Here is a 144,179-nt window from a genome sequence, read left to right on the forward strand (position 1 = left end):
TTATCCTACAAGAATAACGATTAAAATTTGAATTACTTAAAAAAAATTCTAAAAGAGTAAAACCAATTTACAATTGCAATATACAATCAAGATCACCCACATGAAGACAAAATTAATAAAGGTGCATCAAAGAAACTTTCATTAACTAAAATAACCAGTAATATTATTGTTTTCCTAAAGATTAAAAAGTTTCATTTTAAGAATAAATGTCAAATTCTTTTCAATTTGCTGTATAAGAATTACTAGTTGGCAAAATGAGTCAGTCCACTGTTGGGGAGCAATGCTGTTGGTGAACAGTGGTCTGTCAGTCTATACTTTGGGGAACATGAGCAGGATTGGTCATCAAAATGAGAGAATCTGACCTACTCTACTATCGTCTATGGGATGTCTTTCATTTTGATGTAGGTTTCTCCTTTTAGTAAAGAGATGACTTTTTAGTCAGGAAAAAAAAACCTATTCTTTTCATCTCAATAGTCTTCTTATAAATTGATGAAGAAGCTTATCCATAAAGAAAAATTGGTACCCACCAGCGTTCACATAATTTGTATCAATTCTTAACTAGCTTTTGCCTAGGAGCTAATTTTTCAGACATGAAATTGCTTGGAAATACAGAAAGATTTTCTTTTTCATCTGAGGGCAACCTGGTAGCAATTTCTCATCCCTTACTAAACTTGAGAGTTTCTCGTGTGTGCCTAAGTGCATGTGTATTTATGTGGATGGGTATACTAGACTTTTCCTTTTTTTAGTTTATTTTTTAATTAAAGATTCTCAACTCAAAATATTAGAAATTTAGTGAAGCATAAAAAGAAAGTTATCTAGAAAACCACTACTCAAAAAATCATTATCAATACTTTAGTAAGTGTATATTCAGAATTTTCTATGAACAAGCTTATTTTAACAAAAATTAAAAAAAGAGGCATAGGCATACACACTGTTTGAGTATCTTTATTGTCTTGTTCATTACATTGTGACTATGTTTTCTATCAACCCTTATACATTTGAAGTATGGTAATAACATCTGCATGGCATTCCATTATGTAAATGACTCTAACCAATTTAACTAATCCCTACTCTGAGACACCTACTGTGCTTCTGACTTTGTCCCATTCTAAAAGATGCCTCAATTAATATTTTATCAAATCTTTGTTAAAACTGTGATAAATTTTTACTAGTGGAATTACTAAGCCAAAGTCATTGTCTACTTTTAAAGCTTCTTATTAATATATCCAAATTCTCCTCTTTAAAAGTTTGTATCAGTTTACTCTCCTATGAGTAGTGTATATTAACACTTGCTTTCTCACATATGCACTGTCACTGGGAACACTTGTATTTTTTCATATTCACGGTCACTGGATACTACTAAAAAATAAAAAATCAGGGTCAATTATTTTGTTCAAATGTGTTATCTCATTATTTGTTTTTATTTGTATTTCTTATTTTGTTATCGATTTTTTATTAGCCATTTTAATTATTTTTCTTTGCTTACTTTTCTATTATATTCTATACATTCTGTACATTTTCTTATCTTCTGTATTTTATTAGTGATATTTGGTTTCGATATATGAAAACAACCATTTGTGACAAATGAAACAAATATTATTTTTTAGATGGCCCTTTACAAAATAGTCTTTCAGTAGAAGAATGACTCTGGAGTTAGGCAAACTTGGGTTTCAAATCTGAATTCTCTAATTTACAAGCTATGTGACTTTAGACAAACTACTAGAGCTCACTGAAACTCAGCTTTAACATAATATAAAATAGGGATGGTAAAACCCGTTATGGACATAAATGCTAAATAGTTCTAAGAAACAGCAAGTACAAAATTAATGATAATTGTTATTATTTTAATTATTTGTAATGTTTTAGACATTTGGACACTGTTTGAATGTTATAAAACCAAATCTTTATCTTCATAGCTTCTTAACGGAGTTAAAGTAGGAAAGTTGTTGAAAACTCAGACTTGGGAAACAGTCTAAGTTGGAAACCTGGCTCCGGTTTTTAGTAGTTGTTTGATTTTAGGCAAGTTATTTAACCTTTCTGAGCCTCAGTTTTCTCAACTGAAAAACAGGTGGATATTAATACCTATGTTATAAAGGCATTGAGACAATAAAATAACGTACCGCTTATCAAGCATCTAACACAATGCTTGGCATTTGAAACATCCTCAGTACACACCAGCTTTTATAACTATGAGGGTGATCATTATCTTTCTGCCTTTAATTGCTCTTGCATTGACTAAGGTTTTCTTAATCATTCAAATGGCATGAGAGGATTCCTCTAGATCTCACAATATAATCAAATAAATTATCTTAGGCTTTCTTGGCTACATTCCTATGCTGGGGGCTCCTATGGAGTCCCTCAGTCTGGCTAAGAAAAGAATTTTCTAGGAAAATATCACTGCTTGGGTAGGAAATCTTGAGAAATATATTAATGTATCTTAATGATGCTGTGTTTGATAGCTGATATCTCAACAAGTACTTTCACATTTAGCCTAACTGAAATATGAGGTTTCTTTTCACTCACCATCTTTTAGTCTCCAGAATAAAAAAACATATTGTAACAAAAGTGATCTCGAAAATTTGAATCCTAAAAAATAAAAAAATTTACCTCTGATATTTATTTATTTTGTTTGATATTTTATTTACTTCTGTCTATGTGGATTTGAATCCACATAGACAGGATTCATCCCAGCTCCTGGTAAGGGATAAAACCCTATAATGATGGAAGTGTGTTCCTGAGTAGGCCTAAGGAAAAGCAGTCACTTTCTAGTTAGCTAATGTGGTCCAATGATAGGTGACATTGTCTTTGCATTCAGAAAATAAGATTTTCAAACAACCCACTCTGATTTGCTAACTGGAATAAGCTGTTATTGCTTGGATGTTGGAACAGTGAATGTGCGTGTATGGGCTCCTATCCATTGGCAGATACAACTGTTCTGTATCTCAATATAACCACAAAGCAGGAATTTTTGTTTGCTTGTTTTCTTTCTCCCTGTGGAGGACCCAGCAAAATGGCTTTCTAAATCGCATGGATTCTCTTTCTGCAGTTTAATTGGTCTTTGGAACAAGTTTGGAAGTCAGGATAATTCCTTAATATGCAAATCCTGTTGAGTTTTTTTTTTTCCTATGAAGCTGACCTTCATTTTCATGGAATATTATTCCCACATAGCTCACTTTTCTTCATCTTCCATTGGCTGCATTCTCATGGATTGCTTTTGCTGTATATTTTGAATTAGTTCCCAGTTGTACTAGGTAGTCAGGCTCTAGAGATGATACTTTTATCCTCTGGTTATAGAATTTTCCATCAGTCAGCCAAGAATTTATGCAGAAGTGCACGGAAGCCTCCCATGCAAGTGTGACAGTTTTAGAAGTAATCCCATTCTCACTGATCTGTCATACTTGAGCTACCCATGGTCTTCTTCCTGCTGATGTCTCCTAAGCTTATTACTCTCAGCAGTGTCATATGAGACTTCACTTTCTCATGTCTTTATCCACTGTATTTTAACCAGAAGGTGTGATCCTTTCATCAAACCATAATTCTTGCTTATATTGAAATGTATGTAGATTTCAATATCAGCCTTCTTGATTTAGAATTCACAGCCACTTCTCACTGCATGGGGGTGAGGAGGAAGAGATGAAAACATCCATGTCTAGACACAATTATCATTGCCCAGATTCCTTACGTTTTGCATGTCTTCTCAGCGAGATATCCATTTTCTATTTGCAGAAATAAATATCAAACATAAAGAATTTGTAGAAATTACAGATCCTATTCTATAGTTTTTTATTGATATAAATGTCTTATCACATATTACTGTTGAAGAGGATTCTAAGTGCTATGCAGTGTTTACCATCTAACACCATTAAACTCAAGTCAGATTCCTTTGTGCTGCTCATCACTACTTGGGAAAATAAAGAAAAAAATCTTTGAAGTAAGTGCCATTTATGTGAAAGAAATAATTTGGAAAGGAAATGTTCCTTTACAATATTTAATTTTATCAAATAATGTAGGGGGAAAATAGAGCTTGACTTTCCCTTTATGAAGGAAAAAAAAATTCCTCTTATTTTGTAAAGTAGTTCCAAGAGACAGCTGGCATATTCAACATATAACAACCACTCTAGGGAGCAATGAATACAAACACACACAAGAAAATCTGTCGTTCAATGGCTAATATTCATAAACTATCAACAGAGAAATGAATTTCATAATTCAGGCAGAAAACCTATTTGCTCAGTGTGTTGCTGATAAAACATGCAACATAAGCAAATTAGTAAAAGCCTAATGGTAGTAGGTCGATAGAGAGCTCTGCCGCTTTCCCCATAATCCCATTATTCAATTAAGCAATACTACAGGTAGAACGGGGGACACAATCATTATCACCAACAATGTTGCCATTCATGCATCTACCGTACGCCAAACTTCTCTTAGATTTTTGTGGAAGGTGTTTGTGTGTCATAAATAAATAAAAAGTCAAGACACATATAAATTACATCTATTATCCTTTCCAAGGGTGATTCAAAGAAAATGTCCAATCTAAGCTGAAACTCTTAGTTGAGTCTGGTAAAGATATACTTTTATGTCTTTCCTTATTATAAATATCTGGCTCATGGTTTTCCTCATGGCACTGACAAATTAAATTTATATCATTGTCATCAGTTCACGTCCACTTTGCATGCACTGGAGGCTTGGCACTGTGATTAGCCAAATCATTATCAAAAGAGTTACTTAACTCCATATCAAATGGAACTGACTCAATAGCTAGAGAGTAAAGCTACCTCATCACAAGCTATTAAAATACAAAAGGGAGATTGAGACCAGCCTGACCCAACATGGAGAAACCCCGTCTCTACTTAAAAAACATACAAAATTACCCGGGCATGGTGGCAAATGCCTGTAATCCCAGCTACTCCGGAGACTGAGGCAGGAGAATGGCTTGAACTCAGGAGGCGTAGGTTGCTGTGAGCAGAGATTGCACCATTGCACTCCAGCCTGGGCAACAAGACTGAAACTCTGTCTCAGAAAAAAAAAAAAAAAAAAAAAAAAATTCATTGCATATTTGATTTGCTTTATTCCGATATACACATCATCAAAATTTGTTAAAGAAATACTAATGGTTGAATATTAAAACTTTTATTCTGTGTTATTAATATTACAAGATCCTTTCCAAGGGATGCCAAAAACACAGATTTCAAATATCCAGTGCTGTTTCTTATTATGTTTAAGTCAAGTGTACCACGTGCATTTTAGGTGAATTGAAGATACAGATAAAAATCATCCCTTTAACTGATTATAATGTTGCATTCAAATGAATGGTAATTAAATTCCATCTTCTTTCACTAGTGTAGTAACTCATGTAAAGGTGCTCCCATTAAAATGTACAATTTTATAATACGGCTTTTGCAAAGATTAGAGGAAGTCTATGGTCCCTTTAATCTTGGGGATTCTAATTCATAGCAGTACTTTCTAATGTGATAGATGTGTTGTATTTTTGATGAGAGGAGTTGCTGCCTTGCTTATCTGCATGTGATCTTTTGCCTTTGGCGCCCGAGAAGTTGTTTTATAAGAAGGAAAAATTCCAGAAGTCAGGCTTCAGAACACTCTGCTATGGCTGTTGCTTCACTCATTCCATCCTCATGCCCAATTCAGTCTCTACTCATGCGTTGTACAAGGGAGTGAAATTTTGTTCTCAGGTGCTGGTATTCCTCAACAAAGGAGCACATACCTTTGGGAAAGACCCAGAGAAACTAAGGCTGATATGAAAACACAGACTTTTGTATGAATCATAAATAATGCAAAGTTAGTTTGAGACTCTTCAATAAAAATATAAAGGTGGTCATCAATATAAAAGACCAAAATAAATTTCAAACATGAAAGCCCGATGAAGATTTGAAGAGGTCCAACACTCTAAAATGATCATGTCCCCACCTCCCCACTCATCCATATTATAAATTTAGAATAAAAACAATACCGAAACATAAAATAAGTATCAGGAGATCCAACAAAGGTTTTATTTTCTTAACATATTTTTAATGTCGACATGAAAGTCTTTGCCATGCTCTGCCAAAATATTTTGGAAGTCATACCATGCTGGTGTCAGCAAGCAAGCCTAATCTATTGATTAGACAATCTAGGCAGGGTAGTAGTTATCAGTTTATTTTCTTTATAGACATCTTGAACATACCGTGCTGGTGTCTGCAAGCAAGCCTAATCTATTGATTAGACAATCTAGGCAGGGTAGTAGTTATCAGTTTATTTTCTTTATGGAAACCTTGAACAACTGAGTAGTCTTAATCATAACACTTCATCTGGTGAGTCTTCAGTTTCTTTACCTATGAAAGAACAGGATGGCAAATAGGGTGCCTTGTTAACCTATATTATAAGGAATTGCCAGGAAAATAAGAAAGTACAGTGTTCAGTGCTGTTTCCTTTTCATAGATGAAGAAGTTTACTCAGAATTCTAATGCATCATTTGTCACACTCTTTAAAAGAAGCATAAAATGTTGAAATGGCAAGTGAAAGAAATTTCTGGCTAAATTTTCCCGGTATTTGTGCCACTTCTACCACATACAAGCACTACAATCCAGCTCCATTGTAGTTCTCAATAGAGAATTTTGTGTGACAAACACATTTTTTAAATATCAAGGAACATATGGAGAAATTGGCTATTTATTTTTTCATAATGACATCTTGTCATTCTCAATTATGAATGAACTACTAAATAATGACATCATAGTATCTACTATACAGATTGTCCCTTTTCTGCCTGGTAGATAACATAAACAAATGGGTAACATTATTACTAATCCCATACCAGTATTTCTTTATCTCAAAAAAATCCCATACAAGTGATAGAAACCAGATCTGGCAAATACTGAGTTAATTATACTATCACAAAAAGTTCATCTGGATAATTGATGATTTTTCATAATGTTTATTATTTAAATTGCCACTGTAATATTTCCTGCCACTATTGGAGGTAAGGAATATTTACTGGCTTTTTCTTTTTTAATAGAAATTATGAAGGATAATGAATCCAACTCTACTTTGATAGTACAGCCTGTAAGGCAGATTGCTAAATTACCAAGTCAAGGGTCTCGTAATCAAAGCTGGGAGTTGAAAGGGGCATTAATAATTACCAAGACATGGAATTGAAAACTCAAATACCTATCAGAGCCAGGCGGATAATGTAAAGTAGCACATTTCAGCTCGTATGTCCGTCTAATGTATACAGTAGCTATATAGCTTTAGACAATGGCTGCCATTGCAATACTGCAAGCTAAGGTTGCCATTTTTCAAGAGAAGCCAAAATGTTTATTTTTATGTGAAATCTTTCTATCACGTATTATTTCACTTTTGTTTGGTGCAAGTCATTTTGTTTCTTCAACTGTAAAATTATCACCTCCTTGAAAATAGGAGCCAAGACTATCATTCTCCATCTTCAAAAAGCATTAGCTGAGAGCAATAAAGAAAGCACTCAATGAATGTTGTTGATTGACTGATGGACACACTAATTGCTTGTATGTTTTTCAGGGCAGAGTAGGCTGCTGTCTATGGAGTTAATATTCAAAACTGTAAAAATATAAGCTCTTAGGATTGAAAGAATATCCAAGAATCTCAACATAGAAGAGTGTGGCCATGGCGGAAAGTAGCTGTGTTGGCAGCAATAAGATGATGTATTTTTGAGCAAAACCTTAATCTGAAGACGGAAAGTAGCCATTAATCATCTTCGAAATATACACACATATAATGGAGAAATATTAAGCTCATATCAAAAGACAGATTATTATTAAATTTAAATTTTTCGCTATTAATAACTCCTTGGCATTTCGTAGGGAAAAAAGTGACATTGAACATCTAATCACAAATTTAAAGTTACATTTTAAAAAAATTTAACCCTCTTAATTCAAAAGGTATCCTCACAGCTGGTTACATCATGTAAATAAAATGAAATATCTAGAGGAGAATTTTCCTAATAGAAATAGAAAGTGAGTCACTTTTGTAATTTTAAACTTTAGCAGCCACATTTTTAAAAAAGTAGAATGAAACAGGTAAAATTAATTTTAATAATACATTTTACTGACCCAATGTATCCAAAATATCCTTCACCATGTAATCAGTATAAAAATTATATACAAGATATTGTACATTTTTTAATGTCTCTGAAATATTTACCACATAGCTCTCTTTGAACAAGACACATTTCAAATACTCAAATTTGCATATACAGTACAGACATAGAGGAAAACTACTTTCTCTATACATGTTAGATAAAATCCAATACTGACAATATTATCTCCATAAATGATAACTGTCTTTAGAAAAAAATGGCTCATGTTTCTGGGAAAACTGTGACAAGAATGACTTCGGTAGCTCAAACCTGGGCTTCTCCTTCTTTGAAATGTTATAAAAGTCAGTAGCAGAATTTCCCCTTCCGGTATTTGTGCTCTTTTAGTGAATTATAAGTCAAACATGAACTCACAAAATAGTTTAAGTCACAAATGTTTTCTTAGAAAGCCACTGTATCTTCTTTCAATCATATGATGGTGGTTATGAGTTACTGTCTATTCCTTCTCAGCGGGGGGTTCATCCTATTTCAGAAGGCTTTGCTTACCTTATAAATTGTCTTTTAGGAAAGCCAATATAGTAAGTAAATTCCAAATGTATAGTCACAGAAACAGTTAAACTTGGTATTCTTATCTACATCTTAAAAGATCCATCTTTTTCCTGAGAATTAGTACATTTGTAGTAATTTATGTTTATGTGTTACAAACCTGGATTGCTACTCTCGTTATACAAAGTGAACAAGGCTGCTGCACTTAATAAATATTTGTTACCGTAAGCAAATAACTACTTGAACTTAGTGTTTTTATATTATTGAGATTACTTTTTCTCATATCTGCAGACTCAAGTGTACTCTCATTCTGATAACATGGGGGAAAGGAGCAAATGCACATATTTCTTTTCTACTTCTTTGCCATATTTTGGACAATCCATTTGCAAATGAAATGCTAATCTTGAAAATACTGGTATTTTACATTTTAGTACAACAATTGTGAGGTGTGAGCTGTCTGTGTGTGCGCATGTACGTGCCTTTGGGTGTGTGTTGTTTTTGTGTCTTCACGCTCCCTACGTTTGTTGAAGCCAGAAGGAAAAGGAAAGAGGCATGTGAAAAAGAAAGGGAGGTATTGAGGAAATGGGCTGTGAACTCCTGTGTTAACAATGAGGACTATAGGCTCTTTTTGTGACTTAAGATAGAAAGAGTAATTTCATCAAGAGCCCAACATAGACCTTCAGGAGTGCTTATCAAGCGTCTTCAGAGAGGAAGTGGCCATTTTTTGTTTTTGCAAAACAAACAAACAGTGCTTGTTTTTGCAGCCCTGAACTAAGATCTCACCCACTGTAGCTCTCTGTTTTTCAAACCTCCTCCCTGGATCCAGTAGCAGGTGTGAGGGAATTGAAAACAAAATGTTTAAACTAAGGAGTCCCTGTCCCATGTAAGAAGCTCTGCTACCCTTTGAGTTCTTGGAGAGGCACTGGTTGAGGTCAGCAACATCATTCTATGAAGTGACTATAGCAAACTGGCAGACAAGCCCCAAAGTCATAGAGAGTCTAAAAAGTGAAATATATGTTTAGTCATTTTTGTTAAGTTTAATATTTTGCATTTGTGTATATAGATTAAATTCCGTCAAATAAAAGTTTCCATCTGGATAAAAGGAAACCAAAACATAGAAGTGCAAGTTCTGTGACTGGAATATTTGAAGTTGGGAGAAAAGATAATCCCCCTCCTGTTCGGAGACAGGGATTTTGCAATCAGGAGTCTATCCATTTTTCAAACCCTGAGGCCTGTGAGAAACAACTTCTTCCTTAGGCTATACAGTTTCATCTCTTCTCTTTGAATCACTCAACCCCAGCAAAGAAAAGCCGCAAACCAAATTTAAGCATTACACAATCTAAGTGCACAGGATGGGCCCGCAGGTACATAATTAGGTGCATTCTGAATGTCCATGTAAGGTTCCTGAGTCTGCTTTATTTTAATGTGGTGATTATTGTTCAGTTTATAAGACCTTATGAGAACTGAGTCATTTGGGTTGCAGCTTTGTGTTTGCTCCTATGAGAATGGCTAGTATGAAGGAAAGGGAAAAGGCTTGTGCAATACAAATCTATGATTATAAATAACCTCATTTTTCAAGTGACAATTCATTTGAGGGGGCCTACTAAATACTGACACGTCTCCTCAAATCCAAAAAAAAAAAAAATCATATTACCCTCATTATAGGAATGGATCACACCAACACAGTCTCCTAAAGAATGATGAAAGAATCTTCCTCTGTCCTCCCTCAGCCTCTGACCCTGATGCACAGTGCATGCACATACACAACACACACTCTCATATATCACAAACATACACACACACAGCACATGCAACCACATACACAAACACATACACACACACTATATACACAGAAACATACACTGTTTTATATGAACATTTGACATCGTTTTTCCTAATAGTTGTTGCTTTTTCAGGAAAACAGCTTCATCATTTTCTACACTTATTAGGCAATTTACTCATCTTTCTAAGACTAAATTCCCATGTAAAATAAGAATCATAATCATAATTCTATATAGCACTCTTATGAGAATTCAATAAAGTGAAGCATACAAATTATTTGGAAAAGTCCTTGGTATATGATAAGGGATCATTAATGCTGAAAATTGTTAATATATGTTTTTATACCCTGAAGCAATGGTTGTCCTTCTGAAACACTTCTATCTCATTTCTGAAAAGAATTGGAGAATAATATCCTGAACACAAGGTACAATTTAGTCTGGTAATTATTGCATGGATTTTATTTTTGTGTTATACATTTACAGAAAATTCTTCAGAAATCTTTCCTATCTCTACAGTAATGTGATAATCTGGTCTTAATTCTGTTTCCAGTTGAAAAAGCCATGGGTGGACTGGTAGTGAGTTGTCCTCTGATAAATACACATGCATACCTTGGAGATATTGTGAGTTTGGCTCAGAATCACTGCAATAAAATGAATATTGCCATAAAGCTAGTCACACATGTTTTTTGGTTTCTTAATGCATATAAAAGTTATGTTTACACTATACTGTGCAATAGCATTATGTCTTTAAAATGTACATACTTTAATTTAAAAATACCTTATTGATAAAAAATGCTAACGACTAACTGAGACTTTAGCAAGTCCTAATCTTTCCATTGCTGGAAGGTCTTATCTCTGTGTTGATGTTTGCTCACTGACAAGGGAGTGATTGTGGCAATTTTTAAAAGTAAGACTACAATGAAGTTTGCTGCATTAATTGACTCTTCCTTGCACAAAAGAGTTCTCTGTGGAATATGATGCTGTTTGTTAGTATTTTACCCACTGCTATAGTTTGGATGTCTGTCCCCTCTTAATTGCGTGTTGAAATGTGATCCCCAGTGTTGGAGATGGGGCCTAGTAGGAGGTGTTTGGGTCAAGGGGGCAGAGCCCTCATGAATGGCTTGATGTCATCCTCACAGTAATGAGTGAGCTCTTGCTCTGTTAGTTCATATGAGAGCTGATTATCTAAAATAACCTGGCATCTCTCTCTTGTTCCTCCTTTTGCCATGTGACATGTGTGCTCCCAGTTTGCCTTTCACCATGAGTAAAAGCTTCCTGAGGCCTCACCAGAAGTAGTGTAGATGCTTACATAACCTTCATGAACCATGAGCCATTCTTATACAGCCTGCAGAACCATGAGCCAAATGAATCTCTTTTCTTTATGAATTACCCAGTCTCAGGTATTCCTTTATAGCAACATAAAACTGACTAACACACACACACTAGAACTTCTTTCAAAATTGAAATAAATTCTCTCAAACTCTGTCACTGCTTTATCAAAAAAGTTATATAATACCCTAAATCTTTTGTTGTCCTTTTAATAATGTTCATACCATCTTTGCCAGGAATAGATTCTATCTCAAGAAACCACTCTCTTTGCTCAATAAGAATTGAGCAACTCTTCATCTGTTCAAGTTTGATCATGGGATTGCTGCAATTCAGTTACATCTTCAAGTTCCATTTTTAATCTCACTTTTCTTAGTATTTACAGCATGTCTGCAGTTACTTCTTCCACTGAAGCTTGATTTAATCAAATTTTTATAAATTCCTATTATTGCAGACATTTCTACTTCCTTTCGTGAATCATGGATATTCCTAATGGATTTAGAATGGTGAATGCTTTCCAGAAAGTTTTCAGTCTACTTTGCCCAGACACATCAGAGAAATCACTCTCTATGGCAGCTACAGCTTTAAAAAATGTATTTCTTAAAAAATAAGACTTAAAAGTCAGAATTAGTCTTTGATCCATGGACTGTGGAATGAATGCTGTGTTAGCGAATACGAAAACAACACTGATCTCTTTGTGCATATTTGTCACAGCTCTTGGCTGACTAGGTACATTGTATCTTTTTTCCTGAATAGTAGGTCTCAACAGTGGACTTAAAATATTCAGTAAACCATATTTCAAACAGATGTGCTATCATCCAGGATTTGTTGTTCTGTTTATAAAGTACAGACAGAGCAAATATGGCATAATTCTTAAGGGACTTAGGATTTTCAAAATGATAAATGAGCATTGACTTCAACTCAAAGTTACCCACTGCATTACCCCCTAACAAGAGAGTCAGCCTGTCCTTTGAAGTTTTGAAGCAGGCTTTGACTTCCCCTCTCTAGCTATGAAAGCCTTAGATGGTATCTTCTTCCAACAGAAGACAGTTTTGTCTACATTGAAAATTTGGTGTTTCATGTAGCTATCTTCATTGATGTTCTTAGCTAGATCCTCTGGATAACTTGCTGCAGTTTCTACATCAGCACTTGTTCTTCTTGCATTCTTATGTTATGGAGATGGCGTATTTTCTTAAACCTCATGATCTGACTGCTCTCAGCTTTCAACATTTTTTCTTCAACTTCCTTATCTCATAAAATTAGAGAAAGTTAGGTCCTTGTTTTGAATTATGCCTTGGCTTATGGGAATATTGTAGCTGGTTTGATCTTCTATCCAGGCCACTAAAACTTTCTCCATATCAGCAATAAGACTATTTTTCTTTCATGATCATTTATGTGTTCACTGGAATTGAAGTTTTAATTTTCTTAAAGAACTTTTCCTTTGCACTCACAACTTTGCTAACTATCTGTAGCAAGAGACCTGGCTTTCAGCCTATCTCTTCTTTTGACCTGGCTTCCTTACTAAGCTTAATCATTTATTTCTAGCTTTTAATTGGAATTAGGAGATGTATAACTCTTCCTTTCACTTGAATACTTAGAGGCCATTGCAGTGTTATTAATTGTCCTAATTTTAATAATACTCTGTTTCAGGAAACAGGGATGCTTGAGGAGAAGGAGAGAGAAGGTGGGACACCCAGTCATCAAAGCAGACAGAACACATGCAAAATTACTAAGTTCACTATCTTATATGGGCATGACTTGTGGTGCCCCCAAAACAATTACAATAGTAATATAAAAGATCATTGATCACAGATCACCGTAACAGATGTAATAAAATGGAGCAATTTTAAAATATTGCAAGATTACCAAAATGTGACACAGAGACCCAAGGTGAGCACACACTATTAGAAAAATGGTGTCAATAGATTTGCTCCATGCAGGGTTGTTGCATACCTCCAATTCATTAAAAATACAAAAGCCCTGGAAGACAGCCTAGGCAATACCATTCAGGGCATAGGCAAGGGCAAGGATTTCATGATGAAGATGTCAAAAGCAATTTTGACAAAAGTAAAATTTAACAAATGAGATCTAATTAAAGAGCAAAAGAAACTATCAACAGAGTAAACAGACAACCTGCAGAATGACAGAAAATTTTTGCAAACTGTGCATTCGACAATGGTCTATATTCAGCATCCATAAGGAACTTAAACAAATTTACAAGAAAAAAACATACAACCTTATAAAAAGTGGGCAAAGAATATAGACACTTTTCAAAAGAACACATACATGTGGTCAATGATCAGTCATATGAGTAAAAGCTCAATATCACTGATTGTTAGAGAAATGCAAATCAAAACCACAATGAGATACCATCTGACACCAGTCAGAATGGCTACTATTAAAAAGACAAAAAAATAACAGATGCTGATGAGGTTGTGGAGAAAAAGGAATGCTTATACACTGTTGGTGGGAGTTTAAATTAGTTCAACCATTGTGGAAGACAGTGTGGTGATTCCTCAAAAATCTAGAAGCAGATTAAATATAGCATAATTCTTAAGTGACCTAGGATATACCAATTACTTGGCATATACCCAAAGGAATATAAGTCATTCTATTATAAAGACACATGCACGCGTATGTTTATTGCAGCACTATTCACAATAGCAAAGACATGGAATCAACCTAAATGCCTATCAATGATAGAATGAATCAAGGAAATGTGGTACATATACACCATTGAATTATATGCAGCCACAAAAAAGAATGAGATCATGTCCGTTGCAGGGACATGGATGGAGCTAGAAGCCATTATCTTTAGCAAACTAACACAGGGACATAAAAACAAATACCACTTGTTCTTACTTATAAGTGGGAGCTAAATGATGAGAACTCACAGACACAAGATGGGAAACAACAGACATTGGGTCCTACTGTAGGTTGAGGGGGTGGGAGGAAGAAGAAGATCAGGAAAAATGACTAATAGGTACCAGGCTTAATACCTGGGTGATAAAATAATCTGTAAAACAACTCCCCATGACACAAGTTTACCTATGTAACAAGCCTGCACTTGTAACCTTGATCTTAAAATAAAAATAATATATCTGTGAAGTGCAATAAGACAACGTGAATAAAACAAGCTATATTTATATAATAAAGATAAATATATAAATACATTTCATATAAATAATAAATAATTATATAACAAGACTATTTATCAGTATAGTTATATAAGGCTCTGCACAGATATTCTGGGACGCCACAGATGGAAACGTCAATATGCTATCATATGTGCTAAGTTTATGCCAAAAAAAAAAAAAAAGAATGAAACACAAAGAAGTACTTAAGCCACCACATTAAAGTAATAATTTGCCAAGCACACAAAAATGTATTTTTAGACTTGCTTTTATTTACAGTCATGCTCCTTTGTAATATTGTCAAACATCAAGTAGGGACTGAATAGACCGATTGGCTCAAAAGACTCTCTGCTTTGTAATTTTCACTTCTAAGACTCTGGCTTTCCAACATGTGATTTTCTTCAGGCTGGTTCAACTAGCCTGCATGAAACATTCGGTAAATTAATTACCTGTACTGCAGGCTGCTTAATAAACAGCCAACAAAAGACTGTGGTTAACCCTTAGGGAGTTTAGCCATTAGTAAGTAAGAGTACTCGTGATTACCAAAATGCACCTTATCGTATGGAGTCTATTCCTAATAAATCAAGAAAAATCCCTGTCTAGTATTTTCCATGGAGTATAATGGCTATAATTTAAAGAAAAGAAATAGTGAGCCTTTCTCAGGCGCAGGCAACATTTTCCTCATTCTTTGATTTTAGTTAACGTAGAGAAGAAAAATTTGAATGAACTTCCCAATGGTTTGGTTTGATGCTTTCGGTCTCTGCAGGGTATACTCTTTGGTACTGCTATGATTTGAATGTGTCTCCTAAAGTGCATGTGTTTAAAACTTAATCTTCAATGCAATATTGTTGGGAGATGAGGCCTAAGGGAAGAAATTTATGTCATGAAGACTCCACCCTCATGAATAGATTAATGCCAATTATAGAAGCACTTGAGGCTGTGAGTTCAATCTCTTGTTCTGTCTCATACTCTCTTTGCCTTTCTGGCATGAGATGACACAGCAAGAAGGCCCTCACCAGATGCAGCCCCTCAATCTTGGACTTCCCACCTCCAGAACTGTGAGCTAAATAAACATCTATTCTTTTTTTTTTTTTTTTTGAGACAGAATCTTGCTCTGTCATCCAGGCTGGAGTGCAATGGCACAATCTTAGCTCCCTGAAACCTCCACCTCCTGAGTTCAAGCAATTCTCCTGCCTCAGTCTCCTGAGTAGCTGGGATTACAGGCATGTGCCACCACACCCAGCTAATGTTTTTGTAATTTTTAGTAGAGGAGGGATTTTGCCACGTTGGCCAGGCTGCTCTCGAACGCCTGACCTCAGGTGATCTGCCTGCCTTGGCCTCCCACAGTGCTTTATAAATTACCAGTTTGTATTATTTTCTTTATAGTCACTTGAAAGGGACCAAGACAGAAAATTGGTACCAACAAATAGGGCTGTTGCTGTAATAAACACCTGAGAATGTGGAAGCAGCTTTGAAACTGGGCAATGGGCAAAGGTTGAAATAATTTAGAGGAGCATGCTAGAAAACGCCTATCTTGCCATGAATAAAGAATTAAAGACAATTCTGATGAGGACTCAGAAGAAGAGAGCAGTAGAGAAATCCTAAATCTTCTTATAGATTACTTAAGTGGTAGTCATCAGAATGTTGCTAGAAATATGGACATTCTCATGAGGTTTCAGATAGAAATGAGAAACAGATATTAGAAAGTGAAGTAAAGGTCATCCTTTTTTTTGCGGCAAGGGGGGAGACAGAGTCTTGCTCTGTCACCCAGGCTGGAGTGGTGCAGTGGTACAATCTCCTCTCACTGCAACGTCCACTTCCCGGGTTCAAGCAGTTTTCAGCCTCAGTCTTCTGAGTATCTGGGATTACAGGCACCCACTACCACGCCCAACGAATTTTTTGTACTTTTGGTAGAGATGGAGTTTCACCATCTTGGCCAGCCTTGTCTTGAACTCCTGACTTCGTGATCCACCCTTCTCAGCCTCCCGAAGTGCTGGGATTACAGGGGTGAGCCACCGCCCCTGGCCAAGGCCATCCTTTTTATACAGTTGCAGAGAACTTTGCACTAGGACTTTGTAAAAGGCAAAACTTAAGATGATGAACTAGGATATCTGGCAGAAGAAATATCTAAGTGGCAAAGAATTCAAGACGGTGCATGACTTATTTTAGTCACTTGCAGTAAAATGAGAGAAAATAAAATTGGTTTAAAGGCAAAATTTATAATTAAAAGGGAATCAGACAGAAAAATTTGGAAAGCTCTCAGTCTGGTCATATAATGAATAAAAAAGCATGTTTGGGAGAGAATATTAAGGGTGTAGCCCAGCATTTGTTTGCAAGAGAGATCAATATGGATAGGAGAAAATCAGGTTCTACTCATCAGAACAAAGGGAGAATGACTCCAAAAACATTTTGGAAATCTTTGAAGCTGCTCCTGCCATCAAAGGCCCAGAGCTCCAGGAGGGCAGAATGGTTTCAGTAGATGGAACCAGAGCACAATCTAGAAACTCACTACTCAGGGCCACATCAGGCCTCTGTTCCCCACATTCCTGCGCAGTATTCCTTGGTCACCTCAGTTGTGGCTCAAGTGGGCCCAGGTGTGGTTGGGCGATCATTCCATAAGGAGCAAGCTGTAAGTCTTGGCAATGTCCATGTGGTGCTGACTCCACAGACGCACAGAATTTGAGAGCTGTAGGGCCATAGTGGCCTCCACCTAAATTTCAAAGAATGTCCCAGATAGACTGGGGGAGCAAGTGGAGATTTGTCACAAAGGAAGAGCCATTGCAGGGAGACATCAATAGGGCAATGCCTCGTGGAGCCAGGAGAGCAAGGCAAATCCTAAGAACTCAGAACTGTAGAGCTACCAGCATGCAACTCCAGCCTTGGAGGGCTATAAGCACTAGACTCTAATCTGTAAGAGTTGCTGGGTAGACAGCCCAGTAAAGCCATAGGGACAGGGCTGCCCAAGGTCTTGGGAGCCCAACTCTGTCCCAGCGTATCTAGGATGTGGAACGTGGAGTCAAAAAAATTACCTTCCAGCTTTAAGACCTAATGTTGTTTTCCCTGTTGAGTTTTGGACTTACGTGGTAACTGCTACCCCTTTATTCTTGCTAATTTCTTCCTTGTGGAATGAAATTTCTATTCTATGTCTGTTCCACCACTGTATTTTGGAACTAGACAATTTGTTTAATTTCACAGGCTCACAGCTGGAGGAGAATATGGCTCAGGAAGAATCCTGCCTTGACTCTCACCCATATCTGATTTAGATGATGTGTTTGTCTGTTCTCATGCTGCTATAAAGAACTGCCTGAGACTGGGTAATTTATAAAGGAAAGAGATTTAAGTGACTCACAGTTCTGAATGGCTGGGGAGGCCTCAGGAAACTTACAATCATGACAGAAAAGGAAGCAAACACATCCATCTTCACATGGCAGCAGGACAGAGAAGTGCTGAGCAAAGTGGGGAAAGCTTCTTATAAAATCATTAGATCTTGTGAGAACTTACTGACTATCATGAAGACAGGATGGGGGCAACCACCCCCATGATTTAATTACCTCCCACCAGTTCCCTCCCAGGACACATAGAGATTATGGAAACTACAATTCAAGATGAAATTTGGGTGGAGACATAGCCAAACCATATCAGATGAGATTCTGGACATTGAACTTTTAGTTGGTGCTGGAATGAGTTAATACTTAGGGGACTATCAGGTTGAAAGAATTTATTTTGCATGTGAGAAGGACATGAGTTTTGAGGGCCAGAGATGAAGTGCTACAGTTTAAATGTGTCCCCTCTAAAGCATATATTGGAAATTTAATTCCCAATGCAACAGTATTGGAAGGTGTCACTTAATGGGAGGTGTTTCAATCATGAGGGCTTCACCTTCATGAATGTATTAATGAAGATTGTAAAAGGATTTAAGGCTGCAAGTTTGATCTTTTTTCTCTCTCACCCTCTTTTTGCCTTTCTACCATAGGATGGGTGAGAAGGCCCTCGCCAGATACGGCGTCCTGATTGTGAACTTCCCAGCCACCACAACTGTGAGGCAAATAGGTTTCTGTTCTTCAAAATTTTCTCAGCTTGTGATATTCTGTTGTAGCAATACAAAACAAACTAAGACAGGTACCATCTGCAAACTCCCCTACAAATACTTTTAAATTGCCCATGCATCACTAAACTCTGGTAAGCATTGCCAAGGAGAACTCCTATTTATAATACCTCCTTTTCCCACTCTTTTTTTCCTCAAAACAGTATTCAGATTGCTGCTGGGATGATCTTTTTGTAAACAAAAATATGGCCATATCACTCTGTTAATTAAGATTCCTGATTTATTTACCATTATCTACTTGATAGAATCCAACTCCTGAGCATGGTTCTCTGGAAGCCACTATTGTCTACTCCCGTATTCTCACTTTCAAGTACTTTGTCATTGAATGTTTCTATGAGCCTAGAATTCACAACTATTAGTAGTTCCTGACGCAACTCATATTTTTATTCTTCCTACTACCAAGACTCAGCACATCTGTATTCGTTTGGTAGGGCTGCTGTAATAAAATATCACAAAATGGGTGGCTTAGACAACAAGAATGTATTGTCTCACAGCTCTGGAAGCAGGAATTCTGAAATCAAGGTGTCAACAGGGTTAGTTCCTTCTAAGGGCAGTGAGGAAGAATTTGTTTCAGGCTGTCTCCTAGTTCTGGTGGTTTGCCAGCTATCTTTGGTGTTCTTTGGTTTGTAGACGCATCACTCTGACCTCTGTGTTGATGTTCACGTGACATTCTCCTTGTATGCCGCTCTGTCTCCAAATGTACCTTTTTTTGTAAGGACACCAGTCATATTGGATTAGGGCCTACCCTAATGATTTCATTTTAACATGGTAAAGGTCCTATCCCCAAATAAGTTTATAAAGTACTGGGGATCAGATTTTAATCCATGAATTTGTTAAGGAACTATTGAACCTATCACACCGGCCCTCTTCTTGGGTTATTCAGAACCCACTCCCACCCCATTACCTTTTCCTTATTTGGTGAGTTATTATATACCTGTCAAAATCTGTTGAGTAAGGTCCTCCTCTGGAAGCCTGCCCCAAATCTGTCACCCTTCACCTATCTCTTGTGATATGTACTTGCATTTATTCCACGGATTGATAATTTTCAATTTTATACCTATGCATATGATTGTTATGTATCCATATTATTATATTGCACAAATATTATTATAGTATCCATCTTTTGCATTAGAAAGGTCTGTGAGGCCAGAGTTTTCTTATTATTCATATTCTTCACACCTAATATTGTGCCTAGCACATCGTAAGAGTTCGATATATGTTTGGAATGTTTTAAAGTTTGTTCTATAAAATGGAAAGGAGGCAAAAATCAAACACTGTTTTGAATCTTTTGAATAAACATTATAAAGAGAAATATTTTACCTATGCTAGGTTGCAAGTGCTTTGAAAGGAGTGAATGTAATGAAGATCTTATCAGTAAACAATACCTTTTGACTTATCCTTAGATACTTTAAAAGTGACAAATACATTGAACACAATATAATTTCTTTAAAAAGAACAGTAGATATTCTAACCTGTGTATGTGTTGCCCCTACCAAGAGTTTTACATGATCAGCTTACTTTCTTATAAAATAATCTATAGTCTCTAAAGGACGTTCTCAGGTTTTGAAAAAATAATTGATTGCAGGTTTTTAAACAATTTGGTAACATTTTGCGACAATCGAACATGCATTTAACTATGTGAAGGGAGAGCAAAATCCAGCAGTTAGAGGGAGCTTCCTCATTTAGGTAAACAGGCTCTCTGACACATGGTTTACCTCCACCCCCATTCCACCATCAGAATCAGGTGTACAATCGGGAAGGGAAAAACAGCATCCCTTCCCTTCTTCTGAAGCACACGCAAGGCAGGGCAGACCTTCAGAATATTTGTGTCTAAAGGAAACAATAACTACTTGGGACCTTGAGGAAACAGGAATTGAGCAAGGAACTTCCCACCACCATTCTAAATAATAAATAACGCCACAAACAATGCCTAATCTGCAAAACCATCCTTCTCTATGGAGAGGGATCACATCTTTGAGCATCTTTTAAAAATAAATAAATAATGATAGCAAAGCCAACAAGCAACAATAACAACAACAAAACCTTTGGAAGGCAAAAGTCTGGTTATTTTAAATTTAAGTACACTTGACAGATACTTAGTGATTGTGGGTATTCTGAAATATGTACAATTCATTGATTATCACATTGTACTTCGTCTACTAATTTTAGACATGTTTAAAATACTTTCTATATCATTTAAAGAAAATGATTGATTAGAAACCCATGACACTTTTGCTAGTATTATTTATGCACCACTTCTAGCATTTTTACAGTTTAACATTCTCAAAAGAAAAAAATGCTTTGAAAAGAAGTTGTTGCTATGATAATAGATATGGGATATGATAATAGATAATAGATATGATAATAGATATGGGATAAAGATGCACAATATCACTTAAATATATATTTACTATATATTTATTTATTTAAATTAGAAAAAACTATGGTATTTCAGACAATAAGACATATTCTCAGGTAAGAGTGAAAAAGAGTACTAAGTTGAATTAGTTACTTAAGTAGATATCTCCTGAGGGAGGAAAAAAATAATAAAAAATAAACATTTTTATATTTTCAAAGCAGTGATTCCTATAGTTCACATAAATAATTGACATTTTACATTCTTTGTTCAAAACTACCTTATGAATTATTTCAATTATTTGTTTGCAGAATAAAGCACATAATTCAAATATTTTCATCAAAGGTGACATTGGGCCATCTCTTTTATGTAAATATTGTATTTTGTTTATTTTCAGCACAACTTCCTTGGTATATACTTTCTCTACCTTGCAGCTTGTTCAAATTTATTGTTGACAGAACATGAACTCATTATGACCTTCATGGCTTAAAATAACTTTCACTTGTCATGTATGATCCTGTATTTGTACCTTTAAAATACCAGTCAAATTCTATGCTTTTCCCCATTTAACCACTTGCTTTGATCTTGCACCAATAGCTGTACCTTTAGAGACACAGAGAATCACGAAGTATATTTACGTATATCTGGGACATAAATGTGCCTTCACATAGTGAAGACAGCGTAATGTTCAGGGTTCTGGACTGGGAGTCTAAGCCTAAGTTGATTCTTCAGACTTGCCACATGTTTAAGAGCCCTTGAGCAAGTCACCGCACACAGGTCTCTGGCCTCCTCTGCTTTCCTAATTTTGAAATAAACACTTTGATCTAGATGAGCTCTAGGATCTCTTACATTATAAAATACAGAGACTTAGAGTGACCTGTTTCTACCTGGACAAAATGTAATTTGTTTAGAGAAAATGCTATGGCACTCTAAGGACTAATTTTAAGATGTTAGTAAATATTAGAAGCAAAGTCTGTTGACTCTGACTGTGTTTGGCTCTTGATAAAGTACAGCAAAGAACAGATACAATTACATCATCATAATCATTTAAATTACTGTAACTCTTCTGTTAGAGATAGCCTCAAATTGATGGAGAAACAACTCATTTATTATAACAACAACAAAAAACACTCACAAGTAATATCCTTTTTAAGCTGTTTGCTTTGTTTTGGCATTATTTCATGAGGAGATTGAGAAGAAAATAAAATTGGAGATGGATTGGGAATACAATGAAGTAAAGATGTTTAAGAATAATACCCACGGCAATGTAAATCCTAGAGCAAAGATGAACTGAATAAATTTGGAAGAAACTATATAAAGTCCTCATGTGAGCTACATTCCACAATGCGTTATCACGTGAGACTACAATAGCAATAAAATGCATGAGATGATTACATCTCCTGTCTCCAATTTAGTTAGAAGAGATATAAGCTTTATAATAAACTCACTTATTCATGGATATTCTAATACACTGACATAGTATAAAGATCATGCATGAATGTCATCAGTTTTTGCTATAAGCAACAACAACAACAAAAGCCAAGAACATTAATTTTTATCTCTCACTGCCACAAAAACACAGCGATTGCAAAGAAACAATCCTATGGGGTGCTTGTTAATAGACATTTTGTTTCATGCTTCAGAAGGGAATTCCTTTCCTTTATCAGAAAGCCAGTTAAAATTATACAATCATGACATTTAAAAAAAAAATTCCTATACGAATTCCACAATCCTTTTTGACCATATTCTGCTAGTAAGTTAAACTTGCCACCACAATTTTAGCAATTTTCTGTTAATTGTAAAATGGATTGCTGAAAGCAGTAAGGAAACATTTTTCTGGGTGGGATATGATTTTCTTCCATCAGCCTTACCTAACTGGGGACCAATTATTCCCCTGAACACATAAAAATACAGCTTACATCTGTTTAGAAAGGAGTTGGAATAGCAGCCTTGGCTATAAAAGTGAAACTCTTTGTCTAAAACTCCCAGGAAATAGCAGGTATTTGAACATGAAATTCACACAAGAAAAGAAGGTTACGTTTCTAAGGTTTGTGTAGTATTTAAAAATAAAACTATGTTTGCATTAAGAGCACCCTTGCACTTAAAAACAACCAGTTTTAATTATTTGTATCACCTGCACATTTGTCATGTAACTATGTTTAAAATTTGCCTCAACAGTTAAATCTGGATGTTGAGGTGAAGGTATAGTTCCAAGAGTAGAAATCTATTGTTCATTCCTATTGGATCATTGCTTCTTTGGGTGTCAACAAAATTAACCAGAACAATATTTAAAGTTAGCACAGTTTCTATAAGGGAGGGTATTTGGAGAACAAGAATAGCTTGTTACTATTTGTTCCCAGTGGTGTCTCCTAGAATCAATAGATTTTGGAATCTCCTATTCCAAATTCAAGACCATCTCAAACATCAGAAAGCTCTAAGTGGCAATCAAAGAGCTATAATTATCTTTCACATGAAAGATATCATAGTTCATCAGGTCATTTGTCTAAGTAATAGAGATTGATAATATTTATTAATTATTGTGTATTTTTAAAATAATACATTAAAAGAGAGCATTTTAATCAGATTTATTGGATTCAAATATCAGTATTATTCAATTGACCTTGGGCCAATGCTTAACCTCTCTAGTTCTTAGCTTTCTTATCCACCAAAGGAGTCAAATAATTATTTATAGGTTATTTATTAACATTAAATGAAACTCTGCATGTAAGCAGCTTGTTACACTACATAGCACATATCAAATACCTGATCACTACTAAATGATAAGCACTGTCCTAGATTACAAGTCTGGATAACCAGTTATTTTCTTAAGGATGCTTTACCAATACTATACAAATACTATACAAAGTTATATCCTCATTGTTGCTTACAAACTATGACTGCCCAACCATTACTACTACTTTAGAAAGAATGTTCACTTACTACAAATATTAATGAAAACACTTATTTTAAACAGACTTCCTATGCTCTAAAAGAGTGATATATTAAATTAGGCTTAGACCATGGCACATGTTCAAAAAAAGAGGTTAAAAGAAAGATTATCAAAGCAGAAGTGTAAGGGAAAAAATTATTTTATAAATCTATGATAATTTTTAAACCCTTTGAAATCTTAATTTTATAATCCAATCTATGCTCTATTTGACAATGGTAAATTTTGAAATCAGAGTAAGTCATTTACATTTACAAAAGTCATTTCATATTTTTATGAGGCTGATTCTTAATATATAAATTCCTTAAATTACATATGGAAGATTATAGTAGTCTCTTCTTTTTTGCGTTTTCTGAAAGTAAAACTAATAATATGTGAGATCTTCTCCACTTTATTTTGAAATTTGAAATACATCAATAATTGTAACTTATTTGAAATTTACATTTCACATTTTGATTTAATTTTGGTTGTAATTAATATATTTCCATTTTGTACATCATCTTATTATGAATTTAAAAATCCCTATTTCACTTAACTTCATGGTCATTTGAATGATTACGTAAGTTGACAGCCATTATGTTAAGTGAAATAAGCCAAGCACAGAAAGACAAACATCGCATGTTCTCACTCATACATGAGAAGTAAAAAGTGGATCTTATGAAGATAAAGAGTAGAGTGGTGGGAAGACTTGGAAAGATAGAGAGGATGGGAAGATGAAAGGGAAAAAATAATATAAGTATATTTATTACTACTGATCTGTACAATTAAAAATGGTAAAGATGGTAATTTTTGTATGCATATTTTACCCAACAAAAATGAATTCATAGAACCGTAAAAAAATATAATATATATGTAATTGAAAGAAAAAATCTCTATATTTTGTTCTTCCTTATATTAATAATTTAACAAATTTTGCTATATTTAGTAGCTTTTTTCTATGACATCTATTAATTTAATTTTCATCTTTTAATTCTTTATAAGATATTTTGAACCACATAATCTTAACAGATTTTAAAATTCCCTCTCACAAAACTGCTTGCAATTTTCTCACAGAAAGTATTCATTTAATACAATTTTTAAATTAGGACTTCTCAATAAATTATGAATATTCATGCCATATGCCCCCTTGATTGACTTAGGAAGGTACATGTTTTTATAATTGTCCAATGACAATGATTTTCACTTGTCCAAGGGCAGAGGGAGGCAACTGTAGACCTTGAGTCTTGTTTGCTCCTGGGAGAAGAAATAAAGAATTGCTTAAACATAAAAGAATAAAACTAAGATTATTGTAAGGGAAGAATGCTACAGATTTCCATCCTAGTGCTAAAGCTAGAAATAGAGAACAATAGTCCACATCCTGCTTTGTATTTTTTAAAATGTTTTCATGTTTATTGGTAAATCTCTTGGACTGTGACTTAGTTCCTCTAAATTAACATTATAATTTTATCTATATTTTAAAAATCAGTAAAAGAACTATAGGTCTAAATGGCATATAGATGCTTTAAGTAACTTTTATTTATTACAATAAATCTTATACCTGGTCCTTGACATTGCTCTAACACAGCCTGAAAAATAAAATATGGTCATTGCAATAAATGTTTTTAAGGTAGTAATAAAAATGCAATAAAATGTTGAATCTGCAAAAGTTTTATTTAAATAATAATGTCAGTTCATGAAACTTTTTCTTAAAATTATTTTTCCTTGATCCCTGGCATCACTCTTTTATTAATTTAGTCTCAGAGGAATTCGGGCTGCAGTTCTCAGCCTTGGTATATATCTGGCTTGCGGTTTGTTTCTAAGAGGATACCTTCTGACTTAAGAGCATTTCACTAGCTAGCTGAAAATGGAGAGCAGGAAAATAAGGCTAAAAATAAACAAAAAGGATGAATAAAAATGCCCACAAATGCTTGAAAATGAAAATATATATACCTAAATAACTGAGGGAATGAAGAAATTACAATGGAAGTTAGAATTTATTTTGACCTAAATGCTAATGAAATTATGACATCAAATTTATGGAATGCAGCTTAAGCCCTGCTTAAAGAAAAGTTTATAGAATTAAGTATAAACATACATTAAAATATTAAAATATATGTTTATATTTAATATATACTTATAGTTAAACATATTAAGTATAAGCATATATTAAAAGTGAATGAATACTAAAGATCAAAGTCTCTACCTCAAGAGATTATATAAGTAGGTCGGGAACTGTGGCTCATAACTGTAATTCCAGCACTTTGAGAAGCCAAGGCAGTGGATCACCTGAGTTCTGGAGTTCAACACCAGCCTGGGCAACATGGTGAAACCCCATCTCTATGAAAAATATAAAAATTAGCCGGCTGTTGTGGCGTGCACCTGTAGTCCCAGTTACTTGGAAGGCTGAGCCTGGGAGGCAGAGGTCGCAGTAAGCCAAGGTCACGCCACTGCACTCCAGCCTGAGTGACAGAGCGAGACTAAATTCAAAGAAACTATATGGAAGGAAATAATAATGCCAGTAAAAATTAATAAAACAAAATAAAACACACAATATGTTTGAAACAACTAAAAGAAATTGATAAACATGAGATTAGGATAGGAATAGTAAAGACAAAAAAGAGAAAGAGAAAAACACAAATCATCAATACTGGGAATACAAAGGGGGATATCACTGCAGATTATAGCATTGTTTACTAGTAAATAAGAGTACACTAGAAACAACTTCAGCCCAATACATTTAAAAAATAGATGAAATGGACAAATTTCTGGAAAAACACAAATAACCAACATTAGTATAAGAAATAATAAAATGCATGAATACTGCTATGTCAGTTCTTAAAATCTGTAATTAATAACCTTCCTCCCAAAATTCAAGGATTCAGATGGTATTACAATTCATTTCTACCAAACATTTAAGAAAAATATAAAATAAATCTCACACAAATTTTTCTAGAGATCAGAAAAAGGAAATACTTACTGACGTATTTTTTTAAAACCAGAAAAACTTGATACCAAAAACTGACAAGGACAGTATAAGAAAGGAAAATGACAGAGCAATCACCTTCATGAACATATATGTGAAAATCATAAAGAAAATATTAGCAAAGTATAGCAATATATAGGAATGATAATCTGTCATGATCTAATGGATTTACTTCAAGAATGCAGCTTCAAGTTGATTTGAAATTTGAAAATCAATCCTTTTAATTTGCCACATAAAAGGATAAGGTGTAAAAGTCACATGATATTTTGAGATGCAGAAAATCCATGATAAAATGAGATATCTAATAATTATTAAAAAGCACACAGTAGGCTGGGCGCAGTGGCTCACGCCTGTAATCCCACCACTTTGGGAGGCTGAGGCAGTTGGATCACCTGAGGTCAGGAGTTCTAGGCCAGCCTCACCAACATGGTGAAACCCCATTTGTACTAAAAATACAAAAATCAGCCGCATATGGTGGCATGCGCCTGTAATCCCACCTACTCGGGAGGCTGAGGCAGGAGAATCATTTGAATCTGGGAGGCAGAGCTTGCGGTGAGCTGAGAGATTGTGCCACTGCACTCCAGCCTAGGTGACAGAGTGAGACTTCATCTCCAAAAAATAAAAAAGTATACATTAGAAAGAAGAGAAGACATATCTACAATGAAACATGATGCCATAAATAAAGGAATATGTATGAAAAAGGGGGTGGAAAGGAGGGTAGGAGCTCTTGGATATTAAAAGTGTGGTTAAAATATATATACCCAAATGAAGGTTTGGGTTATAACAATGAAGAAATCTTTCAGAAGGTAGACCAAAAGGCAACAACATGAAAAATTAGATGATTAGTCTACTAAGGGTGAACCCCAATAAAAGAAGTTCCAGAAAGGGAAAACAAAAGAAACAGAGGAGGAAAATTACCAAGCTACTTCTTTGGTAATTTAAAAAAAAAAAAAAAAAAGAAAAAATCCCAGAATTGGATTCCGTATTTCAAGACAAAAACAGGCCAGCAGAGTGCCCAGCACCAATTAACTACAGAACTTGAGTGACAAACAGAACTCAAGTGACAAATATTCAGATATCCCCTATATTTATTTGTGTATTCAATTCAATAAATCCTAATCACTTCACTATCTTTTGAACCAAAACTACCAATAAGGAAATTTATATGAATGTTAAAATTTTGTGTCCACTTCCATAAATAAAAGGCATGCTTCAGTGTGTAGAAAGTCTAGCCCTGTTTTGAACTAGCACTAAATCAATTGGATATTTAGTTAGAAGCGTGTTTGGCAAGGTAATCCACAATAGAAAAGAGTGGTACAACATAACCAATAAGCAAATAAATATATATTTATCTAAATGAAACAAAATTTCACAATATAATATTTACTCTTACTCTATGCGAAGGACTCTTGTCTGCTGTATCCAATTTAAATGAAATAAACACAGCTCTTGAGGCTCTTAAATGGATTTCACAAAGTTCTCAGATCATTAGTTTAAGAAACGCTGCCTTTTTAGACTAAAGATATAATGAAACTTACTTCTAAGTTCCTTTATACTGAGTTTTTTTTAATTGTAGTGAAATTATGGCAATATTATAATTTATCACAGCTCAAGGGGTTATGGGAATGTTGAAAAAGTTCAAGAAGAAGTATTCTTAGAAGTAAGATAAATTAAGTTTCTTCCATTTTTAACTATGTGCTCTAAGTAGCTGAGATTGTGTGCAAGATTTCCATTTACTACCTTTTTGACCTTAGAGGTGGTCTTCAAGAACATTATCAGTTTTTACAGTAATATTGTGATTCTGATTTATTGTTAAAGTGGTCATTAGGCCTACCACCTGCTTTTGCAGATGTAGCTAAATCAATAGTATTCACCGTCTAAAGATCACTAAAGAGCAAAATCTGTTTACTTTTTTACAGAACTTAATGACCTTTACTAAACATAGTGTATTTCCCAGGTATCAACATCTTAAACTTTACAGCTTCATAGATCGTTTACCGAAAGGATGAGATCAAGTAAGATTAGAAGATTCTCTAATATATATCAGAGTTTTCCATAAAACTTAAAACAGTATTTTTTTTCTCTTTCTCAACTAATAAGAATACTATTGTTCTGATACTTTCTTTGTTCATGTTTCTGATACATCTGTACTTGTTGCTGGCTTTCTTTCATGCACCCCTAGGAATAACATTATTTTAGGACATTATTGCAGCAACACAGTGAATAATTTTATCTTAGTGAAATTCTAGAATTAGTTTAGGAAGCAGCAGTCCTCTTTAAATTTGATTAAATAAAAACTAAATAACTACAAGCAGTAAATAGCCAGAAGAGAAAAGAGCAATATTAGAAATGCTAATAATCTGAAGACACAATCTAAATGAAACACAGGATAAGGTAAACGTTTACCCAATTAACTCCTCAGAGCCCCAAGAGTTTCATTTCCTGTCTACCTTTTCCTTTCCTTCAGTCCTCAGTTTTGTGTGGTCATTGTGTATATCTGCATTTGTGTTTCCATTTTCCCTATTGTTTATCTTTCACCATAAATTTGTCCTTGTTCTTTTAATTTAAAAATAAAAGAAATTTTATCTTTTATGTTTCTTAAAGGAAAAAGAGTGACTTTAGTTACTTTTCGATTATGACCCTCAATTTATCATTTCATGGGCCACTTGCCCCAAATAGGTAAAGTCTTCTTGACTCACACTCTATACCAGCACTGTCAAATACAGTGGCTACTAGCCACGTGTAGTTATTTAAATTTAAGCTTAAATTAATTAAGCTAAAGAAAATTAAGTTCCTCAGTTGTACTAGTCACATTAAATGTGCTCAAACACTGCTTTTGCCTATTGGCTATTGTACTGGACAGCACAGATATGGAATGTTGCTATGACTGCTGAAGATTCTTGCTAGTCAGTCTGTTTCCACATTTGCAACTTATCAAAAGGGACAAGGAACCAATATGGGTATTCTATTAGTCTGTTTTCATGCTGCTGATGAGACATACCTAAGACTGGGCAATTTAAAAATGAAAGAAGTTTATTGGACTTACAGTTCCACTTGGCTAGGAATCATAACGGAAGACAAGGAGGAGCAAGTCACATCTTATATGGATAGCAACAGGCAAAGAGAGCTTGTACAGAAAAACTTCCCCTGATAACAACCATTAGATCTCATGAGACTTACTCGCTATCGTGAGAACGGTATGAGAAAGACCTGCCCCCGTGATTCAATTACCTTTCATTAGGTCTCTCCCACAATATGTGAGAATTCAAGATGAGATTTGGTTGGGGACACAAGCAAACCATATCAGTTATCTCCTCTAGCTGACAACTTTAAGCACAAGTTACAGGTAAGGGATCCCTCTGAAAAAATAATTTCATAATTTCCGCAGACATGAGCTAATTCCTGAAAAGGGAAAACCAGAAAGCAAAAGCAAAATAGGCCTTCCTAAATGGACTGCAAACAGTTTAAATAAAGTTTTTAATTAAATATATTGAATTAACTCATGGCATTGCCCATGGAAACACAGGTTTGGAACAAAGCTCTGTATGACATTTGTATCACCAGTGACAGGGAGTTATGAGGGAGATAAGAGAAAAGGGCAATGATGACCTATTGCAACAGGAATATCACAGATGTATAGTTATCTTTTGATGTTCCCCCTACAATACATGTTAGAAGAATTGGTTTTAGCCTTCTAAAGAATTTGAGCCTCATATGCCACCTTGTCCCTTATTAAAAAATGTAATCTCACCACATAAAAAAGATTTGGGGGCCGGTCATGGTAGCTCACGTTTGCGAGTTTGGGAGGCCAAGGCAGGCAGATTGCTTGAGCTCAGGAATTTGAGACTAGTCTGGGCAACATGGTGAAACTCCTTCTCTACTAAAACACAAAAACTTAGCCAGGCGTGGCGGTGTGTGCCTGTAGTCCCAGTTACTTGGGAGGCTGAGGCAGGAGAATCATTTGAACGGGAGGTGGAGGTTGCAGTGAGTTGAGATTGTGCCACTGCACTCCAGCCTGGGTGACAGAGCAAGACTCTGTCTCAAAAATAAATAAATAAATAAATAAATAAATAAATAAATAAATAAATAAGATTTGGGGATATTCATTAGTTATATTCTATTCAATGCAAATGTATTAAATACCTCCTATGATTAATACTGTCTGCAAAGAATACAAAGGTGAATACAAAATCCCTTTGCTGGGGAAGCTTATGGTCCAAGAGGAGTGGCCTGAGATTAAATAAGTATAAAAGCAAGTGTACCAGTAGAAACATATGTAAACACACAAAATTCATATGCAGAGTCAGAAAAGAGATATTTCCAAATTTGGGACAGGAAGGGATTGGCTGGAATTGCTTTATTAGGGTCTGAAGTAAGCCTTGAAGATAGTGTAGCATCTTCAAGTGTGACATCATGCAGCACTTTACAGTTTATAAAGGGCTTTTATATGTATGGTCTCATCAAATAAATCTTCACAAAAACCATGTGCAGTAGACTTTACTATCTCTATTTCATAAGTGGTATAACTATGACTCAGAGTTATGTCACTTGCCCCAAATCACACCATAACTAGCAAAAGTTACATTAAAAAGCCAAAGGTTTCCAGTTTGCCAAATGCTCTCGTCTTCCCTATATAGCACTGGTTCTCCTATTCTTTACACTGTTAAAAACTATTGAGGATCCAAAACAACTTGTGTTTGTGTGGGCTATCTCTCTCAAGGTTTATTACAAAACAAAATTTTTAAATGATATTATTTATTAATTCATAGAAAATAATAAACACATATGCTAACAGACATTTTATTTTTTTACAACTACATTTGTCTGAAAAACTAATTACTAGTAAGAGTGACATTGGTTTACATATTTGCCAACTTTAATGTCTGGCTTAACAGAAGACAGCTGGATTCTCAGATCAGCCTCTGCTAAATCTGTTGAAATACATTATTTAAGGTAAAGTATATGAAGAAAATCCAGCCTCGCATAAACATGTAGATGGATAGGAGAGGAGAAATTCAATAGCCTTTTCAGGTAACTGTAGATATTAATCTTTGATATCTACAAAAGCTCAACCAAGGGTAGTTAGCGCCAATGGAATGTAAACAACTGTATCAGTGAATTTTTTTTGTACCATGTTGGTTTCAAATCTATTGGTCTATATTGCACATTGAAGAACTCCTTTACTCATGAATGACTTTGTACTGTCAACCATTGCTTACGTGGAAAATATTGTTTCACTGAGTGATACAGTTTGGGTATTCCTACCTCCAAATCTCATGTTTAAATGTAGGTGGGGCCTGGTGGGAGATATTGGATCTTGGGGGAAGTTCCCCCATGAATCACTGAGCACCACACCCTTGATGGTGAGTGAGTTCTCCCTCTGTTAGTTCAGGTGAGATCTGATTGTTTAAAAGAACTTAGGACCTCCCCCTTCTCTCTCTTGCTCCTGCTCTTTACCATGTGACACCTGCTCTCCCTTTGCCTTCTGCCATGATTGTAAGCTTCCTGAGGCCTCACCAAAAGCTGAGTCAACGCCCATGCCATGCTTCTTGTACAGCCACAGAACTATGAACCAATTAAACTTCATTCCTTTATAAATTACCCAGTCTCAGGTATTTCTTTATAGCAATGCAAGAATAGACAAATAAACTGAGTTATGCCACTTCTAAATGTGGATACATTACATATGATTTTAAAATTCACGTCTATTAAGATCACTGAAGTCTCTTCTGACCTTCAAGCTACAATGATAGTTACAAGTTTTCCAAAATTCAAGTTTTCACTTGAAAGCTCAAATTTTATCATTGGAAAAAATTCCATCAGTTGTTTTTCTTGAAGTGACATGCTCACTTTATTCACTGTCAAGAAAATGTCTGCCAAATACTCAAGTTTGAGTACTATAAAGTGTCTGTTAGTTGCTCTTTAAAGTAAAAATAGTGTTCCAACAAAAAAGTGGTCAGTTCAGCTTGCAACTCAAACAATCACACAAATTATTTTCCTCCAGATCACCATCGACCATCCTACTTCAGCATGCAGCAAGTGTTTTATGCTTATTTCTCATTTTAGGACACACAATATTAAAGAGATGGGTGGTCAACAGTAAAAATCTAATATACATTTTACTTTTTCATCAAGAGCAATTTTCGGTGACATGTGTATGTCTGTGTGTATATGTATGTGTGTGTAGATATATGTGTCTATATGCATATATATATATTTATATAAACTGCAAGTACATGACGGTAAGTAATATAATGACTACTAGAGCAGTTGGTGTCACTGCCTCAATTCATGTTAAGGTGCCAACAAGTTTATCACTTTTTTTGTGTGTGCCATCAGTGCAAATGTCAGCATAGTCAAAAATGCAAATAACAACTCTAGGGTTATTCTAAAAACAGAATTGACCTTGCAGAATAGCTCTCAGGAACCCACAAGTGTTCGTGTACCTTGCTTTGAAGACTGTTTCACTCTAAACATTCCTTGCTTCTCCTGCTCAATTCCTAGTGTTGGTTGCTAAATGAGAACAAAATAGTCACTAAATGATATATTTCTGAAAACACTATTTAGTGTATTAGAAATCATCAATCAAAAGGTAAATAGGTTCATCAAGTAGTTTATTTATAACAAAAATCAAGTTTGCCCAAGTCACTGTTACAGGCTGAATGTTGTATATTCCCCAAAATTCACATATGGAAATCCCAACTCCTCCCTGCCCTCAGTGTGGCTGCATTTTTAGATGGGGCCTTTAAGGAAGTTTGAGGTTAAACGAGGTCACAAGGGTAGGGGCCTGATCCAATAGTATTAATGTCTTTATAAAAAGAGATTCCAGCGTGCTCACTCTTGCTGTCTCTGCCATCTGAAAACACAGCAAGAAGGCAGCCATCTACAAGCCAGTAAGAGAGCACTTACCAAGAACTGACCCTGCCAGACCTTTACCTGCAACTTCTAGCCAAAAGAACTGTGAGAAAATAGATTTCTGCTCTTTAAGTCACCCTGTCTATGGTATTTTGTTATGGCAGCCTGAACAGATTAATACACCCACTTACATTATAACTCATGAAAATGCAGTCCAAGCTCTAGAGTTTTACATTAAAATAATAGAATTGAAGACTTGCATGTGAAATGGTCGTTTTTTAAAAAGCTATATTTTAAATGTCTAATGTAGGGAGATATTATACTAAATTTACATATTGGTTCAGCTCTAACGTGAGGAAGTTAGATTAGATTATTTCTTTCCTTAATGCCACATATATTGGGAAAGCAAGAGCATATTAGCTTGAAGAGTCTGGATATATTTTCCAAAATCAATACTTGTTCTTTAGCAGTGACACAGTAGCAGACAATTGCATAATGAAGCTGTCTGTCTTTATTTACACAATGTATTTTTGTATTCACCAGGCCAGAAAGAATAGTTCTGTGTAGCAGCTGTCATTGTATTTTTTGCTTATCTCAGTCCTGTCTGCCAGTGTTATAATTCACCAGCTGACACCCGCCTTGGCAGAAACCAAGGGCCGTGATTTCATGCCAAAGCAACAACGGGGCTCTGAACTCTGACACAATTCATCTTAGTTCTAGTTAGTAAAGGGGGATTCTTTGAGTTTTCTCTCCCTTCTGTTGAAGCATTTCTCTGTTGGGAGGGGACAGGGAGAGGAGGAGATAGAGGGGGGGGTGGTGCAATGGAAAAGAACACTGGGAAACAGTTATGGCTCTGTCTGGTGCTGTGGAAGAGGGTCACAGGAAGACAGGGTCAGTTGTGAGGGATAAAGACTGGACACCCAGATAATGAAATTCCTGCTTGTTTGATTTTTCAGAGTTGGAAGGATATGAGAGCACATTTGGTATCCAAAAATACACTTCTGTTCAACTCACACTATTTGGAGGTTCAAAGTGTAATTTCTGGCACTTTCTGATTTAGGAAGCTTAGACTCAAGCATGAAGGCAGTTGATTGTAGTCATCAAAAAGCCCTGTTTTGGTTGTGAATGCTAAATAAAATAGAAAACATTCTTGCTCGAGTTAATTTCTACCTATTAATGTTCATGGTTCATATAGGTTTTATTCTGCAGATAGAGTAATGGCAGGCTTTACAATGTAGGCAATGTTAAACCTGAAAGAAGTTTTGGCCAGATAATCATAATTTTTAACAATCTTTCCTTTTTATTGTAAAAAAAATAAAAATGCTCATGTACCAACTGTAAGAATCCCCTAGGTGTCCCACCACCTACCTAGAATAAGAACTGTACTTTCCAGTCTGTTTCCTGATACTGGGCGTGTCATGATGCACAAAGTAAATTGCCAAAAAAAAAAAAAAAAAAAAAAAAAAAAACAAGATAAAACAAACTAGATAACTGAGGTCTTTCAATATCACTTTGACTGAAATTATCTTAATATAGCAACAACAAAAAATTGTAAAGCTAGATCATTAAGGTCAGTGCCTTTGTTTTTCTCTTTGCTTTCTGTATATACACATAATCTGATTAAGAAATCCTTCAAGAAGGGATTGTCTTAAAAGTACTTTTACTTAAAAGTAAATTGACTTTCTATTGTATAACAGGCTGACATTTCTTGGCAACCTATGGAACCTGTTCTGATAAGCCCCTGTGTTAGTAAAGAATACATATAAATTGTTTCTGATTGTGATCTTGGTATTGTGTTAATGGCACAGCCCTAAATATGGAGACAAACCTCATGTATTAATGTTGAAAACTTACTAAGAAGAGCAAAAACAAAAAGAATAATAATTTATCAAAATATCAACTAAAACTACATTATATGACGTTCAATACAATAGTCACTGAATACCAAAAAGAATATTGGTTTCATGTGTTTTGTTAAATAATACCAGATTTTCCCATTGAAGGACAATTTGCAGAGAATATTTGGACTATGTATTCTACTGAAAAGATCATCCTTATTTGAGGGAAGAAGCTTGAAGGACATTCATTTTTTGCCTTTAAGCTCATAAAGGAATTCTGATGTATCAGTGATGAACCACACATACTCCAAAGGAGAACAACCTCACTGCCATCAACCTTTTAAAAAAAACAAGGCAGAAGAAAAGACTCTATAGATCTTTGTGATCATCTTGAAGTTTGGATTTAAAAGCTGACAGACACATTTGAGTAGAAATGGCTAAATGTGAAGAAAAGGTATGGGAGCACACAAGATAACTAAATGGTTTAGAGCAAGGTGGTGAGCAGGAAAAGCACAAATGCTGAACCAACAGTACAATCCCTGGCCCCCAGTCAAAAACTGAGCTCTGGCCACAGAAGGAGGCTTTGGTCATCTGAGCAATGTGAGGTCAGAGAGGATGGGCAAATCTACTTTCTCCCTAACCATCCTGTAGGTGTTGAAAAACTATATCTGGCCCTCAAAACACAAGCAGCCTATGAACACGTGAGGCTGGTTCACAAAAAGTTAGGAGACAAAAATCAAGTATGTCATCAACTTTTTAAAATTAGCAGGCTATACATAGAAATATAGGTTTTCAAATTCTCCTTTTAAGAAACTAGCCAATCTGACAAAACATGTCAAATGACATGTTTAGGCGAGCCCTCCGATTTGCCATAGCTCCTATACTGCCTTTTTAATCCCCATCCCACCTGCTTCAGTCATTTATGTGAGATATTATTTCTTCAACTTCTGTCAACTTCAACTATGTCAACCCAGATGAGAAATCAATTGTTCCTTTAATGACAGTTTCTTTGTAAATTTACCTGGTTTCTGCTCCAGTAATGTTACATAACAAACAACCCCAAATCTCCACGACTTAAAAGAGCAATGGCTTATTTCATATTCACAGATCTATAAATGGATTGCAGCACAGCTGACCTTGACAGGCTTATTTGGGCCTAATCTGGTTCTAAGCTTTCTGTTGAGTTCAGGTATGTTCTTCATGTCTTTATCCTGGGACCTACGTTAAAGGAATCAGCCTAGCTGGGACATACTCTTTATGAAAGGTGCAAACTCAAAAGGGTTTCAGATTTGGAGCTTGTACATTGTCATTTTGCCCTTGACCAAAACTAATCACAGAGCCAACCCCCAAATCAAGGATCCAGGGAAGTATATACCATTCACCCCGGCAATGGTAAGCAAGAAGATTTGTAAGCAAATAATACCACCTACTACCATAGGCAAACTGTGTATCTTCTCTTGTACCTTTGAACATTTCATTTTTATTCCTGATCTATCACAATCACTATTTTTTATTCTAACTGCTTGACAGCTGTTATGAACCTTTTGATTTAAATATCTTCTCTCAATTCTAGAAAACTTTCTGTTTCCTTTCCATCTTGTTGTTGTTTATAAGCCACTTCCTTTATTACCTTCTAGAATTTCTTTTAGATAGCTGTGGACCTGTTCACTCTACTATATGTGTATTGTAGCTTCTCTTCATATATATATATATATATATGGAGTCTCGCTTTGTTGCCTAGGCTGGAGTGTGGTGGCATGATCTTGGCTCACTGCAATCTCCGCCTCCTGGGTTCAAACAACTCTCCTGCCTCAACCTCCCGAGTAGCTGGGACTACAGGTGTGTGCCACCATGCCCAGCTAATTTTTTGTATTTTTAGTAGAGATGGGGTTTCACTGTGATAGCCAGGATGGTCTCGATCTCCTGTCCTTGTGATCCTCCCACCTCGGCCTCCCAAAGTGCTGGGATTACAGGCGTGAGCCACCATGCCCAGCCTCTCTTCTCTTTTTTAAAACGTTGTCTCTCTATGTCTCTGTTTTACTGCCTTCTGGACAAACTGCTGGATTTATCTTTCTTATCTCACTTTGTATCCAGTTTGGAGTAACATATCTACTGTTTTTTAATTAGCAAATTTATCTTTTTAGTACTTATAATTAATTTATTTTGGCTACCATTTGTTTTATTTATTTATTCAACTTCAATAGCTTTAGGGGTACAAGTGGTTTTTGGTTACATGGATGAATTGTACAGGGATAAAATTTGGAATTTTAGTGTACTTATTTAGTACCAAATAGTGTACTTTGTACCCAAGGGGTAATTTCTCATCCCTCATCACTTTCTCATTCTTTCCTCTTCTGAGTCTTCAATGTCCATTATACCATTCTGTAGGCCTTTGCATATGCATAGCTTAGCTCCCACTTATAAGTTAGAACATGAAGTATTTAGTTTTCTCTTCCTGAGTTACTTCACTTAGGATAATGGCCTCCAGCTCCATCCAAGTTGCTGCAAAAGACATTACTTCATTATTTTTTATGGCTGAGTAGTATTCCATGGTGTGTGTGTGTGTGTGTGTGTGTGTATGTGTGTGTGCACTACATTTCCGTTATCCACGCACATCGATCAACATGCATTTAGGTTGGTTCCATATCTTTGCAATTGTAAATTGTGCTGCAATAAATATACAAGTGCAGCTGTCTTTTTGATATATTGATTGCTCGTCGATATATTGACTGCTTTTCCTTTGGGTAGATTCCCAATAGTGAGATTGCTGGATTGAATGGTGGATCTACTTTTAGTTCTTTGAGAAATTTCCATGCTGTTTCTTACAGAAATTGCACCAATTTACATTCCCATCAACAGTGTATAAGCATTTCCTTATCACCACATCCATGCTGCCTATAATTTTTTGACTTTTTAATAATGGCCATTATTCTGACTGGGGTAAGGTGGTATCTTGTGATTTTAATTTGTATTTCCCTGATGATTAGTGATATTGAGCATTTTTTCATGTTTGTTGGCCATTTGTATATCCTTTTCTTGTTTTATTTCTGCCTATTTTTAGTTCATGTTTATCTCCCTTCACCCATAAGCTTATTTGCATCTTTCCCCATTCTTATCTTTTCCTCTCCAAGTCAGTAAAAGAGAAATCTCTGCTTCTATCTATGTCTAATTTTTGTAACTTTCTAGATCCCATTCTCCTCTGTGTCCTCATGGTTCTCCATTGATTATTTTATTTTACTTTCACTTGTCTCTTTAAACTTTCCATTTCTACTATGTCTTAGCCTCTAGCCTTTAAATATATTCAAGTTCAGGTGATCTTAAAAAAAATTAAACAAATCTTACACCTCTCTGATATTATCCTCTTTCTCCTCTTCACAGTTCATATTATGGAAAACAGTACCTGCCATCAGGCTTCTGTTAACTCATCAACAGCTTTGTAAAACCTAAGAAAAATTGCCTATTTCTCTGGATGTAAGTGACTCTGTGCCAGGGCATGACTCACTGAATGGAACAAGTAGCTGTGTTTAACCCACACTCACCTATTTAGCTGAGGGTTCTCATTCAAGAAATCCCATACATAACCAGATTAAGCCATAGGGCCCCTTACAATCCAATTAATTCTCAAAATCCTAAAGTCTGTCTACTGACCCACTACATATTGAAAGAACTGCCACAGGCTCACTAATATCAAACAGGATGCTAAATCTCAATCATTCGTTGTAATTCTTCTATTTCTCAATCCCTGCACTAAATTTGACACCAGCAACTATGCTCCTTCTCTCCTACCTGAAATTATCTTGCCTCTTGGTTTGTAGGGATCTCCTCTTCTGAATTTTTTTTTTTTTTTTTTTTTTTTTTTTTTTTTTTTTTTTGAGACGGAGTCTCGCTTTGTCGCCCAGGCTGGAGTGCAGTGGCCGGATCTCAGCTCACTGCAAGCTCCGCCTCCCGGGTTTACGCCATTCTCCTGCCTCAGCCTCCCGAGTAGCTGGGACTACAGGCGCCCACCACCTCGCCCGGCTAGTTTTTTGTATTTTTTTTTTTTTTTAGTAGAGACGGGGTTTCACCAAATTAGCCAGGATGGTCTCGATCTCCTGACCTCGTGATCCGCCCGTCTCGGCCTCCCAAAGTGCTGGGATTACAGGCTTGAGCCACCGCGCCCGGCCGTCCTCTTCTGAATTTTATACCCAGTTTTTACCTACAGTCTCCACCTACTCTTGAAGGCTGAGTATAAAGATCATCTCTTTTTGGGAGTCTTACATAATCCCTTCTTACGATCTGCCAAAGCAAATGCCTTACATCTATTTCAATACATATAACAACATATCATAATCATATTTGCACATTCTGTTCCCCTACCTCTACTTCCAGCTCTCTTATATAAAAAAACCTAGCATATAATATCTGCCATAATAGATAGATGCTCACTAATTTGAGTAAACGAATAGATAATTATGATAATTCCATGCAACATAGCATGTTAAAATTCTTGATATATGTGAAATATACAAATAATGTCTTGCCATTTGAAGGAAGTGATATTTTAAGATGAGAAATATGGAAGGTAAAGGGATCATGATGGTTTCAGATGTTAACAAGGGGTCTAAAGAGGCAAGAATAACCAAAGATATGAGAATTGAAAACAAAATTCTTTGTTTCCCTGTAGTCCTGCCAAAATGTTCCTGAAGGCATCAGCAAACACTTTCTTTAAGTCTCCTTTATTCATTTTTTAAAGCTCCTTGTACTTCAGGCAACAACACCTAAGAGGATTTTTCTGGCAGGCGAAAAAATGTTTCAATGACTTTGATGATACAGTGACTGAGGTGAGAATTTTATTGAATTTCTTTTTTTTTTTTTTTACACTGACAAGAATTTACAAACAGTAGAGCTAAATAGGCCCACATTTCTCTACATCCTTTGTCATTTGGGGAGATATACTTCTAGTCATTTGCCAGAAAAGTAATAGGTCTAAATGTGTCCTTTTAAGGAAAAAAAAAATGTAGAGTCTTTTATAGATGATGGCCAGTCCTGGTACAGTATTCAAATCACTCTGACTTTATTAATCATTGGTTGAAGAGTGCTTGATACTTTATGATACTCTTAATAATATATGATGCTTAAAGTTAGAAAATAATCTGCATCCCATGTATTCTCAGGTGTATTTTTCCTTGGTTGCATAAGCAATGGCACACAACCAAAGACTGGCTGCTACCTTCTCATTCCTTCTAAAGGGGCTAAAAGGAAGAAGTATGGAAAATGTATCCACTCAAGTAGAAATTTTGAGTATGCAATTTTGATTTTGAATGTCTGACTTTTGCTTGTAGACCAAAAAAGACTGTGATTCCAAATTTGTAAATTAATACAAATAAAAATTAAAATTGCATTAAACTTCTTTGTGCAGTAGGATAACAGTTTTTGAGATGTTAACAATTTTTTTTTATTTTGATGTTTAGATTTTTTTTTTCTTTTCTCCATTCAAGCTCAGTCAATGTGTTTGTTGCCTCAGAGATTAATGTGACAGAGTGTAAAGTTGAGAAGAGGAGACTCTTACATAGGTGATTTCCAAAATCCTCAGGACTTAGGAACATGGAGAGGATGACTTAGGACATAGAAAAATTCAGAGAAGAAACATCCAAAGTGAGAGAATGAAGTTTCTTCCCACCAGAAAGGAATATAGTGAGAGCAGAGATGTTGAGAGGTGGTGTGGAGAAGACATCTGAAAGGAGATAACAACATAGATATGAAGAACATTTCTGCAAAGGGTCTTACTCTCAACCTTTCATTATGGGAGCTGAGTGTGCAGCAATAGACTGCTCCCGGTGAAGATCACTCAGCCTCATGCTCATTGGTGCTCTGGCACTGCCTAACATCTGAGGGACCATGTGTAAACTGTCCAGTCCTCAGTTTTTCCTTGTACATTAAGGCCAAAGAGACAAAGGACCATTCTTTCCAAGGTCCTGCTCTTGTTGGGCAGAGAGGTCCCTTCTTTGTCATCACTTTCTTCCATATGTGCCCAGCATGACTGATGCTGTCTATTATCTAAAAATGTCCTTCAATAACTTCCTTGACTTTTATAGCATCCCAGGACATCCTTAAATGAAAAATGTGTATTTCTCTGGACAGCAAGCAAGGAGGTAGGCATTGAGGAAGTGTTAAGTCCCTATACTTGTAATGGGAGTTGGGATGGGGAAGTGGGTGGTATTGAATGGAACCAGTTTTCTGAACCAGAGACTCATCAATGGCATTGGTAGAGGGATGGAAAATTTCTTCCCTTACTCAAGATATTTCTAACAAACATGTTATCTAAATATGCATATTATATTTATATTTCTTTTCTAAATATTTTATGTAGCTATTAAGTAAAGTTGGTAAGTAAAGTATGGTATAGCATTTTCTTTTTTAGCTATACCCTCTGTTTTACAGAACTGGCACACTGGGCACCCATAAACTTATTTTGTTTAGCTCACACAGTTTTTAATTAAAATTAATTTCTAACATTTAAATATTTTGAAATTGAAAATGAAAATCCAAATTTCTGACTACTCTTGTAAACCTGGATGGTCGAACAACACTGGGACTGTTCTTGCATAGCTGCAGTTGACTGCAGCTGAATAGACACTGGCGCCCTAAGCCAAGGCAAGTGCTCTCTAGCCACTTGCCCACAACTACTTTATTCATTGCCTTTTCTTTCTGGGCCTTGAATTAGCGTGCAAAAATGCTTGCATGAGGAAGCATAATATCCCTTCCAAGAATGATCTAGCCTTTCAATTTCAAGATGAAATATGGCACACTGATAAATATTTGCTGCACACCCACACATACACACACTTAAAAACACAAAGTATATGCATACTGATGAATCAAATCATCCTCAAGTGTGAATTACTAAAAGGGAGATGTATCTCCTGTATTGAAAGAAAGCCCTGTAGGATTTAAAATACAAGGAATGCATGGAGAAGGTGGGCAGCATGTACACAGCTGAAATATAATGGATCAATCTAACAAGAAATCTTGCATAGAGAGTCTAAAAGAATAGTCTGCTTTTTCCCCTTAGAAAAACAAGTTGATGGGTGCAGCACACCAACGTGGTCCAAGTATACATATGTAACAAACCTGCATGCTATGCACATGTACCCTAGAACTTAAAGTATAATAAAAAAAAAAGAAAAGAAAAAGAAAAAAAAAAAAGAAAAACCAGCATTGATAATGGAGAGAATAGGGAAGGTTCTGGGACACAGAATAAGAAGGACAAAAGTTTATCTTTGGAAAACTAAACCTGTAACAACTTGTTAACACTTTATTTTAAAAATCAGCTTTTGATTTATGAAATTTTCAAAGATAGTTAAAATGGTCGTTTCCTAAGAAGAACCATTCCTTTTTTATATTTAAAAGAATCCTAGACATTAGAGTAATAATAATTTATAGATACTATTGCCTTAAATAAATGTAAAAAAGAACTCATGACATCTCTTTTGCCAAGGTTACTCAAAATTTAGGAAATTACATAAATACACTCAGAAGTTCAAGGGTCAGCTTTTCCTTATCTTCCATCTTCTTCATGCATTTGCAATATATTACAAAGACTGATAGCTGCCATATAGCAGATGAAACATTTGCTGGGATAGGAAAGTTTAACTGATGTAACTTAAAAGTACTGCAGATACCTGATGAATGTCAAAATGTCATATTCCCCTCTTTGCTGTATTACTAGAACCATTTGATTTTAAAGAGAACATAAAATGTCAAAGCATCAGAAAATTTCTATATGGTCTTTCTGTTTAAGGTTCACCACCTTTCTTGGCTATTAATCAATATACTCAATAAAAAGCTTTCATCACTCCAAAAAAATAAAAATTCAAGGGAGTTAGCACTTGAGGCATTGTCTTCCTTAAAACACTTACAATTTGATTCCCCCTGACAGCTGTTTATGTTGAAGATTACTAACATTCCCAAAGTACTTCATAGTAAAGATTAAACCTGAAGATTATGAAGGCTTATGCATTTTAACATCCTGTGATGTGACCTTAATCTACTTAAACCTAAAGAAAAAAACTCATTTTATAAAGACCCTTTTAGCTATTTAGACATGATTCTTTATTTTTTGAATGCTTATTTGGCATATGAACCAGAAATTTAAAGTGTACCAAAAAAATATGTCTTGAAAAAAATTAAAAACAGCCATTTGCAGCATGATGGAAAAGTTCTATAGAGCTCTGAGGGAAGTCCATTCAATTTCACTGGCATTCATAAATGATGACTAATGCATTCAAATAGAATGAGTAATTTACCAAATTACGGACATTTGGATGGGCTCAGAATGAAGATGTTGTTTGTTTGGATATGTCCTGAAGTGAATCTCAATGAGGTTTACTTCGTTATGCCTGACTCTACAAATAGACTTCAGTCACAATTTGAACAAAAGCCCTGACATGTAAATAAATGTGCAAATGATGCTCAGCTACATTACTCTTTTTGTCCTCGGACCACTCAGGAACAGTCAACTCCATTAAAAAAAATCAGTCACAAATAGATGGCACCATTGTACTTATCACAAAAGCACCATAAACTTGGCAAGTTATCAGTGTTGCACCCATTCTCTTCATGCCACAAAAACCAGGTCCACACATGCTACAAAGTACCTCTTCTAGCAGCCGTGGGCTACCCTACAAAAAGTGGACCCACCACACTTGCATGCTAGTGCCTCATAAGACTGGCACCTCCCATTGGACAGCACAAGAAAAGAGCTTTAAACTTCAGAGTGCTTCTTTTAAAGGGCTTCCACCCACTTGTATGAAGCAGAGATGAAGGGCAACAGCAAACCCAATTTCCAGTCACAATAACATGCATTGCTAAATGTCTTGTGATGGGGCTCAAACTCCAACACACTTTGGCAGTTTCTGTAAAGATCAGAAATTCCAGGTGACAATATAAAATCAGTCCTTCATATAATCATTTCATCTGTATCCCAAAATGAATTAGACCTACTATACATCTGGTCAAAAAATTCTGAACATTTTCTAAAGTTGACTGAGGAAATAAAAATATAACCTTTGCCTCATAAACTGAACTGACTTACTAACAGATTATTCTAGAGGTAATCACTTCATTACTTAAGCTATAAAATCTACCTAATTGAATTTTGATAATCAGGGGAAATCTTACTAACACTGTGTCCAAAGCAGTTCTGTCCATTTTCCTGCCAGAATGGTCATGATCCTGGCTACTGTTAACCTGTTCATTCTGAGGCTTCATTCAAACACACATAGAGCACCAAATATATCACAGATCCAGCAGAAATGGTACTGAGACCTGGAGGATACAATCTTGCATAGAAGAGATATGTTGACCAAGTGACTGGAGGGTCATAAGGGCTTTAAAGTACCAGTACAAACTTCTGTGGACGATTACCACAGAATTACCACAGATTCCCTTGTTCCCTAGTCTAAGGGAACAAGGATGGCTTCTCTAAGGAGCGATGTTTAAGCTGAGACTTGAAGGATGGTGCTACTGACTAGGTGAGTAAGTAGCATGAGCAGGTAGGAGGATTCTAAGCCGAAGAAACAGGACATCCAGAGGCTCCAAAAGAAGGAGGATGATGTATGTGGAACTGCACAGAGACTAGTGTGGCTGCAATGGAGAGAGGCAGGAAGTGTCTAAGGCTGAGGCAGCAGAGGCAAGAGTCAGTCAGATCATCCTAGGCCTTAGGAACTTTTTAGAGCCTGTGGGCTTTATTCCAGAGATGACTAAAAATCATTAGAAGGTGGAAGAGTTTCGCTGGGGCTGCCTTGACGAAGTACCACAGACTGAGTGGCAGAACCAATTCATTTTCTCAAAATTCTGGAATTTACAAGCCCAAGATCACGATGTCAGCAAGGTTGTTTTCTCACAATTCTGGAATTCATTTTCTCACAATTCTGGAAGTTAGAAGCCCAAGATCACGATGTCAGCAAGGTCGGTTTCTTCTAAGGGCTCTCTCCTCGGCCTGTAGGTGGCTGTCTTTTTCCCTGTGTCTTCACATGGTCTTCCTTCTGTGTGTATCCGTGTCATAATCTCTTCTTGTAAGGATACTAGTCATATTGGGTTAGGAGCCACCCATCCTAGTGACCTTATTTTAACTAAGTTAGCTCTTTAAAGAGCCTATATCTAAATACAGTCACATTCTGAGGTACTGGGGGCTACGGATTCAATATATAAATTTTTAGGGGATGCACAATTCAGCCTGTACCAAAAGGTTTAGCAGAGGGCAATTATATAACCCCATTTAGGCTTGTCATGCGCACTCTGCTTGTAAGTTGGAAAGTGTAGCAGAGGGCCAGGACAGAAGGTGGGCCAAGAGCCAAGGTGCCATTCAGAGGGCCTCTGCTGTAATCCAGGGAAGAGACCACAGTGCGGCAGAGCCCCAGGTTTGCTTCCTGGAGACTGGTGAGTACATTCAGACAAGAAGTAACTTGGGAAAAAGGGCACTTATTACTTTGTACCAGGAGAGAAGAAGAAAAGGAAAGGAGCAAGTAAATAGCTTTGTAGCTATGATGTCAGGAAGTTGAGGTGGTTTGTTTTCATGGTTTCTGTTTTAATTTTCTTTGAGGTAGGAAGGACATCTGCTGAGAATGAGAAGAGAGAAAATTGCAGATGTGAATTGAGTAGAAAATATTTTAAATTGCCATTTCAGGGAGTGGGGAAGCAAGCTAACAAAAAATCTCATTAGAATTTCTATGCAGTGTTAAAAGCCCCGATGAGTGACCACAGATTCAAAGTGGCACCCATGTCCCCTTTTTGTGGGTTTTATTTTGCTGTCATGCTTGACTATGTGGGGACGGATGTGGGGATGGTGAAGAGCTGAATTATTCCAGAGTTCAGATTCTCAGGACACAGTATTCTTCCTGGAGAACTGCAAAAGGAGTTCTGGGCCACAGCTGTTCCAGCTCAACCCCTGGGAATTTCCCAGGTGCTTGGAATTTGAACTTATAATTTCACAAAAAAAGGCTGGGATGGTAGGTGTTTGCTGGCGGTGCTGCTGAAATGAAAACCTGCTGGAAGCTGTTTACTTTGCTGTGTGGCTCCTGGGGACTCCTTGCATATCTTGCAGCTCCTCCTGTGAGCCACATCTATGCTAGATACATTGTATCATTTTTATATTTCTTTTCTCTCTCTCTCTCTTTTTTTATTTTTTATTTTTTATTTTTTGAGATGGAGTTTCGCTCTTGCTGCCCAGGCTAGAGTGCAATGGTGCAATCTCGGCTCACTGCAACCTTCACCTCCTAAGTTCAAGTGATTCTCCTGCCTCAGCCTCCCAAATAGCTGGGATCAGAGGCATGAGTCACCACACCCAGCTAATTTTGTGTTTTTAGTAGAGATGGGATTTCTCCATGTTGGTCAGGCTGGTCTCGAACTCCTAGCCTCAGGTGATCTACCCACCTCTGTCTCCCAAAGTGCTGAGATTACAGGCATGAGCCACCGAGCCCAGTCTGTATTTCTTTACTTCAGCTATTTCAAATGTCTTCTTGCCTGCATGTTTCCCTGTATAAGAAACATGCTTATAATTTAGTAAAAAAACCATTATGTTCATGCCACATAGCACTGAATAAAGTACAAGACATGATGAAGGGCTGCTGCCCCTATGTCATTCTCCTGGTTCACATGCTAAAGTACCACTGGGATTTTGCGTCATTCTGGCTGTCTTGGAATTTGAAAAAAAAAAAAAGAAATCATTTCTCTTCTGAAAATAATATGGAAATCTTACAGAGTCTGAATGCAAAGAAGGAAGGTACTTTGGGATGCCTAGGAATTTAATGCTTCCATCAGGCCATGTGTGCATGAGAATTCATTCCAAACTGTCCATTGTCTCCCTACACCAAACACACACACACACACAAACACACACACAAACACACACACACAATCTATCACAGTATTGCGCTCTTCAGAAACATAGGAGTTCAGATTTCACATATCTCTAAAGGACGGAATTTAAAGATACAATTTTCATAACACAAATTGTTTTTAAATAAGCTCTACTTACTGTGTTTTATATCAGTATATGGGCTCTTGCTGTGTAATAATAATAAATTACAAGGAATTTGTCAATAAAAAGAAGTTGAATACTGTAAAATATTGTCCAAGCAAAGTGTAGGTCTAAGATAATGCCTGAACGATTTCAAAATATGCTTATATTATAAGATAATGCCTGAACGATTTCAAAATATGCTTATATTATAAGATAATGCCTGAACGATTTCAAAATATGCTTATCTGAAACTTATAGCTGAGGCAGGCATCGAGTTTTCTGAATAACTTCATGATTTCCATGTGAAACATCATGGTCTAAACTACAGTAGTAGAAATGGGAACTTGGTGTATTCAGTCTACAATATAAAAACATAATAAAATTATTCTTAAAAATACGTTATCTTTCCATTGTTTAGGTTGTGATTGCAAAGAGGTAAAATTAGATACTACAAGCTGCTGAAAGGGAAGAAACACACTTGAATTTAGTTGCTGTTTGTAACTAGAAACCTGAATTTGTAAGGAAGGAACGGGCAGGAAGAACAGAACACAGCTGGGTAGTATTTTTATTAGATGGTATCCTCAGAGAATCATTTATGTGACATTCCAAAGATAATGAATAGGATCCCCCAAGTGAAAGACCCAAATAAGATATAATTATGACAGCTAGCTCCCCTGCAGTGATGGTAACCAAACTTTTATTTTCAGGACTTTTCACTAATTTAGATATTTGTTTCTAAAATGTAGTGCATTTCTAGTTTCAGATCACTGAAATAGATACGTCCATAGAAAGTTATAAATTCTACATTCAGAATTCTTGAAATTGAAGAGAAATATAATCTCTATAACAACTTTGAATAACTGTCACAGGCTTCCATAGTCTTCAAATTGAGAGAAAATCCTTTCTCATATGTCTATCATGTATCTCACCACCTCCTTAAGACTACAGAAGGAAGCAATGCCTTATGTTTTATATAAAGCGAATAAATTTATCTAAAGAAATAAAAGGGTCACATTCACCTTAAATTAGGGGAGAAGTTTTGCCTCTGGAAATTGGGCTTTATTTCTTTTCATTGTAGAAACAATTCAGATGTTTTAAATATGCTCTATGACATAGTAAGATCTTATTTTATCTGTGAAAATTAATGGCCTCAAAGAGGCAAGCTAAGAGACAGAAAGGAGGCACCTCCATAGTTCCACAAAGGGATTTCGCCAAACTTAAATGACTATTAAAAAAACCACATGTGGCAAACAGACCTGAGAGTTTGTTCTAAATTGGAAGCATTCCACCTTCCAACTCTCCACTGAGAACCAGAATTACTTCCTTCTGCCAGAGATCTGAGAAAATCATGCTGAAGAGTGCACAGGCTATTTGCTATAATATTATTTCAATTCCATGGACTTGTAGCAATCTTCAACTATGGCACTGTGAAATTATTTTTAGATTTTTTCCAATATAATATATTTTCCTTTTTTTTTTTCTATTTTCTTCCTCTATATAGGAGCTTGTGACTATGCATGTCTAAAAACAGTGACTATCTTTGACATCCCATGGCATCACACCTTTGCCTATTAGGTCAATTTCAGTGGATACTGTTTCTTCTATTTATCAAAAGATCAAGAACTGAGTTTCCTTAGGATATGTATCACTTCTTATGCTATGGTTCATTTCCTACTAGCCCAAGGTGTTTTTTTCATGGAATTTTCTCCATCCCCACAGCCGTTTGTACTCTGGAGCTGAGATGAATTCCAAGGTGGGCGTGGAGGTGATGGGAACTATCAACACACACTTCCTCAAAATGTGGCTCCTTGGATTTGAGAGAACAGCAGAAGCAGAAAGGCCTCTGTGATCTTCTTCTACCCTTTTCCCCTGAAGCAAGCCATAAGAGAATTTTCTGACTTTCCACTGAAGCAGGTCTTAAGATTCTCATTTGAGAGTGCATTCCCTCTACCTTTATCTCAGAGGACACAGGGGCACAAATAATAATTTAAACGAACAAGCCTTACTAAATTCTCCCCAGTTTATTACCATTAGGTAATGCTCCTTATTTCCAATCACACTTCTCCACAACCATCCACTTCTTCACCAAATTTAGCATAAAAATACACAGTTTCCTCTGTTTCTTTGGGACTTCATTTTCTTATGAAGGCTCCAATGCCACGTAAAACTTACATTAAATATATTTGCATGCTTTCCTCTTGCTATTCTGTCTTTTGTTAAGGGATCTCAGCCATTGTCCCAGGGTTGGACGAGGAAATAAATCTTTTCTCTCATACAGAGAGAATAACAATTTACCCAGGACCTAGGCTTCTCTGTATTGCTGTAGTGTACTCTGGTTGAAACCACCAGTATAGTGGCCTACACGGCAACTTTCAGAATGGACAATCTCTTTCTACAATTTGTTATGTCTCCTCCCCTCAGTTCTCACATTTCCATGTCTCTCTCCATCTTTGTCTCTCAAAACTTACTTTCAGGAAGGGTTGCAAAAAACCTCTGCACAGATCTGCAAACACCTTAGCATATTTGAGTAATTTCAATCTCAGGTGCAATTGAACTTTAAGAGCAAACACAGTTTCTTAAAGCAAAGAATTGTATCTGCTTTTGCAGAATTTCAGGCTTGAGCAAGTTTGCAGAAACTAATTGTGGAGCTACCAAAGAGACTTTGGTTTATTCAAGATATCAGAAAGTATTTGTAATCTAGTAGACAAAAAGAGACCTCAAAACAAAGAAGGTTATTTAAATGTTATAGGGTACATACAAAAAAAGAAGTTTACTTTAGGGTGTCAGTAAAAGCTTCAGGGAAAAGATGATGCTCCAGCTAATGTCTAAAAGAGATGCAGATTATTTTTAGGTGAACCAAGGAGTGAAATGTTTTCTAGCACCTAGGAATTGCTGTGAGCCAGGTGTCTAAAATAGAGTGGATTTGAGGGAAACATGAATTACTATTATTATTCAAGCAAGCTAAACAATGGGGTGTAAAACATGGCTCAGAAAGAGATGAAGAGAAACCAGGGCCAGATCATGAAGGCTTTGTGTACTTCAATAATGAAGACCTTGCCTGTATGACCATAGTTCCCAAAGTGTGTCATGTGTGCTTTTAATGGAACATAAGCTGATTCTGGGTGTTTTTGAATACTTTGGTTATTTTTATTCAAAAATTTGGGGGAAAAATCTTTTAAAATGAGTTTCTTCTATGAAGGCCATATGATACAGGTTTTTACATTTGTAGAAGTAATATAAAATGCCCTGCACTATTGCTACTACTAATAATAAATGTATCCAATGTTTTATGACATAAATAAAAGGATACATTAAGTAATTATATGAGTGGTAATTAGATGTGGCAAATGTCATAAAAGTGGTATATAAATGACTTCAGTTTGAAAAACATAAGAGAGATAATAAAGGACGGTTGCAATAGTCTCCCCGAGTGAAAACCATCAGCAGGAGTTACCATGCATGTCATTACATGCTTGTCCCACATATTCAATCAGTGCCATTCTGGGTTTTAACAAAGGGTACCCATTCTGAGTTTCACCCATCTTCCTCAGCCTTCTTCCTGCCTGATGGAAACACCAGGTGTTAGCTCGGGCTTGTGATGTGAAGAAACAGAATTGAGTGGTTTTTGGTGAAAGATACCCCTCTCCATTTTAATGCAATAGGTAGTCAAGCATTTGATTTGAACATGAAGCAATGGATCTTACTTCCCCCTTATGCATGCATGTGTGTATGTGCACATACGTGTGCCCCTGCACGCGCATGCGTTTGCATGCACGCGCGCGCGCGCGCACACACACACACACACACAGGCACGGAACAAGGCAGGGAGGAATTCCTTTCTGGAATTCAGTCAAAAATTATTATTTTCCACTCCAGTGGAGATCACATTTCAGAACTCATCCAAGGAGACAAAATCAAAGGAATTGATATGTCTTTGCATTAAAAGTAATTTGCAGGGTCAGTGACCTGAGCTATTTCTATGGCTATTTCAGTTTCCACTCGTTTTCTGTCCCTTCCAATAAAAGCAACTAATGAGATGTTATTGCCTAGTCTATTAAACAGACTCTATTTCTAAACTCCCCCTAAGTAAAAGAGATACTGTGAACAGTTTCACATGAAATTTTGGTGGTATTTACAGTCGTCACTTAACCACTCATGACTTAATTACATATTGACTTATATTGCTTACTAGTTATTTTGTTGGTGACAGTCTTGTTCACCCGACAAGACTGTAGTTTCTGATGAGGGTGTCGTTATTTCTTGTATGCATCTCTCAGAGTAGCTTGCACAGGATTAGGCATATGGTAAGTGCTAGATAAATATATGTCCTTTTGTGGATACAATACTTAGTTTATAAATTTTTACTAGGGCATGGAGGAAGCATAAAAGATGAATAAGTCAAACTTCAGGGATGATTAGGGGACTTAGAAAATCTGATTCTATCATGATTTCTCATGGAGTAGGTTTCCTCTTGAAGCTGTTTGGCACAAAATGGTTGATTTCACCTCTTTGACCATTTTAACCAATGGTTTCCTTTAGAAGGAGAAATTTTTCTGCCATTAAGCATTGGAACACAGTTTAAATTCTCTGGTCTTGCTGAAATCACAGTGGTATGTCCTTCTGAACATAGTTGTCCAACTTTCAACTTGTCAGCGAAACAGATTGTAGTAGGTAGCATGAGAAAGTATCATTACTGGGTACTCTAGGACAGCCCAAAATGGAGACTGCAAACCCTTGGGTACTCTCAGAAATCCAAAAGTATCTCTATGCAAAATGTTTGTTTCTGCACTGCAATTTTAATATTTCAAAAGTGTCATTCTAACCTTAAAGTATTTTAAATTAAATGAAAATACAACTTATCAGAAATTTGTGTACAGTAAAACAGTGTTTAGTGAGAAATTTACACTAAATCTATACAATAAAAAGATGAAAGATATAAAATCATTAACCTGGATTCTATTATACACAACTAAAGAAAAATTTAAAAAAAAAACGAAATAAGCAGAAGAAAGTAAATAATAAAAATTAGAGAAGAAATTAATGAAATTGAAAACAGGAAAACTAGAAAACAACAAAAACAGAAGCAAATTCTTTGGAATATTCAAGAAAAGTGATGAACTCTGACAAAACTAACAAAGAAAAAAATTAGACGATGCATATTACTGGTATCAGGAATAAAACAAGAGAATATTCACTAAGACCCTGAAGACATAAATAATAACAATGATAATAATAATAAGCAAATACTGCAAATAGCTCCAAAAATGTAAATTTGACAACTCAGAGGTAAGGAAACAATTCCTTAAAAAAATAAGCCTATCACAATTTATACAAAGGGAAATATATAGCTTAAATAGCCTTATAACTATTAAGAAAATTGAATTTTTAATTTAACAACTATCAAAATAGAAATTAGCTGGGCTAACCAAGTCAAAAAGAGAGAAGACACAAATTATCAATATTAGAATTAAAAGAGGTTTCATCACTACAGATCTCATGGACGTTACAAGCATAAGAGACAAATACTGTGAACAAGTCTATGTCCATAAATTCATTAACTTAGAGGAAATGGACCAGTTCCTTGAAAGATAGAAAGTATCAAAACTCACACAAGGAGAAATGGAAAATACAGCCTGTATCTAAGAAAAATTAAATCAATAATTACTAATATTTCCCCAAAAAGCACCAATTTTAGACGGTCTCTGCACCATAAATCTTTCAAACTTCATACTTTTCTAAAGCCTCAATGTCCCCACAAACAGGCTATAAACACTCCACTCAGGTGACTAGGTATATCAGTGCCACAAAGTTGGTCATTACCACAAGTTAAAACTTCCTGCCCTCCTCTGCCTATGACCTAATGACATTCAACACACCAACAAATTTCCCTCATGTCCTTTGCCTGTGAAATCCCACTGTAAGTAAGGACACTTACCCACAGGTTGATCCTCATTCATTCTCCCTCCCACCCCACTATGCCACCATTTCTCCCTACGTGCTTGGTTAAGTCCACTTTGGGAGCTCCTCCCGTATGGCTCCCTGTGTGGTATGCCATGCCTCTGGTCTCTAAGACCTATGAGCTACTCAGGAGGCTGAAGCAGGAGAATGGCGTGAACCCAAGAGGCAGAGCTTGCAGTGAGCTGAGATCCAGCCACTGCACTCCAGCCTGGGTGACAGAGCAAGACTCCGTCTCAAAAAATAAAATAATAAAAAAAATAAAAATAAATAAATAAATATTTCACTTTCATATACACCTGAGAGTAATATTCGTGGCCATGTTGGAATGATTCTTAAAGACTCTCTAAGAGTAACTTAATCCCCCATTTACAACACAACGTTCTTGTTGAATTCTACCAAACATTTAAAAAAGAAGAAATGCCATTTCTCCACAATCTCCTCCAAAAATTAGAGAGAGACTTCTAGAGTATCCTAACTTACAGCTCATTAGAGAAAGTAATTATGGTCTGAGTAAGTAACTCTCTGTAAGTTAGAGCATCCTAACTTACAATTCATTCTATCAGACCATCATTATTCCAATAGTAAAGCCAGATAAAGACATAACAAGAAGAAAGAAAAGCTATAGAGCGATATATCTCATGAACAAAGATGTAAATATTTCCCACAAAATATTACAAATTAAATCCAACAACATATAAAAAGAATTATATACCATGACCAAGTGGAATTTATTCTAAGTAGGCAAGGTTGGTTCAACATTCAAAAATCAATGTAATTTACATATCAACAAGCTAAAAAAGAAAAATCATATGCTCATATCAATTGACGCATAAAATGCAGTTGACAAAAGCTAATATCAATTCATGACAAAAAAATGCCAGCAAACTAAAAACAGAGGGAAATTTGCTCAAGTGATTTAAAAAATCTACAAAAAAAAAAAAAATTCACACAATTAACAACATATTTAGCGGTGAGGAACTGGACACTTCACCCCTAGGATCAGCAACAAGGAACGACTCCTATTCAAAACCATACTAGAAGTTCTAGTTAGTGCAATATTAACAGGAAATAAAATAAAAACCATGCAAATTGGAAAGAAATAAAACTGTCTTTATTGGAGAATAGTGTTAAAAACCATGATCTGAGGATGTTCAAGGACTAGTTGAGAAGATCAGAGGAGCCTGACTAAAGTTTGGTCAGGGAGGTAGTCCATCAATATGCAAAAAGATGAACCTACGCACAAACCTTTCACAAAAGTTGACTCAATATGAGTCACAGATCTAAATGTAAAATGCTAAACTCTAAAATTTCTAGAAGAAAACATAGGATAAAATCTGCATGAATTTGAATTTGTTTATCAGTTTTAGATACAATGCCAAAAAACATAATTTATGAAAGATAAATGGGTAAGTTAGACTTTATTAAAATTGCTCTCCAAAAGACAATATTAAGAGAATAAATAGGTGTTACAGACCGTGAGAAACTATTTACAAAATACATAGTTAATAAAGGTTTTATATTAAAACAAATACAAATAACCCTTAAAACTCAGCAACAAGAAACCAAGCAACCCAATTTAATAATGTCCCAAAGATCTAAGCAGACCTCTCACCAAAGAAGGTGAACAGTGATGAATAAGTGTACAAAAACATGTTCAGTCTCATTTGTCTTTATCTGTATTCATTTCCTATTGCTGCTGTAATCAGTTATCACAAACTTAGTGGCATAATCAACACAAATTTGTTATTTTACAGTTCTGTATATCAGAAGTTTGAAATGACTTAAGCAAAAATCAAGGAGTCAGCAGAACTGCATTCTTTCTGGATAATCTAGGGGAAAATTCATTTCATGCCTTTTCTAGCCTCTAGATATTGAGATGCTTCTGAACATATATATGTATGAATTCATATACACATATATATGTCCTTGCTCTGTGAACTGAGGGGGCCTAGAAGCCATGACACCCAAGTAGCAGTAAGCACATCTAGAGTTCAGATCATGACTGTTTCCCTGGGCTCCTTGGAGAAGTGGCTGATTGTAGGCTTGGGGAAGGAAATATATAAGATTAGACTGAAGCATCTGGTAGTGCCAGTAAGTAAGGAAATGAAAGAAAAAAAAACACACATAATTTTGGGAACATGCCAAGCGATACCAGGGACAACTGAAAAAACTCCCAATGGCCAAATCTAAAATTATTTGAGCAACAAGATAAATAAAATATTATTGGATTATAGCCCAAAGAATTAAATAAATATCCATGAGTCCATACTGAAATAAATAAGTGATTTAATAAATAGATAAGCAAGAGAGAAGAACCAAATTTCCTATACAGAGGAATTCCAAATAATTTAGGTTCAAGGAGGTGGCACATAACTCCTCACTTTTTAAGTGCGGGCTGCACACAGTGACTTCCTTCCAGAAAGTAACGTATAAAAATGGGAGGAAAAGTAACTTCACAACGGAGAAATATGCCAAACATTTCCTCAACAATATAGCAAATGTTAACATTAACAGTGATAAGTCATTTTGATAGCGTGCACCCTTGCTATGATGTGATGAGAATGGTGGTTTACCTGTATCTTCCTCTGTAAAACTTATAATCCCAGTTTAATCACGAGAAAAACATCAGATAAATTCCAATAAAGGGCATGCTACATGACACCTGACCAGTACTCTGCAAAACTGTCAAGGTCATCAAAGACAAAGAAAGTGTTTGAAAACTGCCACAGTTAAAAGAAACCTAGGGAGACAAGACAATGAAATGCAATGTAGTATCCTGGATGGGGTCCTAGAACAGAAAAACAACATTAGATAAAACTAAGACAATCTAAATAGGTTTGGACTTTAGTTAATAATGATATCAGTATTGGTTTGTTAATTGTGACAAACGTGCCACATTCATGTTAATAAGGGGAAACTGGGTTTGGGTTGTATGAGAACCCCCTGTACTGTCTTCACAATTTTTCTGTAAATCTAAAACTTTTCTGAATGTAAAAGATTTTTTAAAAATATTTATTCTAATTAATCTAGATCACCATCTTAGAACAGTTTTACCACAAGACTTGGTATACACACTTCTGTATTTCTTACAGTCATGTTTATGCCAAGTGATTATAGGTATATTTAATTTGGGATCAATATATCTGGGAACCAGTAGCAGGTTTGAGCTAAATTATTGTTTTTATATTGAATTATTTTACTAGAAATAAATATGAAATGTATCTACTGCATGAAACATCCACATGTGACAGTTCCATGATATAAAAACTTAATTTTTAAAATAAAGTAAGGCTTCAATTCTACATGGTGAAATGACAATGTGTGCAAACGCAATACATTGCCTTCATCCTTTTAGACTACAGAGAATAGAACAGAATAGAACAGTAACTTAAAAAAATAAAATATTCAAGTCAAGTAAAGGCTTAATGACAAATAATAGCTTCATGAGGATTTGAAATTTTAAATGCAAAATGAGAGGATTCATTTCTAATAAATTGTAATTTCCTTCAAGAGTCCAGTGATGTACTTTGTTGAAAATATGTTTTTCTTACTTTGCAAGAGTTGAAGCCAACTTCATATACAATTTTCCAGTCTCTGATTCCAGAAATAATTGGATTACATACCAATTTAATATAAATTTCAATGTTACACATGCTAATTTTATCTCGAAATGAAGATAGTTAAACATTAGGATTTTGTTTGTGGAGGAATGACAGATTATGCTGAATTTTAATTTATTGCTATTTAGATACTATTGTAATGCCAACAGTCATATTCTGAATTTGCTTGATTAAAGTCAATGGATAGTAATAAAGACAAAAATGGATCAAAAGCATTATATTTCTCACTATAATTAGAAGTTCTTTATGTTTACTTATTATTTTGTATTAATTCATAGATTAGTTTTTGATTGCATTGTTGTATAGAAACCATAATCATAGTAAATTTATACCAAATTGTTATTATTTATTTACTTATTATTTATTATTATCTTTTTTTGTTGTTTTTGAGACAGAATCTCACTCTATTGCCCAGGCTGGAGTGCAGTGGTGAGATCTCGGCTGACTGCAACCTCTGCCTCCTGGTTCAAGCTATTCTCGGGATTTGGGTTCCCCAGTAGATGGGATTACAGGTGTTTGCCTCCACACCCAGCTAATTTTGTATTTTTAGTGGAGATAGGGTTTCACCATGTTGGCCAAGTTGGTCTCAAACTCCTGACCTCAAGTGATCCTCCTGCCTAGGCTTTCCAAAGTGCTGGGATTACAGGAATAAGCCACCGTGCCTGGCCCCAAATTTTATGTTATATATGTAAGTCACATTCTAATAAAACAACACTATAGGTCTAGAAGACTGTTTCTTTGAGATAAGCTAATGCATTACTCAAATTTCAGAAACACTGCATACAGGGCTCATAAAATTCTCACAATAGCAGGCCACCATTGAAGAATATCAGTTGTTATTTTGAAGTAAATCAATATTAGATTCCACCTGTTGGCCTTTTGTTTCCACAATTAATGCTAATATGCAATGATCTTCTAAAACATGCATTATTCAGATAGAAAAGTCACCAGGTATAAATAAACCTGTTATGAATAGTGAGATCTAGTGAACTGCCAAGTTTAAAAAATACGGTGGCACAGTGAAGAGATAAAATGCACAGTTTAGTAGAAAGAAAGAGTAAGATCATTGAAGCCAAATTATCAAAGAAAACAGCAAAAGGAAAGATTTTTTATTTTTTTAACTAAAAGGAAACGGAAATAGAACTAGTGCTCAATATAGCTTCATTAATGCGTACTTTACCAGTTCTTTTTCCTGGGATATCTCTTCTTACAAAATCAGACAAAAGTGCTGTCTCTTCACAGGGATTGGAAAGTAAGGGAAACTGAGTCTGCATATCAGGGAGATAGGTTAAAATTGTTAACCTATGGTTGATCTATTTTTATTATACAAAGCAACATATGTGACTACTTTGTTTAATATACAATTAATATTTTTTTCCACTAAACCAAACTGTGCTTTTTAAGTCTTAAATGCATATTTGGCACTAAGAAAATCCTGGTGTTAAGGCTTATGTTGTGACAGAAGCTAGTTTATTCAGAAAAATAAACTCTTGTTTTCTATTTCTATGGCTTCTCTTCCAGGTTTTGGCAGAAATGTGAATATTAGCAAGGAAACTGTGGGATACACGATCCAGTCATCATAACCTTCTTTGGAACTGGTATTGATCCAGCAGCAGCTTTCAGTACTGATCTTAAAAACAAATAATATGATTGGATCGATCATCACAAAGGGAGCAGGAATTTGAAGGATGTATCTGGGTAATTCAAACCGAAAACACCTAACTCCAGTTCATTAAAAATCATTTCATATTTGTATAAGAATAATTTTAAAAGAATCTAGATGTAGTTATAATTTTAGAAGTAGTCATATTTCTAGAATCTTCTTTAAATTCTTGTTATTTGAATATGAAATTATTGTAAATCAGTTGAATAAATAACTATATCTGTATGAAATTTCAAACTAATATGTACATTAGAAGTATATTCATTTTTCGAGAAGAAATATTTTTGTCCCACAATATTAAATTTGTATATGTGTTTGTATGTTTGTGTGTGTTTTAAGTAACTAAACTTTGAGTTCCTTTTAAAACTGTGGGAGTATTTTATTACATAAAAAATTTTCAGACAGAATGGAATCTAGATATGGAAAGCCTATTTCTCTCATATCTAAAAATTCTGATCTATTTTAGCAGTCTTATGTGGTTACATCTAGCATGAACTCACAGTAGCTAGACATGTTTTTCCAAATCTGACAAAAATTTTAGTTACATCTACACAAATATTTAGATCTTTCCAGTCTATAATATTGTGTGAAAGAAACCCAGTATAGAATTTTATTTTCTTTATTTTGGGTAATATTGTATTTAATATGACACACATGACTAGATGAAACTGTTCATCTCTATAAAAAAGAGAAATTATGCATTTAGTTCATCAATTTGTGCTCTCTGCAGTCCAATTAAAAGTGTCATTTTAGGCCAGGCACAGTGGCTCACGCCCTTAATCCCAGCACTTTGGGAGACCGAGGCGGGCGGATCACGAGGACAGGAGATCGAGACCATCCTGGCTAACACGGTGAAACCTCGTCTCTACTAAAAAATAGAAAAAATTAGCCGGGTGAGGTGGCGGGTGCCTGTAGTCCCAGCTATTCGGGAGGCTGAGGCAGGAGAATGGCGTGAACCCTGGAGGCGAAGCTTGAAGTGAGCTGAGATAGCACCACTGCACTTCAGCCTGGGCGACAGAGCAAGACTCCGTCTCAAAAAAAAGAAAAAAAGAAAAAAAAAAAAAAGGGGAAAAAAAAGTGTCATTTCGACTCTTTGGCTTGAATAGATCAATCCCCAGTTTCTTCCTGAGTTCAGGCTTTTCCTGCAGCCACTCATCTTTTGCATTGCATTCAGATTTTTTTCTTTCTAAAACAAAATAATTTCTTTTTTTTTTAATTTATTTATTATTATTATACTTTAAGTTGTAGGGTACATGTGCATAACGTGCAGGTTTGTTACATATGTATACTTGTGCCATGTTGGTGTGCTGCACCCATCAACTCATCATTTACACAAACAAAATAATTTCAAAAGGTAAACAAAGACTTCCTTGTCAATAAACACAAGACATATTTACCTGCCTTTCCTTTCTTGACATCACAGAAGTTTTAAAATAACTCTTTCCTTCCTGAACTGCAGGTTTCTTCTGCCTCTCCAAGCTTGATCCTCTCCTGTCTTTCTCCCGAGATTCTGGCTTCACTTTCTTTGCTCCTCTTGCAGAGTTCTTTCTTTACAGAGAAGTCATTGCTTGAAATTCCTCAAGGCACTCTACTCAGCCACCTAGACTCTCTCCTTAGGAGTTCTGTTTTACTTTAATTACCACACCAAAACAGACAATTTATAAATGTATGTCTCCATCCTAACTTCATCTCTGATCTTCAGACCAGGGTATTCAACTACCTCTCTTAGATGACTCAGGGGTACCTTCAAGTGAGAATGTCCCAGATTGTACTGAGATGGTTTTACCACATGGTTGTAAATTCTTTGAAATTCTTTCCATTGAGAGGTGGAGTTTCTGTACCCTCTCTTTGAATCTGTGTGAGTTTGTGATTATTTCAACCAATAGTACAGTGGGAGTGAAGGTATGTGATTTCTGAGACTAGATATAGAATAATGTCAACCTTATTTGTTGGAATGCTCATGGAAAGCTGCCATGAGAGAAATTCAACAACGCTAAGGCTGCCATGAGGAAGCCCAGCCTACACGTAGACACTGTGTATAGTTATACCAGTAGACAACCCCAGCTGAGCCTAAGCCTTTTAAGTCATCCCATGCCAGCCTTTAAACATGCAAATGAAGGAGTCTTCAGATACTGGCATCTATTCAGCCATCCAAGCCATTTCCAGCCATTGGATTTTCTTCAGGTGAGATTCCAGATACCATGAAACAGTGACAAGCCATCCTCATGAAGTCCTGCCTAAATTCTTGACCCATTGATAATTCAACAACCAATTGCAATCTGGTCTTCTTTCAGTATCTCCCTCTGTTTCAACTCCATCATCAACTCCTCCTGCAGATTTCTTCCCTTAAGTATTTATTGAATCCATGAACTTCTCTCTATCTCCATCAACACCTTTATCCAAATTATCATGATCTGTGGCCTAAATTGTAGCATTGGCATTCCTATTTATCAACATTCTCCACACTGCCTGTGAGTGATCTGTTCACATTTTAAACCTCTTCGTGTCACCCCATGCTTAATACTCTTCTGTGGGGCCCATTGATTTTGGAATAAAGACAAAATCCTTTATGAGCTTTACATGACCTGAATGATCTGGCGATAGTCTCATTCCCCTGTTCTGCACTGCCCAGTGGGGTAATTACCCGTCTTCCCTGTGGCTGTTGATCTCTTAAAATATGACTGGTGTGACTGAGGAACGGAAGTTTTTATTTTATTCAATTTTAATTAATTATAACTTAAATTTTAAAAATGAATACTCGATTCAGTTTATTGAAAAACTTTTAAGTGTGTTTGGAACAACTTGACTATATGAATTTACTTTTTTTAGATGTCCTCATCTCTAAGTGGGGATACTAATAGTAATCATGTCAAATAGCTATTGTAAAAATTAAATGGCGTGATGTATTTATCTGTGATGTAGGAAGCTTAACGACTTTTAACTATCAATATTATCTCCAGGACAAGCACAAGATAGCAGTTAAATACTCCTTTTTAAATGCTTACTATATACCAGTCATTGTATTAAGTTTATCATTTCAATGACTCCTCACTGTAGTTACCATCACAAAAAGAAACCAAGGTTCAGAGAGGTTATTTGCACAGAATCACACAGCTAGTAAAAGGAAGAGATGAGAGTCACATGTGGACAATTCAGTGACAAAACCCACCTTTTCCACCACCATGTTTCCCTGTGTTGCAGTAGGCACTCAGGCAATCTTAATTTCCTGTCTCTTTTCATGTTTCCTATGCTCCTAACATTTAAATAACCATTGCTCCAACACAGCATCGGCTGTCACAACTCCATTTGTCTGTTCACTCTGCTCTCTTTATTCTAATTTACCTTCTCCTGCCTTTCTCTAAAGGGCAAAATTCTATTTAAGTTTCAATACTCTCTCACATATCATCATGATCTTCCTCTATTGATTGTCTATCCTTTCTCTGAATGTGTAAGCCCATCCTATCTGCTAAGTGCTTCATACATTAAATTAGTAAAACATGCATTTTATTACTTTAAAATAAAATTTTACTCTTTGTATCCAAAGTTATCTCTCCTGTTTTGCTCTGATATTTTTAAGGTCTAAAAAAGGATCATACTCATTTTTGGATCATGTGTGTCTCACTAAATGCTAGGGACATACGTGTGTGTCTCACTAAATGCTAGGAACATATGTATATGCTCAGTGAATTTATGTTGACTTGAAAATTAACCTAATATGTGGTCTACACAAACTGCCTATTTACACACATGTATATATTCACAAACATGCACACACGCAAAGGCCCACATGAATGCCCATGCACACAAACATACACTAGTATACATGTAAAAATATGCAGGGACACACAGATACATAAAATTCATGCTCATACACATGCGTGTATGCACATATGCAAATGTGTACACTCAGAGCTTATGTCAGTTTTTGTTTGCTTACGGCAAGACAAATGAAATATTAAAGAAAGTATGAGCTAAATTACTGTAGAAATAAATGCAGCATCTTTTCTCTTAAAACAATGAAAGTAATTTGCATATTTAATTTTAATAAGAAACAATAGCTGAAGGGGTATTTTGTTACTTAATTTTTCCACTTTATATTACAAAAATGTATTTTGAAATAAAGACGATCTCAGTATCTGGTACTGGGAAATCTCTCTTTGATACACACACATGTACACACACATACCCTTAATTGATGTTCACATACATTTTTGGTAAAATAACAGAAATATTGAGAAAATTCAGGCCAAATGTAGTAGCTCATACCTGTAATCTCAGCATTTTGGTAGGCCGAAGCAGGCAGCTCACACGAGCACAGAAGTTCAAGATCAGCTTGGACAACATGGTGAAACCCTGTCTATACAAAAAACACAAAAATACAAAAAAGTAGCCAGGGCAGTGGTGCTCCAGCTAGTCAAGAAACCAAGGTGGGATGATCACTTGAGCCTGGGCGGGTGGTCGAGGCTGCTTCAGTGAGCTGTTATCACATCACTATACTCCAGCCTGGGCAACTGAGTGAGATCCAATCTCTAAAAAAAAACAAAGAAAAAGAAAAAAAAAAAAAAGAAAAGAAAAAAAAAAGAAAGAAAGAAAATTCAGACCAAGATCATCTTAAATAGATTATGCCAGAGGCTATATACCTCGATATTTTTATACAAATTAGTTGGCTTTCAGATTTTATGTTCTATTAAGAAACCATACACTTCTAGAATAGTTTATTTTGCAATCTGACCTTTTAAGACAGTAAAGCTACCAGTAAAAGTTGTCTTAAAGAATTAAACAGATACTTTCACCTTTTAAAAACAAATAAAATGTACCATCAAAGCAGGAGAATGATCTTCCATTATCATTAAAATTTTAACAAAGTAGATTATAAACAACTAACAACTGCCCATGTAAAGATAATTTGGCCCCAGATCACTGATGGCATTACTAAATCACGGTAGCATCACTTGCAGGTTAGGATGCCCTGGGAGCTTATGGGGGAATTATAGCCCTGTTACACATAGCCAAGCCCACATTAGTGTTGGGAAGAGGTGTGGAGGTTATAAACATCCAATACGGTCTGCACTCCATTAGATAAGGATATTAATCACACAGATCAATAGGACACCATGAAGCTATTATGATCACTGACAGTTAAAATAGCCCAAGACACTCACTTGTGTCCACCAAGAGAGGAAGAGTATTTTATATCTTTGGGTATCAAATGTAGCTGCATTCTAAATCTTTCTGTTTGAGGCTTCACCCTCTCTGTCACTAAAACGCACCATTTATATTTGCATACTCTTCCTGGTGCCTGCAACATAAGTGCCTGAAATGGTGATGTCAAATGGGCTTGATTTATGTCACTTTAAAAGAATCTAGTAATTTTAGATCTTGTAATGGGGTTTTCATTCTTCTAGCTACATAATGCATGCAAACATCATCCTGATGCCTTTTAAAAGTTGTCAAAATGCATGGGGAGAACCAAATGTATTATATGTTTGCTTCCTATGGGCTGCAGCAGGGAGAGAGTGGCTCAGAGAGATTTAAGCTGTGTATAATTATAAGTAGCTGTACAGCTGAATAGCTATTGTAATGCCTTCAGTGTGTGGTATCTGGAAAAGAATACAAATAAATGTGCACCACAGTATTGTTGCCTAATACATTAAACATATATTCACACATACGGCAAGATAGGATCACTACGCCCCCATCATCCCACATGTGGCGATACCAGCACACCCAAGTTCCCACCTACCTGTGACTCCCTCCATGGCTACTTGTCCTCTAAAAGAAGGGAAAAGGAAAAGTGGAAGCCCGTATTTCTTTTCGCCAGTCTGGTCCACAGCTTTCCATCTGGTCTAAATGGTGGCATTGATTTAGTGGAATTATAAATCTGTCAGAAAACAATTAGCTCTCACTGTGTTTTCACAGTGGACCACACTGAGAGGGGCAGCTCTGGGGAAATCAGCTCCACTCCTACGAGAGACCACTTAGCAATTCTTTTAGCGACATTCAGGTCAGGACACTGCCATAGAAACTTGCACACACTGGCATTTCCCCACGCCCCGGAAGCCTGTTGAAGATGTGAGGGAGGAAGCCCAGCCCCGCAGTGCCTTTACTCCCTTCGCCTCATTCCCAGAGTACTGAATATTTTGTAAAATCCCAGCCTCCAAGAAATACACATCATTTGAGGGATACAGAAGTCTCACACCTCAAATAATTAGACATAAAACAAGTTAAAAAAACAAACTGCTAAATTAAACACCATTAGGGGCTAAATATACAGATTAAACAGTGTGAGATCAGATGGGAAGTTATCAAATTGCCAGTTTTAACAGAAAATTTTATAGAGAAAATGGATTTTGAGATAAGCAACTAAGAATAGGGAGAAATGGGATAAGTCAGCCAGGCACGGTGGCTCACACCTGTAATCCCAGCACTTTGGGAGGCTGAGGTGGGAGGATCACCTGAGATCAGGAGTTCGAGACCAGCCTGGCAGACATGGTGAGACCCTGTCTCTACTAATAATACAAAAAAAAAAATTAGCTGGGCATGGTGGCCTGTAATCCCAACTACTCAGGAGGCTGAGGTAGGAGAATTGCTTGAACCCAGGAGGCAGAGGTTGCAGTGAGTTGAGATTATGCCAGTGCACTCCAGCCTGGGCAATAGGAGCAAAACTGTCTCAGAAAGGAAGGGAAGGGAAGGGAAGGGAAGGGAAGGGAAGGGAAGGGAAGGGAAGGGAAGGGAAGGGAAGGGAAGGGAAGGGAAGGGAAGGGAAGGGAGGGGAGGGGAGGGGAGGGGAGGGGAGGGGAGGGGAGGGGAGGGGAGGGGAGGGGAGGGGAGGGGGAAAAGTAAAGAAAAAGGAAGGAAAAAGGGAAGGAAGGAGAGAGAGAGGAAAGAAGAAGAAAGAAAGAAAGAAAAAGAAAGAAAGAAAGAAAAGAAAGAAGAAAGAGAGAGAAAAAGAAAAAAAGAAAAGAAAACAAGAGAAAAGAACAGAAAAGAAAAGAAGTAAGTCATCCAGAAAGGCTGGATAAAGGAGCAAGGATGGAGGCCTCAGGCCAGATCTCATGACATCACCTCTCCGTGTAGTAGGGAAGAGGATTAAGACAATGGTTGATAAAGGTGGAAATACAGATTGTGGATTGTATTCTCACCTAGATGAGGAAAGAACTGGCAGAGCCATTCTCAGTTCTTGAGAGCAGTTGTCATCTGTCAAAATCACTTGCATCCAGGGTCAGCTCACGGCTGCACAGGACCTCATGCTCGGAAAAACTGTACTTGGTTTAAAGCTCTGCTATCACTGTTTCAAAATTCTTAATAATTTTTATACAAGCATCCCTGCAAATTATGTAGCTAGCCTACCTGCAGTCACTATTCTTCGTACACTTTCTTATTAGACATGCAGTCTCTGTTCCAAATCACCTCAAAACCGACATGCATGCTGATACCTGGGTGTGGGTGTGTGTGTGTGTGTGTGTGTGGTGTGGAGGGTGCGAGGGTCTTGCTTGTGGGGGCTGCTGGAGCAGGAGTCACTTATTTTACCCTTGCGTACTGAGTACCTGTTAGAGCCTTACAAGCCTCTCCCCTATAACTTCTCCCGGGTCTTGTGACTACTGGGGAATCCCTCAATTTCATTCAGCTTCTTCTAATAGCTTTTCACAATAGTCTTTCAATAATCGTGTCACCTTCTAAAATTATTGGAAAAGGTCAATTTTGGACATTGCAGTCAGACCAACTACCATTTTCTGATTCTCTTCCCCTCCTTCTTTCCTTTGGTTTTACTATCTGTGACCCTGGGAAATTTTTAAAATTTTTCCAAGTCTTTGTTCCCTTGTCTGTAAAACTGGGAGAATCACATCTAGCTTAGGAGTCTCACAAAGATTCAAAGGGAATGATGTATTTAAACATACTTAGCAGTCAGTACAGTGGATCTGCTCTTCCATGCCTGTTCTCCATTTTCCTTCCTTCCTCCCTTCTCTTCTCTTCTCTCCTTCCTTCTTTCCTCCCTTCCTTCCTCCCTTCCTTTTTCTATCCCTTCTTTTTGTTTCTTCTCTATGGAAATATGTTAACATTAGGGCATTCTGATGATTAATTTTCCTCCAAAACCTTTCTTAGTTCCGGGGAAGTAAATATAGTTAATAATGAGGAAAGTAAGAGACCTTACAATCAAAACTGGAAATAAGACTTTCATTTGAATCACTTCCATGCAGGAAGTAGGAAAGTGAGAATTCTTCTGCAACCACTACACCTAAGTTCTTTAAGACATAAAAATTACAGAGTTTTTAAAATGATGTCCAGTCTAAGGCCTTTGACACACACTGCCTAATTGTTATTAGGAAATCAAGAAGAGGGGAGGAGACTGGGTCCCTTATGAGGGCAGAGAAGTTCACCAGCAGCTCTCAGAAGGGCTTTTTCTAAGTGGACAGTGATGATGCACATTTGAAAGGCATTATGGTGTTTGTCCTGGAAAACATTACTAATTTGTCATTTTCTTGATTATCTTCTTATTGTTTGTTTTATCATTGAGACAGGGATTTCTTCATTAATACAAAGGGTGATGCAGAGACAACTAGATCCATCATTGGCTCTAGTTCTTTCCCTATTTCCCCTCTTGGATTAGAAATTCCTCCTGGCCTTCTCAGACGAGTTATCTGTACCCAAGTCATATTTTCTCTTCTTAGGCCATCTTATCTCTGCCCTGATCTCCTTGAGCCTTCACCTGCACCCAGACTTAGAAGTTAGGGCTCCCAAGTTTCTTCTTTAATCTTCCAGTCCCGAAATTATTTGTTCACTTCTGATCCTAAAGCGAAGGTGGAGGGAAGATGGTGTTGAATCTGCAATCTAGCTGGGGCACTGGAGGTGCCAAAGACTGAAACAAAAGAGTTCTGAAGGGTCCCTTCTTTATCTGTTTTAGGTGAAAGCCAGGCGGGAGATTAATAGGAGAAGCTGAGGAGACTGAAGATGCTGCATTCCTATAGAAGAGCTGGGAACAATTCTTACCTTTCAAATGGACCTTTACCTTTCCCAGTAATCAATGGAAAGTCAAAAAAGGAACCCAAATAGGAATAAGTAGCTCCACATATACCTTGGATAGGGGATAGTGGGATGAAGAGGGCACAAGAGACACTGATAACGAACTCTAAGAACTACTATCTTGATGGACTGAAGGAATTTCTGAATAAACTGAATTTATTTTCTACAGCTTATGGAAACTGAACCAGTACTTGCACATCTAGCATCTATTCTCATTCCTCGTTTCCTCATTTGAAATAATACACAGTCCCTTTCAGCCTAAATCTTTCATCACTTACTATAACATAGCAAAACAGATCGACTTTGCTGCAGCTCATCTTCTTGATGAATATATATCACTTCAAAATATCCCGTATTCCATGTTCAATGTGAATTACTAAGAAACACAACAGCAAACTGTGAAAACAACACAATCTGTGTGGTACTGCATATTATCCCCCATCCTGGAGATTTTGCCTGCACTATGAGTTCATAAAGTATCTATCTAAAGTGGTGTTCTTCTTGCAGAAGGAGTTCAAGGCTATTCATGAATAGACAACAATGGCATATGTGACAGGGAAAATCAAACCAAAGCCTTCCATTGTGTTACAGATATAAAAAGCTCTGCTGTTGGAAGGTTTCTTTATCCCGAAAACCATCACCAATAAATTTCATTGCAATATTCTCCCCCAGCTTTCAGAAATAATATTACTTCACTCACAGGGTAAAAAAGAGAGACACTGAAAACAAACTGTGCATCCTCTCAAGCTCTTATTGTTTGTTAACCAAGATTTTAGAAAGGAGAATTAAAAGCCTACTTACTGTTTAGGGAGTAATAGGAGAAAAGACAATTTTCCCATAATTTTAAAATAAATTATAATACCAGATGGATTATTTCCCTGCTTGAATTAAATTGACTTTGACAGCAAGGGATTTTTTTTTTTTTTTTTTTTGAGACGGAGTCTCGCTCTGTCCCCCAGGCCGGAGTGCAGTGGCACGATCTCAGTTCACTGCAAGCTCCGCCTCCCGGGTTCATGCCATTCTCCTGCCTCAGCCTCCCGAGTAGCTGGGACTACAGGTGTCCGCCACCATGCCTGGCTAATTTTTGTATTTTTAGTAGAGACGGAGTTTCACCATATTGGTCAGGCTGATCTTGAACTCCTGACCTTGTGATCCACCCATCTTGGCCTCCGAAAGTGCTGGGATTACAGGTGTGAGCCACCACGCACGGCCAGCAAGCGCCATTTTTTGACTTCAAGAAACTTCTGAATTCTTACCTGTTTCTTTCTCTGCTTTCCTAGGGACTAGATTCTGATTGACTTAGATATTTAGTCCACCAATTAGTGCTGATAGTGTTGAGTGACAGCCTCAATCTTGCTTTGAAAAGGCACCTTCCCTTCTAAACTCTATTTGCCTAGGAGTTTGAACTTCATTAACTTTTGTCGGTGTGTCCATTATCCAAGGTATCACACCACAGCCTGCAAGTAAAAATCTCCGTTGCTCAGTTTTATATGCACTACTTAATGGAAAGCAAATGATCCGAATTAAATGCCATCGCCACCAAATAAAATACCTGTCCTGTCTGATACAGGAGCTTTACTGGCAGAAGTTAGATTACATCCTGATCAAATATGGGGAGATTCCGTCATTTGTTTTTCTTCTTTTCAAAAGTGCTGCATTAACTTCCACAAACTCATGATGACCAATAATAAGGAATAATACAACTCCAGACAGGAAAGACAGAGCGTTTCCTGATGACAGAGGGTATTATGAAGGATGAAAGTCAAGGCCTCGCCATCTCACAAGCGAGGGAGTGTGACTTAGGGGGCCTAAATAAAATGACTGCCTATATTAGTGATATTAACCAACTTGAGTGAAAAATGTATTCAATTAATCCACACTAGATATTAAACTGAAAGTAAATAATGAATCTCACGAGTCTCATTTGGTCACCAAATTGGTTACCAATTCAATCAAACTGATGGTATGTGTACATCCTTCTTCCCTTTGGGTGTGTATGTGAGCATTCCTTAGTGTTCATGTGAGTGTTCTTTCATTTTTATTTCATATGTGAAATGCTTGGAATTCTTGGGCAGAAACTGCAAAGGAAAAGGTTACATTTGTCAAACACCACGATTTTCATAAAGAAGGCTACAAATTACTTTTAAATAGGAACTTGAGATTGTCTAACTAAATCAATTGTATTAATATTATACTGTACTGCCTAGGGGGGCACCTATTTGGGCCTATTATTTCCCCTGCCGCCCCCTTCATTAACATTAGACATTAAATATTTAAAATTAATTTGCTAAAATTATAATGTTCAATGTTTTAAATCAAATGAGTAGTCAATATTTAAATATTTTGTCTTGAAATGAGAAATCAAATATGTGCTTATACCGAGTTACTTACTTTATTGATAAAATGACCACATCATCAGCTAGAACAATACACTAAAGTACCGTGGAGACGGTTGACCACCTTTCCTGTTCGGCTAAGACCAACACCAAGCTAAACATGCTCATGTTACTCCTTGATTTGTCCCAGAGCAAGACCTGTGTTTATGTACTCCCCTGCCCTTCCGTTTTAGGAAATACCTGCTGGTACCTCCCATGAAGGAATTCCAGGTTCCTGCTTCCCAAAGCATCTGGATTGTCTCCTCTGCGGCTCTGGTGCCTGAGGAGGCCAGCACACCTTGACCTCTGATGGGCTGCAGCCTTTGAACAGTGACCCAGCATCTGGGCTGTCTCAGAGGCCCAGCTGGGCTAAGAACTAAGTCACTTTTCACTAATAAACATAAATCCAGCTTTAAAATCATTGCAGTTTTATTTATTTATTTGTTTTAATACACACATTTTTGGAATAATGCAAATAGAAGAATAAGCTTGTAATTGTGCATTCTGTAAGTATTAGCTATTTTGAAAATAAAACATGATTTTATTAGTTCATCAATATTCTTGCTTGACCTACTTTCATAGAGAATGTCAATGTAAACAGGAATGTATATGCATGTATATAATGTGGGAACGTGTATAGGGTACAGAAACATATATACCACCCTAAATTTTGTATGTGAAGAGATATTCAGCTATCTACCCATCTTTTGACAATCTGGACATAGAGCTACGCAGGAAGGTATTTATTCCTCTGCAGCCATAAACAATGTTGTTTACATCCCCAGAATCAGGAAGCTAGAATACTGTCTTCTGGAACACAGTAAGTGCCTGATAAATATTTTCAAATCAAATTCTTATTTTATGTAATTTTAAAAAGAAAGAGAGAAACTGAGGACTGAGGTCAGTCCTCTTGGGTGGTTTGTCCCAAAAGCTGTTGGTCTAAGGACCTGAGATAGACTTTTTGCATCTAGCATGGGGGTCCAGGAAGCAGAGGAAGCCAGTCACAGTAGGAAGAAAGAGAAACAGACCTGATGGGCAACAGGTAGTCTGATTCCTTTTCAATCTCTGTTCCTGAAATCTACATTACAGTCCTGACTCCTATAATCTTAAAAGTATATTCCATATATTTTGCTGAAGATATATTTTTATTAATTTTAAGGAAAGGAATTATAAATTAGTTAATTCACATGTGCACACACACACACGAAATTTTTAAAAAGAATTAGAAGTGTTCGCATCACAAATAAAATGAAGCAAAATTATTTCAAAACTTAAAAATAGAAGAGCCAAATAATATGAAGGTCTGAGAATAAATAAAATTATTATTACAGAAAAAAAATTAAGAAAATCCCCGGCAATCACCCCTGAGCTTCCTGGAAGTCAAAGAGGAAAATAGTCTACAGAATACCCATTGTTAATTGAAACTAAGCACTGAAATTCAACCTAAAAAGACAAAAACGTAAACTTTGAAGGGAACTATGTGGTCATTATTATAAATACCACCAGTTAATGTAATATATTATACATTCATAGTATGTATTTATATATAGCATATAGTATATATTTATGTATGTATGTGTATATATACATATATACATACATAATATGTACACACATCTTGACCCTTGACTAAATACTTAACTAAATGGCATACAGTTAAAATGTATTTCTAAAAGAAAAAAAAGAAAGAAATATTAGCATCAAGTAACCCAAAAGTGTAGTTAGTTTATTATTTATATGTGGGATCAGCCTAAAGGATTTTTAATGTGACGGTTTAACCTGCTTAAAAGCTAGAACCAGATTTCTTGTCTTTATGGTATCTTTCCAGATTGTATTTTCCCTTATTACCTGCTTTTCCCATCTACTTACTTCAAAATACATTTTACCTTGTTATGCTTTCCATGTTTATAAACCTGGGGTAAATTCTTTCTGGAGTTAAATGGACTATGCATACCTATGTCCTTACATATGTGCATACAGAGACTGGCAGAGAAAGCGAAACCCTCTGAATTCATCCCCACTTGGTTTCCTTGTTAGACTAACCAATGTTCTCCATTTCTTCTGTAAAACTTTTGGCTTTTGCCCAGGGCACATTAAAATTCAGTTGGAAAGTAACTTTGCATTATGCTAGTATATATATGTCTCCAGTAATAACACAAACTTAAATCAGTTGTGCTTGTTCTTGTTGTTGTTGTTGTTGTTGTTGTTGTTGTTGTTGTTTTGAGACGGAGTCTGGCTCTGTGGCCCAAGGTGGAGTGCAGTGGCCGGATCTCGGCTCACTGCAAGCTCCGCCTCTCGGGTTTACGCCATTCTCCTGCCTCAGCCTCCCGAGTAGCTGGGACTACAGGCGCCCGCCACCTCGCCCAGCTAGTTTTTTTCGTATTTTTTAGTAGAGACAGGGTTTCACCGTGTTAGCCAGGATGGTCTCGATCTCCTGACCTCGTGATCTGCCCGTCTCGGCCTCCCAAAGTGCTGGGATTACAGGCGTGAGCCACCAAACTGGTTTCATCCTGTACTGCTTGTTAGTTTAATAACCAATTTAATTAAATTGTATTTATCCTTGTGAAATTATATTTACCCTAGTTAATTAAGTTGCATTTATCCTTATGAATATATCCTTGTAAAAACAGATTACATCTTTAAAAATTTAATTTCTGACTTCATAGAGATTGATACAAGAATCTTGCTTTAAAAAAAATGTAAAATTTTCTAAATATATCCAAAATCCAGCTCTTTCTCAGCAGCTTCACTGGTGCCATCCTGATTTAAGCCATTATTTTTCATTTTTCCTCTGGATTGTTGAAATAATCTGCTCATTGACAGTCCTGTTCCTCTTTTCTTTCTTTCTTTCTTTCTTTTATTATTATTATTATTATTTTTTGCCTTTTGAGCCTATACTCAAGATGACTGCCAGGGTCTTTGTACTGGCTGATGCCCTTCCTGGAAGACTCTTCCCTCAGATGTTTATGTAGCTAATTTATTCAGTTTTTTTTTTTTTTTTGGACAGAGTCTCACCCTGTCGCCTAGGCTAGAGTGCAGTGGCACTATCTCAGCTCACTGCAACCTCCGCCTCCCAGGTTCAGGCAATTCTCCTGCCTCAGCCTCCCGAGTAGCTGGGACTACAGGCACCTGCCACCACGCCTGGCTAATTTTTTATTTTATTTTATTTTTAGTAGAGACGAGGTTTCACCATGTTGGGCAGGCTGGTATTGAGCTCCTGATCTCAAATGATCCACCTGCCTCGGCCTCCAAAAGTCCTGGGACTAAAGGCATGAGCCACCGTGCCTGGCCTCATTTAAGTCTTTATTCAAATGCCATCTTCTCTTAATATAGAGGCCAGCCAACTCTGACCTCTCAAGTGGGACCACAAATTCCCACAATTCTAATTCCGTTTACACTGCTTTTCCTTTTCCTAGAGCACTTTCCACTTCTATATACTACATTATTTATTTATTTATTTATTTTTTATTATATTTATTGTTTGTACTCATGAGGCAGGCAGAATATAATCTCCATGACAGCATTCTGTTTTCTAATCTGCCCCCAAGTGCCTGGTGCAAACTAGACTCTAAATGTTAGTTGAATTAATGAATAAAATCAAATGTGAACAAGATAGCTATAAAATGTAGGTAGCAAATGAGTTGGTGAGTACTAAGTCGAATTTTGAAAACCAAGTGTCTCTTTTTACCAGCAATAACTAATTAGAAAAACAGTTTAAAAAATAATTGTTTACAGTAGCCACAATATTATAAGGAATTAGCTTAACCAAGAGTCTAAAACACTTCCATGAATAAAATTTCAATATTTCAAAAAAAAAGAAAAAAGATAATCTGAAAAAAGATGTTTATATCAATTATTCTTATCTATTAATTTGTAAACTCAATGCAATCCAATATAAATTATATTTGAATATTTGAGAAAATTAGTATTCTACAATACATGAGGGAATAATAAGGGAGCATGAATAGATACCAGACTTCAAAAGAAGATTAAATGTTGAGATTTGCCCTCCCAAATATTAAGCCACACTTTGCAACAGACCACTGCATCAATGGTGCAGAATAGAGAATTGAGAGAAGACTCTTAATTTATTGTACAGTTGGTACTTCAAATTAATAGGGAGAAACAGATTGTTTAGAAAATGAAATTTGAAAAATGGGTTCATTATATAAAGAAAAAGAAAATTTTATTTCTACCTACCACAACACATAATGTGGATTCCAGGTAGATTAAACACTTAAGGTTGAAGATAAAACTAAATGTTTAACAGAACAAAAAATAGAGAGTATCTGTGTAATCTAAGGGAAGGAAAATGTTCTCAAAACTTCAAAAGCCTATACCATAAAACAAAAAGAATAAAATAATGTGATTACATAAAAAAATAAGGAATTCTGGTTAATGAAGATTTCCATGAAGAAGTAGGTTGATATGTAAATATGGAAAATATTTTTTTCGATGTCTAAAACTGACAGGACTAATCTCTAGAATAAAATAAAAATGTCTTTGCATTAACTGGAAAAATACAGGATCTTCAAATGAAAATGGGCAAAGATGTGAACAGTCCATTTACAGAAGATTATCGAATATATGAAGCTATACCCTGACTGACTAGTAAAAGGATAAATGCAGTTGAAAACAACAATCAGATCCATTTGACTTAATTACCAATGATAAGTTGAGTCATGTTGATATTACGTATTCTCTAACATGACATAATAAGAAGAGAATCTTGTCTCTATTATATACTTCTTGAATCTGAAACCAAGGTCTAATAAGGAAAAACACGTCAGAGAAGCCTAAATTAAGGCCATTTTACAAAATAAAGACCTGTTCAGCAGTCTTCAAAAGTCTCAAAGTCATGAAAAACAAGGAATGACTGAGAAATTATCACAGATGGGAGGAAGCTAACGAGATACAATAACTAACTGCAATGTAATATTCCAAAGTGAATCTTGCAATAGAAAAAGGACCTACAAGGAGAAATGTGAGATCTAAATAAAATCTGTCGTTTACTTAATAGTATTGGGCTGATGTTGATCCCTTAGTTTTGGCAAATGTATCATGGCTATGTTAACGTTAAGGATGCTGGATGAAGGGTACATAGAAACTTTCTGTACTGTCTTCACAACTTTCATGTAAATCTAAAATAATTTCAAAATATAAAAGATTTTTAAAAATAAAAAAATCAATATCCCTTTACATTTCTAAGGCTGATAAACTTAGATCACTGGAAAATGTGAAGTATTGGAGAAGTTGTGCAAATACAGAAACTCTTACGCATTAGTAATGGCACTGTAGACCACTGCAGATGTTCTGGTGTCATATGCCATGAGCCAACAATTTCTCTCCTGAATATTTACATCAAAGAAATTCTCAGGCCAAAATGAGACGTATGTGATATGCATGTATATCACAATATATCCGTAATTTTGTAGCGGTGAGTGCCCATTATGGAAAACTGAATATACAAAATACAATGGATTCACATCAAGGAATATCATGTAGTGTTAGAAGTAGTAGATAAATTGCACAGAAAGCAACATGGAGGGCTGTTGAAAATATAGTGCTCAATGAAAGTAGACAAGAAATGAGATATACTGTAATTTATACTACATTTATAATACAGCACACAAAATACTACAAATTGTACAAGAACATATACAATTCAAATTTTACACACTTAAACATATTGGAATGGTTGCCATCCTGCTAAACACATTGGAATGGAAAAGAACTCAAGATTAGGGAATAGGTATTCATGCCAATCAAGTGATAAATTGACCTTGAGCAAACCAATGGGCCACAAAATAAGTAGTATGACTTACTCAACTTGCTATACCAAAAACTTTTTTAAAGTAGCCAAATCTAGGATAGTATGCTCAGATTACTTAGCAAATATCCTTGGCTTTATTTAGTTTTGTTTTCATTTTAAAGAATCTGAAACTGGATACCAGAGAATCTACCACAGATTCAGTTTTCCAAGGAAAGATGACCTCAGACTCCATTCAAAGGGCTCATACTTGACAATATCACCTTGACCTTACACCTAAAGTTTGATGGATAAGTTTGGTATTAGATTAAAATATGTATTTTAAGTTAAAATTGTGAATTATATATGTATTTTTTAATGAACCCCAATTTTACCTGTATATTTCAATGGACTAAATAGGCTAAATTATAAAATAGATTTAGTGCTACCCGACTGCATGCTAGAAGAAATCTGCTTCAGATTAGAAGTTTATTTTTGTCCTAATCAGTATTTAGTTTCCCCCACACCCATAGCAATTAACAGTTTAATTATTTTTTTTTTTTCTTTTTTTTGAGAAAGAGTCTCACTCTGTTTTCCAGAGTGTGATGGAGTGCTGTGGTGCAATCTCAGCTCACTGCAACTTCTACCTCCCGGGTTCAAGCAATTCTCATGCCTCAGCCTCCCAAGTACCTGGGACAACAGGCGTGAGCCACCGCGCCCAGCCTAAAATTTCTTCTAAGGAGGGTCTTAGAATATAAATAATAAGGTCATGTCCTCAGAATAGGGAAAGACACCATTCTTCTTTCTGTTGGCTCTGATAACAGGACTAGTATACATTTTTACCACAAACAGAATCTGGTCGAATAATGGCTTCATGAATTAATATATTCCTATATCAATGCAAACATTTTTCACTTACCCAATGGCAAAGACATTTTTAAATTAGCAAATGATTCCAGGTTTATTTAATCAAAGAAAATACAACTAGTGAACATTTTAGTTTATCTTCATTGTGTTTTCCATTAGGGAATAGGCACCATTTAGCTATAGCATATCTGGTAGTTAATCCCTTCCCAAGGTATTTATTACTGTTCTGTGGAAAGACATAAATTATAAATCAAAAATTCATCTGAACATAATTCTATCATTATCTTGAAGTCAACATGAAAGAGATGCTAATCGAATTTGTTTAAATACTGACAAGTTAACTGCATTTTAAAATTGTTTATTTATGCCATATAGGATTCTAATCTGTGTAATATTAGACTTTTTTGTTTTTATTATTTTGCCTAATTTTTAAAACCTGAATTGCTTCTTTATAAGCATTTCATTTGCACAGGTTACCATTTTGGTAGTTCAACAATAATTAATGGTTAACATAATTAACCTAAATGCATATGATTATAGGATTTTCACCCTATAATTACGTTGCCTAATTAAGAAATTATGATGCAGAATAAAATGATTATGAAAGGTGATGACTTTAAATAAAATCTATCCTAAAGTATTCTTTGTTTACTTAGTAAGGCATGTGATTAGCAAAATTACATAGTACTCTGCTCTTCCTAGTTAGGTATTTTTGAAGGAAAGCAAATAACATGCATTCAGCACTGATTTTTCCCTTCCAAAGTTGGGAAGAACCCACTCCCCCCTAGAAAATGGAAGGGAATCAATCTTATTCTCAACTGTTTCACAAGAAAGTACATATGGGAAAGAACAAGACTACTCGCCAGAAAGTAACATTGAAGTTTTGGTAAACTTGTACTTACTTTTTCTCTTTTGATTCCAGGAGTCAACATGTGACTAAGGCTCCTAGAATTAAATTCTAAATCACATTATTGAGTGTGAAGAACAGAGAATAATTTGCTATTAATAATTTACCTTCACTCCTGTATAAGGAGTCTCTCAACTCCTGACTGCTTCCCTACCTCAGGCAACATCAGCACAGTGTGGTAACAAGTGAGGTCATGACCACACCCCCCTACCCAGCCTGCACTTCCACATGGAGGCCTATACAGAGGCCTATTTCTCTTGCAAAAAAGCTTACCGGGCTTACATTTATTTGACAGTAATGTTCAATGTCACCAGTTTGTTTGAGAATCCAGTAAGAAGGTATTTATAAAGTACTTTGGAGCTGTAAAAGGTTATAAAACCTAAGGGTTTTTGTTGTTTTCATTACAGTCCACAGCTGCCATATGATGAGATTAACTGCATTTTCAATCCACCCTCTCTTCCAAACTATGGACATTTTCACAAATGTTTGCTGTGTTGAAAAGTCCCTCCTCCCCCAAATACCCCACCTAGAGAATTTACATATTCCCTCCTTTGTGCTATCATAACACATTGTACATTTCTCATTATGCATTAGCCTGTTGTGGAGATGTGGGTCTTCTTCACTAGGTTGAGGGCAGAGGTCACATATTACATTTCTCTTCCCTGGTACCTATTAAAGTGCCTCTTATATAGTGAGCATCCAATTTATGTTTGTTTAGTATATAAATTAATTAATAAATAATAAATTATGATATTCTTGGATGGCAGAGCAACATTCTATATCCAACCTATTAGCAAATTTACAACCAGAGTTATCCAAAAGTCATAAAAATAATGAGAATGTAAGATTTAAACTCTACACCTAAACAAAATGTATTCCTGCTACACAAAAGAAACTTGTTGACCTTAGGAAAAACAATTTCTTGAAATTTCAAGTAAACTAAATTTCCATGACCATAGTACAAAATCTAGCCACAGTTCTAAATAAAATTACAAATAAAAGACTTCATAGGAAATAGACACACACACACACACACACACACACGCACGCATGCACACCATGCACATCAGTTTTATTTTACCTTTTAATGAAATTAATAAAAGATGTTACCGTATTTATTATTTCCAGCACCTCTAATCTTGAGTAATCTACAGTGGCACAGAAAGTATTTTGGGACACACATGAATGTAATCATTACGATGTTAATGTATCACAGTTGTTACAGATCCAAAGCATCTGAGGTTTGTGGAAATTGTTAAGTAGGAGTCAGATGATTAACCGACAGGAGGCAAGCCCAGCTTAGGGAGCCATTGAAATCATCTACAGTCACTTAAAAAAATTTTTTTTTAAACTCAGTCCTTGAGACCTAATTCTCATAATGCCAACATAATTTAGTTCAATTCACTGGGGGAGAATCCTTTTTCTAATCTCTTAAATTCTAGTATATTTCTTTCAAAATTTCTACAACATAAATAGCTCATCTTGCATTAACTGAAGGAAATCATCTTCAAAACAGAACTTCCTTTGGTAAGTGCATTTTCCAATTTTTCCAAAATTTGGATGCCATTTGCAGTTAATCAAAACCTTTGCATCTTGTTCCTTTATTAGCATGTTCAGAAAAATAAATGCTATAGGCAGACGTTATGACTTAGTGATGCTGTCTAAATGCTCAGTTCTCAAAGGCATTCTGCATTGCAACCACTGTTGCTCTCCAGCGGCAAAGCCCCAGAATGTTGACTTAGGGAAAACAGCCCATGAAACCTGTGAATAGCTATCTTTGACTTTTGGCAAAATCAGCGTTAAAAGACTAATAAATAAATAGAAACAATCTAAACATTGCCTTGTTTGAATAGTTACACATGTAAATGTTGTTAGTCTTTGGTGAAATTGCCAAATCAAACTTTGCTTTATTAACTAATTTAGGGTTTTTTATCCAAAACGACTCCCCTGGGGAGTATAAAAGATAATTTTCCATTCAGCAGATAATCTGTAATCTGGTACAAGTTGGGAGGAGAGGAGACGTGGTCTGATAAACTGTCCTTCCAGTTGGTTTGCAGAAATAACTGTTAGCAGGGGAGGGAAAGGGGAAGCCAGGGAAGAGCTGGAGGCGGTCGGGGAACGGGGTGGGGACTGGTGGGAGCATTTGGCGGAGGTGGAGTCCCCGGGCTCCATCCAGAGGAAGTGAGGCTGGTGAGGCTGGTGAAGCTGCGTTCGCTGGGCAGTCGGAGGGGACGGGAAGCACCAGAGGGCTAGGGGACTCGCCCTGCTGGTAACTGCGCCATCCGGACCAGCCCTGCCTGGCCGCAGGTGCCCTGGATGAGGCTGCCTGCGCGCCCCGAATGACTTTATAATAGATGGATAAAGTGGGAAAAATGTGGAATAACTTCACATACAGGTGTCAGAATCTCTTCGGTCATGAGGGAGGAAGCCGTAGTGAAAATGTGGACATGAACTCCAACAGATGTTTGTCTGTCAAAGAGAAAAACATCAGCATAGAGACTCAACTCCTCAGCAACAAAGCAGTCCCTTAAGAGAAAATGTTGCCTTACAACTGGGATTAAGCCCTTCAAAGAATTCTTCAAGGAGAAATCAAAATTGTGCCACTGAAATCCCTCAAACTGTTGAAATAAGCCTTGAAAAGGATAATGAGTCTGGCGTTACCCCAGGAAAAAGGCTTGCCCGAAGAGATTCCTACTCTGGACATGCTCCATGGGGTGGAAAGAAAAAACGTTCCTGTTCTACAAAGGCCCAGAGTTCATTGGAAACTAGTTCAACCATTATGGAAAACAGTATGGCGATTCCTCAAGGATCTAGAACTACAAGTACCATATGACCCAGCCATCCCATTACTGGGTATATACCCAAAGGATTATAAATCATGCTGCTATAAAGACACATGCACACGTATGTTCATTGAGGCACTGTTCACAATAGCAAAGACTTGGAATCAACCCAAATGTCCATCAGTGACAGACTGGATTAAGAAAATGTGGCACATATACACCATGGAATATTATGCAGCCATAAAAAAGGATGAGTTCGTGTCCTTTGTAGGGACATGGATGCAGCTGGAAACCATCATTCTCAGCAAACTATGGCAAGAACCGAAAACCAAACACCGCATGTTCTCACTCATAGGTGGGAATTGAACAATCAGATCACTCAGACTCTGGAAGGGGAACATCACACACTGGGGCCTATTATGGGGAGGGGGGAGGGGGGAGGGGGGAGGGATGGCATTGGGAGTTATACCTGACCTAAATGACGAGTTGATGGGTGCTGACGAGTTGATGGGTGCAGCACACCAACATGGCACAAGTATACATATGTAACAAACCTGCACGTTATGCACATGTACCCTAGAACTTAAAGTATAATAATTAAAAAATTAATTAAAAAAAAAGTTTGGTGGAACTCGAAGTGGACTTCAAAGTAGAAAGAGGCACTACGGTGTAAGTTCTGTACACAACATGGACGGTACTTCCAGCAAAACTGTAGGAAGTCGCCCTCTGAGACAGAGGTTGCAGGATACTGTGGGCTTGTGTTTTCCCATGAGAGCTTACGGCAAGCACTCAAAGCCTTTCCTTTCCAATAGAAAGAAAAATTCAGGCCAGGCGTGGTGGCTCACGCCTGTAATCTCAGGCTTGATCACTTGCAGTGGGTGGATCACTTGAGGTTGGGAGTGCGAGACCAACTTGGCCAACATGGTGAAACCACGTTTCTATGGTGAAACCCCTGTCTCTACTAAAAGTAGAAAAATTAGCAGGGCGTGGTGGCACATGCCTGTAATACCAGCTACTCGGGAGGCTGAGGCAGGAAAAACGCTTAAACCCACGAGGCGGAGGTTGCAGTGGGCCGAGATCGCACCATTGCACTCCAGCCTGGCCAACAAGAGCGAAATTCTGTCTCAAAAAAGAAAAAAAAAAAAATCATCTTTCTGAATTAATGCTTGAGAAATGCCCCTTTCCTGTTGACTCAGATTTAGCCCCAAAATGGCATTTGATTAAACAGCATACAGTTCCTACATTCAACATTTTTTGATACATTTGATCCATCTTTGGTTTCTAGAAGATGAAGATAGGCTTAGAGAGAGAAGGCGGCTTAATACTGAAGAAGAAGTTGATCCCCTCGCAATGCACAAATACATACATTTGAAGCTACCGCACAGGTAAATAATCCATCATGTAAACTGGGACCAAAGTTAGCTCCTGGAATGACTGAAATAACTGGGGATAGTTCTGCAATTCCACAAGCTAATTGTAACTCGGAAGAGGATACAACCAACCTGTGTTTGCAGTCACGGAAGCAGAAGAACCGTTAGGTATCTGGAGACAGCCATGCTCGTGTTAGCAGACAAGGAACTTGGAAAGTCCGCACACAGATTGATTACATACACTGTCTTGTGCCTGATTTGCTTCAAATTACGGGGAATCCCTACTATTGGGGAGTAATGGACCGTTATGAAGCAGAAGGCCTTCTTGAAGTGAAACCTGAGGCCTGAAAGCACGTTTTTGCTCAAGGACTCTGCGCAAGAGGACTACCTTTTCTCTGAGCTTAGCGGTGGCAACGGATCCCCGCATACCCAAATTGAGCAGTGAAATCACAACTTTAGTTCTGATGCCCATGATTCGTGTGTACTTCACTCCTCCACTGTAACAGGACTTTTAGAACACTATAAAGATCCCAGTTCGTGCATGTTTTTTGAACCATTGCTTACTATATCTCAATGGGACTTTTAGCCTGAAGTATATCCGTGGCGCGGTAATCGGCAGGTGCACTAAGTATGATGGAATTGATGGGCTCCCTTTACCCTCAACGTTACAGGATTTTTTAAAAGAGTATCGTTATAAAGAAAAAGTTAGAGTTCGCTGGTTAGAATGAGAACCACTCAAGGCAAAGTAAACTCTCCTTTCCCAAAGGGTGTACACTAGGTCCGCTTTCATGTGCATCAGACGGTACACCTATAGAAAGCACACATAGCAGTGCTAAGTTTTTTCATACAGTATGTAAGCATAGTGTTAGCATCTGTCAAATGCGACCTGCTGTTACTTATTCAGAAGAACATGGTGCCTATTGGAACAACAGAAGATAGAGCTACAGGTGTTCAGTAAGACTGCAAGAACATTTCGCTGATTTATCTAACAGTTTGGTTTTTAACGGTTGTAGTATTTGAGCGAGACAACTCTGGGGCATTTGCTAGGAAGAATTCTATATCTTACTGAAGAACAAATCATTAATATTGGATGAGTATTTCAACAGTGTGACTAATGTTTGAAATTATTTTTTCTGAGAGTTTTTCTTTGAACTTCCAAAAGTAATGATGTTTGTAGTTACTAAAAATCAAGCTTTGGAAGTCAAAAAAAAAAAAAAAAAAAAAAAAAAAAAAGAATGTTTTCCTTTTAGAAAAAAAAAATGCAATTTTCTGTCCACAAGGGCATAGTGCAGTTCACTTACGTGTTGACATAGTTTATATTCAGGCTCCTTTTCTCTTCTGCAAAAGGTACTGTTAGGTAATACAGATTTTCTAAGTCACTCATAAATTTCAGACTTACAATGTTAGTAGTAGAATTTTATTGAAAGGCCCTAGGTATTAATTTTTTAAATGAGTGCTTTAACTTAAAACAGGTATTTGAAATAACTGCTGCAATGTAGTCTTGCATGTGATTATTTTTCAAAGTTGATGTGCAGTCTAATTTTTGTCACATAACAGTTGGATCTTTTCCCATGCCGAGGATGATTTTGTGAACCATGAAGTACATGAGATTAGAAGATGCCCAAACAAGTCAGATAATAGTAACTACAGTAGTTGCTGATGTTGATATTATTGTTGAACTGTAATTAATAATTCAGATGGCAGCATTTATCTCTTTTTTTGTAAATGCTCATAGCTGAATTGCTTAAGTATAATATATAGAATTTTGGTGCAGTTAATTCTTAATGGAAAACCTGAAACCTAAATTGCAGATTTAAAAGGTACTGTACAATGATCATATCTGTAAATAACTTTACTTAGCACCTTTTTATCACTTAAAATAATGTGTACTATTACTTGAGTGAGCTCTTCTGGAAGTTATTAAATTCTAGTGTTTGCTTCTTAGTAACTGAACTGAATCTACAGTTCTGTTCTAGACATTTTGCACTAAAGTAGCTGAATTCATTCTTGTGTCTTTTTGTTAATGTGCTCCGTACCACTGGTGAGTATTCCATAGTTTCGTTACCTACTGCTACAGAATGTTATTTTACATCCCTTTGGCTATTGCCAAGGCTACAAAAAAGAAAACCTTTATTTTATAGAACACTAATCCTTTAACTGCTTATGTATGTTTCTACTTGCGGCATCTTGTTACGGCTACTTTTTTGTTCTAATAAAGTATGTTTAGTGTGCTCCTTGTGTATCTGCTGTTTTATACATTTGCAACAGTTTCTCTTATAAATTGAATGATTTGGGTTTTTAAATAAGCATTAACTTACAACCTTTCTATAGTTAATGCAGAGTTACTGTACAGTCTAATATTGACTTATCAGAATAAGCTAACTCTAAACTTAATGCTCTACAGCTTACCAATCATAATCACATATACTGTGGAACCGTGTCTACGGTTACTGCAAATTATTGTACATTTTAGGTTATAACAGAAAACTGACAGAGAAATAATAAACCTATTGATTTCTCTGCTTATCAGTGAAAGATTGAAACTATCCAGTGACACATTATAGTAATGAGTATCTGTAATCTCCCACCACATCAGAGGTAGAGTAAATGAAGTCTTGTAAACTAGTAATATATCAGCACCATTAATAGGTTTGGGGACCATCTTAACAAAAACAAATACCCCAAATGCAGAACTTTAACCAAGGACTTGTCCATTGTAAAGCAATAATTTCTATTGTTTCTAATTAAAGTTCCTGAAAATCAAATACCAAAGTGTTTGAGAACTTGATCCAAACCTACTTCAAAGCATTATGTGCAATTAAGTTTTTGTGACATAATTATATTGTTGAGTCTGTTTTCTTGAGCTTATAATGTATCTGGAAAATAAACCTCTTAAGAAAAACAAGAAATTACTGTTAACTGCTAGTTTGAAATAAATATTATTCTGACCTAAACATTCAAGATAAGATGGCCAACTTACATGGGTTTTGCTAAATCAGTTCTTAGAATTGTGCTAAGGGTTTTCAGAACCTCTCTCTCTCTCTCTTTCTCTCTCTCTCTCTCTCTCTCTATATATAGAAATATATATATATATATTTCTAATGAAAAGGATTTCTATGAGGTGTTGACAAGATGTCCCAGGACACAGACATTTGACCTTATAAAAGCTGCAATTAAAATGTTCTTTCAAGATTACTATTGATTTGACATCATAACTAGATAGAGATACACATTTGATTTTAAAAAAATGAACTAAACAAACTATTGTATCCTTAAACACCTTGAAGAATAATTTGATCTCATTTTCTCATAAGAGAATAACATCTTAGGAAGAACAATCTATTCCCAACAAGTTGTTTGATGGAATGTTCCTGCCTTGTCTTCATATTTCTTCACAATAACCAGTATAGAGCCAAGTAGGCAGTAGCCATTATGAGTATATGGTGTCTTCAATCAAATCACTGTTGAGTGTGTCCTAGAAAAGAATGTATGATGTGTTATTGAGTCCCAAAAGGAATACAAGACTGAAGCCTTGTAGAACTTATTGTCTTATTGGGGGAACCAAGCTCACAAATATGAAATGGTAAGATGACAACAAATAAAAATGTAACACCATGAAAAATTCTATATAAATTGTTTTCTAACTTTAATAACCATAAAACTGAATTAGAAAACTATCAGATGTAATTAAGTATATAAACATAATAGAAAGAGAAGAAAAACATGGGTCCTGAAACCAACAGACAGCATCCAAAGACTGGAATTGGGTAAAGTTTGCTGGTGGGGATGGTTTGCTACAAAAGTTCAGAGAGGGAAAGATTAATAGAAACTGATGTGATTTTTTTATGGAGAGATGGCATTAAAGGACCATGAGGCTCTTAAAATCTAGAGGGGAAGAGATGAGTTTGGCTGGCTGAAGGAAAGCAGAAGCAATGTGCAAGAGTATGAGTAAATGAAGGGCAACAGAAGAATTGCAAGATGACTAGGTTGGCTCACTTATGGTTTATGTTATAAAGATTAAAATAGCAAACAAGGCAAAATAAGTAAGTTGAGGTTAAGAAAAAAAAACTCTCAATGGTAGGTAGAGAAATCTGGGATTTAACTTTGAGGAAATAGAATTCACTTGAAGATTTTAATCATCTATGAAGAAAAGATAGAGTAGACTTAATTAAATTTAATCTAAACATGTAAAAGAAATTAGGTTTATTTTTTGTGGCTAAAGGATACATCTAGGACCAGTGAATATAAACCATAGAAGGCGGAATTTTGCTCACAGAGAAAAATATAAAACTATTTGATTAAACTGAACACGGCATAGAGTGACTTAGAAAGTGCAAATTCAGCACTACTGATCTGAAAGATCTTGTTCTTATTGGTTCTGTTGTGGAAAAAAGTCATACGTCAAACAGATGTTCTCAAAGATATTCTGATTCCAGACCTTTAAGGAACAGGAGGTAGGAGATAATGGCTGGATATAGTTGCCAGAGGCGGCGACTCACACCTGTAATCCTGGCACTTTGGGAGTCCGAGATTACTTGAGCCCAGGAGTTTGAGACCAGCCTGGGAAACATGGTAAAACCCCATCTCTACAAAATATTTTTAAAAATTAACCGGGCATGGTGGTGTGCACCTGTAATCCCAGCTACTCAGGAAGGTGAGGTGGGAGGATTGCTTGAGTCCAGGCTGTCAAGGCTTCAGGGAACCAAGATCATGCCATTGCACTCCAGACTTGGGGACAGAGTGAGACCCTGTCTCAAATAAATAAATAAATAAGAATCTGGGTGTAGGGAGATCTACCAGCAAGCCATTGCTATAGTTCTGGGCTAAGTGATACAGCCCATACCACTATCATCACACAACTATTGATCCTACCAGTTCATGGTGCTAAGTGATTTACATACATTGTATATTTTAATCCTTTCAAGAGCCTGTAGAGTACACATTACTCCTTCCTTTGTTTTACAGATAAGGTATGGAGCAATGGAATAGGAAAGGTAAGGGAGGCATTTTAAAGAACAGTATGAGTGGAATGATGAAGATGTTACAGATAATAAAGCAATGAGATGAAGTTAAGGTTATTCGAAATGACTTAACATGCTCCCTATGCTGCATTACAGCACAGTCCTATACAATCCAGGGCAATTTAGGATGTATTGTGTTCAGTGAGTACTGAATCTCAAACATTATCATTTTACTCTTATTAATTTATTTTTTTCAGGCTGCTTTACGGTAGATTAACACCATCATCATCAAAAATATTCATGATATAGCTGTTGGTTATAAGCACTGGGTGAAATCTTCAGCAATAAGAGATAAACAGATTCTTGTGACATGAGGCTGAAAGCAAAGTAATCATTTAATGCAAAGATTTAATAATTGAAAAGAGAAAGCATCCATCAACCCATTCTTTTACTGTCCACTGGTTAGGGATTGATTTACTTAATTATTTTTAATGAATGAGTACACAAGAACTATGTTACTTTATTTTATTTTTTGAGATGGAGTCTCTCTCTGTCGCCCAGGCTGGAGTGCAGCAGCGTGACCTCTGCTCACTGCAACCTCTGCCTCCCGGAAGAACCATGTCATTTGATCTTGCTGTTGACCATGATTTTTGGAAGCAGGATGTAGGGGCATCATTTACAAGTATACTCCAGTTTCAGCCATCTTCAGACCTCTATAGCTGCCTACATCTAGAATTTCCTCTGACTTCTGTATCCTGTGGAGAGAGCTAGCTCAATCCACAACCCATGCCACCTCCCCTCACCTGTGAAGCTTCTCCTCACTCCCCTCAGCAGCAGTGGCTCTATCGGAGCCCTTGTCACGTCGTGTCTTTCATATACCCTGAGGTTCTCCTAAGCAAGAGAGCGTTTGTTTGTTGTTTGACTTTTTGCTGTTTTCTTCCCCTCATTACTTCCCTCTCCCCAACCCTCAGAGCTAAGGACATAGCTGTCACTCATGATTTGTCAAAATAAAAAGCACAGAAGTGACAGAGATACACGCATAACCAGGTTAAATCATTCCAGTAAATAAGAAGAGGAAAGGATGGATTAACATGCTTCTCCTCAGGCCTACCTGAAGCTTTTTCCGGTAGCTGGTATAATATGTCATATCGAATTATCATAAGTTGTTTGCCTGTATGTCATGTTCAGCAGATGGTATATGACAGATAGTTTATATTCAACATATGTTCCTTGTGTTAATTCAAATTATTAACTGTCTTCCAAACATCTAATATAACTTAATGATATAAATTATTATTCCAGTCCTGGAGTAGAAATGAGCAAACAGATGTGGGTCAGTGAAGCTAAAAAAATGGTATTTAAAGCTAGTGTAAGTCAAATCCCTTAAAATAAGTGGCAGCACATTACAAGTCAGTGCATACAAACATAGCCAAACTACAGGTAGTTTGCTTGGCTCAAAATGCTTCTACAATACTTTCAGGTGTGGTGTACAAGCTGCCTTCCTGAAACCCCACCCCTGCCCATTGATTTACACGAGGCTTTTTAACACACTTATATTAATTTCTTGGCCTCTTGAGGCATTTGAATTCGTGGTCTCTCTACTATAATTTGTCTTGACACTGTGAACACAATCTATATTTTCCCTCAAGCATTTTATCAAATTTCTTTCTTTAAATTTTGGTTAATCTACTAAACTTTTAAAAATATAAGTTACATTCCTAAGTCAAAGTGATGTCCACATAGATTCAAAGATACGAGAACCTGAATAATAAACATAGTGCATTTGCTTCTGTGTGTATATTAAAGCATGACTATTTGGTTACGTTTATATTAAAAACTTTGTTTTGATTATATTGAACATCATAGATGTGATTTTTTTCTTATTTAAATTGCTCTCTAATATTTTTATTGTTATTTTGTTGGTTTTAACCTTAACTGAGATATAATTTATACATGAAAAATGTACACAACATATACATTTTGATGAGGGTGGACATATGCATGCATCCATGATACCATCACCACAATTATAGTAAGAAACATATCCATCACCTTCAGAAATGTCCTTGTGTTCTTTTGAGGTGTTTGTTTTTTGGTGCAAACATGTAACATGAAATCTATCCTCTTAATATATTTTAAAGTGTATGATACTGTACTGTTAATTATAACAATGCTGTTATATAGCAGATCTCTAGAACTTACTCATCTTGTACAACAGAAACTTTATACCCATTGAAAAACAATTGCCCATTTCCCTCTCCAACATTCTATTATCTGGGAATCACCGTTCTAGTCTTTGCTTCTGTGAGTTTGACTGTTAGAGACCTCAGGTAAGTGAAACCATACAGTATTTTTCTTTCTGTGACTGATTTTTCACTTAGTATGATGTCTTCTAGGCTTGTCCATATTGTTGGAAAGAGCAAGATTTTCTCTTTTTTAAGGCAAAATGGTATTTCTTTTTATGTATAAACCACATATTCTTAATTCATCTGTCAAGGAACATTTGGGTTGTTTGCATATTTTGATTATTGTGAATAATGCCGCAATGAACAGGGGCTGCAAATATCTCTTAGAAGACATATCATACTTAGACACCACGAGGTCTCTAAAAAAGTGCTTAATGTCACTAATCATCAGAGAAATGAAGATCAAAACCACAATGAGATATTATTTTACCCCATTAGGATGACTGTTATCAAAAACAAAGATAACAACTATTAGCGAGGATATGGAAAGATTAGAGCACTTACCATTTGGTAAGAATATAAATTGGTACAGCCACTATGAAAAAAAAAATGGTAGAATTTGATTAGTATTCAATTGACTCACAATTAAAACAAATAACAAATATTCACAACTCTTACCACATAACTGCATTTATAATTCACAAGTTCTTATTTCAACTTTTGTCCCTAAAATACCAAGAAAGTATTTTTTTTTTTTTTGCTCCAGTTATAAACGTGCATTGTACCACTTTGGGGGAAATGTTTACTCTTCTATAACTTTTGGGGGAGAATAAATTCATCTTTAAATATCAACTTTGATTCTGTAGCAGTATTCCAAAGATTAAATGGATTAAAATCTGAAGAAATATAAGAAAGCCAAAAAAAAAAAAAAAAAGGCATATGCACTATGCACTGACTTGTTCATCTCTTTCAGATAATTTATAGTTATTTTAAAAGGAAATGTTCCTGGTATAAAGTGAGGCTTGCCTAAAGGTTATTGATGGTAATAATAATACCTAGTGTTTCTTAATTTCTTACTAAAAATAGTTCTTGGCAGATAACTAGTGCTCAATAAATGTCAGCTACTATTGTTGCATATCAGATATTACTTAAAGAAATTTACCTGTATTCAACTATTCCCCAGGAAAGTTCTAAACGGTAGGTCTATTATTCTTCTTGTTTTATAGATGAGGACACTAATGCTCAACCTCACAAACCAGGATCTGAACCTAGGCCAGGACTCTGAACTACTCATGGACCAGATTCAAATTGAAGATTTGCAAAAACACATAGCTTTATTTTTGGTCACTGTTGTAGTTAAGTTTATCAGTACATCATGTACTTAAGGGTCATTGCTTGAGACATAAAAAAAGAAAACGCTCACTCATTTTATCTAATAATTTTACGTGTCCTCTGGTAACAAATGTTCCAATTAGATTTAATTAAATTAGCACACTAAAGAAAGAACATTTGCTAAACTTGAATAATTGTATACAATACGCCTCCTCAGTGTGGAATTTCATTTTATTAGAATTAAAATCAAGGAGATTGACCAGGCACAGTGGCTTGTGCCTCTAATTCCAGCACTTTGGGAGGCCAAGGCGAGCCAATTACTTGTGGTCATGAGTTCGAGACCAGCCTGAGCAACATGACAAGACCCTATCTCTACAAAAAATTAAAAAATAAAAAAAATTAGCCAGGCATGGTGGCAGGCACCTGTAGTCCCAGCTACTTGGAAGTCTGAGGTGGGAGGATCACTTGAGCCCAGGAGGTTGAGGTTGTAGTGAGTCATGATCATGCCACTGCAATCCAGCCTGGGTGACAAAGTGAGACCCTGTGTCAAAATAATAATAATAATAAAAAAATGAGGAGATTAAATGGTCATAATTACTTCAAAAGTAAGTATTTTTTCTTATAAGACACATAAAAACAGTTGTAGTTTTGCCATCTCCTAATTATTTTTACTATCAAAACAAAGTATATATGTGATAAATTTATTGTTAAATGTGTGGCCAGCTCTAAAATCAGTACTTTTAGCCTTGATCTCTTTCCTGGAATTTAAGAACATGGTTTCCAATTTTCTAACGATTGGTATAATCCATTGATAAATAAAACAAGAAAATCCCTCATTTTCCTTTTGACTTCCTATTAGTATTAATTATACACCATCATTTTTTTAAAATCCAGGATTAAAATTTTGGTCACAGTCTTTTTGGTCTCAGAGCATTTGTTCAAGTTGTGATGTGTCTGTAGAATGTCCTTCCATCTTAATGCACCTATCAAAATTCCACCATCTTTCAAGTCTCAATCCCTTCTGTCACATGGGGCCTCTTTTTCCTTAGCATCTCCATCATAGTTACTTATCCTTCTCTTACAGCAGCATAGATCAGAAGTTATGAGAATGAACTGCAGAAGGTCAATACCACTTGGGTTTATATTCTGGCTCTACCACCTACTAATCCATGTGACATTGAGCAAGTTAATGTGTCTTTGAGTCTAATTTCTCATACATAAAAAGGAAAACCTATAGTATGTATTTCATAGGAAAATTTGGATAGTTAAATCAATGAAGGTAATCTTTATAAAGTGTTTAGTATATACTAAGTGCTCCATAAAAGGTTTTATTATTCTTATTAGATTAACATTGTCATCACCATCTTTGAAAATGTGGGGTGGCTTATCATATGCCATTCAAAGGTCCTAGCCCACCTAAGAACCTTTTCTTTTCATTTTCAGCAATCAGTTTCATGACAGAATTGCATTTGATGTTGGGTAAGTAGATGTGACTGATCAGCTATAACAGACTAAGTAACCCTAATGGTAGATATGAAAGTCAAATTATCTTTAGGTATTCCCTGAGTAATGTTAGTTTCCAGGAACAGTAATACAAAATAATTTTTTTTTCAGACATGGCTATCTAATTCCTTTGTCATCCTTGTATTACCTAGCACAGTCTTTGGTATGTAGTTGGTCTCAACATGTTGAGTTTGTTGTATACTTAATGCAACATGAGTAAGGGCAGCAAAGTATGTCAGAAACATCACATAGTGTCATTCCAAAGGCCATAACATGGAATACATTTTGGATCATGACCTATGTCTATATTACTTTTCTACTTGTCCCTGGGTCTCTTAATACAAGAAACTACTAAACTCCCCTAATTATTCACATTCATTTTTATTCTTTTGTTCCTTCATTTAACTAGTATATATTGAGCATAGACTGTGTATTACAGGTTGTTTCCTTAGGATCCTAAAAATATAGATGAAGTCATTGTCTGGAGCCTTTCCACCCAAAGTTTATCTGCAGCATGAGTAACACCTGGGAGTTTGTTAAAAATGCAGACTTTTAGGCCCTAACCAAGGCCCTAAACCAGGCCTCTCGAATCAGAGCTTGTATTTTTACAAGATCATCAGGTGTTTCATGTACACATTCAATGAAACACTGGACTGCACATAAGAATCACTTGTGTTTATAAAGATACGGACACCTACAATCAAGGCGGAGGGCTAAGTATATTGAGAGTTTAGCCAATTAAACAATTGTTTGATAATTCAAGAAGGTTTTTTAAATATGTAGATGAACTTTTGTGGAAGTATCTTTTGACTTTGTTACACAATAAATTTTAATAATTTGAAAACTATAATTCCATATCATAGCCTGTTGAGATAAACAAAGGTACTTAGATTATATGCATTTGGTTGCTTTGGGCCCATTGTTGATATAATCTGGAGAGGTTATATCAACAAATGCTGTTTTGTTTTAAAATACATTTCCATGAATTTTAATGGCGATAAATTCTAGATGAAAGAAAAAAAAGATATTTTTTGCCAGAACCAAAGATATTAAATCTCCCTCCATCTCAAATGATTAAATCGGTGTTGTACTTCCTTTAGAAGACAGTCATTTCTGTCACTTGGAAGAATGTAGCAGGAAGCAGAAAGGACTGTTTTTGTTTTTGAGACAGGGTCTTGCTCTGTTACCCAGGCTGGAGTGCAGTGGCACTATTTCAGCTCACTGCAACCTCTGCCTTCCAGGCTCAAGCGATCATCCCACCTCAGCCTCCCAAGTAGCTGGAACCACAGGTGCATGCCACTACACCCAGCTAATCTTTGTATTTTTTTGTAGAGATGCGATTTTACCATGTTGCCCAGGCTGGTCTTGAACTCCTGAACTCAAGTGATCTGCCTGCGTTGTCCTCCCAAAGTGCTGGGTTTACAGGCATGAGCCACCACACTCAGCTCAGTAGAGAGTTTTATACAAAGGGGCAGCCAAGAGCCCCAGCTCACCAGGTGAGCCATGCTGGGACCAAAAGCACGTAACCTGGAATCTACAGGTTCAAAATGAAAGCCAAAGAGTTAAGAGGGAAGTTGAATCATGGCTAGGCCTGCATTCAGTAAGAAACCAAGAGGCACCCACCTAAAAGGAACCTCTGGGTAGAAACAAACCTTAGTCAGGGTGTCCAAAGATAGAAACGGAGCAGGTTGAAACAGTGCCAAGCGTCAAAGACACCAGAGGCAATTTGACTTTCGTGTGCTAACCAAAAAGTCCATCTGAAGAAGAAACCTGAGACATCCCATGTGGTCCTATGGAACTGGCATTTGCCTCTAATACAGCTAAGGAATTGCTGAGGCACATTATATTAATGGCAAATGTATTATAATGTGTTCTAATCAAACCTTGTTCTAATTGTTGTAATCAGTACAGTTGAAGGAAAATGTTCTCTCCTATGCCTTCTCAAGGTTTAATGATGCTCCATGACCTGCACTGGAACAAGCTTTCCAAGGCACTTCGGTGCCCAGAGATGACCATATTTTTGTGTATTTAAAATTTATGATAGGAAAGTTTCCTCAGTGTGTTTCTTATGTGGCATTTCCTGGATTAAGGGTCATGAAATAAAATCACCAATAAATTAGGGAAAACATAAAACACCATTGGATACTGTGAAAATGGCCTGGGTCCAAGAACAGCATGCTAAAAAGAAAGCACTTTGCACTCCTTAAACCCTCCTAAGTTTTCAACACTTTTTTTTTTTCTGTACTTCTTTAAGGTGAACCTTTAGATATACATCATGGCAAAGCTTTCTGTCCCCTTGGGTCACTTGATTTCCTTATTTATGTACTGATTTAAGAGCTGGCCGAAATGGGCTGACTACATGCCAGGTAGAGCACCTTTTCAACAAACTTAACAGGGACCAACACTACTACATTATACCCATGTTACATTCAGATCGAAGCCTGTTGCCCATGTGAACAGATGAGGTGTAAATGGCTTATAAAAATTTTTTTACAGACTTCATTTTCATGAAAGAACAAGTGTGGAATTGTGTATCAGCATTCCGTGTTAAGAAGACAAACATTGCTATTCCTAGATTTACACCTTCAGCTGAAACAGTTTAGCCAGTCTATTCATTGTGCCCCAGACATGCTTTTCTACTGCTTTGCCTTTTTTATGGCTTTCTCTCCATATCCAAATTGTAACTATTTGTCAAGGTCAAGTGCAAGTCCCTCTTCCTCTGGGAAGCCTTCCCAGACCACTCCCTCAATTGGAATCAATCTCTTTCTCTTTCAACATAGATAGTCTCATATACTTCATAAAGACATCAAGAGAAGTTTACCTACTATATTTACATCCATCATATTTTGTGTGGTAAATGGGATTTATAAACAGTCCCACCTAGCCCTGATAAAATGCCTGCTCTGTGAGATAAGTTACATAGCTCTACCTGTCAGAATTTAATAGAGAACATGCCCATTCCCTCTTCCTTTACACCATCCTGCCACTACTCATGGTCACGCTTAGCACTAAATAGGTATTTAAATAATACTACAAAAATAATGAAATCAGTCAACAAATGAATTGTAAATAATATATAAGTGTACTGTACCAAAAGAAAAATTTCTAAATAAAGACATGGATAAATGTGGTTAGTAGAAGTGCATGTTCAGAAGGAATCTTTCATTATGAGATTATCTCCACAATAGCGCTCTTGGTTCTCTCCCTGAATAATCTACAGGACCAGAGATGCTCAAAACCAGTGCAAGTGAGGATCATGGAGGCTGGGGGTGGGGAGGGCAGAGGTGGTTAAAAGTGCCTTGGGGTCCCAGATCACAGGCTTATTATATTAGAATATCCAGGAATATAAGGGGAAATTGGGAGGGTAGGAGTGAGTATTTTATCATGGACTTAAATTATATCACCAGGATCCACATATAGGTTCTGTTTCCTCTTGGGTGATTGCAAGTAGCTCCTGGCTCTCTCTCTGTGGCTGTGGCTGCAACAAGCCTCTCATCCTTATAGTATTAATCCTAGCACAAAGAATCTACCTTTGACATCCAGAGAATATCTGAGATTCACTCCGATCAGCCTTGATGTGGTTACCAAATCCTTTCTCCGAAAACCAGTCTTCAGACCTCTGATGAACCTAAGCCAATTATAAAAATTAATGGGGGCATTCATTTCACTTAAATCCATTCAGCTGGGAAATTCAGATCCATGTTGTGAAAGGACAAGGAGAAATGGATGCTGGGGAGACAATTAGGAGACATCCACTTGACATGATTTTTATTTTCCTACCAGAAGGTAGGGCAGCAATGTCTTACAATCATCCATCTAAATGGTAACTTAGGGTTCTTTATTTATAAAATGATGATACAAATATCAGCCCCAGCCTCTTTACAATCATAATAACTTAAAATTAAGTAGGCTATTTTATTGACTTTGGAAAAAAATGCAAAGCTATTTACATGCATTATCACATAAATGAAAAAATTATGTGCTTCTTTTAGTAATGAGGAAATTGCGGTCTAAAAAGGTTAAATATTTGCCTAAGTTTACACCTGTGTATCGGGAAAACCTGCTCCCGATGGTTACTTGGATTCTTTTCTATTTCCTAGGTGTCTGGGCTGGTTTGAGAAATAAAGGGAAAGAGCATGAGAGAGAAATTTAAAGCTGGGTGTCCAGGGGAGACATCACATGTCGGCAGGATCCGTGATGTTCCCCGAGCCCTAAAACCAGCAAGTTTTTATTAGTGATTTTCAAAAGGGGAGGGAGTGTATGAATAGGGTGTGGGTCACAGAAATCACATACTTCACAAGGTAATAAAATATCACAAAGCAAGTGGAGGCAGGGCGAGATCACAGGACCACCAGATGGGGCAAAATTAAAATTGCTAATGAAGTTTTGGGCATGCATTGTCATTGATAACATCATATCCGGAAACAGGGTTTGAGAGCAGACAAGCTAGCTGTCTGACCAAAGAATTTTCCTCATCCTAATAAGCCTGGGAGCGCTACAGGAGACCGGGGCTTATTTAATCCCTTCGACTTCAAAAATAAAAGACAGCATGCCTTGAGGGGGCCATCTATAAACCTACCCTCAGGGTGCATTCTCTTTCTCAGGGATGTTCCTTGCTGAGAAAAAGGATTCAGTGATATTTCTCCTATTTGCTTTTGAAAAAGGAGAAATATGGCTCTGTTCCATCCGGCTCACCGGCAGCCAGAAGTCTTATCTCTGGTGTTCCCTGACATTGCTGTTATCCTGTTCTTTTTTCAAGATGCCCAGATTTCATATTGTTCAAACACACATGCTCTACAAACAATTTGTGCAGCTGACACAATTATCACAGGGTCCTGAGGCGACATTCATCCTCCTCAGCTTAAGAAGAAGATGACAGGATTAAGAGATTAAAGTAAAGACTGGTATAGGAAATCACAAGGGTATTGATTGGGGAAGTGATAAGTGTCCATGAAATCTTCACAATTTATGTTCAGAGATTGCAGTAAATACAAGCATAAGAAATTATAAAAGTATTAATTTGGGGAACTAATAAATGTCCATGAAATCTTCACAATTTATGTTCTTCTGCTGTGGCTTCAGCCGGTCCCTCCATTTGGGGTCCCTGACTTCCCACAACACTGTGTTTGTGCCAGGATTAGAATCCCAGTCTTCTAACTCCTACTCCAGTGAACCTACTTCCCACCTAATTTTTTTTTACTGTTCACATTAGAAAAATAAAAAATAAAACCTTTCAACCATACAATGGTATTTTTATATAAAACTGGTTTCTATAATGGCTAAGGCAAAGTAGAATATTATCTAGCATCTACCTTTCTAAGAACTTTGTGTAGCTTGAATTAATCCTTCTGCTTATATCTGAAGGGAACAGCCAGTTTAGAAAGTAAAATTTAAAAGACGGTAACTGGTCTGAATCCACACTCTATGTTTTAATCTCCATGTCTCTGTTGACATGTTAAAGCTATGACAGAGAATCATATGGTGCCTTTTAGATGTCAGACAGAACCAAAGAATCATGATTCACAGCTGGCTAAGGGAAAGCTAGTAGAGGCAACAAGCTAATCATTCAGTAAAATTTGTCTTCTCTTTCCCACCTGACCCTTTCCTCTAATCTCTGACCCAGCATCCAGACTTCTACTGCTCTCTGAGGAAAGCTGGTACTGACCCTGCTCCTTATTCTTTATTCTTCCCTCCCCTGATGCCACACATTTTTACCTCTCCTCCAGGGCCTTGGAAACAACCTAACTCCTGGTTTCACTTTCCTATTACCAACCTGGCATGGCTGCCCCCAGATTTGATATCTGACTAGCCGTCTTGTGCCAGTGCCTGGCAAAAGCTATTATTGACTGAGTTTTAATTTGGAAAATGCAAATATGCCTTATGTTTGTTTGTTTGAGACAACAGGTAACCTGCGCAGAACTCCTGAGACAAATAACAAAATCTAATTTGCATGCCAGGGCACTTGCAAATATCTAGAGATACCTTTTTGATGCTCTCTTCATACCTTGTAAACCTCTAGTGGCAATACTTGCTCAGAAACAGTAATGCATACACTCAAAGGCCTCACACTGTAAAAGCTCCTGTGCTCATTACAGCAGAGCTTTGTTATTTCATCTATGATCCAGGATATTATGAAGCAGCTGGATGGGAGCTGTGCTTTTCATACAATAATAATAAGAAAACACTAAAAATTAAAAGTGAAAATAAAAATAAACATTTACAGCTACTACATTTGCAGAGAGCTAAACTAGTGTCAGTGCTCAGATCAGCAATCATTCCCCTGCTGTGACTCGTACCATCATCAGAAGCATCTTGATGCTATAATCCCAACACTGTCAGAGGACGGTGGAGGCCTTACTGCATGGGTTTTAGTTGTTTCCTTCAACCAAGTCCTACGTGTTTCCAAATGTGAGACTGGAGTCACTCTCTTTTCAGTGTCCAGTCAATCACTAGACAGCAAAGTTACAGTCAGTGAATGAGAGAAAGTCAAAGTTAGAATGAGACAAAAAGTTAGGGAGAGAGAGAAGAAGGAAAGAGAGAAGGGAGGTCAAGAGGAGGGGTATAGAGAATTCATTGATTTCTCGTGTTTTACAAAACAGTCTGTCTTAAGCCTCCTTCAAACCACAATCTAGAAGATGGCAGCTCATCCAACTGAAATCACAAAATGACTGTGAGGAAGAGGTAATTTGAAGGACTAGTTGAGGAAATTGTTCCTTCCATGTTGTACAATGTCTATTACTGCTTGTTCCACTATAGAATCTATTAAGAGAAATTTGCCATCTGGAGGATTTAGCTATATTTTTGGAAGGTCAGGAGTCTTACTGCTGGAATAGATCCGTTTTAAATTTTATGAAATCTGATTACTGTCGTTAACAGTTTTATTCTCTCTTTGAAAGATGCTAAACATAAGTCAAGGGTAAGAGGTTCTGCTCTGTGGGGATTGATTTTCATTCCTTTCTGAGAGGACTAGTTTGGTTATAGAATTGAACAAGGAAGACTGTTTAGGCCTCCTGTGACATCAAATGCTTGGTACCCAGCGAGCAGAGAAGCCCTATCCTGGGACATAAATATGCAAAGTGAGGTACCCTGACCAATGGGCTCTGACCCCTTCTCTTCACACTAGCTACTTGTTCTCAAACCTTGTTGCATTTTCAAATTATATGGGAGTTCATTAAAAAATGCATATGCCAGGATACCTCCCAGGAGTGAGCCTGATGGAATAAGCCTGGGAAGGTCTTAGCATCTGTATTTTAACAAGCTAACCTATAATTCTCATACACACTAAAGTTAGAGCCACTGCTCTAGGCTCACACTTCTCCCAATTCCCTTAAGTGGTATGCTATGCAATGTCCCTTCATCAAATTGGTTTTCTCTGTAAATCAGTGTCTACTTGAATAATCACAAGAAACTAATTGAAGATGAACAAGCCTTCAAATAAAGCTGTTTATGAGATATGAACTATGTTACAGGTAAACTCAACCTTTAATCATTGCAGTAGCTAATGACTGCAAGAACACAAAGGGGGGACAAAGTACTAAATAGAATTCTGAAAACCCAACACAAATACTGAATTACAATGGCCACATCTCTCGAACCCTTAATCCAAAACAGAAATGTCATTTATTGAGGCTGGTTTTGTATTTTCCCATTGACCATAGAAATATCAGGTAAGCCTATTGCAACATTTGCCCTAGCAGTTGAGAAAAGTCTGTTTTCTTCATTTTTGTCATTCTGAGGGGTATTTATATGTGACCAAAATTGTTGTTACTGAATAGCTTTAGAGGAGTTGCTGGTTTTAAAATGCTGTTGTCAAAATTTTCCACAAAGAAATCTATTTTAGTTGATTTTTATGGTAAGATTATGCTTTTTCATCTTTAACCTGTGACTTTATAAGTATCTTTCTAGGGCAAAGTACATGTTTTTTTGTAATCAGGGGAGTGAACTTTTGTTTCTATAGCTTTGCGTTTTAAGTATTAAAATGCCCTGCATTGAGTGATATAAAGTGTTAGTTTCAGTTTAACCAATAGTTAGCCCTGTGCTGATGAAATACATTTGTCTGGGTTCTTTGGTATGTAAACTAGGATATAAGTTTCTGGAATACCTCCAGTGCAATAGAATAGTTCCTCGGTGACATGCGACCTTTTGAGTGGGAGGAAGTTTCCAGGGAATTAAAAATATATTATATCAACTGCTTTTGAATATCTTATGATCTGCTTTAACATTGCTAGGTTAACTTGATAAAACTAAACTTATTTTAGAGTTGGCCTCTGAGTAGAAAATGGCTTTATTGGCTCTGGGCAAACCAAATCATCACATAATAATCTCTGCCAAAATATATGTCCTTATTTGTAATCAAATGGCTTATCAACTGATAAATATCTTCCAGGTGACATGTATGTTGCTTATTTTTCTGGGCAAAATAACATGTCTGTTCATATTGTATTATTTACTATGGCTCATGTATGCTGTCATTGTAAGACAGTTAAAATCAAATATTATTGGAAATTCCTGAAATGGTAAAGATTATTTTATTTAATGCTGAGTTCCCCTCCACTTTCTTCAAACCTTTTTCTTTCTATGACAGAGTAATGGGAATTGACCCTCTTTCTTTGAAGACCAATATAAATTTCTGATTTTCTTTAATTATATTTTTAATTAGATTTTTCTCACTCCCTCCTGGAAGCCTCAGTCTGTGGATGCTTCTTTTCACTTCTGTTATTGCCTTGGTGTCACTACCATTGTCCTTTATATTCCAAGATCATAAATAATTGCCTCTTGTTGGATTATTTTAAAAAGGAAACTTGTTGTTACTTCCCAAATTATTTTTCCTGGAATAAACACTAATGTTCTGTAATGCTTTTCACATCAAATTCAGTAGTGACTATTCGAAGGCGAGAGTTATTTATTGCTGCATATCAAATTATTCTAAAACTGAGCAGTTTAAAACAAGATACACTTATTAGTCATTCACTTTTTGTGGGGCAGCAATCTGAGAGCAGCTTATCTGAGTGGTTCTGGTTCAGAGTCTCATGATGTCACAGTCAAGATGTCAACTGGAACTGCATTATCTGACGGCTTGATGGGAACTGGAGGACTCACTACTTGCATAGTTCACTCAGGTGGCTGGCAGGTTAATACTGGCTATGGGCAGGAGGCCTCAGTTCCTTAGTACATGAACTTTCCTATACAGCTACTTGAGCAGCCTCATCTTGCAGTGTCTGGCTTCACTTAGAGCAAGTGTTGTAAGACAGAGTAAGGTAGAAGCCAATGTCTTTTATAACCCAGCTTGGAAGTCACACGTAATGTATCTTTATTTCTGCAGTATCTTATTTGTTATACAAGTCAACCCTTCTTTTTTTTTTAATATCATACTTTAAGTTCTAGGGTACATGTGCACAATGTGCAGGTTTGTTATATATGTATACATGTGCCATGTTAGTGTGATGAACCCATTAACTCGTCATATACATTAGGTATATCTCCTAGTGCTATCCCTCCCCCCACCCCCTCCCCACAGGACACAGGACAATGTCTGTGATGTTCCTCTTCCTGTGTCCAAGTGTTCTCATTGTTCAATTCCCACCTATGAGTGAGAACATGCGGTGTTTGGTTTTCTGTTCTTGCGATAGTTTGCTGAGAATGATGGTTTCCAGCTGCATCCATGTCCCTACAAAGGACACAAACTCATCCTTTTTATGGCTGCATAGTATTCCATGGTGTATATGTGCCACATTTTCTTAATCCAGTCTGTCACTGATGGACATTTGGGTTGATTCCAAGTCTTTGCTATTGTGAATAGTGCCACAATAAACATATGTCTGTTTGTGTCTTTATAGCAGCATGACTTATAATCCTTTGGGTATATACCCAGTAATGGGATGGCTGGGTCAAATGGTATTTCTAGTTCTAGATCCTTGAGGAATCGCCACACTGTTTTCCACAATGGTTGAACTGGTTTACAATCCCACCAACAGTGTAAAAGTGTTCCTATTTCTCCATATCCTCTACAGCACCTGTTGTTTCCTGATTTTTTAATGATTGTCATTCTAACTGGTGTGAGATTGTGTCTCATAGTGGTTTTGATTTGCATTTATCTGATGGTGAGTGATGATGAGCATTTTTTCATGTGTCTGTTGGCTGTATGAATGTCTTCTTTTGAGAAATGTCTGTTCATATCCTTTGCCCACTTTTTGATGAGGTTGTTTGTTTTTTTCTTGTAAATTTGTTTGAGTTCTTTGTAGGTTCTGGATATTAGCCCTTTGTCAGAGTAGATTGCAAAAATTTTCTCCCATTCTGTAGGTTGCCTGTTCACTCTGATGGTAGTTTCTTTTGCTGTGCAGAAGCTCTTTAGTTTAATTATATCCCATTTGTCAGTTTTGGCTTTTGTTGCCATTGTTTTTGGTGTTTTAGACATGAAGTCCTTGCCCATGCCTATGTCCTGAATGGTATTACCTAGGATTTCTTCTAGGGTTTTTATGGTTTTAGGTCTAACATTTAAGTCTCTAATCCATCTTGAATTAATTTTTGTATAAGGAGTAAGAAAATGATCCAGTTTCAGCTTTGTACTTATGGCTAGCCAATTTTCCCAGTGCCATTTATTAAATAGGGAATCCTTTCCCCATTTCTTGTTTCTCTCAGGTTTGTCAAAGATCAGATGGCTGTAGATGTGTGGTATTATTTCTGAGGACTCTGTTCTGTTCCATTGGTCTATATCTCTGTTTTGGTACCAGTACCATGCTGTTTTGGTGACTGTAGCCTTGTAGTATAGTTTGAAGTCAGGTTGCGTGATGCCTCCAGCTTTGTTCTTTTGGCTTAGGATTGTCTTGGCAATGCGGGGTCTTTTTTGGTTCCATATGCACTTTAGAGCAATTTTTTCCAATTCTGTGAAGAAAGTCATTGGTAGCTTAATGGGGATGGCATTGAGTCTATAAATTACCTTGGGCAGTATGACCATTTTCACGATATTGATTCTTCCTATCCATGAGCATGGAATGTTCTTCCATTTGTTTGTGTCCTCTTTTATTTCACTGAGCAGTGGTTTGTAGTTCTCCTTGAAGAGGTCCTTTACATCCCTTGTAAGTTGGATTCCTAGGTATTTTATTCTCTTTGAATCCACTTTGAAGGGGAGTTCATTCATGATTTGGCTCTCTGTTTGTCTGTTACTGGTGTATAAGAATGCTTGTGATTTTTGCACATTGATTTTGTATCCTGAGACTTTGCTGAAGTTTCTTATCAGCTTAAGGAGATTTTGGGCTGAGACAATGGGGTTTTCTAAATATACAATCATGTCATCTGCAAACAGGGACAATTTGACTTCTTCTTTTCCTAACTGAATACCCTTGATTTCTTTCTCTTGCCTGATTGCCCTAGCCAGAACTTCCAACACTATGTTGAATAGGAGTGGTGAGAAAGGGCATCCCTGTCTTGTGCCAGTTTTCAAAGGGAATGCTTCCAGTTTTTGCCCATTCAGTATGATATTGGCTGTGGGTTTGTCATAAATAGAACTTACTATTTTAAGATATGTTCCATCAGTACCGATTTTATTGAGAGTTTTTAGCATGAAGGGCTGTTGAATTTTGTCAAAGGCCTTTTCTGCATCTATTGAGATAATCATGTGGTTTTTGTCTTTGGTTCTGTTTATATGCTGGATTATGATTATTGATTTGCATATGTTGAACCAGCCTTGCGTCCCAGGGATGAAGCCCACTTGATCATGGTGGATAAGCTTTTTGATGCGTTGCTGGATTTCGTTTGCCAGTATTTTATTGAGGATTTTTGCATCAATGTTCATCAGGTGTATTGGTCTAAAATTCTCTTTTTTTGTTGTGTCTCTGCCAGACTTTGGTATCAGGATGATTTTGGCCTCATAAAATGAGTTAGAGAGGATTCCCTCTTTTTCTATTGATTGGAATAGTTTCAGAAGAATGGTACCAACTCCTCCTTGTACGTCTGGTGGAATTCGGCTGTGAATCCGTCTGGTCCTGGACTTTTTTTGGTTGGTAGGCTATTAATTATTGCCTCAATTTCAGAGCCTGCTATTGGTCTATTCAGGGATTCAACTTCTTCCTGGTTTAGTCTTGAGAGAGTGTGAGTGTCCAGGAAATTATCCATTTGTTCTAGGTTTTCTAGTTTATCTGCATAGAGGTGTTTATAGTATTCTCTGGTGGTAGTTTGTATTTCTCTGGGGTCGGTGGTGATATCCCCTTTACCTTTTTTTATTGCGTCTATTTTATTCTTCTCTCTTTTCTTCTTTATTAGTCTTGCTAGTGGTCTATCAACTTTGTTGATCTTTTCAAAAAAGCAGCTCCTGGATTCATTGATTTTTTGGAGGGTTTTTTGTGTCTCTATCTCCTTCAGTTCTGCTCTGATCTTCGTTATTTCTTGCCTTCTGCCAGCTTTTGAATGTGTTTGCTCTTGCTTCTCTAGTTCTTTTAATTGTGATGTTAGGGTGTCAATTTTAGATCTTTCCTGCTTTCTCTTGTGGGCACTTAGTGCTATAAATTTCCCTCTACATACTGCTTTAAATGTGTCCCAGAGATTCTGGTACATTGTATCTTTGTTCTCATTGGTTTCAAAGAACATCTTTATTTCTGCCTTCATTTCATTATGTACCCAGTAGTCATTCAGGAGCAGGTTGTTCAGTTTCCATGTAGTTGAGCGGTTTTTATTGAGTTTCTTAGTCCTGAGTTCCAGTTTGATTGCACTGTGGTCTGAGAGACAGTTTGTTATAGTTTCTGTTCTTTTACATTTGCTGAGGAGTGCTTTACTTCCAACTATGTGATCAATTTTGGAATAAGTGTGATGTGGTGCTGAGAAGAATGTATATTCTGTTGATCTGGGGTGGAGAGTTCTGTAGATGTCTATTAGGTCCGTTTGGTGCCGAGTTGAGTTCAATTCCTGGATATCCTTGTTAATTTTCTGTCTCATTGATCATCTAATGTTGACAGTGGGTTGTTGAAGTCTCCCATTATTATTGTATGGGAGTCTAAGTCTCTTTGTAAGTCTGTATGGACTTGCTTTGTGAATCTGGGTCCTCCTGTATTGGGTGCATATATATTTAGGATAGTTAGCTCTTCATGTTGAATTGATCCCTTTACCATTATGTAATGGCCTTCTTTGTCTCTTTTGATCTTTGATGGTTTAAAGTCTGTTTTATCAGAGACTAGGATTGCAACCCCTACCTTTTTTTTTTTTGTTTTCCATTTGCTTGATAGATCTTCCTCCATCCCTTTATTTTGAGCCTATGTATGTCTCTACATGTGAGATGGGTCTCCTGCATACAGCAAACTGATGGGTCTTGACTCTATCCAATTTGCCAGTCTGTGTCTTTTAATTGGACCATGTAGTCCCTTTACATTTAAGGTTAATATTGTTATTTGTGAACTTGATCCTGTCATTATGATATTAGCTGGTTATTTTGCTCATTAGTTGATGCAGTTTCTTCTTAGCATTGATGGTCTTTACATTTTGGCATGTTTTTGCAATGGCTGGTACTGGTTGTTCCTTTCCATGTTTAGTGCTTCCTTCAGGGTCTCTTGTAAGGCAGGCCTGGTGGTGACAAAATCTCTAAGCATTTGCTTGTCTGTAAAATATTTTATTTCTCCTTCACTTATGAAACTTAGTTTGGCTGGATATGAAATTCTGGGTTTAAAATTCTTTTCTTTAAGAATGTTGAATATTGGCCCCCACTCTCTTCTGGCTTGGAGAGTTTCTGCCGAGAGATCTGCTGTTAGTCTGATGGGCTTCCCTTTGTGGGTAACCCGACCTTTCTCTCTGGCTGCCCTTAACATTTTTTCCTTCATTTCAACTTTGGTGAATCTGACAATTATGTGTCTTGGAGTTGCTCTTCTCGTGGGGTATCTTTGTGGCATTCTCTGTATTTCCTGGATTTGAATGTTGGCCTGCCTTGCTAGGTTAGGGAAGTTCTCCTGGATGATATTCTACAGGTGTTTTCCAACTTGGTTCCATTTTCCCCATCACTTTCAGGCACACCAATCAGACATAGATTTGGTCTTTTCACGTAATCCCATATTTCTTGGAGACTTTGTTCATTGTTCATTACTTTTTACTCTTTTTTCTCTAAACTTCTCTTCTGGCTTCATTTCATTCATTCGATCTTCAATCACTGATACTCTTTCTTCCAGTTGATCAAGTTGGTTAGTGAAGCTTGTGCATTTGTCACGTAGTTCTCATGTCATGGTTTTCATCTCTGTCAGTTCGTTTATGGACTTCTCTGCATTGATTATTCTAGTTATCCATTCTTCCATTCTTTTTTCAAAGTTTTTAGTTTCTTTGCACTGGGTACATAGCTCCTCCTTTAACTCTGGGAGGTTTGATTGACTGAAGCCTTCTTCTCTCAACTCGTCAAAGTCATTCTCCGTCCAGCTTTGTTCTCTTGCTGGCGATGAGCTGCGTTCCTCTGGAGGGGGAGATGAGCTCTGACATTTTGAATTTCCAGCATTTCTGCACTGCTTTTTCCCCATCTTTGTGGTTTTATCTGCCTTTGGTCTTTGATGATGGTGATGTTCTGATGGGGTTTTGGTGTGGGTGTCCTCCCTGTCTGTTAGTTTTCCTTCTAACAGTCAGGACCCTCAGCTGCAGGTCTGTTGGAGTTTGCTTGGGGTCCACTTCAGACCCTGTTTGCCTGGGTATCAGCAGCGGAGGCTGCAGAAGATAGAATATTGCTGAACAGCGAGTGTTGCTGTCTGATTCTTGCTCTGGAAGTTTCATCTCAGGGGTGTACCCAGCCATGTGAGGTGTGAGGTGTTGGTCTGCAGCTCAGTTGAAAATGCAGAAATCACTCGTCTTCTGTGTCGCTCACAGTGGGAGCTGAGGCTGGAGCTGTTCCTATTTGTCCATCTTGGGCACCCTGCAACTCTTCTTAATATGAAAGAGGAGTAAACAAAGGTATGAATACCAAGAAGTGAGATTCACTGGATTCACTGAACCAATGAAACTCATTGTTCCTCTTGGAAGCTGGCTACTATAAGGCTTCCTAACTCAATTTGTTTTTTATTCCTTTAAGAACCTGAGAAAGGTACTTCCGAGTTTTGAGGATTAGAGAATGTTTGAATGGCACAAAATTGTGTTTTCAAACAATTAAGGTGTATCTTAGGAAGAAACACAAGTTTATGAAAGTATTTCTTTAGTAGGTTTACTTTCTTGTTCACCCAGGGCACAAAACAGGAGGCTAGATACTCACTTGCTGCTACTACCTACAACCTAGTGCTCTTTCCCTGAATCTGCTTAACTGTTTCTCTTTGAAATAAAGGTATTGGGATTTGGATAAGATGGCTAACTAGAGGCACCCAGGTGAAAGAGCTACCACAGAGGGACCAGGATGACTGGCAAACTCCTAACAGATCTTCAGAGGGAAGGCACTGAGAGTGGACAGAGGGAAGACACAGAAGCTGGGCTGAAGGGGGAAGAACCAGGGAACCCTGCACATTGCTGCCATGCACTTTGACTCATTCCTGGCCCCCAGGGAATCCAGGGAAATGGTTAAGTTTAACTGGGAAAGAGCAAACCACTCTCACCATGGGACTCTGGAATCCCAGCAGGAGGAGACCAGTTGACCACCATGGACCCTTGAGTTGTCAGGGAGAATTGCTTAGAGAAGTGGTAGGGGCAGCACACCAGCCAAAGCGAGCCCATAGGGTTTGGAGCAGGAGGGTCTGTAGCAAAGCATGAATAGGGATGCCCATCCCCCCAGGTTTTACTTTCTCCCATAGGAGACTTTAGCCCTAGAGAAACTCAGACCTGAACTCTGCAGGGAAAACTGGCCCTCTGACACGACTGGTCTAACTTGAGCACCCTTGGTCTTCCTGCCTTTCCAGGAGCCCCAACCTGGCCATACCTGCTTAAAGCAGCCTCGGGTGTCCTGGGGGCCTGCATCAGAGCTCCTGTACTTGTGGACCATGCCTGACCAGTGGAGAGCTCCAGGAGGGCAGCCCCCATGACCACACACCAGCCAGCCTGCTGTCTCCCCAAACTGCTGTTTCCTCTGAGCCCACAGCCACCCCTGACATTGATTTGCCAGTGCATGTGTGCATAGGAGATCTTGCCTTCCTTGCTCTTCCAGTGTATGTGTGCATGCCCTTTGCTGTCCAAGGGAGTGTACTTTGCCTCCCCTCTCCTGTGATACCATCATTGTAGTTGGAGCCTTGGGGGGCACAGAGCCCATCAGCATTGCCCTTGCCAGTGCCTCACCCCTGTGCCAACTCTGTGGCCAGAGTGAAACTAGGTACGGAGAATAATGGACCCTCCCCCACCCTGAGCAGCCACAGGGCACACACAGACCTGAGCCTGCCAGCATCTTGACCCTATGCTAATACCACCACCAGCGCGACTGTGTGCACAGTTGCCAATGGGCCCCCTCCCCAAGCTGTGCTTCCTCCACTGCTGCTGTGAATGCGTGGAGGCAGGCATCCGACACCTGCTAACACCCGGCTGCAGCCAATGAGTATGCACCCCACCATGATGTTGCCGCTGTTGGCACATGTGAACAAGGATAGGTCCTACTGCCACTGCCCTAGGAAAGATTTTGGCTGACACCACCTATCAAAGTGTAGTAATCAGTGGTCAGGGAACACCTCAGCCCCACCAGCACCAGTTGGTTCTTAATCTCAAGGAGCCAGAGAACGAAGTTGGTCCTGATGCAAGTCCCCTAGAGTTACAGCATGTAGTCTAGGAGTTGGGAGCTGAGTTTTGGCTCCCTAAAATCATCCAGAAACAAAACCAGTTGACTGAACCTATCTTATACCACAATCAAACCCTCAAGGTCATCAAATAGGATAAAAGAAAAAAAAAAAGAAAAACACCCAAAGGACAGCAACGTCAAAGATTGAGGAACACCAGCCCAGCAAGATGAGAAAGAACTAGTGCAAGAACTCTGACAACTCAAAAAGCCAGAGCTCCTTCTTTCCTCCAGATGAGCACACTATCTCTCCAGCAAGGTTTCTGAACCAGGTTGAGATGGCTGAAATGTCAGAAATATAATTCAGAATATGGATAGTAACGAAGATCATTGAGATGACGGAGTACATTGAAACCCAATTCAAGGAAGGTAAGAATCAAACTAAAAAGATACAGGAGGTGACAGACAAAATAGCCAGTATAGAAAAGTATATGATCAATTTGATAGAGGTGAAAAACACTCTACAAGAATGTCATAATGCAATCACAAGTATTAATAACTGACTAGACCAAGTTAAGGAGAAAATCTCAGAGTTTAAAGACAGGCTTTCTGAAATAAGACAAACAAGAATAGAGAAAAAATAATGAAAAGGAATAAACAAGACCCCTGAGAAATATGGAATTATGTAAAGAGATCAAATCTATGACTCATTGGTGTCCCTGAAAGAGATGAGGAGAATGAAAGCAACTTGGAAAATGTATTTCAGGATATCATCCATGAGAACTACTCCAACCTAGCTAGAGAGGCCAACATTCAAATTCAGGAAACACAGAGAACTCCAGTAAGATACTTCACAAGAAGATTATCCCCAAGACACATAATCATCAATTCTCCAAAGTCAAAATGAAAGAAAAAAATGTTAAAGGCAGCTAGAAATGTCAGGTCACCCACAAAAGGAAGCCCATCAGGCCAACAGTGCACCTTTCAGAAGAAACCCTACAAGCCGAAAGAGGTTGGAGTCTGATGTTCAGTACTCTTAAGGAAAAGAAATTCCAACCAAAAGTTTCATATCTGGCCAAACTAAACTTTATGAGCGAAAGAGAAAGATCATTTTCAGACAAGCAAATGATGAAGAAATTCATTACCACCAGACCTGCCTTACAAGAACTCCTGGAGGAAGCACTAAATACATAAAGGAAGATCATCACCAGCCACTACAAAAACACAATGAAGTACACAGGCCAGTGACACCATAAAGCAATAACACAAACGTCTGCAAAATAACCAGCTAACATCATGATGACAGAATCAGATCCACACATATCAATATTAATCTTGAATGTAACTGGATGAAATGCCCCCAATTAAAAGGTATAGAGTGGCAAGCTGAATAATGAACCAAGACCCAATGGTATGGTGTCTTTAAGAGACCCATCTCACATGTAATGACATTCGTAGGCTCAAAATAAAGGGATGCAGGAAAATCTATCAAGCAAATAAAAAAGCAAAAAAAGTCAGGGATTACAATCCTAATTTCAGATAAAACAGATTTCAAAGCAGCAAATATCAAAAAAGACAAAGAAGGGTCTTACATAATGGTAAAGGGTTCAATTCAACAAGACCTAACTATCCTAAGTATATATGCATCCAACACGTAGAGACCTACAAAGAGACATAGACTCCACCTAATAACAGTGAGAGACTTTAACACTGCACTGACAGTATGAGACAGATGAACAAGGCAGAAAACTAACAAAGATATTCAGGACCCAAACTGCACAATGGACCAAATGGACTTGATAGACCTTTACAAAACTCTCCACATAAAAACAAAAGAGTATGCATTCTTCTCATTGCCACATGGCACATACTCTAAAATCCACCACACAATCAGACATAAAACAGTCCTCAGCAAATGCAAAAGAACTGAAATCATAACAATCACTCTCTCAAACCACAGTGCAATAAAATTATAAATAAAGACTAACAAAATTGCTCAAAACCAAACAAGTACATGGAAATTGAATAACCTTCTCCTGCATGACTTTTGGGTAAATATTGAAATCAAGGGAGAAAATAAAGAAGTTCTTTGAAACTAATGAAACCAAAGACACAACATATCATAATCTCTGTGACACAGCCAAGACAATGTTAAGATGGAAATTTATAGCACTAAATGCTCACACAAAGAAAGTTAGAAACATCTCAATTTAACAACCTAACATCACAGCTAAAATGAATAGAAAAGCAAGAGCAAACCAACCCCAAAGCTAGTGAAAGACAAGAAATAAGCAAAATCAGAGCAGAAATAAAGGAGATTGAGACACGGAAAACCATTCAAAAGATCAATGAATCTAAGAGTTCGTTTTTTGAGAAAATTAATAATATATACCACTAGCTAGATTAATAAAGAAGAAAAGAGAAAAAAAATCCAAATAAACACTGTTAGAAATGACAAAGGAGATATTACCACTGACCCCACAGAAATACAAATAACCATCAGAGAATATTATAAAAACAAACTAGAAAATCTAGAAGAAATGGATAAATTACTGGACACATACACTCTTCTCAAGGCTGAACCTGGAAGAAACTGAATGCCTGAACAGACTAACAACAAGCTTCAAAATTGAATCAGTAATAAATAGCCTACCAACCAAAAGAAGCCCAGGACTATAAGGAGCCACAGTCTATTCTACCAGATGTACAAAGAAAAGCTGGTACCACTCCTACTGAAACAATTCCAAAAAATTGAGGAGGAGGGACACCTCCGTAACTGATTCTATGAGGCCGGAATCATTTTGACACCAAAACCTTGGAGAGACACAACAACAACAAAAAGAAAACCTTAGGCCAAAATCCTTGATGATCATTGATGCAAAAATCCTCAACCAAATATTTACAAACTGAACCCAGCAGCACATTGAAAAGCTAATCCACCATGGTCAAGTAGGCTTTATCCCTGGGATGCAAGGTCAGTTCAACGTACACAAATCAATACATGTGAATCATCACATAAACAGAATCAATACACAAACCCTATTATCTCAATAGATTCAGAAAAGGCTTCTGACAACATTAAACACTTCTTCATGTTAAAAACTTTCAATAAATACTAGACATTGAAGGAACATACCTCAAAATAATAAGAGCAGTCTAGGACAAACCTACAGCCAACATCATACTGAATGGGCAAAAGCTGGAAGCATTCCTCCTAAAAACCAGCACAAGACAAGGATACCCTCTCTTACCACTTCTATTCAACATAGTATTGGAAGTCCTGGACAGAGTAATCAGGCAAGAGAAAGAAGTAAAGGGCATCCAAATAAGAAGAGAAAAGTCAAACTATCTGTGTTTACAAACATGATTTCTATATTTAGAAAACCATATAGTCACAGCCCTAAAGCTCCTTAAGATAATAAACAACTTCAGAGCAGCCTCAGGATACAAAATCAATGTACAAAAATTACTAGCATTTGTAGACACCAACAACCACCAAGCTGAGAACCATATCAGGAATGCAATCCCCTTCACAACTGCCACAAAAACAATAAAATACCTAGGAATACAGCTAACCAGGGAGTTGAAAGATCTCCACAATAAGAACTACAAAACAATGCACAAATAAATCAGAGATGATACAAAAAATTGGAAAAACATTCCATGCTCATGGATAGAAAGCATCAATATTATTAAAATGGCCAACTGCCCCAAGTGATTTATAGATTCAGTTCTATTTTTATCAAACTACCAATGACACTGTTTGTGGGACTAGAAAAAGCTATTTTTAAAATTTATATGAAACCAAAAAAGAACTCAAATAGCCAAGGCAAACCTAAGCAAAAAGAACAAAGCTGGAAGCCTCATGCTACCTGACTTCAAACTATACTACAGGGCTACAGTAACCAAACAGCATGGTACTGGTACAAAAACAGACACATAGACCAATGGAACAGATTAGAGAGCCCTTAAATAAGGCCACACTCCTACAACTGTCTGATCTTTGACACAGCTGACAAAAACAAGCAATAGGGAAAGGCCTTCCTATTCAATAAATGGTGCTGGGATGACCAGCTAGCCATATGCAAAAGATTGAAACTGGACTGCTTCCTTATACCATATACAAAAATCAACTCAAGATAGACTTAAGGCTTAAATGTAAAACCTAAAACTATAAAAAACCCGAAAGATAACTTTGGCAATACCATTCTGGACATAGGAATGGGCAAAGATTTCTAAACAAAGACACCAAAAACAATTGCTACAAAAGCAAAACTTGACAAATGAGATCTGATTAAACCAAAGAACTTCCGCACACCAAAATAAACTACCAACAGAGTAAACAGATGATCTGCAGAATGGGAGAAAATTTTTGTACACTATGCATCTGACGAAGATCTTATATCCAGCATCTATAAGTAATTTAAACAAATTTACAAACAACCCCATTAAAAAGTGGGCAAAAGATATGAACACACACTTTTCAAAAGAAGACATACATGCAGCCAACAAACATATGGAAGAAAGCTCAGCATCACTGATTATTAGAGAAATGCAAATCAAAACCATAGTGAGATACTATCATGATTCACACCAGTCAGAATGGCTATTACTAAAAAGTCAGAAAATAACAGGTGCTGGTGAGGTTATGAAGAACAAGGAATGTATATACACTGATGGTGGGAGTGTAAATTAATTTGACTATTGTGGAACACAGTATGGCAATTCCTCAAAGACCTAAAAACAGAACTACCATTTGACCCAGCAATTCCATTACTGGGTATATACCCAAAGGGATATACATTTTTAATATAAATGTTTCTGTCATAAAGATGCATGCACATGTATGTTTATTGTAGCACTATTCATAATAGCAAAGACATGGAATCAACTTAAGTGCCCATCAATGGTAGACTAGATAAAGAAAATGTGGTATATATACACCATGAAATACTATGCAGCCATAAGAAAAGAACAAGATCATGTCTTTTGCAGGAACATGGATAAAGCTGAAGGCCATTATCCTCAGCAAACTAATGCAGGAACAGGAAACCAAATAACTCATATTCTTATTTATAAGTGTGAGCTAAATGATGAGAACACATGGACACATAATGAGAAACAACAGACGCTGGGGCCTACTGGAGGTTGGAGAGTGAGAGGAAGGAGAGGATCAGAAAAATAAAACTTTTTGGCACTAGGCTTAATACCTGGGTGACAAAATAATCTGTACAACACACTCCCATGACACAAGTTTATCTATAGAACAAACTTGCACATGTACCTCTGAACTTAATTTTTTTAAGATAGAAAGAAAGGCATTGAGTCCTATTAAAAACACAAGTTGGCTGGGCACTGTGACTTATGCCCGTAATCCCAACACTCTGAGAGGCTGTGGCAGGAGGATTGCTTAAGCCAAGGAGGTTGACACTACAGTAAGCCATGATTGTGCCACTGCACTCCAGCCTGGATGACACATCAAGACCGTCTCAAAAAAATAAATAAACAACAACAACAACAAAAGTCCTAGCAATCTACACTACTTTCCATGAATATTTAGATCTGAACCCCTCTGTTAGTCTCTTTCTATTGAAAAATAAAAGGTTGTTTATATTATCACTAAAATTCCTTAACTCCTGAAACATCATAGTAACTTAAATGTGTGTCAATCAAATGGGTGAATAGGCATTACAGTGAAATGTTATGGGTATTCAGGTAACATATAGTTTGGGTATTGGACCATGGATCAGTTTGTTTCCCTGTGGACAAAGAAAGGAAATAAAAGATTAAGGGCAGTCAAAGTATATCAATGGTGAAATAGTAAAAGCAATTCCATTTTATCCATTTTAGTTTGGGTATAGGACAAGAATATCTGCTATTGTCACTTCTATTCAAATTGTACTGGTGAAACTAGCCAGTCCAATAAGGCAAGACAAAGAAAGAAAAAACTAAGATTGGAAAGCAAAGAAATAAATTGTTCAACATTTGCATGAAACAATACTACACAGCTACAAAACCAAAGAATTCATAGACAGTGTTAATGAGCTGGATACAAGGCTATATAAAAAATAATTAAGTATACATCTATATATTAGAAACAAAAACATAGAATAAACAATTTATAATATAATTAAAGTTACCAACAATCTACAAATGCAATGAAATCCCCATAAAATCATGGCAGTTTTATTTGTTTAAATTGACAAATGCAAAGAGCCAAGAATAGCCACCAAGTAATATTGAAGGAAAAGAACAAAGCTGGAAGATTTTCATTCCCAGATAAAAAGTCTGTTATAAAGCTGTAGTAATTGAAACAGGGTAGCATTAGTACAAGAACAAACAATTGACCTTGGAAAAGAAAAAGGAGTCCAGAAACAGACCCATATATATATATGGTCACCTTAGTTTTGATAAAGGCAGCTTTTCAGTACAGTGGGAAAAGAATGATTCTTTTAATAAATGGGAAATAAATCTGGATCCCTACCTCATACCTTAAGCAAAAATCAATTTTGGGGTATTGTAGATATAAATGCAAAATAACAAAGCTTTTACATGGCCTTGGAGGAAAGATTTCTTTAATATAACACACAAAACAGTACTCATACATAAAACAATAAAAACTGGACTATACTAAAATATGAAACTTCTGTATTTCAAAAGACATCATTAAGGGAATGAAAAAGCAACCCCTAAATTTTCTAAAGATAACTGCAAGAGGTGTATCCAACAACAACAATAAGAAACACTCTATTCACAGTATGTGTAATTTTTAAAATCATTACAAATCAATAAGAAATGAAAGAAAGCCCAAGAGAAATAAAAGAAAAAATGCTTCACATAAAGAGTATCAAATGTCCAATAACCATATGAAAATAAATTCAAGGGAATTAAAATTCAAATCAAAATTTGATACCACTACACACACCAAAAATGCTAGAATGAAAAATTTAGAAAACACCAAGTTTTGGCAAGCATTTGGAGTAACCAGAGTCCCATACCTACTGGAGGGAATATAAAACAGAAAAACTAATTTGGAAAATTCTTTGGCAGCCTGTACTAAAACTGAGCGTGTGTATACCAATGACTCTCAATACCACTTCCAGGGATATGTCCAACTGAGACACCTGCATAGGTTTATCAAAAGACATATACTGAATATTAATGACAGCACTATTCATAAAAGCCACAAATTGAAAGTTACTCTTACACCCATCAATAGTATAAAAGATAATTGTGGTACATTCACATAATGAAACACTGTATATAAATGAGAATAAACATGCAACTACCCTCACCAATATAACTCAATAGCATGCCAGAACTGACTTACCCCCACTAGCAAGAACTATTAGCAACTCTTCCTAATCTTCATTCAATGATGTCAAGTTGGCACCTTGAAATCAACCACAACGGGTGTATTTGTGCCACAGAAACCAGCAAATGCTACAAAGTAGGCATTTTCTTCCCCCAAAGAGCTGGTTTAGCAGCATACCACTGGTGCATTTCACAAGCATAATGTGAGTTAAAGAGGCTATTCACCAACAAAGCACATACTATGAAATTCAAAATAGAATTATGAAGCATTGATAGAAATCAATGTTAGAAATCAGGAGAGTGGGTATCCTTGGGGAGAGTAGTAACTGGAAGGTAGCACAAAAGGTCTTCTAGAGTGTTGGCAGTGATCTGGTTTTTATTGTAACCTGGGATCTAGTTAAACAGGTATGTAAAATTCAATTATTTTGTTTATTGTATGTGCACTCTTACACATATGTATTATACTTCAATAAAAAATATGACATTGTTCAATCAATGGAATACCTGTCAACTTCAAAACTGTTGACGATTAGTCAAGAGACTTTTTCTTTAAGTGATCAAATAATAAATATTTTAGGCTTTGTAGGAGACGCAGTTACACTCACAATATTCAATACTGATGTTGTAGCAAAAGTAGCCACAACCAACATGTAAGCTAATGACTGTTACTGTGTTCCAATACAACTTTATTTAGATTTTACTTGCAGGCCTTAGCCAATCCTTGTGCTAGTTGATATCTAATTAAATTTGGCATACCCTGTTAGAAAAGGTCCTCACAATGATCTACTTCAACCGCTTTAATTTATAGAGAAAGGCAACAGATCCTCAGAGAGCACAAGTGAGCTGCCTACATCACAGCTACCTGGGTGAGACTTCTGACTTCTCAGACAGCAGCTTCTCCAGATTTCCAGACCTTTCATTTGCATTTTCTAATAGTCTATATTTTATACATCAAGGTGATCGATAAACATTTTATATTTGTAGGGAAATTTTTAAAGTGGTTCTAAGTATTTTCCTGTTTGTCTGGCACCAGGTAAAATATGAATCGCAAAATTGCATATACTAAACTTTGGTATTTTGTCCCTGTGCCAATGTTGTGAAAGAATAGGTATGTTTTACAAGAACAAGGAAAAGAAGCATCATTCCCAGAGATGCTGTTTTCATAGCCACCCACTACCCAGAAGTTATTCATGTCCAAAATTAGGAGAAAATTAAAGTCCTTTCCTTTAACCCTTTTTAGCTGACACCAAAAAGAAATGGTGAGAACTGTTGGGTTCCAGCTGCCCTAGTCCCCACAAGTAAGTAGAGCAAAAGGTCATTGCAGTAGATTTCAGCAAGTTGGGAAAGAGAGGAGGCATCAAAGATTACAGACCTCGTGGTCATACAATCTATCTAAAGTGGCTTTCTTGAGTAGACTTCCAGGAAAAGTTAAGATGCAAAGAGCAGCACAAGATGAAAGTCCAGTAGTTTAGTGACGCTTAAGAAAACCGATCCTAGCAAAGATTAATGCAGAGCTCTAAGTGAATGCATAAAAGATTTTTACGAGTGTATGAAGAGGAATGTCTCCCATTCAGAAGTCTAATGCAAAGCACAAGGGTGCAAACGTGGAGAGACAAAGAGATGAAATTCAAAACATTTTCAGAAAGAGTAAAAACAGATGTTGTCATTAAGTTATGCGGCATAATACACTGGAAACTGGACTTCAGGAAGGGCAAAGGCATCCAGAGGCCTGGAACCATCAAGTTTAAATGAACTATTGTAGTAGAAGATGCCTTGTTTGTTCATTCATTGCACTGAGCACAACTACATACCAGGTATGTGAAAAAAAAAAAAAAGTATGATCTGCATGGAAAGGACCACATTAAAGAAAGGACTTGGTTCAGGATTGCCCCTGCTTCTAGTCACAAACAGTAGAAAAATATACCTATTACTTGTTAAAAGTAGAGAACAAATAAGAATTTCATCTGTGTTCCCACATTTTGCTATGTTATTTAAGTGCTCAAGCTCAATGTGCAGGGAAAACATCACAGATTTACTTCATCATACTACCAAGGGCCAAGCAAATGTTTATTTATTTTGTCTATTACTGCTCTGATTTTCCTGAGGCATTCTCACTGCCTAGGAGGCAGGGGATAAGACAACAAACATCCAACTAGTTTATAAACTAGTCTGATAAAATTAAACAATCCCTTTAGGTCATGATTAGTTTGGGGGAACACTGCTCAGTCTCTTAGTTCTGTACTCTTCTCTTTAAGATGGAGTCAGAGATATGTAAGGAAGGGGTTGGTGTGACCCTGTGGGTAGAGGGAAGACTCAGCTGATTCAGGCAGCATCACCTGGGTTTTAGATGGCTCTGGCTGCCTTGTTTGGTCTGTATCCCCGGTGTGCATTCTGCGTCTCTGTGGATAATGTTTACCTCCTTTCCTCTGGGATCTACTCTTTCTCAGCTCAATGGCCTCACTCCGTGGACTCGGTCTCCCCTTCCTGCTGTGTCTCTGCTGTATGTGCCAGTTGGCCTGGTTGCTCTCACCCCAACTTCTGAAGCAGAGGGTCACCTTGCTCTTGCTCCAGCAGAGCCCACGGTGGGTTTGCTGGCTCTCAACATAATGCCCTGTATGACTGGCATGTCAGACACACTGACCTCACAGAAGGTAATTCATGGGAAGAAACCTGATGCTCTTTATTAAAGGTTGAATTTTCTTTCTTCCTCCAGCTCGGGCCTATAGCAACAGGCTGGACTCCTGAGGAGAGTGATATGGTTTGGCTGTGTCCCCATCCAAATTTCATCTTGAATTGTAGCTCCCATAATTCCCACATGTTGTGGGAGGGACCAGTGGGAGATAATTGAATCATGGAGGGAGTTTGCCCCATACTGGTCTCATGGGAGTGAATAAATCTCACGAGATCTGATGGTTTTATAAGGGAAATCACTTTCACTTGGTTCTCTGTCTTTCTTGTCTGCCACCATGTAAGACATGCCTTTCACCTTTGGCCATGATTATAAGGTCTCTCCAGCCACATGTAACTGTGAGTCCATTTAACTTCTTTTTCTTTATAAATTACCCAGTCTCAGGTACGTCTTTATCAGCAGCATGAAAATGGACTAATACGGAGAGAAAGCAGTGTGTGATTGGTTGCCTCCTTTATTCCCTCTCTTAGGCTTCTTCTTCTTCCTTCTATCCACTGGGCTGTGGAATAAAAGAGAGGAAGAAAAGGAAGGGCAGATGCATTTTATTTGGCTGGCACTGATGTCATCTGGCACTAGTTCTCTCTGGCCGCAGCAGATGTTTTAGCCTCTTATGGACACTTCTGTCTTCCTAATTCTTCAGTTGGCCCCTCTGAGTGCATCCCTTCCACTCAGGTAGGACCCCTGCCTGGCTGCTTCCTTGGCTTCCTATTCATCAGCCCATCTTTAGTTCTTCCTGTCACAGATATCTTGCCCCATGGAAGAGGCCCTCTTGAGCTTTATCCCTTTTAAAATAACCCCTGGCCAATTATTCTACTGCAAGATCCACATCTGGTTTTAAAGAATCAGAGTCCTTGATCATCTCTCAGTGGGGGTACAGTTGGCTCCCCAGAGCAGCCCTCTCTACTTATTGGCCTTTTCGGGCAGCTGCTTAGCATTTTTCAAGCTTGAAACAGAAGTCTACTGTGTCCCCTAAACTCTCTGGGGAAATTTTAAACTGAATTTAGCCACTTTATTGTTGACATTATCATTTTTTATTTTGAAACTGTTTACAACCAACCGGGCTCAAATTGAACCTCAATATTTCCTTCCCTTGAAGCATCCCACCGGATACTTGGCTGAGGGAAGCCTCTCCCTGGATGTGGTGGCTGGGAGATAGTTACCCCAGCTGGAGTATGTTTTTTGGTTCTTTGATACCCCTGTTGTAGCCCTCATCATGTTGTATAATTGTCTATGTGTGTGTCTGTCTACCCTACTAAATTCTCAGTACCCAGAGGACACAGACTTCATCAGCAGATGAAATGATTCACCATCATTTCCAGAAAATAGCCTATGTATCCTCAGTGGAGGTGATATCACCTCCAAGGGGGGTAAAGAAACTTTGACAATACAACAGCTTATAACCTTCTAAAGGGTCCAAATCTATATACAGATACACAGTATATCTGTATATATTTCATGGGAAAGGAGTACAATCAGGAAGATAATGTTGATAATGAAAAAAGGTTGACAAACACTGACCTATCACAATATAGACAACAATAAATATGCATTTTTAAGTGCATAAATGAATGAATGACCCTATCCCTGATCACTGTAATTTTTCCTTTTACTGCTTCCTGGTGGTGTTCCATGGGTCCAATGGTTTATTCTCTAAAGCCATCTCCTACTCCTGTACACAGCCACGAGTTTGGTGTGTACTATTGCAAAAGCATCAAGCCAAGATGAAACAGTCTTTTGATTTATTAGTCCAGGTGGAGTTCATGACATCTCTTTTATGAATGTCTCCCATTTAGTGTCTTTGTTCTCAAGAGTGTAAAGGCATCCAACCACAGTGGTTTATAGTTATAATGTAGTTTACTATAACCTGTATCACCCTCTGAAAAGTTTCACTAGTAGGATTGACAATTCATATATGGGTGTGATTTTTTTTTCTTTTTCTTTTTGAGTATTGCCAAATTAAATAATTCTTTTCAAAAGGGAAAGTGTTTGAGCAATGTCTATGTATGTGAATATATGTTATATACTCATAGGTACTTGTAAGTTTGAGCAATGTCTATGTATGTGAATATATGTTATATACTCATAGGCACTTGTAAACATTTATCTATATAAACTCTAGGTAAACTTTGACCTAATATTACCCATAGACATATACAATCATTAAAAATAAATAGCAGTCACAAAGTAGTACATTGAAAATGTTATAATTTTTAAAAATAATAAATATTTAGAAAACAAAATGATCAATAATTTAATGAGGTATTATTATGTAGAGATAAGTAGATTATGTATTAGAAGACAAATGGAACAAAGATTATTATCAGCCAAGAAATTGTTCAACATATTTTATTTCAGAAACAAAGAAAGAAGAATAATGATACCTAAACTATGAATGAGTTTGTTCAGTTTGAGACACAACAACTATTGTAGAAAAATGATATTAGCCTAGTTTTATAAGTTGATAAATTAAGGTTCTGAAAAAATTAAGTGATTTTCCTAACATTCCACTATGAGGGAATAGCAAAAAACTAGATTAAAATTTAGGGACCTATGCTTTTCTGTCTCAGAAGTGAATTTTCCAATCTTTTATGTAGATTTGTCCCAAACTAAAACTTAAGAAAAGTGCAGTTATTGTAACAATCTGGAGGAATTACATTAAACTTTGTAACTGAGATTGACCTTGATTCGTTCACATATGTCCACTCCACATTCAGGTAGCAGCATTCATTGTCTGAAGAAAGTGGTGATGCAACAGAATATGGAAACCAATTCTTGTCTTAAAAATTTTAAAATAATTTAGGGCATTTAAAAAAATTTATGAAGAATGAAGAATATGCGCAATCTCATTTCCGGTTTATATCCAAAAGAAAATAAATTGTTTACCAAAAAGACACATGCACTTTTGTATGTTCATTGCAGCAATATTCACAGTAGCAAACATGGAATCAACCCAGATACCTATCAATGATGGACTGGATTAAAAAAAAAAAAAAGTTACATATGCAGCATGGAATATTATGCAGCCATAAACAAGAGTGAAATTATATTCTTTGCAGGAAAATGGATGGAGCTAGAGGTCATTATCCTTAGCGAATTAACACAGGAACAGAAAATCAAATACCACATGTTCTCACTTATAAGCAGGAACTAAACATTGGGTATTCACGGGCATGGGCATAAAGATGGCAACAACAGACACTGGAAACTATCAAAGGGGTAGGAAAGGAGGGGGGCGTGGGCTTGACTATTGGGTATCATACTCACTATCCGGGTGACAAAATCATTCGCACCAAAACCTCAGCATCATACAATATACCCATTAACAAACCTGTACATATACCTCCTGAATCAAAATTAAAGTCAAAATTACAAAAAATAAAAATAAAAAACATATGTAAAAAGTAAAATAAAGACTGAAAAATGTTAATTAAAAAATATTTTGTATACCTATTAACCTTTCCCCGCCCCAGATTATATAGATTCTAGAGTCATACTATCCAATATTGTAGCCATTAGCCACTAGTGGTTATTTAAATTTAAATTAGTTAAAATAAATAAAACTCACAATTCAGCTCTTCAGCCTCACTAGTGACATTTCAAGTGCTCAATAGCCACCAATGGCTAGTGGCTACCATATTGGATTGCACAAATATAGAACATTTCCATCATCACAATCGTACTGGGCAACACCTCTCTAGCAACTGAAATGAAGTTGAAGCAGAGGGAAGACAATTAGAAATTAAATGATGGGTGAGGCATTAGTTTGTGTCTCTGAGAAAATGTTGAGTCCTTTCACCAACCCATCAACATAGGAGTAGACATTTGAATTGAGAGATGAAGGTCCCATATTTGACACAGGTAGTCTCTAACAGCAAAATTCCAGAATTCTCCATGACCCAGCATAGCACAGAAGCAGGATTAGTGATGGAAGAGGTTGTCTTGGCAGATGACCTTGGGATGGTCCCATGGAGTTCCCATGTATATTTGTATGGCCCAGGGAACAGTCAAACGTTATTTCTTCTAGGCTCAAAAGGAGAACAGGTATACAGGCATACAATATTTTATTGCATTTATTTTTACTGTTCTTTGCAGATATTATGTTATTCACAAATTGAAGGTTTGTAGCATCTTTGCCTCCAGCAAGTCTATCAGTACACTTTTTGTAACAGCATGTGCTTACTTTGCATCTCTGTGTTATACTTTGGTAATTCCTGCAATATTTCAAACTTTTTCATTATTATTATCTCTCTTATGGTGATCCATGATCAGTAATCTTTTATGTCATTATGTAATTGTTTGGGAGGTCCAAAAACCATGCCCATATAAGACAGTGAACTTAATTTTTAAAATGTGTGTGTTCTGCCTGCTGCACTGATTGGCTGTTCTCCCTTCCTTGTCCCTCTCTTCAGGTCACCCTGTTCCCTGAGACACAACAATATTGATATTAGACCAGTTAGTAACCCTACAATTGTCCCTAAATATTCAAGTGAAAGGAAGAATTACACATGTCTCACTTCAAATCAAAAACTTAAAATAAATGATTAGGCTTAGTGAGGAAAGCATGTCAAAAGAAGAAACAGGCTGAAAGCTAGGCTTCTTGCTCCAAATTGTTAGTCCAGTTGTGAAAGCCAAAGGAAAAGTTTTTGAAGCAAATTAAAAGTTCTCCACTGAGCACACAAATGATAAGAAAGCAAACCAGACATTGCTAATATAAAAAAAAGTTTCAGTGGTCTTCATAGAAGATACAAACAGCCAAGCATTTCCTTAAGTCACAAACCTTAATTCGGAGAAAGGTCCTAACTTTCTTCAATTCTATGAATGTTGAATGAGGAAGCTGCAAAAGAAAAGCTGAAGCTAGCAGAATTGGCTCATGAAGGTTAAGGAAAGAACCCCTCTTTATAACATAAAAGTGCAAGGTGGTACACCAAGTGCTGATGTGGAAGTTGCAGCAAGTTATCCAGAAGATCTAGCTAACATCATTAATGAAGATGACAACACTAAACGTATTGTCAATGTAGACAACACAACCTTCTATTGGAAGAAGATGTCATCTAGGACTTTAAGAGCTAGAGAGAAGTCAATACCTGGCTTCAAAACGTCAAAGGATAGACTGACTGTCTTCTTGGGGGCTAATTGAGCTGGTGAGTTTACATTACAGCTTATGCTCATTTATCATTCTGAACATCCCAAGGCTTTTAAGAATTATGCTAAATCTACTCTGCCTGTACTCTATAAATGGAAACACAAAACTTGGATGATAGCACATCTGTTTACAGCATGTCTTACTGAATATTTTAAAGCCACTGTTGAGACCTACTGCTTGGGAAGAAAAGATTCCTTTCAAAAAATTACTGTTTAATAATAATGCACTTGGTCAACTAAGAGCTCTGATGGAGATGCACAAGGAGAGTAATGATGTTTTCATGCCTGCTGACAAAATATTCATTCTGTAGCCCATACATCAGGCATAATTTTAACTTTCAAGTCTCATTATTTAAGACAAACTTGTCCAATCCACGGTCTGTGGGCCACATGCAGCACAGGACAGCTTTGAAAGTGGCCCAACACAAATCCGTAAACTTTCTTAAAACATTGAGAATATTTTGTGAAATTTTTTTTAGCTCATCAGCTATCATTCGTGTTAGTATTTTATGTGTGACCTAAGAAAATTCTTCTTCCAATATTTCCCAGGGAAGTCAAAATATTGTACACCCCTGATTTAAGAAATATATTTTGTAAGGCTCTAGCTGCCATAGATATGGATTCCCCTGATGGATCTGGGCAAAGTAAACCATAAGCCTTCTGGAAAGGATTCACCATTCTAGATGCCATTAAAAACATTTGTGATTTACAAAAGGTTGTCAAGATACCAACATTAACAGGAGTTTAGAAGAAATTAATTTCAACCCTCAAGGATGACTTTGAGGGATTTTTGGACTTCAGTGGAGGAAGTCACTGCAGATATGATGGAAATAGCAAGAGAACTAGACTGGAAATGGAGCCTGAAGATGTGACTGAATCGCTACAATCTTGTGATCGAACTTGAACAAATGAAGAGTTACTTCTTATGGATGAGCAAAGTAAGTGTTCCTGAGATGGAATCTACTCCTCGTGAAGATGCTGTGAACATTATTATAATGACAACAAACAATTTAGACTCTTACATAAACTTAGTTGATGAAGCAGCACCAGGGTTTGAGATAACTGACTCCACTTTTGAAAGAAGTTCTAAAGTGGATAAAATGCTATCAAACAGCATTACATGCTACAAATAAATCTACCATGCAAGGAAGAGAGATGTACTTGGTGATGACTCAAAACTTTCTCCTTTCCTTCCTCTCATTTTCTTTCTTCGATCTGTTTTATTTTCTCTCCTCTTTATCATGCTATAGATGTGTTCATGTACACCTATGTATAGATGTGTTCATGTGTACATACGTAAATGTTTGCATCATTAACAAACTTAAAAACACCTAACGTCATGTAGATCACACATCTAAATGATTGACAAAAGTCTCACTTTACATCAAAAATGTTTTAAAGTACTATAGATACAAATAGTGTTCAGAAAAGAGCCTTCAGTGGACTCTAACATAGCTCAGAGTGCAGCAAAACAAACCTTACTCATTAAAGGAGACCACCAAAGGAGAGAGTTCATTTCTGCTGGAAATTTACTTTGCACCAATATAGGTAAACTTTCTACCTTGGGGGCCCATGAGTTACACTCATTCTACTGCTTCTCAGTGTCTAATCTGGAGGAAATAAATTCAAAATTCACCACTCTGCAAGTGTTCTGCAATTAGCATCTTCTTTGCATGTGTTTCCCATAAATGTTCTAGCAAAGCAGAGTTGTTGCTGCAACAGTAGAGATTCACATTAGGTGTTTTTGGAAACATGCTGAATATTGGCTCTAGATGCCTTTTCCAAAGGAATTTGTGTTGTTACAGGAAGGTTTTTTTTTTTTTGTATAAAATGTTGTAAACTCTTCCCAGGCATGCCAGACCTTGAACTCTAGGGAAATGTGGTCTGGAAGTTTGAGAAGGCACATTACTTCCTCAACTTTACTTTTTGTTCCAGATGGAACTGCTTAAATGAAGTCATAGCCTTGTATGCATGGAGCAGAGGCCAAGAAAAAGAAATACAAACAACTGTTCCCATATATGTATTTGATACACATATATATGTATATGTGTGTATATGTACAAAATATATGATTTAGTTATATGTACAAAATAACTAAATCAATTATCTAGGCCTTCCTTTGACATAAAGGCAAGTCAGAAATCTAAATCTCTTATTTTATCATGAGAAATATTGAATGTGTGAAAATAAATGACAGAATCATAAGCCAAATAAACCTCCTTTATAAATAAATAACCCAGCCTCAGATATTCCTTAAATCTTGCTATCTTCTTTCAGGACATATTATGTGAGACATGGGTACCATTGCCAAGTGGATACCCCCAAATCCTTTATGAGTAATAACACTGGTTTCACTTTAAATCTGAATCACAGAAAATCATCCTTCAAGGGCAAAAATCAGCAACATATTATAGATCTAGACTTACCCATTATTATCTTTCTTTTATGATCTTTAAGGAAATCTATTTGTAGGATGTCATTGAAATAGTAAATATTGCTCTATTTAATTCTTAAGTGATAATACTGTTGGTTGCTTCTTTTATCGGTTATCAATGTAGTGAGTTATTTCCACTACATTGTTTGGAAGGAAAAATTATAATGTAAACAGCCACAAAGTTTGAGTATTCCAAGCCTGGTAGCTTCATCTGATTCAAACTATTGGCAGAAGAGAGACAAATACCAAGTCTGGCCTGTGTGGACAAAAGAACAAAAAAAAATTCCACATTTATTCCTCCCACTATGTAATTTTTCTTTACCCTTATCACAGGTATTCAGCCTGTATCATTTTTCTTCCCTCCACTTTCTCTTTAAAGTGTGCCCTTCACCCTCAATCCATAATGAAAAGACTGGTTTGTCCCAGGCTATCTTTTGCCTGCATTATCTCATCTTTCTCATTGAACTTGTTTCTTTTTTTTCTTTTTATCTAATCAATCAAAATTGCTGTAACAAAATAACAATTTCTGTTCAAAAACTATATTTTAACCATCATCTTTCACAAGGAATAGAAGCATTTCAAAAGAAGAGCTATAGAAAAATTAATAAATTCTTTAATTGAAAGAAGTGCATGTATTAGCCTACTTTGCATTGCTGTAAAGGAATACCTGAGGCTGAGTCATCTGGCTTATGATTCTGCAGGCCATATAAGAAGCATGGCACCAACATCTGCTTCTAGTGAGGGCCTCAGGAATCTTTCCATCATAGTGAAAGGTGAAGGGGAAACATGGATGTCACATGGCAAAAGAGAGAGCAAGAGAGAGAAGAAAGGCACCAGACTCTTTAACAACCAGGTCTCCAGAACTAGTAGAACAAGAACTCGCTCATTACCATGGGGTGGCGAAGGCACCAAGGTATTCATGAGGAATCTGCCCCCATGCCCTAAACACCTTCCATTAGACTCCACCTCCAACATTGAGGATCACATTTCAACATGAGATTTGCAGGGGACAAATATCCAAACTATACCAGTGCAATTAAATATACTGTGTATATGAAGAATCTTCTCTGCCATTTCTCAGAGCTTTTGCAGTCTAAATATTTGCCAGCATAGAATTATGCATCAGCTGAATATATGCATATAAGCTAATAGGAAAACAAAGCAAATTTAAACAAATAGCCTGTGATTTAAAGACAATTATAATTGAATTTAATTTGTATTTGTTCATTTTGTGTCAAAATACATAATTACTTCAGAGAATCTGCCAGCTATACCTTCTTTTACTCCATCCTATTTCAGATAGTCTGCATAAGGATTTCTTTACTAGACATCGATAACACATGTTTATGAATAAATACTAGCCTCTGCCAGAAAAGCAAAGTGTCCTTGAGTTCAGTTAGGGAGGTTTACAGTTTTAGTGAAAGAGAGAAGCTGAGTATTCTACCCAAGGTTGGTGAATGTCTAGTGAAGACTATGAAGTCCTTGGCATTATGATCTTTATCATTTTCTATTATTTATAGTGCCCCATTTTTTTGCTAAAGTACTTGTGAGAGAAGATAAAGGACATTCAGAGTGATGAGAGCTCATGGTCTTGCAGACTAGTTACTTGGAAGTCTTTTTCTACTCCTGAAACTAGCTTTCAAGTGATAATACACATAAGGTGGATCAAGAATTTTACTTACTTTGTGAAAAATATATTTTATTAGCATTTCTATAAAGTGACAAAGTCTACTAAATGTAAACCATGTTACATTCAGTATAAAGAACTGGCCTCTAGTCCTATTGTGTATTTTAATATCATAAATCATTAAGGGTTAAACAACATTTAAAAAGTATTGTAGTAGGTTGAGTAACACCCACCAAAAGACATCTAGTCCTCATTCCTGAAACTTGCAAATGTTACCTTATTTTGAAAAATGGTATTTGCAAATGTAATTAAATTAAGGATGTTGAGATAAGAATAGACTAGATTAACCATGTAAGTCCAAAATGCCATCACAAATGCCATGAATTCACAAGGAAAAGGTCAATGTAAAGATAGAAACAGAGACTGGAGTGATATAGCCACAAACCAAGGAACACCAAGGATTCCTAGCAGCCTCTAAAAACTAGGAGAAAGGCATGGAATGGACTCTTCCCCATAATGTCCAAAAAAAACAAGAAAGAACTCTGCCAACACCTTGATTTTGAACTTCTGGCCTCCAGAACTATGAGAGAAGAAATTGCTGTTATTTTAGGCCAACAAGTGTGTGGTAATTTGCTAAGGCAGCCCTTGAAAACTAATAGAGATATTTATAGCACATGATATGAATTCTTAAGACAGATATTCTTCTTATAAATTAATATATGAATTCTTGCTACTAGAATACTGTATCTATAGTATTTGCTACCCGATATTGCAAAAAAAAGAAACTAAGATGGGAAAATTAAATCCTGAGGTCAGGAAATTAGAAACTTCCACAATAGGAAGGGCACAGTAGCTAACACCTGTAATCCCAGCACTTTGGGAGGCTCAGACTGGCAGATCACAAGGTCAGGAGATCGAGACCATCCTGGCTAATATGGTGAAACCCCATCTGTACTAAAAATACAAAAAATTAGGCGGGTGTGGTGGCGGGCGCCTGTAGACCCAGCTCCTCCAGAGGCTGAGGCAGGAGAATGGCATGAACCTGGGAGGCCAAGCTTGCAGTGAGCCCAGATTGCGCCACTACACTCCAGCCTGAGCTACAGAGCGAGACTCCGTCTCAAAAAAAAAAAAAAAAAAAAAAAAGAAAGAAAGAAAGAAAGAAAGAAAGAAAGAAAGAAAAGAAAAGAAAAGAAAAGAAAAGAAAAGAAAAGAAAAGAAAAGAAAAGAAAAGAAACTTCCAGAATTCAAAATATGAAAATATGGGAAGAAATAACAAATGTAAAAATAAATTAAGATATTTTAAATATGGCTTTTAATGAAAGTAGAAATTAGTTGTTATGTTATTTTCTCCAGTTTTCCCTGAGGCTGTCTTTTGAATCTATTTACTTGATCCACCATGAGAGAAGGTTTAATTTAGTTTTGCTTTTTACAGATGGATAACATGCTTTTATTTAAAGTCAAAGTTTTGTAGGCTCTAGATTGGAAAAACAAATTATACTGAGACTTCATTCAAGTATTGGTACTTTTAGAAGTTAATTATTGTTCTTATTTAGAAAAAAGAAAAGAGGAGAGAAAGTGAGAGCAAAGGAAGGAAGTAAAGAAGGCAGGGAGGCAGGGAGGCAGGAAGGCAGGAAGGCAGGAAGGAAGGAGGGAGGGAGGGAGGGAGAGAGGAAGAAAGAATAACTATAGTGTGTTAATATTCAGGCTTCAAGAAACTCATTTTGTAATCAGACATCTTCTCTGGGCTAGCCTGAGACAAAATGTGGAATTAGAACAAATTTTTAAGTGGTGTTTCTCCTTACTTTTGTTTCTACCTCACCTACTGAAATAAAATAATGTGTTCTTCAAAATTTATTAGGACCAAAACATTTAAGAATTAATATGTTAAATATGTGTAGTAGAGACTTCTAGTTTAGCCCAACACTTATTCTCTCAGTAACAAAATTCCTGGTTTTGAACTGCAGTCAAAATAAAGACTATGTTTTCCAGTAGCCTTTATAGCTAGTTGTGCCTACATGAGGAAGATGGAAGTGTTCTTAGAGGGAGAAAAATGTATTCCCTTATTTAGTTGCTATTATGAACAAGGGTGGTGTAATTGAATTCTGAGTCGCCATCTTAGACCCAAAATGGAGGCTGTATATGACAGAATAAAAGATAGAAGGGGCCTTGGTTCCTGATACCATGGTTCCTGACAACATTCAAGCCAACCAGTTAGCATACCACCTAGCCCAAAATAAATGCTCATTGGGTATTTTCTATTTCTATTAATTTTGTAACAGTATTATTTGTTGATTGACCACAATATACTAGACACATTACACATATCTTACTTAGTCCTCACAATAATCCAGTGAGTCAGGTATTATCATCTTCACTGTGTATAAAGAAACAAAAATCCTGAAAGGTAAGTTTTCCAAAGTCATGAAGCTAGTAATTGATATATGGGGCTATCCCACCAGTATGTCTGATTCCCCACTGGGTCGTCTGTCCACTACATTATTCTATCTTATCATAACATTATTGGTTTTCTGTTTCCGTTTATCCCACAGTTCCTCTAAGGTTTTAAAACTTTTTTAATGGTAGCAACTATACTGAATATAAAAGAAATGTATTGATTCCTTACTCAGCAGATAAGATATTGATATTTAAAAGCAAAAATAAAAATAATAAGTGGAACAAAAAGAAATCTGTAGGGAAACGAATACTTTGAATGAGATTTCTGGTATTTCCTGCTACTAGTCAAGCAGGAAATGTCTTTTTCATTCTTTTCCCCAACGCTTACACTCATGATTTTACCACTTCTATTTAGAACTAAACACAATGGTTAGGGGCCTCGGGAGGAAAGCAAATGTATGGATTTAAAATGAAAAAAAAAATTATAATGAAAGCTTCCACTTTGCATTTAGAAATGCAACAACCATCAATATGAAAAGAAGATTTGAAGAAATTTTTCTACTGCCCAATAGTTTCTCCCTTTTTGCTTTCAGTATATGAAACAATTTGACTACCTTTCTCAGAAATATTTTAACTTTTTAAATAAAGACAATATATTTACAGATATTTTAAACATTCTGAACAAAAATAAAACTGTGACATTAAAAAATGGAGCATGACCTTCCAAACTAATCAGAGGTAGAAATACATTAAAATTACGATGTAATTTTATTCCAATGCAATTTTTCCTTTGCAAATTATGCACTGCATGTACAGTATTTAGTAACTGGCTGAACAAAGAGGCTTGGCCAATGCCAACATTAGAATTATGTCTCAGAGTTCCTTATTTGTTCACAATGAGTCAATAATTTGGATACAGGAACACATCAAAATTGTGAGTGATGTCTAAAACGATAGCTACTATGTGATATGTTGTATAAATTAGCTTTAGCTGTACAAAAAGTTTGTGGCTTACAACAACAGACATATGTTAGCTCATAATTTTATAGATCAATGTTTTGGGTTGGGTTCGTCTGGGCAATTCTACTGACCTGGCCTGGGCTCAACATGTCTTGACTGAGGCTCCCCTATGTGTCTACAGTGAACTGTGGGTTGGTTTGAGCTGACTGACTGTGGGATGAGGTGCCCCAGTTTTCCACATGATGTTTTATCCTCCAGCAGGCTAGCATGGGCTTATCCTGCACTTTCATGGTTCCAAGACCAGCTAAAAACTCATACTGCAATCACTTCTCCAGTCTCTGCTGTGTTAAATTTACTCTTGTTCCATCGGCAAAAGTGAGTCACATGGCCAACCCCAGAGTCAGTATGAGAGGAACTAGCAAAGTTTAGGGATAGAGTATAAAATAATTGGAAGTCAGTATTATGACAATTTAACACAGATGATTAGAAAGGTTTTTTTAAAATGGCAAGAGTGGTGGACCAAAAGTATAAGAAGAAATCTTATAGGGATAAATATAGAATGTAGCACTGGCATTCAGAACACCCCTTAGTAGGTAGAGAATCAAGGAGACCTGATTTAACTTCAGTCCCCTGAGAAAGTCAGGAACTTTGGTTGGTAACAATTTCAATATAAATCGGCAATGTGAACTGACTTTCAAAAGAGAGAGAACTAATGTAATCTTGAGTCACCTTATTGAAAGTAGAGAAGTCAAACCAATGGAAAAAATAATTCTGGGATTTTTCAGGGATCACCAAACCTGTTCTGGGTACAGTAAATGACAAGGAAAAATGGAACATAAAGGGTGTCCAGAGGAGTGCAACAAGGAAAAATGGAACATAAAGGGTGTCCAGAGGAGTGCAACCTGAACGACAGGAAGCTGGAAATACATTGCATACAAATCCTTTAAAGGACATGAGGATGTTCACTCTGCAAAAGACAGGATTTAAGATTTGAAGATAGTATGATAATAGCACCCTTCAAATACTTTCAAAGCATTGTAAAGAAGTAGGATTAGATGTACTCCCTACAGATTTGGAAGGAAAAGGGAACAATTAGGTAGAAGCTACAAGAAGACAAATTTCGGGATAATGGTAGGGGAAAAAAACTCACAATTATTAGAAATGTCCATAAATGGAGTGATTATTGCCAGGGAGTGAGCTTTCTTTCACCAGAAGTGTGCAAGCAGAGAGGATGACGACAACCAGTGAGAAGCTAAGCAAGGCCCCCTGCAACAGTAGCTCTCAAACCTGGCGCAACTCAGAATCATCTACAGAGCTTGGAAAATACAGACACCATGGCAACCTCTGGAACAAAACCTGCACAATTGTACTTTAAACTTCCTTATAGGTGATAATGACACATGACCAGGTTTTGGAACCATTGTTCCAACAGGTCAGCAAACTATGGTTTGCCACTGGTTTTGTGTAGCCCAAGAGCTAAGAATGGCTTTTACCTTAATACTTAGTGACACTTAAAGTGACATATGGAAATCAAATGTTCATTTCCAGAAATAAAGTCTTTTCAGAACACAGCTATGCTTATTCTTTATGTATTGCCTACAGCACGCTACCACAGTGTAGCTGAATAATTTTCACAGAGACCATGTGGCCCACAACCCTAAAATATGTATTATCTGGCCCCTTACAGAATAATATCTGCCAACTCTTGCTCTAAGATTTTGCTATCAAAAGTGTCTCCGGCCCTACCCAGCATCCACTGAATGAGAAACTATATATTAAATAAACTCCAGGTGATCAGTGTATGCACATTGGAATCTGAGAAGCTCTACTCTTGGTGTTGATCAATTCTAACTTATATAATTTTTATAAATTTAAACTTCATGTTGTATGGTCTGCATCGATCATATAAGAATAAAAATGTGACTAAAACAGGCTGATATTGGATACATTTATTATTCAATGGAAATAATGGGATATTGCTAGTCTGGCACTCTCCTTTAAGTGTCATATTCAAAGCATTTTTAAATGACCCCAGAAATCCACTGGTGAAACAGAGTTGTATAGTCATTTCAGTCACATGGAGAAAATTAATATTACAAAAATTGGAGCCGTCTTCTCAGCACCCAGATCTTAGGTTTTGATAACATTATCAATAAAAGGAACCAGAGCTTCTTGGAGAAATGGCTACTTCTAGGACTGGAGCAGGCAATATACAATGAAATAAAAACAAAACAAACAATACGGACCTGGATATGCAAAGGGGCATGAGGGAGGGGGCAACTGAAAGAGCTCTGGATGCTCAAAGCTGGAACAATTTAAGCAACAAAATAAATAATGTAGTACTCAATTTTAACCCAAAGTATAAAAATAAATAATCAGGAATTCATACTGAAATAAATCAATGACTAAACAAATAAATAAGTTGGAGAGAAGAGAAAAATCTCCTGTGCAGAAGAATTCCAAACAAAATGTATGTACTCTGTCCTCAAGGAGGTGGAGCAGAACTCCATATTCCTTACATTTCTGAGAGGGACATAGTCACCTCTTAGAAAAGAGTACAGTGTGCAAAGTAATTCTTCCAACAACGACAGTATGGACTAATTTGCAGTAGAGAAACCTGACAAACTTTGCCTGAGCCAGGTGATCAAGGATAAAGTCAACCATGATAAGTCATGTGGATAACACGTACCCTTGATATGATGTGGTGAAAACGACACTTTATCTCTGTAGTCTTCTTCCCTCATACCCATAACCCCTGTCCAAGAAAAAAAAAAAAAGAAAGAAAGAAATCAGATCCCAACCAGGAGATAGACTACAAAATACCCAACCAATATTCTTCAGAACTGTCAAGACCATCAAAAACAATAAAAGTCTAGAAACTGTCATAGTCTAAAGCAGCAATCCCTAACCTTTATGGCACCAGGGACTGGTTTTTCAGTTTTGTGGAAGGCAATTTTTCTATGGGTGCCGGGGGATGGTTTGGGAGTGAAACTGTTCGACCTCCGATCATCAGGCATTTGTTAGAGTCTCTTAAAGAGCATGCAACCTAGATCCCTCACATGCATAGTTCCCAATAGTTTGCCCTCCTGTGAGAATCTAATGCTGCTGCTGATCTGACAGGAGGTAGAGCTCAGGAGGTAATGCTTATCTGACCATGGCTCACTTCCTGCTATGCAACCCAGTTCCTGACAGTCCACAGATTGCTACCAGTCTGCAGCCTGGGGGTTGTGGACCCCTGGTCTGGAGGAGCTAAGATGACATGACAACTACATGCAACATGATATTCTGCATAAGATCCTGGAACAGAAAAAGGGTGTTAGATAACAACAAGGGAATCTGAATAAACTATAGATTTTAGTTAATAGTAAGGTTCACTGATTGTAACAAATGTACCATACTAGTGGAAGATGCTAATAATAAGGGAAACTGAGTACAAGATATATGGAAACTCTGTACTCTCCATAATTTTTCTGTGAATCCAAATTAGTCTACAATTTCTTTAAATTTAAAATAATCGGAGCCATTTTGAGATTTGCCCTTTAATTTATATATTCACTTTCACTTCCTTAAGTTTACTTAACATAATTTGTCTAGAATCCCTTTTGAATTCAGTTGACTATGTGTCATAAATCACAAGTTAAATAATTAAGCATGCACACAATCACATCCTGGTACGTTGTTGGTTAAGTTCTTCTGGTCACAAATACTTTTAATTTGGTTGAATGGCTGAATATTTAGTATTTATTGCTTTACCAGCATGGCTGTTCTAACCAGAGAGTGCGTTATTGCTGAGTTTCTGTTTCAGAAGCAAGAATGGAGACCCATGTGGTCTCAATGTAAGTAGAAGTCATGAAGTGATTCTGACACATGGAGATGCAGAATTTTGACCTTCCTGCTTTTTGGAAATGTGAGTGACTGCTGAGAGCTGCAGGGGAGACTCAGCAGGACTAAGGAATGTTAATGAAGTCTGCCTTTTATAAGCAGTTGTTGTTATAAAAAGAAACCACAGTTATTAATGATGAAATATTATAGAGAATTTTTTGTAATGTAAGCAGTTCTTGCTCTTACAAATATCCCTCTTATAATTCTCAAAAACAGCCACTAGTGCTAAGGGAGGCATTATGAGAAAACAAACAAACAAACAACATTTAAAAAATATTTTTAGAGCATCTGGGGTCTCATGAGAAAACTAAGTTGTGGAGAAATGCAGGCAGAAGGGTTGCCCTTGTGGCACATTCTCAACCTACAATAGCCATAGTAGATGGTGTCATCTCCCTGGGCAAACAGATTATATGCACACCACCAAAATTTTTAAGTCAGTCTGTCACATTCTTAAAATTCCACCAATTTATCTCATTATGAAATGTAAATATGTTTGGCATCTTTGTGAATCTCTTTCACTATTCACATGGATTAATTTCATAGAGGATTTCTGCCTGGTTAATACCTAATTGAGGATGGGGAGCAGTTCTTTGGCAAGGGCAGGAAACATCAGGAAAACCACATAGCAAAACTATTAACAATGCAGTTCCAAATAAATTTTTGAAACAGTTTGTCAATTTCTTTAGAAAAAAAAGTCTGCTGAAGTTTTGATTGCAATTGTATTAATTCTATAATTGAGTTTAGGGAAAATTGACATCTTAATATTGAATCCTCTTAAGTGATGAACATGTTATATCTTTTCATTTATTTAGGTTTTCATTAATTTCTCTTAGTAATGTTTTGTAGTTTTCAGGTTTATCACCCACTTTATTAAACTCATCACTAAATATCTTATGTTTTTGATGTTATTAATAATGAAATATAAAATTTATTTTTCAGTGGTTCAATGCTAATATTTATGAGTTCAATTGATTTTTATGTTTGGTTTATTGACCTTATATTCTAAGACTTTTCTAAATTCCCTTACTAACTCCAATAGGTTTTTTGTAGGTTCCTTGGGATTTTCTTTATATGTAACCATGTTGTCTGTGAATAGGGAAATGTTACTCTTTCCTTTCCAATCTGTATGTCTTTTATTTTACTTATCTTACTGTTCTGGCTAGGAATGCAAGCAACGTGTTATATGGAAGTGATAAGGCCAGACATCCTTTTACTTGGTCCCAATTTTTTGGAAGAAAACATTCAAGGTTTCATCATTATGTGTGGTAGCTGACATTTTTAAAGCACCCTTTATCAGAGTGAGAAAATTACATTTTATTCCTAACTTGTTCATAAATTTTTATCATGAATGAGTATTGAATGTTGTCAAATGTTCTTTTCTGCATCTATAAAGATAATAATGATTTTCCCCTTTACTTTGTTAATAGATTAATTACTGAGTGATTTTTAAATGTTAAATCAACCTTATAATCTAGGGATTAACCAGACTTTGTCATAATTTATTATTTTTAAATGTTGCTGGATTTAATTTGTTACTATCAAAGACTTTTCCTCTGCATTCCTGAGGAATATTAATTTGTTGCTTGCTTTCTTATAGTGTGCAGGTCTGACCTTAGTATAAGAGAAATGCTAGCCTCAGATAAAGAGTTAGGAAGTATTATCCTTCTATTTAAAATAATATATAGAATTTCAGTTGTTTTTTCCTTTAATATTAGATAAAATTCAGCAGCAAGATTATCTGTTCCTGGGATGTTCTTCAGGAAAGATTTTTAAAACAAAATTGAAAATGTTTAGTTGGTAAACACTATTCAGAATTTCTATTTTTAATAGTTTTCATAATTTTGTGTCTTTAAAGGCATTTGTTAATTTCACATAAGCTGTCAAACTTATTAGCATAAAGTTAGTCATAGTCTTTATCATTCTTTAAATATATGCAAAATTAATACCTATGTCCCATCTTTCATACTTGATCTTGGTAATTTATATATCCCCTCTCCCTTTCTCTCTGAGTTGAGCCAGATATTTGCCAACATTACCAATCTTTCAGACATTTATGTGGCCAACAAACATATGAAGAAAAGCTCAATATCACTAATCATTAGAGAAATGCAAATCAAAACCACAAGCGATACTATCTCATGCCAGTCAGAATGGCGATTAATAGAGATCAAGTAACAATAGATGCTGGTGAGTCTATGGAGAAATAGGAACTTTTACACTGTTGGAGAGAATGTAAATTAGTTCAACCATTGTGGAAGACAGTATGGAGGTTCCTCAAAGATCTGGAACCAGAAACACCGTTTGATCCAGCAACTCCATTACTGGGTATATACCCAAAGGAATATAAATCATTCTGCTATAAAGGCATATGCACACATATGTTTAGTGAAACATTATTTACAATAGCAAAGTCATGGAACCAACCCAAATGTCCATCAATGATAGACTGGATAAAGAAAATGTGATATATATACACCAGGGGATACTATACAGCCATATAAAGGAAAGAGATCATGTCCTTTGCAGGGACACAGATGAAGCTGGAAGCCATCATTCTCAGCAAACTAACACAGAAACAGAAAACCTAACACCACATGTTCTCACTCATAAATGGGAGTTGAGCAGTGAGAACACATGGACACAGGGAGGGAAACAACACACACCAGGGCCTGTTGTGGGGTGGGGAGTGACAGGAGGGAACTTGGAGGATGGGTCAATAGGTGCAGCAAACCACCATGGCATGCACATTTGATGTAATCATTAATATGTTTGAATAACTCCATCTCGCCAGATGTTTGTTATTTGCTTTATCTCTTGGTCTTCTTTCCTCTTTCCTGACTTCTTTTGACTGAGCATTTTTTTGTATTTCATTTTATATCCAGTAATGGCTTATTAGAATACTTTTTTAATTGATTTGTTGATTTGTAATTGCTGTAGAGTTTATAATATGCATCTTCAACTTTCACAGCCTGTCTTCATATTACATTTTGGTACTGCACATATAAGAACCTTACATACTTTCCTATTTATTGCTAGTGTTGTCATGTTATTCTTCTAACTGTGCTTTAAAACTTCAAGTCCCTTGTTACTATTTGCTTTAAACACTCAATTATCTCTTAAAATATTTTTCAATGAGGAAAAATATTTTATAATAATTCATATGTTAGCCATTTTTAGCAACTCTTCACTCTTTATTCTTTTGTGTAAATCCAAGTTTTCATCTGATGTCATTTCTTCCATCTGAATAATTTATTTTCCTGTAGCACAGGTCTCCTAGTGACAAATTCTCATAATTTTTGTTTGTTTAAATATGTCTTTTTTTCACTTTGAAAGACAGTTTTGCTGGCTATAGAGTTCTAGGCTAATTTGTTCCCTACCACTTTGAAGATTGTTCCACTGTCTTCTGGCTCACAGTGTTTCTTCTCAAATGTCACACTGTTTCATTCAAGGATTCTTATGAAGACATTGTCTTTCACCCCGTGTCCTGTGCTGTTTGTCTCTGGCTGCTTTTGAATCTTTCTCTTTATTGCTGGTTTTCAGCGGGTTTCATTATTATATACTTTGGTCTGTTTTCTTTGTGTTTATCCTGCTTGGGCTCCATTGAGCTGCTTTGATCTGTGGTTTATAATTTTCATTGAATTTGAAAATTTTTGATATTTCTTCATATGTATTTTTGCTCTCTCCTGCTGGAAATACTGCAACAACACAACTTTTAGATGATTTAATGCTGTCACATTGATCACTGAAGCTATTTTTTTAGATTTTTTAATTGCATGTTTTTTATTTCTATACCTTAAACTCACCAGTAATTTTTTTTTCTGTAGTGTCTAATGTGCTATGTAGTTCATCCATTAATTTTTACTTTCTGATGTTCCATTTTCAGCCTTACAGGATCCACTTATTTCTACTTTCTATTTCCCATTTTCCCTCATTATTTTGAGTTTTCTCTAAATCATTGGGTATTTTTCCAATAACCATTTTAAACTTCTTATTTAATAATTGTATCATATCTGACATTCCTACCTTCTGTTTCTATTGACTAATTTTTCTCTTGATTATGAGTCACCTTTTTGCTTCGTTTGTGTCTAGTAATTATTCACTATAATTATTAATTGGATGTTTATCATTGTGAATTACATTGCTGAGTGTCTAGATTCAGTTATATTCCCTTAAAGAATCTTGAATTTTGTTTGGGATAGTGTTAATACACTTTAACATCAAAGTGATCCTGTTGAGGTTTGTTTCTAAGCATTGTTAGGGAGGGTCCAGAATAGTCTTTACATGAGGGCTCGTTTAGCCCTATTCAGAAGACATGGCTTTTTGGGTCTTTACTTAGTATATGCTGTTCGGTGAGTTCTCTCAATTCTGGCTGGTAAAAATTTAAACATATCCCAGCCCTGTAAGAACTCTGAGAAATGTTCCATTTACAGCTCCCAGGTACTTTTTTGCCTCACCTCATGTATCTCTAATGTTTACCCTTTAGCAAAATATTCAAAGGAATCTTTAGGAAGATAACTGTATTAGTCCATTCTCACACTGCTATAAAGAACTACCTGAGACTGAGTAATTTATACAGAAAAGAGGTTTAATTGACTCACAGTTCTGCAGGCTGTACAGGAAGCATGGCTGGGGAGGCCTCAGGAAACTTACAATCATGGCAGAAGGCTGAATGGGAAGCAATCATGTCTTCACATGGTGACAGGAGAGATAGAGCTAAGGGGGAATTGCTACGCACTTTTAAACAAACACAACTTGTGAGAACTCACTCACTATCATGAGAACAGCAAGGGGGAAATCTGCCCCCATGATCCAATCACCTCCCACCAGGTTCCCATCAATTCCCAACTGTAATTGGGAATTACAGTTTAACATGAGATTTAGGTAGGGACACAGAGTCAAACCATACCAGTTACTGTAGCTCTTTTTCTACGTAGTCTTTTTATTTCCAGTACTCTTTCTTTTAAATACTAGCTCCATCAGCCTCCCTTTCCTATGATCTCTATCTCTTCAACTCAGAGACTACTGTGCTAAGTTTGAGTTCCCCCAATTTGACTACAATATGAAAAGTTCCTTCACATAGAAAGCCAGGACCATCACAGAACTGACTTCATTACTTTCTCTTCTTTCTTGATTATGGCAGTCCTGGGAGCCTGTTGTTTGAAAACAGTAGTTTCATTTTTGCCCTATTTTCCAATTGCTTGCAGGGGTGAGGCAACTTTTGCACTGTTAGTCTAGCATGCCACAAGTGGAATTCTCCATTCATTGAACTTTTCAAAATGTAGGATCCTGTGAATTGATAAATAAGATACAGTATATTAATATAGTAAAATGCTATTCAGCAATGTAAAGAACAAAGTACTGACACTTGTTACAACATAGATGAAACTTTAAAACATTAAGCTAAGTGTAAGAAATCAGAGACATACAAACATTAACTGTATTATTCCATTTATGTAAAATGACCTGAATATAAAAATATAGAGAGACAAAAAGTAGATTTGCATTTGCTTAGGGCTGGGGTGTGAAAGGAGGATATGAATGGAGGATATCTATAAATATGCAGGAGGTGTCTTCTTTAGGATAATGAAAATGTTCTAAAATTATGATAATGATTGTACAACTCTGTAAATGTTCTAAAATTCATTGAATTGCATACTTAAGATGGATGAATTTTATGGTATATAAATTATGTCTCAAGTATTTTGTAAAAAAAGTTACATCCTGTAGTTAATCATTCTTTAGAAAATTAAGGAAGAACTTATGCCTGTATTTGGGGTAAAGCATTATGGGATGGACAAGTTGCTACCTGAATAACCCTCTTGGAAGACAACAAAATATGACTTCAAAACTTTGCAATAGAAGTAGTATGGACATTTTAGCTGGTGGGATGAAAATAGCACCAGTATTTATTTGTAGAACATGCTAACATTGCTGGGGGTTTTTGAAGGGAGAGAACATGGTTTGGTGTTGTTGGGTCATGAAATGAAATTCCTATTGCTGATTACTGGAGTAGGCAGGAATTTAACATTTTACAATTATAAAAAGTTTTTAAGTATGACAAAGCTGCAAGAGCTAGCTATAGCAAAAGCTATAGCTGTCATAGCTATAAGATACAGTTGCTCTGTTTAAGAAAAGACACTTAGAAACCACAATTTAGCTAATTTTGGAGAACTTCTGAAGAATCTAATTTTATTAAATGAATACCAAGGTACTACTGAAATAAATCTTTTCTTTGCATATATTTCTGTTACTATTTCAAACTCTTGTTTCATATAACATCAAGAAATTACTAAACTACTCTGCATTCACAGTCAGCTTGTGTTTTTTTTTTTTAAGAAAATTGAATATTTCTATTTTCCACCACTCCAAAACTGCACTGTTGGTGGTACTACGCTGTATCAGGAAATTCCCTACCATCAAAATTCACACCCCCATCTTGGAATAATATTTAAAACTTACATGCATTTTACTTAAAGGGAGTATTATCTTGAACAGTTCTTTGGATGAGAGGAATAAATGTGCTTTTTAAAAAACACAAATTGAGTCTATATGGACAAGAAAGTTAAACAGTTGGAATGGTTTGAATAAACAGTCAATATTCAACCATACTGATGTTTTAGAATTCAACTAAAACTGAGTTTGAATAAGGTTAATTTCATGGTTTATAGCCAAAATACACCAGAATTGAAAACAAATAACTGATTCTGTGGATAGACTCACGATGTTAGATCATTTTTTCCGAGAAGAAATTTGTGGCTTAATAAATCAAGAATGTGTTTTGTTCTCTATTTCAGTTTTTCACGCAGTGTAACATATTGCCTCGCCTGCTGTTGTTTGCATCCTTTTTACAGTTGGCATAAGTACATACATTAAATGTATTCTGATTATTATGGACGCCCCACTGTGCAGCTCCCTTTACAATGGTGTCCGTTAAGCAGTGTTTTTACTTCCTAAGTTACCATGCTTTTGTAATGTGTGTTATTAAGTGCTACCTCCTTCCAGTACTTTGAGGCTCTATAATTACCCAAGAAGGCAACTGTACGATGTTTGTAAATTTGCACAGAAGCGTGAATGGGAACACAGGCTGCTAGATGGCAATAACAGAATTTGTGCCTGGGGATTCTGATGAAAATGGTAATTTCAGTTTAACATTTTTGATTTTCAGGGAACCATTTGAATAGAGACCTCTGGGTAACCACAACCACATTCATCAGAAATAGATAGGATTGCAACACTGATAAATGCAACACTGAGAAATACAACAAAATATTCTCAGAGCATTCTTTCCTAGAATATTGCTCTTCCTGGAGCATTTTTCTGCTTAGTGAACTCAGGGCACATTTATTTTTTATTTCGATTTTTTGATTTAGTAACTTATTTTTACAACTGAAGACAATTCCCCCTCCCATCCAATGTTATTCCCCTTCCCATCCAGTTAAGTGTGAATAAAAAGTAAAAAGGGCAGGCATTCTTGTCCTTCTCTCTTTATAAGCTCCGTCCCACTTAATATGGTTTGGCACTGTGTCCTTACCCAAATCTTACCCTGAATTGTAAAAATCCCTACATGTCAAGGATGGAACCAGGTGGAGATAATTGAATCATGGGGGCAGTTTTCCCCATACTGTTCTCATGATAGTGAGTGAGTTCTTATGAGATCTGATGGTTTTATAGAAATTTCTTCCTTTGCTTGACTCTCATTTTCTCTCCTGCCACCTTGTGAAGAGGTGCCTTCTGCCATGATCGTAATTTTCCTGAGTCCTCCCCAGGCATATGGAAGTGAGTCAATTAAATCTCTTCTCTTTATAAATTACCCAGTCTCACACATGTCTTTATTAGCAGCATGAGAACAGACTAATACACCACTCAAGAATATGTTTCTTGATATTCCAGCTGGTTTTGCTTACACACCATCAAATAGTTATTCTTACTCAAATTCATTTTTGTGGAATGAAGTAAAAGATTCAAGATTCTAGAGGCAGAAATAAGGTATCCAAGGATATGGCTAGTCCAGGAAGAAAGATATTTGGCTCATGGCAAACCAAACATAGCATTATGGAGCATAGTGTATGGAGGTCAACACACAGGGTTCCAGATCTCAGTAGCCAAACTCAACCTGTGCAAACCATCCTGCTAGACAAGCCAAATTTGCCCAATGCTATTTTAAGTACATAGGCATATCATCATCATAGAAACGAAGTAGCTAAAAGTTTACAAAATTACTTGAGAAACTACATTTAAGATCGAGGAACCTTTTGAGTACTGCAAGGTCACATTTAATCCAGTGCTAAGTCATGAAGCTCAAAAGGGGTAAGAGTGATCAGTATGGGATGAAACAATTTTTAAAAGTTATATGACACATACAGGGTAAATGAATTGAGAAAAAAAGTTGCAGGAACTGGAGAAGGGGAGAATTGGTAAAGCTATTTCGGGAAGCAGAAAATAAAAGCACAAAAGAATAATATTGTTGAATCATATGACACGTTTGCTGCTCTACTGGTTAGATGCAGACAATAATAAAAATGCATTTTATGTATCACTTCTCAATTCACAGGATACTTATCTCATATGGACTCATCTAACAACTTTGTGACAAGAGGCCAGGAGGTGTCTTTGATTTTCAGAAAAAAAGCTAATACTAATTAAAAAGCTCAGTGGTAAGTATACAACAAAGAACATATTGGAACTTCAGCTTTCTAAATCCTAATCCAATGCCTTTTACTGCTCCATACACTAATATAATTTTTTTTCAAAAGATGGGAGTATCTGAAATGACATTAGATGCTTTTTAGAAGAGAAGTAACTCAGTGGTGGTTGGAGCCCTTTCAAGTATTTCCAGCTTCCTCTGCTTCCATGCTGAAACTTTGCAGCTAAGGGGAGACTAGAGAGGCCA

General features: G+C 36.5%; 2 long non-coding RNA genes and 1 pseudogene across 5 annotated transcripts; 2 read left to right on the forward strand and 1 right to left on the reverse strand.

Moving 5' to 3' along the window:
• Positions 1-5,207: 5,207 nt before the first annotated feature.
• Positions 5,208-65,636, reverse strand: LOC105499721 (uncharacterized). Its single transcript, XR_011623304.1, has 4 exons — positions 64,901-65,636; positions 63,424-63,686; positions 6,182-6,329; positions 5,208-5,722 (listed from the first exon to the last, which is right to left on the reverse strand). It is a non-coding gene; the product is annotated as an uncharacterized lncRNA (long non-coding RNA).
• LOC105499722 (uncharacterized) lies at positions 45,917-70,956 on the forward strand. Of its 4 annotated transcripts, none has more exons than XR_011623301.1 (4): positions 45,917-45,970; positions 46,178-46,334; positions 49,636-49,755; positions 59,016-59,462. It is a non-coding gene; the product is annotated as an uncharacterized lncRNA (long non-coding RNA). The 4 variants fall into 4 exon arrangements; XR_011623303.1 differs by lacking the exon at positions 45,917-45,970 and adding an exon at positions 70,748-70,956 and having other exon boundaries at positions 46,125-46,334; positions 59,016-59,192; XR_011623302.1 differs by lacking the exon at positions 45,917-45,970 and adding an exon at positions 68,060-68,339 and having other exon boundaries at positions 46,125-46,334; positions 59,016-59,192.
• Positions 70,957-79,971: 9,015 nt separating this feature from the next.
• Positions 79,972-82,978, forward strand: LOC105499720 (suppressor of cytokine signaling 5-like; annotated as a pseudogene).
• Positions 82,979-144,179: the final 61,201 nt, after the last annotated feature.

The sequence above is a fragment of the Macaca nemestrina genome, chromosome 5 (assembly GCF_043159975.1).
Source record: "Macaca nemestrina isolate mMacNem1 chromosome 5, mMacNem.hap1, whole genome shotgun sequence".
Taxonomy (NCBI): domain Eukaryota; kingdom Metazoa; phylum Chordata; class Mammalia; order Primates; family Cercopithecidae; genus Macaca; species Macaca nemestrina.